This window comes from Paroedura picta, chromosome 16 (assembly GCF_049243985.1).
Source record: "Paroedura picta isolate Pp20150507F chromosome 16, Ppicta_v3.0, whole genome shotgun sequence".
In the NCBI taxonomy this organism is placed as follows: Eukaryota; Metazoa; Chordata; class Lepidosauria; order Squamata; family Gekkonidae; genus Paroedura; species Paroedura picta.
Window position 1 is genome coordinate 12,658,296 of NC_135384.1, and position 142,771 is coordinate 12,801,066.

General features: G+C 41.7%; 16 protein-coding genes and 1 pseudogene across 16 annotated transcripts; 8 read left to right on the plus strand and 9 right to left on the minus strand.

The window, feature by feature from the left end:
• Window positions 1-2,567: 2,567 nt before the first annotated feature.
• LOC143825285 (olfactory receptor 14I1-like) lies at window positions 2,568-3,494 on the plus strand. Its single transcript, XM_077313309.1, has one exon. The coding sequence runs from the start codon at window positions 2,568-2,570 to the stop codon at window positions 3,492-3,494; it is 927 nt and encodes a 308-aa protein (XP_077169424.1).
• Window positions 3,495-14,267: 10,773 nt separating this feature from the next.
• LOC143825286 (olfactory receptor 14I1-like) lies at window positions 14,268-15,226 on the plus strand. The gene has a single exon (XM_077313310.1). It carries the CDS (start codon window positions 14,279-14,281, stop codon window positions 15,224-15,226), a length of 948 nt encoding a protein of 315 aa, XP_077169425.1. The 5' UTR covers window positions 14,268-14,278.
• Window positions 15,227-20,793: 5,567 nt separating this feature from the next.
• LOC143825287 (olfactory receptor 14A16-like) lies at window positions 20,794-21,753 on the plus strand. Its single transcript, XM_077313312.1, has one exon. It carries the CDS (start codon window positions 20,806-20,808, stop codon window positions 21,751-21,753), a length of 948 nt encoding a protein of 315 aa, XP_077169427.1. The 5' UTR covers window positions 20,794-20,805.
• A 5,761-nt stretch (window positions 21,754-27,514) lies between these two features.
• On the plus strand, window positions 27,515-28,512 carry LOC143826337 (olfactory receptor 14I1-like). Its single transcript, XM_077315087.1, has one exon. The coding sequence runs from the start codon at window positions 27,543-27,545 to the stop codon at window positions 28,506-28,508; it is 966 nt and encodes a 321-aa protein (XP_077171202.1). The 5' UTR covers window positions 27,515-27,542; the 3' UTR covers window positions 28,509-28,512.
• A 4,042-nt stretch (window positions 28,513-32,554) lies between these two features.
• LOC143825288 (olfactory receptor 14I1-like) lies at window positions 32,555-33,532 on the plus strand. Its single transcript, XM_077313313.1, has one exon. The coding sequence runs from the start codon at window positions 32,555-32,557 to the stop codon at window positions 33,530-33,532; it is 978 nt and encodes a 325-aa protein (XP_077169428.1).
• Window positions 33,533-40,357: 6,825 nt separating this feature from the next.
• LOC143825289 (olfactory receptor 14I1-like) lies at window positions 40,358-41,335 on the plus strand. Its single transcript, XM_077313314.1, has one exon. The coding sequence runs from the start codon at window positions 40,358-40,360 to the stop codon at window positions 41,333-41,335; it is 978 nt and encodes a 325-aa protein (XP_077169429.1).
• Window positions 41,336-41,751: 416 nt separating this feature from the next.
• On the minus strand, window positions 41,752-53,055 carry LOC143825290 (vomeronasal type-2 receptor 26-like). The gene is made up of 7 exons (XM_077313315.1): window positions 52,847-53,055; window positions 50,402-50,693; window positions 49,180-50,031; window positions 48,441-48,668; window positions 46,681-46,805; window positions 44,712-44,770; window positions 41,752-42,683 (listed from the first exon to the last, which is right to left on the minus strand). Exons 1-7 carry the CDS (start codon window positions 53,053-53,055, stop codon window positions 41,752-41,754), a joined length of 2,697 nt encoding a protein of 898 aa, XP_077169430.1.
• A 912-nt stretch (window positions 53,056-53,967) lies between these two features.
• LOC143825291 (vomeronasal type-2 receptor 26-like) lies at window positions 53,968-68,383 on the minus strand. The gene is made up of 8 exons (XM_077313316.1): window positions 68,372-68,383; window positions 67,816-67,882; window positions 66,665-66,929; window positions 64,843-65,134; window positions 62,467-63,306; window positions 60,580-60,807; window positions 56,527-56,653; window positions 53,968-55,479 (listed from the first exon to the last, which is right to left on the minus strand). The coding sequence occupies exons 1-8, from the start codon at window positions 68,381-68,383 to the stop codon at window positions 54,575-54,577; spliced, it is 2,736 nt and encodes a 911-aa protein (XP_077169431.1). The 3' UTR covers window positions 53,968-54,574.
• Window positions 68,384-69,553: 1,170 nt separating this feature from the next.
• On the minus strand, window positions 69,554-71,441 carry LOC143826274 (olfactory receptor 14A16-like). Its single transcript, XM_077314990.1, has one exon. It carries the CDS (start codon window positions 71,288-71,290, stop codon window positions 70,355-70,357), a length of 936 nt encoding a protein of 311 aa, XP_077171105.1. The 5' UTR covers window positions 71,291-71,441; the 3' UTR covers window positions 69,554-70,354.
• A 9,687-nt stretch (window positions 71,442-81,128) lies between these two features.
• On the minus strand, window positions 81,129-82,064 carry LOC143825292 (olfactory receptor 14A16-like). Its single transcript, XM_077313317.1, has one exon. The coding sequence runs from the start codon at window positions 82,062-82,064 to the stop codon at window positions 81,129-81,131; it is 936 nt and encodes a 311-aa protein (XP_077169432.1).
• A 5,118-nt stretch (window positions 82,065-87,182) lies between these two features.
• LOC143825293 (vomeronasal type-2 receptor 26-like) lies at window positions 87,183-91,347 on the minus strand. Its single transcript, XM_077313318.1, has 4 exons — window positions 91,324-91,347; window positions 90,751-90,978; window positions 89,163-89,289; window positions 87,183-88,096 (listed from the first exon to the last, which is right to left on the minus strand). The coding sequence occupies exons 1-4, from the start codon at window positions 91,345-91,347 to the stop codon at window positions 87,183-87,185; spliced, it is 1,293 nt and encodes a 430-aa protein (XP_077169433.1).
• Window positions 91,348-104,031: 12,684 nt separating this feature from the next.
• On the plus strand, window positions 104,032-104,925 carry LOC143825294 (olfactory receptor 14A16-like). The gene has a single exon (XM_077313320.1). It carries the CDS (start codon window positions 104,095-104,097, stop codon window positions 104,923-104,925), a length of 831 nt encoding a protein of 276 aa, XP_077169435.1. The 5' UTR covers window positions 104,032-104,094.
• A 4,894-nt stretch (window positions 104,926-109,819) lies between these two features.
• On the minus strand, window positions 109,820-110,755 carry LOC143825295 (olfactory receptor 14A16-like). The gene has a single exon (XM_077313321.1). The coding sequence runs from the start codon at window positions 110,753-110,755 to the stop codon at window positions 109,820-109,822; it is 936 nt and encodes a 311-aa protein (XP_077169436.1).
• Window positions 110,756-118,649: 7,894 nt separating this feature from the next.
• On the plus strand, window positions 118,650-122,339 carry LOC143825296 (olfactory receptor 14I1-like; annotated as a pseudogene).
• Window positions 122,340-125,443: 3,104 nt separating this feature from the next.
• LOC143826749 (olfactory receptor 14A16-like) lies at window positions 125,444-126,370 on the minus strand. Its single transcript, XM_077315722.1, has one exon. The coding sequence runs from the start codon at window positions 126,368-126,370 to the stop codon at window positions 125,444-125,446; it is 927 nt and encodes a 308-aa protein (XP_077171837.1).
• Window positions 126,371-131,518: 5,148 nt separating this feature from the next.
• On the minus strand, window positions 131,519-133,071 carry LOC143826460 (olfactory receptor 14I1-like). Its single transcript, XM_077315276.1, has one exon. The coding sequence runs from the start codon at window positions 133,069-133,071 to the stop codon at window positions 132,136-132,138; it is 936 nt and encodes a 311-aa protein (XP_077171391.1). The 3' UTR covers window positions 131,519-132,135.
• Window positions 133,072-137,473: 4,402 nt separating this feature from the next.
• LOC143826753 (olfactory receptor 14I1-like) lies at window positions 137,474-138,409 on the minus strand. The gene has a single exon (XM_077315734.1). The coding sequence runs from the start codon at window positions 138,407-138,409 to the stop codon at window positions 137,474-137,476; it is 936 nt and encodes a 311-aa protein (XP_077171849.1).
• Window positions 138,410-142,771: the final 4,362 nt, after the last annotated feature.

Here is a 142,771-nt window from a genome sequence, read left to right on the forward strand (position 1 = left end):
TGTGGCAACACCGTGCTCACCATTGGTGGCGCCATGCCTCAGAGCGAGTGCCAGAGTTGCATGCTCCTCTGTGCTCTGAACTGGCCTCATCACCGTGCTTGTCAGTGGAGCTAATGTCCTGCTGTGAATCCCTGCTACTCTTGCCACAGAACTGTTGAGCCATAGCTTGGGCAGAGCCCTGTCAAAAGCACTTGGGTCTCCAGTGGGAGTCACCCCCTGCCTGTTGTCCCCATCTGAGCATGAAGACTGGTTGCAAGGGCTGCCTTGTCAATTTGGCTAGAGTGGCTCTGCCTCAGAGGGTACCATTCAAACCCCTGTGTTTTTACCTGTGAGCCCTGCCCATCACCTTTGCCCACTGGAGGATGGTCCATCATACCCTTGATGAGACGGGGCCATGCCCGCACTTCTCCGCATGCAAGCTTCTGCATCTTCCCTGCTGGCTGAGGACCCAATGGAGCTGCCAAGACCGCCTGCCCCACACCTCCATTCCCCCCATGGAGGGGATGGGTTGATGGGCCCTGCCTAAAGCCCCATCACCCTTTTCTGCATGAGCTGCGTGCCTGACACCTTTAGCCGACCCATCCCTTGAGGAGACTCCTGCCCCCCACCTCACTCAAGGCCTGTTGCAGCCTGTTCTGCTGCCTGGATGGCACCGCAGTCACCCACGATACTCTGGCATGGATGGCACTAGACCGCCGTTTGGTTCCTGTCTGTGTCTATGGTTCCACAACCCGGGAGAAGGCTAAGTGGCCAAGTGCTCAGAAGCCTCTCCTCTGCCGTTCCCCACCCGACTATTCTTTGGTTACATCCTGCACCCGAAATCGTCACCCTCCCACCAAGGACATATTGTCCCCCTTGTTTCACCTCACCCCCACCCACAGCCTGCAGCTGCGGGACGGCTGTCTGTATAAGGCTCCTGCCTCACTAAGTGCATGAAGTGGAGAGAGGGGGAATGGGTGGAGAGGCAATAGCTCACACACTTGTGCCTCCACCCGCTGCAAGTGATGGCAAAACCTTCTGTTGTGGCAGCTCCCAGGGGCAAATGAGGCTGGGCTAGGGCATGAGGCACTGTTTATAGCCTGACTCATTGTCCACACACCAAACACACAGCATCCGACCATCCTTGATGAGAATACCAAAGAAACCTTAGGAAAAATGGATTGCACAGTCATTGGAAAAAAATCTTGGGGGACTGAAAGATCCATAAAATATTTTTCAATAAGTTTTTAAGGCACTTCAGCTTAAAATTTTAACAAACCAAAGCTGAACTAAATTCTTGAGGGATCTTTCTTTTTGAGAGCACGGTGGCATGCTCAAAGAACTCTAATACTAAGACACGGATATTGCTTAGATATCTTGGGTCTTACATCATGCACAGGCATATTGTACTAATTATCTATTTAGGATAGTTAAAAATAAAGGTGTGTGGGGGGGAGAGAATACAGCAACAGTAAAAGGCTTCAGAAACACTTGATAATTAAGTGAGCTGAACTCCTGGGAGCCAGTTGCCAAGGACAGAACATAAATTAATCTCTGTCTTACTTGTACAGACTTTTGGTCTATTATTTGACGGAAACTAGCAGCACACATTCTATCGAGCCCTCTATGGAATAACCTGGACAGGCGGATAGATGAACTTAAACCGATAAATTGAGCCAGACCTCCTCTCATTTGTTACAGATCTTAATGCTATTTAGGCATCAAACCACATCCACATGAAGAATGAAAGCATTCTACTTGACAACGGAAACTGAGCAGAAAAGGAGATAGGGAACCAAAGCTGAAAAGGTCTGGAGAAGAAACAGGACTCTAAGGCATTCAATAATATTTGGTACTAGAACATCAATATCTGAGTGGAGCACCATTGCAGCAGTTTCAAAGGTATTCCTTCCTAACTTTTACAATGTTTTAGGATAGATTCAGATGGGTAGCCATGTTGGTCTGAAGCAACAGGAGTTGTACATTAGGAATTTAGGATGGCATTCTACTGCATCATGGACCTTTAACACTGGGGCTCCAAGGCTTTCTAGGACTATGTTGGCATATATATTCCAAAAAGAGGACTTCCAAAAGACTCATCACCATTTGTGTGTGGTATTGTCTATGTAACAACAGCCCTTACATAGGTCATTCAATATGGAATCAGGAAACATTTCGCTGTACTTTCTTATACATGCAAAAGTTGGATAGGAGTCATTCTCCAAGGTTTGGTATAGTTCTAGGTCAAATTTCCAGAGTGTGTGGACATGGAAATTCTAGAAGCTTAGGTCAGGGCAAACTAACACATGGTTGGTGGGGTTGCAGAAAGTCAGTGAGATATTGATCTCCCATGTAGTTTGGCTATCTACAATGTCATTCTTTGCTTGTACAAGAAAGACTTACCTACCATGCTATGGTTAAAAAAAGAATAGCAAATAACCATTCATTCATCTTAGTTTATTTGCAGTGCTATTGAAAGACAATTGCCTTCAGAGAAAGCACATTTGAATAGACCAGCGAAGAATTCTGAAGAGACCAGCTGAGGATAGTTCTCTCCAGGTAACCTGCACCTGGATATTGAGAACAAAATGACCAATTTTACATCCATATCTGAATTTGTGCTCCTGGAATTTGCAGACACCCGAGAACTGCAGATCTTACATTTCCTTATATTTTTAGTAATATATGTGATTGCACTGACTGGGAATGTTGTCATCATTATGGTTATAGTGCTCAGTCATAATCTACACACGCCCATGTACTTCTTCCTAATGAACTTGGCTGTTCAGGACCTTGGCACAGTTTCTGTCACGGTACCTAAAGCTATGGCCAATTCCCTCCAAAACACCAGGTTAGTTTCTTATTCAGGTTGTGTGGCTCAAGTGTTTTTCTTCGTTCTATTTGAAGCAGCAGATCTTGCCATCCTTACAATAATGGCGCATGATCGGCATGTGGCTATCTGCAACCCATTGCAATATGAGAGCATCATGCACAGAGGAGCCTGCTTTCAGATGGCAGCAGGTGCATGGATTGCATGTAACCTTTATGCCACTTTACACACCACGAGCACTTTTTCCATCACCTTCTGCTCCAAAAAGATCAATCAGTTCTTTTGTGAAATTCCACAGATGCTTACACTCTCATGTTCAGATTTATATCTAATTGAAGTTGGACTTCTTTTATTCAGCTGCGTCATAGTTGGAGGATGTTTTATCTTCATCATCATAACCTATGTGCAGATATTTGCAACACTACTCCGCATGCCTTCTGTGCAGGGCCGGAAAAAAGCCCTCTCCACTTGCATCCCTCACCTCACTGTGGTGTCTCTGTTTGTTTTTACTGGAGTGTTTGCTTACTTAAGGCCTGCGACTAACTCTTCATCTGATATCAATATGATTTTTGCTGTCATGTATGCTATATTACCTCCACTGCTGAATCCCTTCATCTATAGCATGAGAAACAAAGACCTGAAGACTGCATTGTTGAAGCTCACTGCTTTTGGACACTTCCCCTAAATCCTATTCTGCCAAATTCTAGGAAAATTGTCTTGAATGACTTTATCTGAGTTATTTTCTTGACTGTTTTTGTAATGTGGTGAATATAATAAGAATGAAAAATGTTTTGGTTATTGATTTGCTTTCCCCCTCTTCTTGTTCTCAATCTGTTGCTCTAGACTTTTGACAGGCAGGTGGGCATTACTGGCCCCATGAGAGATCCTTTACATGTTTTTTGGTGTTGGCATAACCGGCCACAGCTTTAAATAAAACCTGAAGTATTAGTTAGACAAAGGGGAGATCCTGCCCTGTTTTCAGCCGACCACACCGCAACCTGAATTTTAACTCAAGTCTTTATTATTACGGTACTAGACCAGTAGTCAAATTACAAAATACATAAAAACATCTAACATTAACAAGGTACTTTAAAAATCATTGATAACTAAAATATTATAAAATCTAAAAACATTTCAGCTATAAGAATCCTTCTAATTTTAAAATTCACAAGCATTCTCTAGCAATTGAGACTATCTGTACCTAAGTTGCTCCGAATCCATCCAGCTGTTCCATGTTTTGATAGATCTCCAAGCAAATCTGGCCACAACAGAAGTTATTTCTGTGCTTTTGTCTGACAACATGTCTTTGAGTGCCTTTGAGTTGGGCTTATTCTGTAGGGAAGATATAAGAAGCCTATTTGGATGAACAGAGAACTTCAAAAGGAACTAAGAAAGAAAAAGAAAATGTTAAGGAAATGGAGGAAAGGACAGAGCTCTAAAGAAGAGTACCTACAGGCTCCTAGGCACTGTAGATCAATCATCAGAAATGCCAAAGATGAGAGTGGGGGGAAGCCCATTGTAAGAAGAAAAGATTTTTCAGTTATGTGAGGAGCAAACGTAAAGTAAAGGAGACAATAGGCCCACTGTTGGGTGAAGATGGACAAACTCTAACAGAAGATGCAGAGAAAGCAGAAAGGCTTAGCACCTATTTTACATCTGTTTTTTCCCCACAGGTCAAAGTGTTTAGGCACATCTAGAGATGGCCGTAGCCAAACAATAGTGTCTGGGTGGCAGGTTGACATGGATAGAGAGGTTGTCGAGAGGCATTTAGCTGTACTGAATGAGTTCAAATCCCCTGGGCCAGATGAAATGCACCCGAGAGTGCTCAAAGAACTTTCTGGGGAACTTGCAGAACCCTTGTCCATCATCTTTGGGACCTCTTTAAGGACAGGAGATGCCCCAGAGGACTGGAAGAGAGCAAATGTTATTCCGATCTTCAAAAAAGGGAGGAAGGATGACCTGGGAAATTACAGACCAGTGAGTCTGACCTCTGTTGTGGGGAAGATAATGGAGCAGATATTAAAGGGAGCGATCTGCAAACATCTGGAGGACAATTTGGTGATCCAAGGAAGTCAGCATGGATTTGTCTCCAACAGGTCTTGTCAGACCAACCTGGTTTGCTGGATCAGGGAAATTCGGTTGATATAGTTTACTTGGATTTTAGTAAAACTTTTGATAAGGTTCCCCATGATGTTCTGATGGATAAATGGAAGGACTGCAATCTGGATTTTCAGATAGTTAGGTGAATAGGGAATTGGTTAGAGAACCGCACTCAAAGAGTTGTTGTCAATGGTGTTTCATCAGACTGGATGGAGGTGAGTAGCGGGGTACCTCAGGGCTCAGTGCTTGGCCCGGTATTTTTTAACATATTTATTAATGATCTAGATGAGGGGGTGGAGGGACTACTCATCAATGTTGCAGACGACACCAAATTAGGTGGACTGGCAAATACTCCGGAAGATAGAGACAGAGTTCAACAAGATCTGAACACAATGGAAAAATGGGCAAATGAGAACAAGATGCAATTTAATAAAGACAAGTGTAAAGTTCTGCATTTGGGTCAGAAAAATGAAAAGCATGCCTACTGGATGGGGAATACACTTCTAGATAACACTGTGTGTGAACGAGATCTTGGGGTACTTGTGGATTGTTAACTAAACATGAGCAGGCCGTGTGATGCAGCGGTAAAAAAGGCAAATGCCATTTTGGGCTGTATCAACAGGGGCATCACATCAAAATCACAAGATGTCATAGTCCCATTGTATACAGCACTGGTCAGACCACACCTGGAGTACTGTGTGCAGTTCTGGAGGCCTCACTTCAAGAAGGATGTAGATAAAATTGAAAGGGTACAGAGGAGAGTGATGAAGATGATCTGGGGCCAAGGGACCAAGCGCTTTGAAGATAGGTTGAGGGACTTGGGAATGTTCAGCCTGGAGAAAAGGAGGTTGAGAGGGGACTTGATAGCCCTCTTTAAGTATTGTAAAGGTTGTCACTTGGAGGAGGGCAGGATACTGTTTCCGTTGGCTGCAGAGGAGAGGACATGCAGTAATGGGTTTAAACTACAAATACAACGATATCAGGAAAAAAAATTCACAGTCAGAGTAGTTCAGCAGTGGAATTGGCTTCCTAAGGAGGTGGTGAGATTCCCCTCACTGGCAGTCTTCAAGCAAATGTTGGATACACACTTTTCTTGGATGCTTTAGGATGCTTTGGAATGATCCTGCGTTGAGCAGGGGGTTGGACTAGATGGCCTGAATGGCCCCTTCCAATTCTATGATTCTATGATTCTAAGTTCTCACCTGAATTGACCGTACAACCTACATTGGAATAATACATGTTCAGATGTCCCAATGCTCCATCCTGGCAGATTCATAAATGATCACAGGTGCGTTTTTTTTTTTAAATAAGCCTTCCCTAAAAGCGGATGGGAGCATGTTATATTGTAAGAGAGTAAATGATCAACTATGTTCTGGGAAAACAAGATTAGATAAATAAGGTAATGGCCTGAAATTATTAAGTGGAGGCATTGGGAAAAGTGGATTTTTTACTTGATTGAAATCCTGTTGGCGATGAATATCTAGGATTCTTTGTTTTATCATTTCCTTTGCTCGGTTGAAACCCAGAGACAGTATTAACTGTTTGGATAGACCATATGAGCAAAGTTTTTTCTCAAGAGTGGACATCCATGGCACAACCAGACATCATTAGGTAAAGCAAACCCTTTGTGGAAAAAAAGCAATTTTAACCAGTACATGGACGTACATATCTATATTCTGGACAGAATACATATCTGGACAGAATACCTTCCTATTTCCACCCGTATTGCAGCATTGGGAATGCTGGTTGGTACTTAGAGCAGGGATCTTAAACATTTAGCCTGGGTCTTTTCTAGGCTGGAAATACTGGCATTTATACACAATGGGGCCCCATATATCATCTGTGCTAGAGGTTTTGCCTTCAACAGCTTAAGGGCTGCAGGAACATTATGCCCAACATTGTGCCAGAAGAATTTCTGAATGGCACCTGAGCTACTCAGGGCATCTGAGGAAATATATGATATATGGGTGTTTCTATGGCCATTTGATTGGAATAGTACTCCCAGATATTTGTAAAATCTGACCTGTTCTATGGGTGATGAATTGAGATGCCATGTATATGTTTTAGGATTGTTACCAAACACAATAATCTTTGTTTTTGAATGATTGACCTCTAGCTGGTTCAATCAGCAATAAGTAGCCAGTAGAACCAAGGCCCTTCTCATTCCATTTGGCTTTCTTGATAACAGGACAATGTCATCTGCATACAGCAGTAGCGAGATATGTTTGTTAGCTAATCTGGGGGAATGTAATTCACTATTCCGAAAATGTTCAACGATATCATTTATAAAGATGTTAAACAGTAGAGGTGATAATACACAACCCTGCTTAACTCTCCTGCTTTAATAGAATTAGTCAGATGACCATGAGGAATTTTAACTCCAGTTGTCTCATCATAAATCCCTCCTCTACTCCCAGCCGGGATCAGGGATTAGAATTAGAGAATCATAGAATCATAGAGTTGGAAGGGGCCATACAGGCCATCTAGGGGTGATAAAACATAACCCTGCTTAACTCCCTTAAGTGCTTTAATAGAATTAGTCAGCTGACTGGCCCATGAAGAGGACATCTGAGGTCACCGATCGTTGCCCTAGAACAATGAATGTGTTACCTGCGAGTTGGAGGAAGCACATACACCTTATAAGCCCTGTATTTCCAGTGCTCCAAGCCCATTATCTCCTGTGGAGACGCTCCATCTTGAAACGCCTGTGTAGCAGCACCAATACGAAAAGAGTGCATCCCGTAGCATCCCAACCTCAGGCCAAAACCCTTGTTGCAGGTTCTAAGATTGTCCACAAATAGATACCTGGAGAGGCATGTGCCCTTTTGATGCATTAACAGTGTCCAACACAGCCTAGGCTGGATGGCCAGCACTGCATAAGATGGTCCCCAAAGGATCTTTAGCCAATGTGACCCATGCCGCTTTCCCATTCTGGTCTGTTTTGGACCATCACAGCTTAACCTGCATTGACCATGTCCCTTCTAGGACATGACAAGTGATGAATGAGGTAGTACTTCTCCCTGGCCTTCTTCGGTACCACCCCAATGGGGGAGACCCTTTGGTTTGTGAACAGTGGGAAAGAGAATGGGACTGCAATCCTGATTCTCCTTCACAACCCCCAGCAATTAGGTGGCCGACCTCAGATTGACACTCTCTGCTGTGACACTTCCACCTGTGAAAGGAATTTGGAAACCTACCTCAAATCCAGTGAGCAGACATTCTAAAACTTCCCTATCTAGTTACCTCTGCAGCCAATGCTGCAGAGCCTCCAGCTGCACCAGAACAGGGGGCTCTGATGAGTGCACCTTCCATGCTGGCCTCAGGCAGTCTTGGTGGCCATTGAAGGTCAAGGAGCTCCCAACTCTCCCTCCTTCCTCATGAAGGATTGGGCCTGATGAAAGGGCTGCTGTGTGCTGCCATCCTTGGGTGCAACCCAAACCTGTATGTGCCCCACCACACCTCTCACACACATGTGAGCAGCGGCAAGGCTTCTGGGTACAAAACATGTGATTGTAGTCCCAGCACACAAGCCCTGTGTCTTGCCTGGACAATGCCCCTTTCTTCTCCTTTTCATGCTGTTGAGCACATATTGGGACCCAGCCTGACAAACCAGGTATCCTGGTGTTTTATATCCCAACATACCCAGGGGTTGTAAGACAGCATTGTCTGAATCACTGGTCATACTCCAGGGCTGCCTCATCACCCCCAAGCTCCCCGGCCTCCAGGACATGTGGCAGGTACCTGCCAAGATGCCTGCTGCATTCCAGATATGCTGCACTGATGAGGGAAAACTATTTAGCAAAGTCCGTGAGCCAATTGTTGAATGACTGCTCGCACTGTGGTGTCACCTTCATCTTGGTGTATTAGTGCCTACCTGTGTTTCCCTGATTTTGTGGCTTGCCTTATGAAATCAAAAATGTCCACAAACTGTCCTTCCAATGTGCATTCCCATACTTTGTGGAGCAGGTGAATGCAGGGAGGGCTTCCATACCCATGAACCTTCTGGGGGGTTCCCTCATTGCTCCCTCCTCTACTCTCACTTCCAGCAGCCAACTGGCAGAGGCTCTTGGCTTACGTTTGAAAGGTCTGGCATAAATGCCCCTTCCAGCTAGTACCAGCCCATCTTCCTCAGAGGAGGACTCACCTGAGGATGTCAAACTTTCCCTGGAGCACCCACACCTGTGGTAACACCGTGCTCACCCTTGATGAGACTGGGCCATGCCCGCACTTCTCTGCAGGCAAGCTTCTGCATCCTCCCTGGAGCTTTTGGCCTGATCTGTGCTCCGGCACGAGTGCTGGGTCAGTAAAGTTCTAAGTGCATAAATGGTCTAGGACATGGATATTCCTTTGATGCATAGCCATGTTTTACTAATTATCTATTTAGGATAGTTACAAAAGGAATGGGGCAGGGTGAGAGTATGGCCACAGTAGAAGGCTCCAGCAACACTTGGTAATTAACTGACATGAACAGGCATTTGGTTTGGGCCAATAAACACCAATGCTGACAGAGCCTCCTGCCGTGTACACACCCTAAAACCAATCAGAAAGACCATTGGCAGCACTGAAAAGAGTTTCCTTAGCTGACAGCTGACTGACTGTATGATGGTTTTAATGTCAGATGGATTTAGCAGGGTTTTGTTAATTTAATCCTACTGTTTAACTTTTAAATGAATTCCTTATTAATTATTATATTTGCATTTTTATGAAATACTATAATACCATACTATGATGGAAATCTCTCAGAGTCAGCTTGTAAAGGGTGGTCAAGAAATTCCAGAAATAAATATAGAAATAAAGAACCTGTAAAGGCTGATGTTCCTCTCTACTAGCATGCCTTAAAATAACTTATGTGAATCTGAAGTCTGTCTGTGATGAGGATTCCCAATCAGAGGTCTGTGGACCTCTAAGGGTCTATCAGAGCTCCTCTTTAATGGACTCAACAATAAGCAAATCATGACTCCTCCTTTCCACCCAAGTGTGGGGTAGTGAGTTCTCTTATGGTTTCTGCACCTGGGAGAGTATGGAGTCTCCATACCTTGTCCATTGGGCTTTCATGGCAATGATACTGGAGTGGTTTGCCATTTCCTTCTCCAGTGGAACACCTTTTGTCAGAGCTCTCAGCTATGACCTGTCCATCTTGGGTGGCCCTGAACGGCATAGCTCATAGCTTCACTGAGCTACGCAAGCCCCCTTGCCATGGCAAGGCAGCGATCCTTGAAGGGCTCCTCCATACCTACTCCCAATTTAAATTTCCTCCTGTCTCCCCCCCTCCCCAATCCTCTTCATGCCTGCCTGTTAATGCAGGCCATTATGTCACTTGTGGTCCTTGAACTCTGAAAAAAATTATTTCAGTGGTTCCTCCACAATTAAACATCGAAAAAGGCTGGTCTATGATAATGATAGCTGTAACTTTTGAAATCTTGTGGAAAAGAGCTCTTCAAAACAGTCTGGAAGTCTGTCATCTCTCTTTTGATTGCTTGCCTTCAAAATTTCAAGAGTGCATTAAATCTAAGAGCTTCAAGGAATCACAATTTGGAAACTGGGAAGATTTATACCAGGGACTTAATTCTTTCATTTGCTGCTCAATCTGGAACAAGCTGCTGTTGCATAGCAAGATTTTGCAAGATTAATGTTGCCATGTATATGGATTCTTAGATTTCATTGACGACACACATTTGATAATCTATTGCACGAGACATTTCTTGTGTATATTGTTTTAAAATTTGATTTTCTCCATTCTTTGTTAATATATCACAGCAATTATTTTTTGTTATTTAGATTTGTCTTGGAAGGGGTTCAGGCTGAACTGTCCCTGTTTGACAGCTGTCCATCCCACCAAATGTCTACATGGCACTTATTCTTTGCCAGGCCTCTTTGTCAATTGTTGTTTTCACCCCACTGGATCTCCCCACCTGCACAGGATCACAAACAAAATCAGCCTGTCTGCACAGGCCTAACAGGTCAGTGAAAAAAGGAAGCTGTGTTGAGAATACCAAAATAAGCTTAGGAAAAATGAATCTGCCCAGTCACTGGAAAAAATCTTTGGGGACTGAAAGATGCTTAAAATATTTTTCAATAAGCTTTTAAGGCACTTCAGCTTAAAATTTTAACAAACCAAAGCTGAACTCCTAAATTGTTGAGAGATCTTTCTTTTGGGGGCCCGGTGACACGCTCAGAGAACTCTAATACTAAGACATGGATATTGCTTAGATATCTTGGGTCTTACATCATGTACAGGCATATTGTACTAATTATCTATTTAGGATAGTTAAAAACGGTGTGTGTGTGTGGGGGGGAGAATATGGCAACAGTAAAAGGCTTCAGAAACACTTGATAATTAAGTGAGGTGAACTCCTGGGAGCCAGTTGCCAAGGACAGAACATAAATTAAGCTCTGTCTTACTTACACAGACTTTTGGTCTATGATTTGACATAAATTAGCAGCACACATTCTATCAAGCCCTCTATGGAATAACCTGGACAGGTGGATAGATGAACTTAAACCAATCAACCGAGCCAGAGCTCCTCTCATTTGTTACAGATCTTAATGCTATTTAGCCACCAAACCACATCCACATGCAGAATGAAGACATTCTACTTGACAACGGAAACTGAGCAGAAATGGAGATAGGGAACCAAAGCTGAAAAGGTCTGGAGAAGAAACAGGACTCTAAGGCATTCGATAATATTTGGTACTAGAACATCCATATCTGAGTGGAGCACCATTGCCACAGTTTTAAAGGTATTCCTTCCTAACTTTTACAATGTCTTAGGATAGATTCAGATGGGTAGCCGTGTTGGTCCGAAGCAACAGGTGTTGTACATTTGGAATTTAGGATGGAAGGTTTCAACCACTGATGAAGCCAATGAAAACGGATTGTAACTAGAAGCCGTTATGGTTGTTCCTTCTGGTATATAAAAGATGTAAAAGAAATTGAATTTACTCATTGTATATATTATTACAAACATATTGCCTTAGAAAGGTTCCCTGTTTCCTTCTGCGTATTGCTTGAATAAAATGGCATTGGTCTTTAGGGCACCTCTAGCTTCACTTTGTTCTTATATTTTACTAAGTTGTCCAGAAAGATTTAATAAATCTCATTTTAAAAATTAATATATAAAATTGCATCATGGTGTAAGAGGAATTGTACCTGGAACTCTTGTGCCAATCTTCCTACCTGCACTGTTAGAGGAATGGCCATTTTGAACCATGATTCTATGAATACAGCGTTGGTCTGAACAAAGTTACATCCTTAAGACCGACAAAATATAATTCTGGGTAAAGCTTTTGTGCACATGCACAATTTGACTTCCAGAAAGAAGCAATGGGCATTTAAAATGTACACGTTTATTGAGAATATAATGGGCAGCCTAAAGAAAAGTGGAGTGATGAAGTATATTCAATAAAAATGGAGTCCGATAGCACCTTTAAGGCCAACAAAGATTTATTCTAGGTTTGAGCTTTTGAGTGCATGCACAATTTCTCAGGGGCTTTCCGCACCGGGATCCTTATAGCAAATTGTTTGCTGAACGAAAAATCGCTATTTAAAATAGTGGAATTCGTCATTATGCATACCTGACTTTGTAGTGGAATCCAGTTGCATTTCCATCGTTTCCCACAAGCTTCCGGTCTCAGCAAAAATCGCTAGAAAGGAAGCGCTATTGCCAAGCTCGTCCCGCCCCTGGCCGTCAAGCAGCCAATGGGCAGCCGTTAGCATGCTCCCAATCAGCCCCTTTCCCTTTAAGAAAGGTTTAAAAAAAAAAAAAAACACACACACCCATTGCAACGAATATGTGTTGATTCGTTGCAATGGAGAGACCCATCCAGCTGGCAGGTGTGTTTGAGCTGTCGTTTCATCGTTGCCATGCTCCTCCCAAGTGAAAAAAAAAAATCCCCCCCCTCACGGGCCCGATTTTCGGCCGAAAACAGTGTAAAAAATAAAGGGAAAATACATCAGCAAACGGGCTTCTCTGTGCTTAGTGACTAAACAGCTCTGGGGAGGGACTGAAGCCGGGGAAGCCTCTAAACAGAGGCTCGTTTGGAAAAAAAAATGGCGATCGCTTCGCCGGAAGATCAGAGGAGAGAGCCAGGGAGAGGGACTTTGTAGAAACCACAACAATGGTAACGCACAGAACTTTCCCGCTAGTGTTGCAGATTGGTTGCAGGAGTGTAGCGCTTTCCGGAGGGTCAATCCACTTTTGGGGATTTCCCTGAAAGCGCTACAAGGAAGCGCTTTTTGCGGATCGGTTTCAGGTGTGTGGCAGATTGTCAACGACGTTGTGCATAATGGCAAAACTGTAGCGTTTTCAATTGGCAACCATTGTGCGATTTTGAAGGAGTGCGGAAAGCCCCTCATTCACTCTTCCTCAGAGTGCATTTAGTCTCAGGAAGAGAGCATGCACTCAAAAGCTCACACCTTGAATAAATCTTTGTTTGTAAATCTTTGAATAAATATTTGTTGGCCTTAAAATTGCTATTGGACTCTATTTTGTGTTGTGCTACTTCAGACAAACACGGCTATCCACATGAATCAGAGGATATTCAAAACAGAGTGTTCTTGGTTCCCAAGAATCTGAATTGCTGGGTGGAACAGTCTCTTTAACTTCAGTGGACATAAGGATCACAGGAGTGGGAATCTGGAGATGTAGGAAAAATCTATTCTGGGTTAGATCTACCAGTGAGGAGGTACCCGAGAGGCTTATTGGGTGTGGGAAACCAGACTGAGTTAAAATTACGAATACAAAGTCCTGCTTCCCTGGCTGTCCTATGAAAACTGCTTCCATTTGGGAATGAAATTGTCCATTTGAAAGATCTAAGATGGGAATGCAGCATTTATACATGGAGTTAAAGTAATTCTCCTGCATCATAGACCCTTAACAATGGGGCCCCAAGGCTTTCTAGTACTGTGTTGGCATATATATTCCAAGTAAGAGGACTTCCAACAGGTTCATCAACTTTTGTGTGTGTGGTATTGTGGTATCACTCTCCCAGGTTTTGTATAGTTCTACGTCAAATTTCCAGAATGTGTCGACATGGATGTACTGGAAACTTAGGTTCGGGCTAACTAACACATGGTTGGTGGGGTTGGTGAAAGTCAGTGAGATATTGATCTCCCATGTAGTTTGGCTATATACAAATTATGTCATTCTCTGCTTGTACAAGGATGACTTAGCTACCAGGCTATGGTAACTATGATTATGGTTTAAAAAAGGAATCATAAATAACCATTCACTTATCTTAGTTTATTTACAATTGCCTTCAGAGAAAGCGCCATTGAATAGACCAGCGAAGAATTCTGAAGAGACCAGCTGAGGATAGTTCTCTAGAACATTTCCTCCAGGTAACCTGCACCTGGATATTGAGAACAAAATGCCCAATCTTACATCCATATCTGAATTTCTGCTCCTGGAATTTGCAGACACCCGAGAACTGCAGATCTTACATTTCCTTATATTCTTAGTAATATATGTGATTGCATTGACTGGCAATCTTCTCATCATCGTGGTTATAGTGCTCAATCATCATCTACACACCCCCATGTACTTCTTCTTAATGAACTTGGCTGTTCAGGACCTTGGCACAGTTTCTGTCACGGTACCTAAAGCTATGGCCAGTTCCCTCCAAAACACCCAGTCAATTTCTTATTCAGGTTGTGTGGCTCAAGTGTTTTTCTTCTTACTATTTGAAGTGTCAGATTTTGCCATCCTCACAATAATGGCGCATGATCGATATGTGGCTATCTGCAACCCATTGCAATATGAGAGCATCATGCACAGAGGAGCCTGCTTTCAGATGGCAGCAGGTGCATGGATTGTATGTAACCTTTATGCCACTTTACACACCACTTGCACTTTTGCCATCACCTTCTGCTCCAATAAGATCAGTCAGTTCTTTTGTGAAATTCCACAGATGCTTACACTCTCATGTTCAGATTTATATCTAATTGAAGTTGGACTTCTTTTATTGGGCTGCACCATAGCTGCAGGATGTTTTATCTTCATCATCATAACCTACGTTCAGATTTTTGCTACACTACTTCGAATGCCTTCTGTGCAGGGTCAGAAGAAAGCCCTCTCCACTTGCATCCCCCACCTCACTGTGGTGTCTCTGAATGTTTTCACTGGGATGTTTGCTTACTTAAAGCCTCCCGCTAACTCTTCATCTCATATCAATATACTTTTTGCTGTCATGTATGCTGTATTACCTCCAATGCTGAATCCCTTCATCTATAGCATGAGAAACAAAGACCTGAAGACTGCATTGTTGAAGCTCACTGATTTTAGACACTTCCCCAAAACCTATTCTGCCAAATTCTAGGAAGATTGTCTTGAATGACTTGATCTGAGTTATTTTCTTGATTGTTTTTGTAATTCAGGGAATCCAAATATAATAAGAATGAAAAATGTTTTGCTTATTATTTTGATATGCTTTCCCCCTCTTCATGTTCTCAATCTATTACACTAGACTTTTGACAGGCAGGTGGGCATTATCGGCCCCAGGAAAGATGCTTTACGTGTTTTTTGGTGTTGGCATAACCAGCCACAGCTTTAAATAAAACCTGAAGTGTTAGTTAGATAAAGGGGAGATCCTGCCCTGTTTTCAGCCAACTACACCCGAACCTGAATTTAACCTTAGTTGTCTCACCATAAATCCCTCCTCTTCTCTCAGCCGTTAGGGTCTCTAACTGGTAAGTGTCCCACCTGAGGTACTGCAGGGGGTGCACACCTCCATCGGTCCATACTCAAGCCACCCGGTTGCGTGAAACACCAGCCTTTCCCCAACGATCAGTTCGTTCACGCCAAGCCACCTCTCAGGAGGTCCAAACCTGGAACACAACCATACTCCCCCCATAAGGCTCCCTCTATGCCGTCTCATCACAAGAGCAAGGTCTTTCAAGACTTCCTTGATTCCAGCCATTCACAGATGGCATCATGAATTATGTGGAGCCACAAATCTGTTCCCCAGTCTGAAAGGTGTACAATGCTGGGGTGATATAGAGCTTCCAGGTTGTGGTCCACCTCCAGATGCTTGACCACTGTCCCTCCCCATCCTTCAGTTTGGTGTAGTGGTTAGGAGTGTGGTTTTCTAATCTGGTGTGCCAGGTTCTATTCTGCAATCCTGCATATGCTGCTAGCTGGGTGACCTTGGCTTCGCCATGGTACTGATAACACTGTTCTGACTCATCAGTGATATCAGAACTCTGTCAGCCTCACCCACTTCACATGGTATCTGTTGTGGGGAGAGGAAAGGGAAGGTGACTGTAAAGCGCTATGAACCACCTTCGGGTAGAGAAAAGGAGCATATAAGAACCAACTCTTCTTCTCAACAAACCTAGTAAGCATTTTATTAACTTTCCTAACCAATAGGCTCATCCCCTTGCGTGCCAAGTCATACCCATGGCTTTCAACTATTGCTGACATAATATTTTGGTTCTGGCAAACGTTGTCTCAGGACCATTAAATTTCCAGTAATAACATTAATTAGCTGTAACTCTTCAAACTTGGGGATGCCCCCCCCCCCAAGTTGTATACCTACAGCCACTGGCACGGCTGCCCTATGAACCTCTGACACAACCAGCTCCAGGAGGGTTTTCCACTTCATCTCCCTGCAGCCAGACCAAAGAAGGTGGTCATCAAGTCCTAGGTGAGGTCCCCAACTGGAGCATGCTGCATCTGGACTGGAACAGTTCACATAACTATTTCCCATGAAGAGAACATCTGAGGTCAACGATAGGTGCCCTAGAACAATGAATGTGTTACCTGCGAGTTGGAAGATGCACATACAGTTTATAAGCCTCCAGTGCTACAAGCCCATTATCTCCTTTGGAGATGCTCCATCTTGAAATGTCTGTGTAGCAGCACCGATACGAAAAGAATGCATCCCATAGGATCCCATCCTCAAGCCCAAATGCAAATTGCAGGTTCTAAGTTTGTCCGCAAATAGGTACTTGGAGAGGCATGTGCCATTTTGATGCATTTACAGTGTCCCTCCCAGCCTAGGCTGGATGGCCAGCACAGCATGCAATTGTCCCCAAAGGATCTTTAGTTGGCAAGTTGGCCTTTGCAACCGGTCTTCAAGCTCAGATGCATACAACTGGTAGGGGTTGACTCCCACTGGAGATCCAAGTGCCTTTTGACAGGGCTATGCCCAAGCTATGGCTCAACAGTTCTGTGGTAAGAGTAGCAGGGATTCACAGCAGGACATTATCTCCACTGACAATCACGTTGATGAGGCCAATGGTGTCTCACAACCTCTGGGTATGTTGGGACATAAAACACCAGGATACCTGGCTTGTCAGGGTGGGTCCCAACATATGCTCACAGCATGAAAAGGAGAAGAAAGGGGCATTGTCCAGGGAAGACACAGGGCTTGTGTGCTGGGACTACAATCACATGGTTTGTACCCAGAAGCCTTGCCGCAGCTCACATGTGTGTGAGAGGTGTGGTGGGGCACATACAGGTTTGGGTTGCATGCAGGGAGGGCAGCACCCAGCAGCCCTTTCATCAGGCAAAATCTTTCATGAGAAAGGAGGGTAGTTGAGAGCCCCTCGACCTTCAACTGCCACCACAGGCCTGGTGCTGGCAATTATGCACAGCGGTGGCCCGCCACAGCTCTGGATTACCCAGCAAGCTACGGAAGATCTCATGTTCGCGTAACGTGGGTCTTCCATAGTCCTGGGCCGGGCAGCACCTGCCCTTGTGGCTACAGCGACTGTTATCGGGGATTTTCCCTGAAGCGCTGCTGCCACCAGTGCGGGAAATATGGCCCGTGCATAATGGGCCTTTGCTGCTCAATCTGGAATAGGCTGCTGTTGCATAGCAAGATTTTGCAAGATTAATGTTGCCATGTATATGGATTCTTAGATTTCATTGATGACACACATTTGATAATCTATTGCACTAGACATTCCTTGTGTAATTGTTTAAAATTTGATTTTGTCCATTTCTTGATACAATATCACAGCAATTAATTTTTGTTATTTAGATTTGTCCTGGAAGGGGTTCAGGCTGTCCTTGTCTGAGAGCTGTTCATCCCTCCAAATGCCTACATGGCACTTTGCCAGGACTCTCTGTCAATTGTTGCTTTCACCCCAATGGATCTCCCCACCTGCACAGGATCAGAAACAAAATCAGCGTCTCTGCACAGGCCTAACATGTCACTGAAAAAGGGAAGCTGTGTTGAGAATACCAAAATAGACTTAGGAAAAATACATCTGTCAAGTCACTGGAAAAAATCTTGGGGGACTGAAAGATCCATCAAATATTTTTCAATAAGCTTTTAAGGCACTTCAGGTTAAAATTGTAACAAACCAAAGCCCAACTCTTAAATTGTTGAGGGATCTTTCTTTTGAGTGCACAGTGGCACACTCAAAGAACTCTAATACTAAGACAAGGATATTGCTTAGATATCTTGGGTCTTACATCATGCATAGGCATGTTGTACTAATTATCTGTTTAGGATAGTTTAAAAAATGGTGTGTGTATGGGGGAGGGGAAGAGAGAATACAGCAACAGTAAAAGGCTTCAGAACCACTTGGCAATTCAGTGAGGTGAACTCCTGGGAGCCAGTTGCCAAGGACAGAACATAAATTAAGCTCTGTCTTACTTACACAGACTTTTGGTCTATGATTTGACAGAAATTAGCAGCACACATTCTCTCAAGCCATCTATGGAATAACCTGGACAGGTGGATAGAGGAACTTAAACTGATAAATTGAGCCATTAGTGCTATTTAGGCATCAAACCACATCCACATGAAGAATGAAGACATTCTACTTGACAATGGAAACTGAGCAGAAATGGAGATAGGGAACCAAAGCTGAAAAGGTCTGGAGAAGAAACAGGACTCTAAGGTATTTGATAATCTTTGGTACTAGAACATCCATATCTGAGTGGAGCATCATTGCAGCAGTTTCAAAGGTATTCCTTCCTAACTTTTACAATGTTTTAGGATAGATTCACATAGGTAGCCGTGTAGGTCTGAAACAACAGGAGTTGTACATTTTGAATTTAGGACTGGAGGTTTCAACCACTGATGAAGCCAATGAAAACGGATTGTATCTAAAAGCCGTTATGGTTGTTCCTTCTAGTATATAAAAGCTTTTGTGGATATGCACAATTTGTCTTCCAGAAATAAGCAATGAGCATTTAAAATATTTAGAATATAATGGGCAGCCAAAAGAAAAGTAGAGAGACAAAATATTTTCAACAAAAATAGAGTCCAATAGCACCATTAAGGCCAACAAAGATTTATTCAAGACAGAGCAAGCACCATTGAATAGACCAGCAAAGAATTCTGAAGAGATCTGCTGAGGATTGATCTCTAGAACATTTCCTCCAGTAACCTGGGTTGGACCAGAACCAATGGGATGAACCAATGGGAAGAAGTTCCTGACACTTAGAGCGGTTTCTCAGTGGAACAGGCTTCCTCGGGAGGTGGTGGGTTCTCCATCTTTGGAATTTTTTAAACAGAGGCTGGATAGCTATCTGATGGAAAGGAATATTCTGTGAAGGCTTAAGGGGGTGGCAGGTTACAGTGGATAAATGATCTGACGGAGAGGCTGATTCTGTGAAGGGTTAAGGGGGTGGCAGGTTACAGTGGATGAGCGATAGGGTTGTGAGTGTCTTGCATAGTCCAGGGGGTTGGAGTAGATAGTGGCCTCCTTAAGAGAGATAAAATTTAATTCTGGCTAAAGCTTTCATGCACTTGTACAATTTGTCTTCCAGAAAGAGGCAATGGGCATTTAAAATATACATGTTTGTTTAGAATATAATGGGCAGCCTAAAGAAAAGTGGAGAGACAAACAACATTCAAGACAGAATGTTCTTGTTTCTCAAGGATGCTTGAATCTGAATTGCTGGGTGAAACAATCTCTTTATCTTCAGTAGACTTAAGGATCATAGGAGTGGGAGTCTGGGGCTGAAGGAAAAGTCTAGTTTGGGTTAGAAATACCAGTGAGGTACCTGAGAGGTTACCTGAGTGTGGGGAACCAAAGTTAAAATTAAGTAGACAACATCCTATTTCTCTGGCTGCCCTACAAAAACTGCTTCCATTTGGAAATCAGAGGCCAGTAGCACCTTTAATACCAACAAAGATTTATATACGGCATGAGCTTTCGAGTGCAAACACTCTGGCTCACGCCCTGTATAAATCTTTGTTGGTCTTAAAGGTGCTACTGGACTCTGATTCTATTGTGCTGCTTCAGCCCAACACGGCTACACATTTGAATCCATTAGGGAATGAAATTGTCCATTTGAAAGGTCTAAGATAGGAATGCAGCATTCATAGGTGGAGTCATGCATAATAGACAGGCCCTTAACAATGGCCCCCAAGGTGCTTTAGTACTGTGTTGGCATACACTTTCCAAGTAAGATGACCTCCAACAGACTCATTACCATTTTTGTGTGTGGTATTGTCTATGTAACAGCAGCCCTTACATGTGGAATTCAATATGGATTCAGGAAAATTTCAATTGTCCCTTCTTATGCATGCAAAGGTTGGATTGAAGTCGCTCTCCATGATTTGGTGTAGTTCTAGGTCAGATTTCCAGAGCGTGTGGACATGGAAGTTGTAGAAGCTTAGGTCAGGACAAAATAACACATGGTTGCTGGGGTATGGGAAAGTCAGTGAGATATTGATCAGTGAGTTTGGCCATCTACAAACAATTCCATTCATTGCTTGTTCAAGAACAACTTAGCTACCAGGCTGAGATGGTTAAAAAAGAAGCCTAAATAACAGTTCCCTTCTCTTAGTTTAATTACAGTGCAATCAGAAGAAAATTGCCTTCAGAGAAAGCACCATTGAATAGACCAGTGAAGAATTCTGAAGAGACCAGCTGAGGATAGTTCTCTAGAACATTTGCTCCAGGTAACCTGCACCTGGATATTGAGAACAAAATGCCCAATCTTACATCCATATCTGAATTTGTGCTCCTGAAATTTTCAGACACCCGAGAACTGCAGATCTTACACTTCCTTATATTTTTAGTACTATATGTGATTGCACTGACTGGCAATCTTCTCATCATCATTGCTGTCATGCTTGATCATCATCTACACACCCCCATGTACTTCTTCCTAATGAACTTGGCTATTCAGGACCTTGGCTCAGTTTCTGTCACGGTACCTAAAGCTATGGCCAATTCCCTCCAAAACACCCAGTCAATTTCTTATTCTGGTTGTGTGGCTCAAGTATTTTCCTTAATATTATTTGAAGGGTCGGATTTTACCATCCTTACAATAATGGCGCATGATCGGTATGTGGCTATCTGCAACCCACTGCAATATGAGACCATCATGCACAGAGGAGCCTGCATCCAGATGGCAGCAGTTGCATGGATTGTATGTAACCTTTATGCCACTTTACACACCACAAGCACTTTTGCCATCACCTTCTGCTCCAATAAGGTCAATCAGTTCTTTTGTGAAATTCCACAGGTGCTTTCACTCGCATGTTCAGATTTATATCTAATTGAAGTTGGACTTCTTTTATTCAGCTGCACCATAGCTGCAGGATGTTTTATCTTCATTGTCATAACCTATGTGCAGATTTTTGCTACACTACTTCGAATGCCTTCTGTGCAGGGTCAGAAGAAAGCCCTCTCCACTTGCATCCCCCATCTCACGGTGGTGTCTCTGAATATTTTCACTGGAATGTTTGCTTACTTAAGGCCTCCTGCTAACTCTTCATCTGATATCAATATGATTTTTGCCGTCATGTATGCTATATTACCTCCACTGCTGAATCCCTTCATCTATAGCATGAGAAACGAAGACCTGAAGACGGCATTGTTGAAGCTCACTGATTTCGGACATTTCCCCAAAACCTGTTCTGACAAATTCTAGGAAAATTGTCTTGAATAACTTTATCTGAGTCAATCAATCAATCAATATTTATTTACGATCATTCAGACCAAAATTAAGATACAAGCAATTAAAAATAAGACAATTTAAAAAGAGAATAAACAGTAATAGTACTTTAAAATTTTTAAAAGATCTGACAACATAAAAACTTTAAGATGGTACATTCAATATTTAAAACACAGTTTAAGTTGCCAGGGACCAATGGCTCTTTGTACTTTTGAAATCAGATCAGAGAGAAATTTTCTGATCCATATACATAGTACTCAATTTCATAACAGCAGTACAATCAGTCAGTAACCTTTTATTGGCATAAAATGTATAATACATATAAAAATAGGGTTTAAAATTTCAACAAAATAATAAAATGGGGTTACATGACCAAACAGATCTTAAAATGATTAAATAAACTATAAGAGATAAAATACAAGGTAGGCAGCATATTATAAAAGCATCTTAGTTAAAACTCTGGCAACTAAAATGGTTATCTCTGGGTCTTTGTCAGAGAGCAGAAATTGCAAGGTCATAGATTTACTTACAGAAGGCTTGTTTCCCAGCAAAGCAACAAAGCTGTCATCCCGACACTGCTCATATAAGGGGCAATCTAACAAAATGTGTGAGACAGAGTCAGGGCAACCAGAACCACACGGACAGAGTCTCACATGGTATGGGATATGGTGGAATCTTCCCTCTAAGACCTTTGAGGGGAAAGCATTCATTCGTGCCAGGAGAAAAGCTCTTCTCAGGGGTGGGACATCAAGGAGATGAAAATACAAAATTTAGCTGTGCAGAGAATTATTTGCCTGTCTTCGTCTTGACCGTTTATGCACTGGAGGTTTCGTGCCAGGCTGCAGACTGGAGTTTTAGTCGTGGCAGGTTGCCCCACCTCTTCCTGCACCCACATGGGGAGCATTTGGCCTGGTGCACCTCATCCGCCCCCGATTTGTGCTCCTGCATGGGAGCTGGGGCAGTGAAGCTCTCAGTGCATAAACGGTCCTTGAAGCAGCACCTTGACTTTCTCCTTTGGGGAAGATCTTGGGTAGGTGTTCAAAATGGGCTGAATAAAGTTAAAATAACACATGGTTGGTGGGGTTTGGGAAAGTCAGTAATAAAGTTACATCTGATGGTATCAAATGGGGCAGAACAGAAGCACATGTTCGTCTGACTCTATCCATCCGCTGGCACAAGGACAGAGTCGCTGAGCAAGGTTTTTTTTTTTTTTTGTAACGCCCCTCCAACACAGCTGTAGTTAGAGCTGAGCATCTCGCTTGGGCAAAGGACCTTCGATGGGTGTTAAGTTCTAGGTCTGACAGATATGGGGCTGGCCTTTATCTGAGTGATTTTCTTTATTGTTTTTGTAATTTTGGGAATCCAAATATAATAAAAATGAAAAATGTTTTGTTATTGTTTTGCTTTGCTTTTCCCCACTTCTAGTTCTCAGAATAAAAATCAAATAATTCATAACTTGTCACAGAACTTCCTTCAATAAAATATTTAATTGATAGCAAAATGTACTGGATGTACTGAAAACCTTTCAATCTGTACATTCTTCAGTTCAGTTCAATATCAAAGTAAATACAAATACAGTTATATGTTACTACCAGTCCACACACCTGTTGAGCCATTCTCAGTATCCAGCATCATTCCTTGAACCCATATGCTGAAGAAGAAGAAGAAGAAGAAGAGTTGGTTCTTATATGCCACTTTTCTCTACCAAAAGGAGGCTCAAAGCAGCTTACAGTCACCTTCCCTTTCCTCTCCCCACAACAGACACCCTGTGAGGAAGGTGAGGCTGAGAGAGCCCTGATATCACTGCTCGGTCAGAACAGCTTTATCAGTGCTGTGACTGGCCCAAGGTCACCCAGCTGGCTGCATGTGGGGGAGCACAGAATCAAACCTGGCATGCCAGATTAGAAGTCCACACTCCTAAGCACTACACCAAACTGAATACATTGGTTAGCAGGGTGGCAGTTTTGCCAGTAAATACTCGACTCCTTCTTTGGTGTAAATATGGCTGCAGCCATTTATTGTTATGCCACCCTCCAGCAAAGTGTTGGCCATGCATGGTAGGTAGCTTGACCCCTCAGCCATCTGGCTGTTTAACCTGAGGGTCCTTGGATGCCTTGAGGCCCACTGTATCCCAGCCAGGAGAGCGGGTCCTCTGCAACTGGAATCTCTCACTGGGAAGTGAACACATTGGGGCCCACCAGGTGTCCATCTCACTTTTATTGAACTTTGGAATCCTTTATTGTTATACAGTTATGTTTGTCAGGTATGCCACAGTATATGTTTCTTATATGGTTGCAGAAATGAATTCCTGTGGCTGCCTATATTTGCTTGCTCCTTTCAACGTAATCCCATCTGCCCATATACCCTTTGCCTCTCATTTCTCCCAGCCTCCCCCCTGCCACCTGCATGCTTTTTTTCTGAATGACACCATAATGTATGTGTGGCTGGGAGCATCTCTACCTGCAAACATTAACCTTGGGAAGAAAGAGCAGCCCAAGTAGCTGAGAACACAGGAGAAGAAGCACTTGCAAAGAAACAGGCAATGGAAGGGCTCCCAGGAAGGTGGCAGAGGCTTACAATCCCTTTCCCTTTCCTCTCCCCACAACAGACACCCTGTGAGGGAGCTGAGGCTGATAGAACCCTGATATTACTGCTCAGAACAGCTCTATCAGTGCTGTGGCAAGGCCAAGGTCACCCAGATGGTTGCATGTGGGGGAGTGCAAAATTGAACCTGGCTCACCAGATTAGATGTCCACACTCCTAAGCACTACACCAAGCTGGCTCTCGTAAAACACTGCACCTGCCTATTATGCCACTAGGGCTTCTGCTTCTCTTAGAAGACTTCTGGTCATACGTCTAACCTAATAATTCTATATAAAATAGAGATACTTATCTCATCCTTCTGGCACATTCAAAACAGTCCATCCAGTTGTTCTGAGGTTTTCTGTTTTGCAGTCTCCCAAGACAGCACAAAACTGGACACAGACGATATACTGGGAAAGATCAACTATCAATTTTAGGGGGGAGGGGGGAATTAAAATAGGAAATGAATGTGTGTTCATCTGAACCTATTGCATTTCATGGGCCCATTATGCACAGAGTGGAAGGTCCGCATTCGGGGTGGAATGGCAGTGGCTAAAATCACCAATTATGCACGCTGCAGTCGGCTACCAGGCACAGAGTCAATTTATGCTGCCGAAAAAGCCGCGTTAGCGAGATGCGGAAGAAAGTGGAGCTTCCTGGGACCAGGGCGCAACCAGAAGCGGCTCTGGAGTAGCCGCGTGCATAATTGGATACTCTAGGTTTTGCCGCCATTGCATTCCATCCTGTGCATAAACGGTTTGCTCCGGTTCTTCCTCCTCCACGTTCTCCATGCCGCTGTTTCAGTGGCCGTGCATAATAGGCCATGCTGATCAAATCCTAACTTGTATTTGTGGACATATTTCAATCAGATATGAACCTATAATCTATGATCCATTACTCCTGATGCCTAGGCACTGGGAGGCTCAGGTTCAAATCCCTCCCCTTCCAGAAAGCACAATGAATGTCTTCAAGTCTTCAAGCAAAGGTTGGATACACACTTTTCTTGGATGCTTTAGGATGCTTAGGGCTGATCCTGCGTTGAGCAGGGGGTTGGACTAGATGGCCTGCATGGACCCTTCCAACTCTATGATTCTATGATTCTATGATTCTATGAATGAATGACCTTGGGCTATCCATCTCTCTCTGCTCATCCTACCTCAAAGGGCTGTTGAGAGAATAAAGTGAAAAGGGGGGAAACAATTTAAGCAACATGAGCTTTCTGGAGCAAGGGCGGGATAGAAAGGTATTAAACACAACTTAACGCTGATTTATTATTACTGGTAAAATAAAGATTTTCTCAATAAATGTCCTCAAGATTTTAAAATTCTATATGCACAGTGCTCTGTCAAATATCAGCTACAGAAATCAAATAAATGTACAAGAGAAGGATAAGGGGGCATATCACCACTTGGACTGTTAACTCCATGTTTTCTCTCACACCAATTCCTGAACTTCACAGTCAGTTAGTTTATTTTAACAGTCTTAGAGACCAGAGCAGTAATAAAACCCCAAAGAGAAACAGAATAAAACAGGAAGGGCGTGGAAATCCCTCATCCATAAAACTAGAATCAAATAGGACAATCCCAGTATACAAAATAGAAGGACTCTAATGCTGTGTATTTGGTCTTACTCCATGCACCGGCTAATTATCTATTTAGGTTAGTTAGAAAACAATAGAAAGAAATAATACAGCAGCGGGAAAAGACTTTGGCATCCCTTGACAGTTAAGTGAGATGAACTCTTGGGAACAAATTGACATGAAAAGAACATAAATTAAGCTCTGTTTTATTCACACAGCCATTTGGATTATGAACTGACAGAAATTAGTACAATATATTTTCTAAAGTCATCTCTGGAATTGCCTGTATTTAAAGAGGTGACTTTAATGAGGCAAAGAAGAAATTGAACCAGACCTTCTCTCTTTGGCCATACATCTTTGTTATTTGTCCATTGGTCCACATCAACAAGAATGAAGAAAAAATACTTGATGACAGAACTTCAGCAGAAATGGCGACAGGGGACATAAACTCAAAATAACTGGAGAAGAAATAGAACTCCGAGGTATTCAAGAATGGTAGGAATTGGAGAAATCAATGTGTGAGTATAGAAGGATTTTAGAACAGCTTCAAAGGCATTCTTTCCAATCTTCTACGATGTTTTAAGAGCCTCTTGTGGCGCAGAGTGCTAAGCGGCCAAAAGGCAGTCTGAAAGCTCTGCCCATGAGGTTGGGAGTTCGAGCCCAGCAGCCGGCTCAAGGTTGACTCAGCCTTCCATCCTTCCGAGGTCGGTAAAATGAGTACCCAGCTTGCTGGGGGGTAAACGGTAATGACTGGGGAAGGCACTGGCCAACCACCCCGTATTGAGTCTGCCAAGAAAACGCTAGAGGGCGTCACCCCAAGGGTCAGACATGACTCGGTGCTTGCACAGGGGATACCTTTACCTTTTTATGATGTTTTAATACATTATAAGGAACTGTTTTCTTGATCACAAATCCTTTTTATAAGACAAAAAAAATATTAAAATCACATCAAAGGGTTAAAAGAATTGCTCTTGGAGCCATGGTGACAGTTTTCCTATTTACACTTATAAACTCATGTCTGTTTGGGACTGTAAAGCTATGAATACATTGTTTCAGGTGGGTAGCTGTATTGGTTTGAGTTCAGTGGCATCTTTAAGACCAACAAAGTTGAATTTCATGTGCACATGCACCTTCTCTACTAAGGGGCAAAGGTAATTCAAAATGTAAACATTTTTATTTAGAATAAAATGGGCAGCCTAAAAAGAAGTAGAGGGTATTTATTTAACCACAACTCAGTATGACCAACAACCAGCATCAACACAGTATCTCTATATATATCCTGATTTACTTCCCAAACTTCCTGCACATGGGAATACCATTCTTAACTGTTAACCCTTAACTCATCATGAGAGTATGTCAATATATAACACAAACTATCCTATTTTTTTCTGTACAGAGTTAGCTACCAGGCTGAGATGGTCAGAGAAGACATCCTAAATAACCATTGACTTATATTAATTGTGCAATCAAAAGAATAATTCACTGAGAGAAAACGCATTGAGTAGACCAGAGTAGGATTCTGTAAACATGCTGAGGATTGTTCTCTAAAACATTTCCTCTACTCAGCCCTACAGGTAACCTGCAATTGGATATTGAGAACAAAATGCCCAGTCTTAACACCACATCTGAATTTCTGCTCCTGGAATTTTCAGACACCCGAGAACTACAGATCTTACATTTCTTTGTCTTCTTAGTCATATACTTGACTGCAGTAACTGGCAATCTTCTCATCGTTGTTGCTGTAGCTTTTGATCATCACCTGCACACCCCCATGTATTTCTTCCTAATTAATTTGGCTGTTCTGGACCTCGGTATAGTTTCTGTCATGGTTCCTAAAGCTATGGCCAATTCCCTCCTGAACATCTGGTCCATTTCTTACTCTGGGTGTGTGGCTCAAGTATTTTTCTACTTTTTCCTTGGAGGGTCAGATTTTGCCATTCTTACATTAATGGCCCATGATCGGTATGTTGCTATCTGTAGTCCATTGCAATATGAGACCATCATGCATAAAGGCGCCTGCATCCAGATGGCAGCCAGCGCATGGATTACTGGTATCCTTTATGCCACTTTACACACCAGTTGCACTTTTGCCATCACCTTTTGCTCTAATAGGATCGATCAGTTCTTTTGTGAAATTCCACAGATACTAAAACTCTCCTGTTCAGACTTATATCTAATTGAAGTTGGCCTTCTTGTATTGAGTTTTACCATAGGTGGAGGATGCTTTATTTTCATCATCATAAGCTATGTGCAGATTTTTTCAACACTACTCCGAATGCCTTCTGTGCAGGGTCAGAAGAAAGCCCTCTCCACTTGCATTCCACATCTTATTGTGGTGTGTTTGCTTGTTTTCACTGGAGTGTTTGCTAATTTGAGGCCTCCTGCTAACACTTCATCCGATCTTGATATACTTTTTGCAGTAATCTATGCTATATTACCCCCATTGCTGAATCCCTTCATCTATAGTATGAGAAACAAAGAAATTAAGACTGCATTGTTAAAGCTCACTGATTTTGGATATTTCCCCCAAACTACCTCCTGCCAAGTTCTTCAAAGAAAACTGGGTTGAATGATCTTTTCTGGGTGATTTTCTTTATTTGTTTTGTAATTTGGGATGTACATAATATAATAAATGTAAAACATTTTTTTAATTCTGTGAAAAAGAACTTTTTTATTTACCACTTTTTCTAGTATTCAACGGCTAGGACTGAAATTGTGATGCTTGGAGTTAGTGTCCCACTTGGAAGAAGAATAAGTTGAAACAGATAACTAAAATTAGGAGGTGGAAGACATTGAGATTACCCTCCAGTTATGATCCCATAAGGCCCTCTAGCTCCAATGGAAGGCATCTCGCATCTCTGGTCCAAGCCAGTCATTCTGTCTGTGTCAGAGTTCAACATTCCACCATTCAGAATTGTTAGTTCCTATTTCTTGGTGTTTTGCTCATTTTTGCTTTCTTCTAGACTAGCACAAAATAGGGTGGGTGACAGATATTGTAAACATCTCTGATTCTTGTGCTTTTTCATTGTAAACAAACATTGGGAGTCAAGATGCAGATTTCTGATACATGAACATCTGAATTTGTTTGAATGTAGGTAACCAATATGCATTGTCTTGAGGGGGTTATTGTCTTTATTCTGTTTACTTATGGTTTTAATATCTGTAAATTTAAAAAATAAAATAAAAACACAAATAATAAATATCTAGTTTATTTCAGTTGGGAGGATGTCATGTCCAATGCTTTGATCCACCAGGATGAAACTACATTAAGCATACCCACTAGCCATTTTGAATGTCCAAGTTTGATTTCTGTCGTAATCGATGGCCAACTCTCAAACAGCAGGTTGATTTCTTATATTGGACCCTTTGCTCAGGTTTTCCTTTACCTGTTTGGGGGACAGTGACATTTAATGCCACCCCAACAGTGTTGTCACATGATTCTTATTTTGCTATCGACAGTCCTTTGTAATATATGACAATTATTCACATAACAGCACATATTCAGTGGGTAGTATAAGTGCATGGAATAGTGATCTACTTTATGGAACATTACAGTTTGTCAGTCACCTTGTTCTTCAATAAGGTCAATCTATTCTTGGATAAAATCCCACTGACAGTAAAGCTCTCTTGCTCTGAAATATATCTAGTTACAGACATGTGTAACTAATACATTTCAGAGTAGGAGACATTTAATTAATTAACATGAAATTTCAGAGAAGAAAGGATTTGACTACTTTGAGCAGAAAGTCATGAGAGCAGTGACAAAAGTATTTATTTATTTATTTATTTAATGGATGTCTCTGATTGCTAAGGTCAAAGAGAAGAGGAATGGCAATTACTAAAGTGTTTGATGCAAGATTGTCATTATTTTGGTCAATGGAATTGTTTTCAGAAGTAGGGTTTACAGATATACTTTGCTGGGTTACTGCCTGGACATACCACTTCAGATTTTTTTTTACCAAGGAAAAGTAGGGAAAATAATAATACAGAAGGGAGAAAGATACACTTCACCTACATGTGCCCTCTGGCCCAGCTGGTTTGGAGTTTTGGACTGGGCTGTCACCAATATGTGGATGATCTCCTGATTGATGGCTGTTCAGAATCCCCCCTGGAAACATTCAACAAATATTTGGAAACTTTAGCTGTATGGATAGAGCTGTGTTGCTTGAAACGTAGCCCCTCTAAAGCAGAGGTCCTCTGGTTCAGGAGGAAGGGGCCAGATTAGGAAGTGTATCTTCCCAGCCTGGTCAGTGTGCAATTTAAAAGCATGCCTGAAGCCAGGAATTTGGGGGTGATTCTTGATGATTCGCTATTCTGTATTCTGGGGAGATGGTGATTTGAAATAAAGGCATCAAATTTGCAAGATAGCTGTGGGAGCCTCTTCTTCAAAGAATTCCCAATTTTTAAAAAGATTGTACCAGGGAGTCCAATTTTATGGGCACCCCATATAAACCAACATTGTTTCCAATGGTGAGAGGGAAAAAAGACAAAAAAAGAGAATCTTTTTTTTCTCCCATGATAGGAATCAATGGAGATCAGATAGACTTCATCCAAAAATTATCTTTGAACTATAGCACGAATTTGCAACTGGATTGCCTTCTCCACTTAGCAAAATCCAGTTGCAAATTATTGAAATGGAGCAATGATAGCAGGACAGAAATACTTTGCTTTTAAAAGTCTCATTTTTTAAAAATACATTCAAACACAGCCAGCATGCACTAATTGTCTCTTTAAATTTGTGACATAATAAAAATGCAGCGGAGGGAAAAGAATTTCCCCAGATTTTTCTGATTAGGGACACTGGACTCTTGGGAACATATTGTCAAGACCAAACCAATTTCAAATGAATCTTTTCTCCATACTCACTGAGTTTCTTATTATACTGATTACCCCACTACATATATAAGAAAGTTTTATCGGAAGATTCAGTGGCTTAGATGAATAAAGCTATGAACTAAAATATCTAGTGGAGAATTAAATTTGATAACCCGAAGCATCTGATCTGTCTCAGTAAGTAAGGATTTTTTTAAAAATATAATTGCAACACTCCAGGAGAAAAACATTGTTAACCTTTTCTTTTCTTTTCTTTTGATTTGATTTGTCTGTCCACTACTGGAGGTTTTAAAAAATCTATTGTCTCTTATTGTCAGTTGTGTACATAGAGACAATGGCTTGTATCTTTCCATTACCATCTGAGGGCTGGAGGAAGGCTTCATAATGGGCTGAGTGGTGGGGGTATCATACAAAATTATGGAGGAAACTTGATTCATGTACATTCCCAATTATCTTTTTTTGTGCAATCTCAACATTACATCATTCAGCACAGTTTATTTCCTTATGTATCAGTGTGTCTATTCCATGATGACAACCTTCGATAGCCCTCTCTGTAAACACAAGAGTAGCCTCTGTGTGTGTGTTTGTGTATGTGTACAGAAAATGTATTCGTTGAATTGATTTTAAGAATCTCAGACAATTGGTTAGATCCAGGTAGATCACCCAACCCCCCATTGTGTCCAGTTTCTCTTGTTATTATACAATAACAGGTGTGAATGCCCACCTATTCTTTATAAGCCTTCATAGAAGATATTCCAAATAGTCATCCAGCTCTCCATTTCCCCGCTTAGATAAAAAAATGAGCATTTTTATTTGCAGCATGATATGGATTTCGGATTTTACTCTTAAATTGGTAGTCCTGCCTTCTTCCCTCTTGATTAAAGTCTGGTCAAATCCTATCCCAATCCCTATCTTTGTCATGAACATTGTCAATGTACCTGTCTCTTTGCATCACCTTCCTAAGGCACAATGAATCATGGGGTTCCCCATTGACTCTCTGAAGTGAAACAAAGAGGCTTGCCATGTCAGGCACCCTTGTCTGGAGATTCACAAGCTACATCTCTCTGCCCCTAAGCAAACTGCTTGAACCTTCAAGATTGCAGAAGCACACCTATATCTGTAGGGACCTGTTCATGTTCTTAGAGCATAGGCCCTAAGGGGTATGCAGTTTATTCAGTTTTAATAGTTATCTACCCATATAATACTTCAATGTATATAAGATGGGGTCTGGGTAAACTAATATGACTCTTACTTCTGCCCACTTTGTCCTAATGTAGAATTTTTTCTCTCTCTATTGATCTGTCCAACTGTTCTTCTCTCCATTGGGGACCCAAAGATGCTAAGAAAAATACATACATATAATTGGAGAAACAAAGATCCAAGGTGGTTTGAGATCCAATTGAGTGGGCTCATTCAAGGCCACAGGACATCAGCCATGCAAAAATACAAGTGCCAAGAGCCCTGTGGCTTGCACCAAAAGGCTCATCTCTTCACCCCACACACACGCATATCTTTTACATATGAAAAAAGAAGAGAAACAGAAGATCAATGTTGAGTATTTATGAACAGAATATATATTCTGAATATATCCCCCTCTATGAAGGCTTTTGTCACCTTCAGCCTTTTGTACCTGAAACAAAAAGAACGGGGGGGGGGGGGTCAGGCTGTCAGACATATTCCCATGATTCCCTCTCCTCTCCTCTTTCAGTAAAGGATGGTTGACTATGATTCTGACCTAAGTGAGCAAAGTTTAAAATCTCCTGTACTTGTCCCACAGGTAACATGAAGATGGGCATAGAAGACACGAATTCCAGCTTTACTTCCCCAACTGAGTTTCTGCTCCTGGAATTCTCAAACATTCGAACAGTACAGATCTTACATTTCTTTGGGTTCCTAGCATTATACTTGATAGCAGTGATCGCCAATCTTCTCATCATCATGGCAGTATCATTCGATTATCACCTGCATACCCCCATGTACTTTTTCTTAATGAACTTGGCTGTCCTGGACATTGGCACAGTTTCAGTCTGGGTACCCAAAGCGATGGTCAATTCCCTCATGCAAAGCAGGACAATTTCTTATTCTGGGTGTGTAGCTCAGGTTTTCCTTCTGGTCGTCTTTATAGGGTCAGATTTTGCCCTTCTAACAGTGATGGCCCATGATCGGTATGTTGCTATCTGCAATCCATTACAATATGAAACAATTATGCACAAAGGAGCTTGCATCCAGATGTTAGCCAGTTCATGGCTCTCTGGTATCCTCAATTCATCTTTAAATACTGGAAGCACTTTTGCAATCACCTTCTGTTCCAATGTGGTCAATCAATTTTTCTGTGAAATCCCACAATTATTCAAACTTTCCTGTTCTGGCCCGTGTTTTGTCCAAATTGGGGCTATTGTGCTTACCTGTGGCATAGTGCTGGGGTGTTTTATCTTCATCATTCTAACTTACGTGAAGATTTTTGCAACAGTGCTCAAAATCCCATCAGTGCAAGGTCAGAAAAAAGCCCTCTCCACTTGTATTCCCCACCTCACTGTGGTTTTCCTGCTTGTATTCAGTGGAATATTTGCCTATGGAAGCTCTGCCACTGATACTTCATCTGATTTAGGTATAGTTTTTGCTTTTTTTTATGCTATCCTCCCTCCATTGCTCAATCCATTTATCTATACCATGAGAAACAAAGAGATCAAGACGGCCTTATTGAAGTTGTTCACTATGGTGCATTTTTCTAAAATCATCTCCTGCCAAGTTGTTTTGTGAAAATGGATTTGTGTGCGTTCCAACAAGTAAATGATTTATCATTGTAATTTTTTAAAATCCTTGTTTCAAGTAGGTAGCCATGCTGGTCTGAAGTAGTAAAACAAAATTTTAATCCAATGGCGTTTTTAAGATAAAGACTTATTCAAGGCATGAGCTTCCATGTGCATGCAGACTTCCTCAGACAATGGAACAGGGTACTCATAAGAGTACAGATATAAAGCAAAAGTAAATTAGTGGCAAATTAGTAAACAGCATCACAACATTTTAAATATGCAGTATGGTAAACTTTTTGCTAGAAGAGTCAGTCAGTCCTTTGGGTTCAATAGTCATTCAAAAAATATTGGGGGAATAAATCTGTTAAGGTCCATGATTAATGGTAGACACTTTCCCAGTTGTTTTTATGGAGGTTTTATTGTAAGCTACCATGAGTTGGCTTGGTTTGGGAGTAGCAGTCAATCAATGAGACTTGGGTCCATTTATTCTTTGGCAGAAGGTTTGACCTGTTTGTCCTATGTAGAGAACATGTTGGCATTTAATGGCATATACAATGGTAGAAGACTAATATGTGAATAAGCCATTGATGGTGTAGGTCAGTGGTCCCAAACTACCCAGGCCGTGGACCGGTACCGGTCCGTGGATCAGTCAGTACCAGGCTGCAGCTCCTTGTCCTCTTCCCCGGCTGCTGCCTCAGGGGCTGCCCTGCCACTCTGCTGCCGGCTCACCTTTGGTGCTTTCAGCCATGGCTGGAGCTCCCTCTCGGTATGGCACTGCGCAACTGCTGCTGGAAGCGCTCCCCAGCAGGCAGCAGGAAGTCAGGGGCATCGGCAGGAAAGCAAGTGGAGCAGGGGCTCAGGTGGAGACATCCCTCGGCAAAAGACTACCCCCCCCGGGCCTCAGTAATATTGTCAAATGTTGACCGGTCCCCGGTGATAAAATGGTTGGGGACCACTGGTGTAGGTGATGTTGTTAGGTCCAGTGATTGTGTTATTGGAGCATATTTGGCAGTAGAGTTGGCATCTGGTTTGTTGCAAGCTTTGTTATCAGTATCGATGTTCAAATTAGATATTGCATTGTTGTTGTGTGCAAGAAAAGGTTTGTCCTTCAGAATTTGGGAAAGAGGACTCATTTTCCAGTACAGGTTGTAAGATACCGCTGATGTGCTGAACAGTTTTGAGTTGAGACCTATATGTAACCACTACTGGTGTTCTGTTATCTTGTCTTTTGGAGTCTGTCTTCTAACAGCTTTTCTCTGTGTAACTTTCTGGAATTGTCAATCTGTTTCTTGAAGGTTTGTTATAGATCCTTCAGGTGAAAATCTCTGCCTGTGGGATTGGAGCAGATGCAGTTGTAATTTAGAGTCTGACAGTATACAGTGGATCATTGGTATATTTAGGATGATAGCTATAAGCATGCAGCTCCGTTTGTCAGCAGGCTTTCAGTATAAGGAGGTCTCTAAACGTCAAAAACACAGTTATTTTTATAGCTCACCATGTTGGCAAGTCTATTCATAAATAAATGTAAAAGTTACCTAAATATCTAAAAATTAGTCCATGTGCATTGTTCTTATATATGCCATACATTCAAATAATGAAAAATGCCTGTAAAATCTTCAATCTATTTTATTATTGCTGATGGGTATTTAACTCTTTGATGTTATAATATACCTAATTGCTTTCATGACAAATTTTGGACATTTTGTACTTTGTAATTGCTAACTTAATGTTGTTAAATGACAAATAAAATGCAATCTTATTGGTCAATATCTTATACAGTAAAACATAATGGGATTCTGAATGCTGTTGTTACTTTGATTTAGATTTAAACAACAAAGTATGATTCAGGCCATACAATGTAAAGGGAGGCAGCTGAATCCCAGTTCAAACCCACAATCTGCCACAATTCAGATTACAGGATTGCTCTGGAATTACCTCATTTTGCTTTCTCCTAGACTAGCACAACAGACGATGCAGTAAAAGTCAATATGCCAGCAAATTTGGAAAACTCAACAGTGGCCACAGGATTGGAAAATGTCAGTTTACATTCCAATCCCAGAAAAGGGCAATGCCAAAGAATGTTCAAACTACTGCACCATTGCGCTCATTTCTCATGCTAGCAAAGTTATGCTCAAAATCCTACAAGCTAGGCTCCAGCAATATGTGGACCGAGAACATCCAGAACTACAGGCAGGATTTCGAAGAGGCAGAGGAACTAGAGATCAAATTGCAAACATACACTGGATCATGGAGAAAGCTAGGGAGTTCCAGAAGAACATCTACTTCTGCTTCATTGACTATGCTAAAGCCTTTGATTGTGTGGAGCACAACAAATTGTGGCAAGTTCTTAAAGAGATGGGAATACCAGAGCATCTTATCTGTCTCTTGAGAATCATAGAATCATAGAATCATAGAGTTGGAAGGGGCCACACAGGGCATCGTCCAACCCACTGCTCAACCCAGGATCCGCCCAAAGCATCCTAAAACATCCCAGAGTAATCGATTATGCACACAGCGATCCCGGCGCCGCTTCTGGTTGCGCCCCAGTCACCTGGAAGCTGCACTTTCTTCTGTGTTTCGCTAACGTGGCTTTTTCGGCGGCATGCACCGAAGCTGCGGCCAGTTGCAGCCGGCACTGTGCATTATTGGTGATTTTACTTGCCGCCATTCCACCCCGAATGTGTGTTATTCCCCCTGTGCATAATGGGTCTAAGTAACAACCTTTCAAATACTTAAAGAGGGCTATCATGTCCCCTCTCAACCTCCTTTTCTCCAGGCTGAACATCTTCATAGGACTTGGTCACTTGGCCCCAGATCATCCTCGTCGCTCTCCTCTGTACCCTTTCAATTTTATCCACGTCCTTCTTGAAGTAAGGCCTCCAGAACTGCACACAGTACTCCAGATGTGGTCTGACCAGTGCTGTATATAATGGGACTATGACATCTTGTTATTTTGATGTGATGCTGCTGTTGATACAGTCCAAAATGGCATTTGCCTTTTTTACCGCTGCATCACACTGCCTGTTTAGCTCATGTTTAGCTTTAGAAACCTATATGCAGGTCAAGAAGCAACAGTGAGAACCGGACATAGAATCACTGATTGGTTCAAAATTGAGAAAGGAATTCAGCAAGGCTGTATACTGTCACCTTGCCTATTTAATTTGTATGCGGGCATATCATGAGAAAGGCAAGGTTAGATGAGTCACAAATTGGGATCAAGATTGCAGGGAGAAATATCAACAACCTCAGATATGCAGATGATACCACTCTAATGGCAGAAAGTGAAGAGGAACTAAAGAGCCTTTTGATGTGGGTGAAGGAGGAGAGTACAAAAGTTAGCTTCAACCTCAACATCAAGAAAACGAAGATTATGGCATCCGGCCCTCTCAATTCCTGGCAAATAGATAGGGAAGAAATGGAGGTAGTGACAGAATTTATTTTCCTGGGCTCCAAGATCACAGATGGGGACTGCAGCAAAGAAATGAAAAGACTCTTGCTCCTGTGGAGGAAAGCTATAGCAAATCTGGACGACATCCTAAAAAGCAGAGACATCACCCTGCCAACAAAAGTGCGTTTAGTCAAGGCTATGGTCTTCCCAATTGCAATGTATGGCTGTGAAAGTTGGACCATAAGGAAGGCCGAGCATCAAAGAATTGAGGCTTTTGAACTCTGGTGCTGGAGAAGACTCTTGCGAGTCCCTTGGACTGCAAGGTGAACAAACCGGTCAGTCCTAGAGGAGATCAGCCCTGACTGCTCTTTAGAAGGCCAGATCCTGAAAATGAAACTGAAATACTTTGGCCACCTCATGAGAAGGAAAGACTCCCTGGAGAAGAGCCTAACAAATAATTGAGAGAGACTAAAAGAAAGTAGATGGAAAAGATATTTTTTAAAAAACTATAGCTACTATATTGCCTCATCCATAATATCTCATTAACGTGGAACAGTGGTTTGTGTGCTCATTGAGAAGATGGAGTACATTTATATAGTTACATAGAGTAACAAAACTTCCTTGGGAAAATTGGCATGGCTCTGCAAAATAAAGTTCTGCCTCACCAAACTTTTGGAGTTCTTTGAGAAAGTGGAGACAACAATGACCAGGTTGACATATACATGGATTTTCAAAAGCCTTTCTTATAAAGTACCTGAATAAACTTAGCAGTCACGAGATAAGAGGATGTGTTCTCCTATGGATTTAAAACTGGTTAAAGAACAGAAATAAAAGAGCAGGAATAAATGCACAGGCATGGGTGATTTGCTTTAGTCAAGCTGAAAAGTACCCGAATCAGTGCTGATTTGGGTACTTTTTGGCTATATCTAAGCCCAATAGCCATTGCCCATACTTTAAATGTTCTGGATAAACATCCAAATTGTGATTTGGTGATTCAGATAACGATTTGGTGCCATTATAACTGATGGCACCATTAAAGTCAATTGGATTTTTTGCCTTTTTATGTATTCAGAAGTCAGTAGGGGAGATGGTGGTTTGAGGCAGAGGCATGAGATTTGCAAGGCAGCTGTGAGGGCCTCTTCTTCAAAGAACTTCCAATTTTCTAAAAGATTGTACCAGGGAGTCCAATTCTATGGGTACCCCATAAAAACCAACATTGTTTCCAATGGTGAGAGGGGAAAAAGGACAAGAACAGAGAAACTTCCCCCCCCCACCCCAGTAGGAAACAACGGAGATCAGGTAGACTCCATCCAAAAATTATTGGCCCCCTTTGAACTATAGTACTAATTCACAACTGGATTGCCTTCTCCAGTTGCAAATAATTGAAATGGGGGCAATGATAGCAGGACAGAAGTAGACTTTGCCCTTGAAATTCTCATTTTATTTAACGCATTCAAACATAGCCAGCATGCACTAATTGTCTGTTTAAATTTGTGACATAATAAAAATGCAGCGGAGGGAAAAGAATTTCCCCAGATTTTTCTGATTAGGGACACTGGACTCTTGGGAATACGTTGTGAAGTCCAAACCAACTTCAAATGAATCTTTTCCCCATGCTCAGTGAGTTTCTTATTATACTGATTAACCCGCTGCATACATAATGGCAGAAGATTCAGTGGCTTAGATGAATAAAGGTATGAACTAAAATATCTAGTGGAGAGTTAGACACTTATATTATACCCCGAAGCATCTGATCTGTCTCAGTAAGTAAAGATTTTTTAAAATATAATTACAACACTCCAGGAAAAAAATTGTTAACCTTTTCTTTTCTTTTGATTTGCCTGTCCACTACTGGAGGTTTTAAAAAATCTATTGTCTCTTATTGTCAGTTGTGTACATAGACAATGGCTGGTATCTTTCCATTACCATCTGAGGGCTGGAGGAAGGCTTCATAATGGGCTGAGTGGTGGGGGTATCATACAAACTTCTGTCCTTTTATGGAGGAAACTTGATGCATATATATTCCCACTTTTTTTTGTGCAATCTCAGCATTGCTTCATTCAGCACAGTTTATTTCCTTATGTATCAGAGTATCTATTCCATGATGACAACCTTCAATAGCCTTCTCTGTAAACACAAGAGTAGCCTGTGTGTGTGTGTGTGTGTGTGTGTGTGAGGACAGAAAATGTATTCTTTGAATTGAGTCTAAGAATCTAAGACAATTGGTTAGATCCAGGTAGATCACACCACCCCGCATTGTGTCCAGTTTCTCTTGTTATTATATCCCTTTTTTCCATGTAGGAGTCAAGATCCACAGCATAGCCTTTTTGTGTGGCTAAAGAAGAATCTTACCTCTCATTTCCCATGAACAAACAATCTGGCTGAATCCAAACCTATTCTTTATAAGCCTTGATAGAAGATATTCCAAATGGTCATCTAGCTCTCCATTTTCCCACTTAGATTTTAAAAAATGAGCATATTTATTTGCAGCATGATATGGATTTCGGTTTTTACTCTTAATTTGGTAGTCCTGCCTTCTTCCCTCTTGACTAAAGTCTGGTCAAATCCTATCCCAGTCCCTATCTTTGTCATGAACATTGTCAATGTACCTGTCTCTTTGCATCACCTTCCTAAGCTCAGGGAAAGAGTTGCATGGAGGCACAATGAATAATGGGGTTCCCCATTGACTCTCTGAAGTGAAACAAAGAGGCTTGCCATGTCAGGCACCCTTGTCTGGAGATTCACAAACTACATCTCTTTGCCCCTAAGCAAACTGCTTGAACCTTCAAGATTGCAGAAGCATACCAATATCTGTAGGGACCTGTTCCAGTTCCTAGAGCATAGTCCCTAAGGGGTATGCAGTTTATACAGTTTTAATTATCTACCCATATAATACTTCAATGTATATAATATGGGGGCTGGGTAAATTAATAGGACTACTACCTCTGCCCACTTCGTACTAATTTAGAATTTTTTCTCTCTCTATTGATCTGTCCGACTGTTCTTCTCTCCACTAAGGACACAAAGATGCTAAGAAAAATATATAAATATAATTGGAGAAACAAAGATCCAAGGAGATTTGAGATCCAATTGCGTTGGCTCATTCAAGTACACAGGACATCAGCCATGCAAAAATCCAAGTGCCAAGAGCCCTGTGGCTTGCACCAAAAGGCTCATGTACATATGAAAAAAGAAGAGAAACAGAAGATCAAATCTGAGTATTTATGAACAGAATATATATTCTGAATATTTTGCCCTCTATGAAGGCTTTTGTCACCTTCAGCCTTTTGTACCTGGAAAAAAAAGAACGAGGGGGGGGGTTCAGGCTGTCAGACATATTCCCATGATTCCCTCTCCTCTCCTCTTTCAGTAAAGGATGATTGACTATGATTCTGATCTATGTGAGCAGAGTTTAAAATCTCCTGTATTTGTTCCACAGGTAACATGAAGATGGGCATAGAAGACACAAATTCCAGCTTTACTTCCCCAACTGAGTTTCTGCTCTTGGAATTCTCAAACATTCGATCGCTACGGATCTTACATTTCTTTGGGTTCCTAGCATTGTACTTGATAGCAGTGATCGCCAATCTTCTCATCATCATGGCAGTATCATTCGATTATCACCTGCATACCCCCATGTACTTTTTCTTAATGAACTTGGCTGTCCTGGACATTGGCACAGTTTCAGTCTTGGTACCCAAAGCGATGGTCAATTCCCTCATGCAAAGCAGGACAATTTCTTATTCTGGGTGTGTAGCTCAAATTTTTCTTCTGGTATTCTTTATAGGGTCAGACTTTGCCCTTCTAACAGTGATGGCCCATGATCGGTATGTTGCTATCTGCAGTCCATTACAGTATGAGACAACTATGCACAAAGGAGCTTGCATCCAGATGGTAGCCACTGCATGGTTCTCTGGTGTCCTCAATTCATCTTTAAACACTGGAAGCACTTTTGCAATCACCTTCTGCTCCAATGTGGTCAATCAATTTTTCTGTGAAATCCCCCAATTATTCAAACTCTCCTGTTCTGGCCTGTTTTTTGTCCAAATTGGGGCTATTGTGCTTACCTGTGGCATAGTGCTGGGATGTTTTATCTTCATCACTCTAACTTATGTGAAGATTTTTGCAACGGTGCTCAAAATCCCATCAGTGCAAGGTCAGAAAAAAGCCCTCTCCACTTGTATTCCCCACCTCACTGTGGTTTTCCTGCTTGTATTCAGTGGAATATTTGCCTATGGAAGCTCTGCCACTGATACTTCATCTGATTTAGGTATCGTTTTTGCTTTTTTTTATGCTATCCTCCCTCCATTGCTCAATCCATTTATCTATACCATGAGAAACAAAGAGATCAAGACGGCCTTATTGAAGTTGTTCACTATGATGCATTTTTCTAAAATCATCTCCTGCCGAGTTATTTTGTGAAAATGGATTTGTATATTTTTCAACAAGTAAATGATTTATCATTATCATTTTTTTAACCTTGATTCAAGGTTATAGATCCTTCAGGTGAAAATCTCTGTCTGTGGGATTGGAGCAGATGCAGTTATAATTTAAAGTCTGACTGTATACAATGGATCATTGGTATGTTTAGGATGGTAGCCATAAGCATGCAGGTCTGTTTGTCAGTAAGTTTTCAGTATAAAATGGTCTCTTTATAGCCCACCATGTTGGCAGGTCTATTCATAAATATCTATAAAATTATCTAAATATCTAAAAATTAGTCCGTTGCATTGGTCATATATATGCCATACATTCAAATAATGAAAAGATGGTTGCAATATCTTCAATCTGTTTTATTATCGCTGATTGGTATTTAACTCTTTAATGTTGTAATATAACTAATTACTTTCATGACAGATTTTGGATATTTTCCTAGTTTTCTTTACTACCTGCTCTCTGGTGTTGAGTTCAGGTCTCAGTATAATAATGTAGCATTTGGGGAGGAAGATAAACCCCAATAAGCATGCATTGGAGGCCAAGATGGAGAAGATCTCCACAGCTACAATGGATTTCCCACTGGTGCTCAAGTAAGTGGGGACAAAGGACACCCACACCATGCAGAATACCAACATGCTGAAGGTGATCAACTTGGCTTCATTGAAACTACTGGGTAACCTCCTTGCATAGAAAGCCACAATGAAGCTAATGGTGGCAAGAAGGCCCATATAGCCAAGGACAATGTAGAACATCACTGATAAACCTTCATTACATTGGACTGTGATGACTGCAGCCTGGGAATGCATGTCAGACTCTGGGAAAGGGGGGAAAGATGCCAACCACACAGCACAGATGCCTGCTTGAGCGAGAGAGCAGAGAATTATGCTTGACACTCCCAGCCCCTTCCCTACCCAAGTTCTCATCTTGTTTCCTGGTTTGGTAGCCATGAAAGCCACAACCACAGTGAGGGTTTTGCCCAACACACAAGAAACAGAGAGTGAAAAGGTGATGGCAAACAGCACTTGTCGAAGCAGGCAGGTTGCCTTCCCAGGTTTCCCGATGAAGAGGAAGCAGCAGAGGAAGCCAAGCAGCAGAGAGGCCAGGAGGGCACAGGTGATGCTCCTGTTGTTGGCTTTGACTAGGGGTGTGTCCCAGTGTAGAAGGAAAGTCCCTGTCACCACCATGCAGATCAGTGAAAGAAAAAGAGCCAAAGAAGCCAGAACCATTCCCAAAGCTTCTGTATAGGATAAATAGGTGACAGTTTTGCGGAGGCATTGGATCTGCTCCTGGTTTGGATACTGGTCTTCTGGGCACTTGTCACATTGGTCTGCATCTAAAATGAAAGGGTAGGCATGAATTATTTCAAAAATGCTCTCTTGATGTACTTGGTTTTATTTATGTTATTTATAGTCATTCTTTCTGGCTAACATGCATGTAAGAAATATGTGTAATTAATACAATCTACTCAGTAATAGAGACCTTTAATGGCAATAAGAACCAGGAGACCATACAGGTTAAAATATATAATAAAACATATAAATGAACTAATAACAATGGTAAGAATAATTTGGAGGAAGTAGCAATGCACACTCTTCAATACTTTGACCTTTTAGACCTAAGTGAAATAACAATTATGAGAACTCAGCAACCCAGTTGGTAATTTCAGGAGATAATTGTGTCATCTGTAAGGTTAACAGAAAGTAAAAGAGGTGAAATCAAACACTGGAATAGCTGGTCATAATACGATGCAAAACAATGTGGCGAATGGAATCAAGTTCTTTACAACGATAGGTACAAATTCTTTCATTGTGTGGGATACCCCTGTATCTGCCCTCCAACTATATCCAAAAACAATGTATTGAATCTGGCTAGTATAAATGCCCTTCAAAAGGATGGAGTTGTTAAGTTAGAAAATTAATGAGCCATGTAATCTGGAGAATAAGCAAGGCCAAGAAAATATGGGGAACATGTCCCACCTCCACCAGCATATATTATTTTGAAGCTCAATGCAATCTATAAAATGAGAAATCTACTAAATGATGTAGAAGGATTAGCATTACAGAAATTTGAAACTTAGGGCCATTCCGCACAAGGACCAATGTTGTCAATTGCTTTCACAAAGGGGAAACGCTATTTTAAATAGTGGAATCTTGGTGTTCCGCATACCTTAATTGGTAGTGGAATCCAGTAGCGTTTCATTCATTCCCCACAGGTTTCTGGTCACAGGAATTGCTAGAAAGGAAGCGATTTTTTTCTGTACTTGTTCCCGCCCCTGGCTGTCAATCAAATGGAATAGCCAATGGGCGGTTGTTACATGTTCCTGAAAAGCCCCTTTCCCTTTAAGCACAGGTTTAAAAACACACACACACACAGTTGCAACGAATATGCGTTGATTCATTGCAATGGAGAGACCCAATCTAGCTGGCATGTGAGCTGGCGATTCATCATTACAACACTCCGAGTGGAAACAAAAATGGCCCCCCCAGCACGGGTGAGATTTTTGGCCGAAATTAAAGGGAATTGGGGGCTATGTTGTGCTTGGGGATTTAGGGGAGCTTTAAAGCACTTCTGTGGAGGGACTATAGCCAGAGAAGCCTCGCTGGGTGAATGAAGCCTCGCTGGTTCATTGCTTTCCCCGCTCCAAGGGGAAAAAAATGGTGATCGCTTCATCAGAAGTTCGGAGGAGAGAGCCAGGGGAGGGACTTTGTTGCAACCACTACATTGAGAACACACAGGTCTTTTTTGCAAGTGTTGCAGGTTGTTGGCAAGAGTGTAGCGATTTTCTGAGGGTGAATCCACTTTTCCCAATTCCCCAAAAATCGCTACAACTAAGCGATTTTGGTGCTAGTGTTGCAGGAGTGTTGCAGATTGCTCATAACATCATACGTAACGCAGTTTTAGTGGCAAAAACAAAATGTAAGACTAGTGCTATATTAAAGTCATGCGGAATGGCTCTTACAGTAGACGATTGATTAAACAGTCCAGAAAAGGGATTATATATCTGGAATCTGTCAATGATTTTTCTAATTAAATTACTGTATACTGCTTTTTTGCTGTCGTTATTACATAAAGTAATGGGATTTCTGTTCAGTTACCCATCCTTTCCTTCATTAACCCTTTTGTTCAGTTTCCTTCATTTGGTATTAGATAATAATGCATAATAACACAATATGTGTTATAAGCTTTCTTCCAATTCTCATTTTCTGAGCCTGGAGACAGTGTGGGGAGATGCAACCCTACAGCAGAGTGCAGCTGCTTCATGCTCCTGATGTGTTTAGAGTGTTCAGAGATTTAGAGCTTACTTATGTGTGGAATGTGGGTACTTCAAAAGTAGGGAGGGAGGAAAAGAATGGAGGTGCACCTGGTAAGGGGCTGTTAGTTGGCGTCTCCAGGCACTTTTGAAGAGCCATTATTCTGTACCTGCACCCATAGGATAATGCACTCTCAATGCACTTTAGAAGTAGATTTTCCTGTTCCGCACAGGAAAATCCTGTGGCCAAAGCACATTGAAAGTGCGTTATCCTATGTGTGCGGAATGGGCCCTGGTCTCCCAACCTAGGAAAACAGGTTTTGTCTCATAGAACAGAATAGCACTTTATAACATAAGAAGTGCCTGCGACTCACTGTGAGCGCTTAATGGCAATGCAGAGAGCCAGGCTTGGGCAGACATGATGGTGACTGGCATTGTTTTGGGCATACGGGTGTGTGTCAGCATCAGGAGCAGAGAGATGAGTGTGGGCAGTTATAAATAGCTACCATGTGCGCTAGGCCTGCCTCTCCATTTGAGTGGCCATGGGGACAGTTTCCCTCCCGCCTGCCCCTTGTTAAAGGTTGATTTGAGTTTTGTTATAACCATTGTTCTGTCACAGCTTCAGTTTAGGGTACAGGGGAGAGCCTGTTGGCAGGGAGTCCAGTTTGCATACTGGACTCCCTGGTGGATTGGGGAACCTCAATAAGAGGTTGGTTAACAGCAAGTACGGCTGACCCAGCTGGGGGGCCAAAGGCTTGCTGACCAAATGGCTGAGGGAAAACCATATGAGGTGGGCGTCCTGTTGGCCCCCCTTTTCAATGCTGCTTTCCCAGGGAAAATATTCCCTTAAGGAAAGGGACCCGCTTTCCCAGCTGGGAATGCTGTGGGTCCCAGGGCGTCTCAGCCGGATGATTGTCGGTCAGGCTTTTCCCCGTTCATGCCTGGCCAACCGTCCACTGAGAGGTGGTTTGGAGCAATAAAAGCCATGGCCTCATTTATGCCATAAATATTGAGTTCTGTCTCATTTAGCCCTCAACGCTATCCTGCCAGTCAATATAGAACCATATATAAAACCTCAGAGCCAGCTTGATGTAGTGGTTAGGAGTGGAGGATTGATCCCCTGCTCTTTGACATGCAACCAGCTAGGTGACCTGAGGCTTGCCACAGCACTGGTAAAGCTGTTCTGACCCAGCAGTGATATCAGGGCTCTCTCAGCCGCACCTACCTCAAAGGATGTCTGGATCTCTTCTGGGAACTCATTCCACCAAACTGGCCAGGATTGAGAATATCCTGATCCTGGTTGAAACCAGACACACTTCCTTGTAGTGTGGAGTGCTCTTTGAGGGGCATAGGCAAAAAGGCAGTCCCTCAGGTATGCAGGGAACAGACTACAAATGGCCGTGAAGGTACCAAAACCGTAAACCTGATCTGGAATTCAATTGGAAACCATGCAGCTGCCAAAGGACAGGTTGGGTATCTGCCTTCAAAATCTTCCTGTGAGGACCCAGGCAGCTGCATTCTGGGCCAACTGCATCTTTCCTGGTCAGGGATAAGGGAAGTCCACTGTAGAGTGAGTTACAGAAGTCGAGCCTAAAATCTGACACAAAACCTTACACAGTTTGGATTGCAGGATTGCTCTCTGATGACCCAGTAAATATGATCTTCCGCAGCCATGACGACAAAAGAACTGAACCTGCATTTGCCTGTGCTCTTTCGCTGCTTGTTTTGAGGAGCTAACCCATTTTGGTTAGTTCTCTTGTAATTTTACATTCTTCTACATACCCATTTGGTCTGTAATCCTCCCTTCAGGGCACTGAGCACAGTCATAGCAACACACGTCCTTCCCTTCCATCGCAATCCTGTGTTGCCCAGGGAGGCAGCTCTCAACACACCTGGATCGGGGGACTCCCTAAGGAGTATGGGAAAGAAATGTGATGATGATGGAACAGGCCACTTTCTCGTCATTCTATGGAATTAACTGTTAATGAAATTTCATTTATTATCTACCCGTCTAAGTCATGTTGTCAAAATAAACTCCATTGACCCACTTTCTGCCTGAAATCCACCTGTCTGTCCTCACTCCCTTTCTGGAGGAACTTGGTATCTGTTTTTTCTTCTTCTTTTAATTATTCCATTTTGATCAAAGAGAAGTTTGAATAGAAAGGGGGCAGAAAGGGAAACCCTCCAAAATTTGAGGATTTCATTCTAGAAGTAAAAAAGACAGGGAACATCTTTTTGAACCTTCCTGTTCTCTGGCAAGAGCACTCACTAGGGCTGAGATTATGAAAGTGTATGTGTAGATTTTCCTTCACAGAAAAATGAAACGGTGAGATTCCAGCCAATTTCCATCAATAAACAGACACCTTTTGAAGAAAACTGGTTTATTGAAAAGGCAACTGTGCTAAAACACAGCTGGGACTTAACTTGGCCAATTGTTGACATTGCGGAAAGCCAGCTGGAGGCAGACGCAACAAGCCCCAGTGGCTTGTCCATAGCGTGTGCTGCATGTATGCAGTGTGCATGGTGTCAGAAGACAAGGCTGAACCCTTGGTGCCTATAAAGGTACCACATGTATGGGTCCCAGCCTCTTGCTCAGGTCACCACGAAGAGCAGCTTCACTTCCACCCACTCTGTCAATGCGGAAACAGCCTTGTTATACTGTTGAAGACAAATGTTTTATATCGAATATTTTGTCATGCTACAGGTTTGCATGGGATGAATCCTGTTGGAAGGGGGTTCAGTGTGTGATCAGACCCCCTGAGGTTCGGGGCCTCCATATGAGGCAGCATGTAAAGGAGTGTGGCTGACCCAGCAAGGCGGCCAGGGGCTCATTTGCCAGTTGGCTTGGGGGCAGCTGATAGGGGATTGTGCCCCTTTGGCTCCCCCACATAAGCTGTGGCCTTGTTTATACCCAAAACTGGTGTTTCATGCCTTATTCCAGTTCAAATGCCCTCCTGCAACTCAACATCTCAATATTCTTGCTGAATCCCCAAGCCTCTTGCTTGTGTTATCATGTAAGTCCCTGCAAGAACTTTAAATCCAGCTATTCCAAACCAGCTCTGGTTAAAAGCAGTGAAATAATTACACATTTAGCAAGCAGTTCGATTACAGCAATATGACAAAATTAGAATATAGCAAAGAGAAATCTCACTTCAAAAAGAAAATAGGAGGAATCAAGGCTAAAGAAGTGAATTTTGCAGGGGAAATTATATTCCCCTATAGTATGTCAGTAATACTTCAGCGTCGATTTCTTGACTTTGTAAGCTGGTGAGAATAGTGGATAATTAATCTTCTAAGGTTTCTAGTGTTTCCTGCCTTGCTAGTTGGTCTGAGCTAAAATACAGTTTCAACCAAGCTTCTGAGCAGTCATTGAACTGCAGCCTAAAGTCTGGTCAGATCCTTGTGATCTAGAATTCTGATCTACAGGCCTTCCTGGAAACACCCTGGTTCAAATTTCCCCTACAAAACAGACAAGATGATTTTGGGAAAGGCGATTGTCACTCCCCAAAGGAGGAATATGGGTTTGACTATAATGCAACCCTATTATTCCCTGTGGGCAGGAAGACTCTTTTCCTATGTCATATACAGAGAAATTAGCTGGAAGTACCGCCCCTAAAGTCCATGCTGAGGTAATGTAGCAATATTTGTGTTATTGCAGCCCTCAGTTGTACAGAGTATCTATGGAATCAGAGAAAGATATTCAAGGGATTTCTCAATTTAGGATTCCTAAGCATTATTTATCAGAAAGCAGAGTGACACACAGAAAGAATATACTAATATAAAATATATTCCTAAAGATATGGACAACAACCTTTTCCTGGATATTGATAACTTCCATACCTGCTTAAACTTGGGATTCCACACAATGACACTTGTATTGAGGATGAATTCTTTCCCTGCAGGGGCCTGGGGGTCCACCTGTCCAACTTGGACTTTCTGGAAGGAGCTAGGTGAGAATGTAACCAGGTTAATGATATCATACCCAGTGGCCAGATCGCCATTTTCATCAAAAAAGATTTCTTCTCCAGCTGTATTGTTAAAGCGGGTGTGTCTCAAAGATGAGTGAAGCTAAAGTGGAGAACAAGAAGAGTAATTTGAGAGAGCATGATCCTTGTCATTGTATAGAATCCATTCCTCTGTTTTTAAAGCCTTGTTGGGGCATGATACTCATGCCGTTGGGCAGCATTGACCCCAAACTACAAGCATTATCAGGACCTTTTCAGCGTGTTTTCAGAGCTGATAATATTATGGAAACCTTTCTGGTTACCCCATCTGGTTACATTTGGTGCATTGTTAGTATGCAGGAGATGAGAAGGTCCTTTTTAGGTCACCTCAAGCAGATACAAATCTTGAGGATAAAATTCTATATTGCTAATATTACTATTTTCTAAATTTTATTTGAAATAAATTAGTTTATTTGAAATAAATATACAAATGTACTATATTTTCGCCTTTCATTACTATTCTGGTGTTTGAGATTTTGTACGAAGCAACTGTGATATTTCGACTTTAACTGACGTTGAAACGGATTTGTGTCCGCAAAGACTGAGCTTTTCATCTTGGGGTTGTTTTAACTTACTTGCCATGGTTGAAGGTTCAGAAGATTCCCCCTGTCTCTAGCCCCTGTTCTTTGATAAGGACCACTTAACGAATAAATAGTTTGGAGAGCATGCATGACAACATAGACAGCATTGTAGATACTGTAGCTCTGACTGTATACTCTCTTTTCAAATTCCATTTCAGGGAGATTTAACAGCCTTTCTTTTCCTGTACAGATTTTCTTAGTGAAATTGCATGAGCAATATTTAGGCAAACAGCAATGAAAAATAATGCACCATGTATAGTGGATGAGATAAAACTCCGAGTGAAAGGGACTTATGCTCTTGATGAAGTTGTGAAATCCCGGCATTGGCTTTTTGTGAGGTATGAAGCACAAAGTGCCATTGAAGCTTTTGACTGGCCATGGAATAGTTACAAAAGCAGAAGTGATTTCCAACTGGGCGGTTGTGATCCAGACTCTCCAAAAATGTTCCATTGAATTAAATTCCGAATGCATTAGAAATACTCCTAATCCCAGCATAAAGTGAACTTCTCCATGGAGAATGACCACATTGATTTTCTTCTCTATGAGATTAGAAGCCACACTAGCAAAGCCTGTCATGGGATGCGTTCCTTTATAAAAGCCCGCTGTTGAAATGATGTGTGTTAAAGCAATGCAAATGTTGCTTTGTAGAAGCCTTGGTCTCAGGGTTCGAAGGAATCTGTCTCCACTGTCATTATCTCCTATGATGAGGCCAATCCAACTCCATCCAAGGCACTTCAGTAGTTCAGCAATCCCAACCTGCTGCGTTTTTTCTTTTGGAAGCATCCGGAAGAAATGAGGAAACTGGGCTTTATCACTCAGTACTGGGTCAAAGGATCCATAACTGAGCTACTCAAGGTGGGCAAAGGGGAAAACACATTTTAAGTCTAGTAAATTCCCTCCGTTTTCCCCTCCCCAGAGTGCACTGCATAAGAAAAATAAACAACCAGGAATCCACTGCTTGTGAAAATTCCTACCATCGAAGAGACAGAAGAAAAGAGAATACAATATTTGTCATTATCAACTGCTCTTTAATGAATGTTGATATTATATTTACACTAATTAGGAAATATCCAATTTTGTAATTGTTTTGATGAATAACACAAGAATATAGAAGCAGGAGATTTTGGGAAGACCCACAGGAAGAGTACTGAAAGGAGGTCTTCAATAGAAATGTGTCAATATGACCACCTTTGCTTCTATGTGTAGACTCATATACCTGCGGGATCTTGTAGGCCATTGAAATCCTGGCCATCTCGATGGAGATTAGAGAACTGCCTCCCCCAACGATGGCCATCACCTTCTTCTTCCTGTCACAATTGTAGTTGGGGAGAAAAAAATGTGTTCCAGAAAGAAGACTCAGAGTGTTCCAGTATGACTTTGTTTCAAGGAAATAGTTGTCATAGATCTCCAAGCCCAGAGAGTGATTGAATAGGAGGCTGGGGTTTTTGTTGATCTCATTGACAGCAAAATGAAAGGCAAGGATGTTCATGTAGTTATTGAAGCTTATCCTGCAATGAGAATATCACAAACTCTTATATTTTTATGGAAGCCTCATCATGTGAGATGTTCCACATCGGAAGACTGCCAGGATGTGATTAAAATGAACCAATGAATAAATGCATTCAATTTCCATACATGCTTAGCTTCAGGCAATGCAACCAAATTTCATACAGTGTCTCAGTGAAATCCTTAAAGTTCTGGCATCAGAGAGCCAGCGTGGTGTAGCAGTTAAGAGCAGTGGCTCCTAATCTGGTGAGCCCGGTTTGATTCTCTGCTCCTCCATATATAGCCAGCTGTGTGACCTTGGGATCATCACAGCCCTGATAGTGCTATTCTGATCAAGCAGTCCAGTCCGAGCTCTCTCACCCTCTCCTACCTCACAAGTTGTCTGTTGTCGGGAGAGGAAGGAGATCGTAAACCCCTCTGAGACTCCTTCAGGCAGTGAAAAATGGGGTATAAAAACCAACTCTTCTTCCTATCTGAGATGAAGATCTTCAGTGATTCAGCATTCCTCCGCAGAGAGTGTTATGTAGGTGTTCACCTCCATGAATGTTGGTTCATTTTCTAACTGTATAGAGCAGCTGCATTATCCTTGGAGACTATATGTTTTTATCTTGCCTTCTTCCCATGAAGATCAGCTATATTCAGAGCTGCAAGACTAATTCAGATTTGAACCGAAGCCTGGCCTGAATACTCAACTCCACTGGCTGTCATAAGACTTTGTAAGCAGTAAGGATTGTTACTCAGTCTAAGTTGGGCAGTAGGAGAGGGTTTCTCATGAGAATTTGCAACAGATCGAAAAATGATTTTTCCTCATGATGAAATGGGGGCCACTCCTTCCTTCATGAGTAAGAGGAAACCCTTTGCTTGGTTTGAAGGCATGACTCTTTGCACTTAGGAGGAAGGGTAGTGGGAAGCTGTACTCTGTGTCTCCCTTGATACAGGTTCAACTTTTAGGATATTAACACATGCACTGTATGCAAAGTTGCCATGTTTTTGTTTTTGTTTTAAAAATGCCTATCCAAGCATCTAAAAATTGTGGTGTGCTTTGAAAGTGAAGAGCCAGGAGACAACATCAGGTGAAGGCAGACAATTTGGTGTATCATAAGATTCTTAAAGGCCTCTTGTGGCGCAGAATGGTAAGGCAGCAGACATGCAGTCTGAAAGCTTTGCCCATGAGGCTGGGGGTTCAATCCCAGCAGCCGGCTCAAGGTTGACTCAGCCGTCCATCTTTCCGAGGTCGGTAAAATGAGTACCCAGCTTGCTGGGGGGTAAACGGTCATGACTGGGGAAGGCACTGGCAAACCACCCCATATTGAGTCTGCCAAGAGAACGCTAGAGTGCGTCACCCTAAGGGTCAGACATGACTCGGTGCTTGCACAGGGGATACCTTTACCTTTAAGAAGGTTCTTAATAACTGATTTTATTGGAGTAATCTTTCTCTCAGAAGTAAAAAGGAGGGGAATCTTGAAGTAAAAAGTGTGGACAACGTGGTTGCAAAGAAGACTACAGGCAGAATGGAATCTAAGGAAGAAGTAGTTTTGCCTTTAGCTTCTGGCAGAAAATATAAAGAGCTGGAAATTTTAACATCTGAAGAACAAAGTGGACAAGGACAGTGTGACCTAGAATACGAGAGCAAGCAATATGAGAAAGAGTCAGAGCTAGCTAGAATGCAGCAAAAACAAAAGCTGAAAGAAATAAAAATATAGGGTCAAAGTGAGGTTCAGTTAATGAAACTGCAGTTATTCAAAAATGCCGTGTGCTGAGCTAGGGATGCTGGTAGTGCACCATGACAGTCCAGCAAGTTGGCAGGTTGACAAATAAGTGAATAGCTTACATGCTTTGAGTCCTTTAAAGTGCCTCTTTTTTATCTGAATGTGGGCCATTGAGATATAAAGAATCTATAGGGGAAGCCAGAGAGGAGGACTATATATTCTTCAGTCCAGAAGGCAATTGCTTTAGAGCCTTCATAGTAACCACAATATCCTATGAAGCTAAAAGTAGATTCTGACGCCCTCTGGCTCTATGAAGTAAGATGACCCTCCATCTGGATAGTGTGATGTGTGAGATTTGGAAAGCTTCACTTCAAAGCTACAAAATAATGACGTAGACCAGGACCTTATTTCAGTCCATTATTTAAAAGAAATGAGGACCTACTTACAACCCTGGTTTGAAGTATGGGTGTCTGGTGAAGTTCAGAAACTGGATGATCATAGCCTGAAGGGATACAAAGGCACCAATGATAATGTCATCACTGGAGAATGCAGAGTCCTCTTCTGGTAGTGATTGCCGGCTGGATATTGAGCTCGAACTCTTACTGCAGATACGAGGCAACAGAAGGAAGAGAAGGAGGAGTGGCAACATGAACATCTCCTGATCTTGTTCTCAGTCCCAGATGTTACATGTGCATGATGAGCTTTCTAAAGTGAGGAGGAGCGGCATTACAGAGAACCTCCCACTAATGAGAAGCAGATTTGAAGTCTGTGAGACAAAACCTTTTTTTATTTCAGTGAGGAGAGATGTTTTTGCCTTGTAGCTGGCAACACACATGTAATTAAGGTGATAAGGGATGTTTTCACCTTTCAGGCGGCCAGTTGCCTCTTGCTGTTCATGGCATTCCCACAAGTAGTGAATTGGACAATTGTAGGGCAAATAATTATTTTCCTCTAACTCTCTAACTCAGAGAAGGGAGAAAAACACGTTAGGGAATGCTGAAGATACTTTGGGAAAGTGATAAGTTTCAAATTACTCCTTCGGGCACAAAAAATCATGGTGTATCCCATAGGCAGCCATGGTGGCCTCTGCAGGCACGACCCCCCCCCACACACACACACTCTGCTGCCCTGACAACCCACCAAATATGGATGAATGCTGCATTCTGTGCTGCATCCATCCCTGTTAGACCACTGACTGCCCCCCCAGCCAACGGAGAGATTCACTGGGTCATATGAATGCCAGTTCACATACAGGAAGGCCAGAGGCCCTATTACATAGCCTTGGGCTACCTTAGGAAGACGACCCAAAATTCTATGGCATCAGTTTTGAGAGCAATATGGTAACCATCTTCTCAAGCATACCCAAATCACTTAATGATAATACAACCTCTACATGTGAGTCTTTTATGAAAAATACATAATTAATCACACACAAATAACACACTTGGCAGGATTTAGCTGTCCACATGAAACACAGTAGCTTTATTTACTTTTCTTCACTAATGTTATAAAATATATTACAATACACATTTTCAGCATTCTGCAGAATGGAGCTCTTGTGCCAGGTCTATGGTTGAGGCTGGGGGTAGTGAGGAAGATCTGTGGGGCCCCCCTGGTATACTTAGCAGTCAATCGTAATTCTGACCCTCTTTATTTCCTCCTAGAATTTTATGGGGAGAGGAGGTTGGGGAAGATTTACTGCCATGTTTTATTGTAATTCCTGCTGTTTGATTTAATGGGGTTTTATTTGGGATTTACTGGACATTAGCAATAAATATTATAACAACAACAACAACAACAACTTCCCTGTCAGTTAGATAGAATCTACTGAACTTGTACAATGATATTTCTGATGGTTACAATCTTGGCTATATTCTAGTGACCTTGGTCATGTTCTGCCTAACAGAACAATGGTTTATATTCGTGTAACATAGTAACTGATACTCTCTGTTATTCTTGTATTTTGCATTTATTTCTTTATCCATTCATTTATTAGGTTGATTTATATATTCTATCCTATTAAAGCTTACTGCAGCCACCTAAACATGTCTCTAAGCAGGAACTGATTTAAAATGGCTTCACTCTAGTATATCAACATCACATGACTTGGTGGAGAGAATCAGTTAGATTTAGGTTAGGCTTCTTTATTTGAACTACTTTAGAGACAATTTTAATTATGTCTTAGTTTTATTTACTAGCTGTTCTCTGGTATTGAGTTCAGGTCTCATGATAATAATGTAGCATTTGGGGAGGAAGATAAACCCCAGTAAGCAAGCATTAGAGGCCAAGATAGAGAAGATCTCCACAGCTACCATGGATTTCCCACTGGTGCTCAAGTAGGTGGGGACAAAGGACAACCAAACAATGCAGAACACCAACATGCTGAAGGTAATCAACCTGGCTTCATTGAAACTACTGGGCAACCTCCTTGCAAAGAAAGCCACAATAAAGCTGATGGCGGCAAGTAGGCCCATGTAGCCCAAGGCAATGTAAAACATCACTGCTGAGCCATCATTACATTGGACTATGATGAAAGCAACCTGGGAATGGATGTCAAACTCTGGGAAAGGGGGAGAAGTTACCAACCACACAGCACTTATGCCCACCTCAAGGAGAGAACTGAGAATGGTGACTGACACTCCTAGCCTCTTCCCTATCCATGTCTTCATGATGTTTCGTGGTTTGGTGGCCATGAAAGCCACAACCACAGTCAGGGTTTTGCCCAACACACAAGAAACAGAGATGGAGAAGGTGATGGCAAACAAAACTTGTCGAAGTAGGCAGGTTGTCTTCCCAGGTTCCCCGATAAAGAGGAAGCAGCAGAGGAAGCCAAACAGTAGAGAGGTTAGGAGGGTGCAGGTGATGTTCCTGTTGTTAGCTTTGATCAGGGGTGTGTCCCAGTGTAGAAGGAAAGTCCCTGTCACCACCATGGAGATCAGTGAAAGAAAAAGAGCCAAAGAAGCCAGAACCATTCCCAAGGACTCTGTATAGGATAAATAGGTGACAGTTTTGCAGAGGCATTGAATCTGCTCCTGGTTTGGATACTGGTCTTCTGGGCACTTGTCACATTGGGCTGCATCTAAAATAAAAGGACAGGGTAACAATAATTCTGAAGCAAATAATAAATATTATCTTGATTTACTTAATCATTTTGAAATTATATTATTAACAGTCTGCCTTTGTCACTGAGATGCATAAATGTGATCAATTATAATAGTTCAAGAATCACAGAAATAGAAAGTGTTAGACTTGATACATTAAAGCATGCAGAAAAGAGATGACATAACTGGAATCTATATTTATAGTTTGAATTAAATGTAAGGATTGTGTACAGAGGTTTTTGGCTGTAATTATTACACAGAAAAATGGGATTTCATTTCAGCTACCCATAAATTCATTCACTAACACATATGTTCGGATTCCTTCATTTAAGTCCATTGTATATTAAGAGCCTTCTCCTAATTCTCATTCCCTAAGCCTGGAAACAGTTTGGGGAGGTGGAAACTTCAAGCAGGGAGTGCAGCTGCAGAAAAAAAGAACCCAGATCTGACTTTGTGGGTTTGGGACCAAAGGGCAGAGGGTCACCTTTCTCTGCTTAGTGTTCATGATGTACTTGGAGTGTTCATAGTGTAGAAGGTGGGTACTTCAAAAGTAGGAAGGGAGCAAAGAGAGGGAGGCACACCTGGTAAAGGGCTGTTAGTTGGCATATCCAGGACCTTTTATAGATCAATTAGCCTGATCTCCAAGCACAGGAAGCCAGGTTTACACCAATAGGAAATAATCACCTTTTATAATGTAGCAAATCACATTTATGATCTTATTGGTAAAAACTTTATATTCTAAAGCATAATGGGTCTCAGAATTCTATTCTTTAGTTTTCCTTTAATTTTATTAAAAAGAACAATAGAATATGAACTGAGGCAGCTGAATCATAGTCCATAACTGCAATCCAAGGCAGTTCAGATTGCTGAATAACTCTGGAATTACTCCCAGTAAATACGGCCTTCTTCAGCCATCACAGCCAAAATGGCAGACCTGATTTTGTCTGACCTCTTTTGCTGTTAATTTTGAGGACCAGCTGCCCATTTTGGTTGCTTCTCTTATCACTTTACTTTCTTCTACTTACCTATTTGATTTGAAATCCTCCCCTTGGGACACTGAGCACAGTTGTAGCAACAGATGTCCTTCCCCTCCATTGCTACCTGACTTTGCCCCGGTAGGCAGCTCTCAACACACCTGGATTGGGGGATGGCCTAATGAAGATCCAAGAGAAAGGTGCTGATGACAGAATGGGCTGATATCCTCTCACTCCATAGAATAGACCAGTCTTTTTCAACCTTTTGACCATGGAGGAGCACCCAAAATAAATCTTCTGGCTTCAAAGACCTCTAGAAGTGATGTCAGCTGACCATGCCTCCCTGAAATATCCCCAGAAATGACGTCACCAGAAGTGACATCACCATCTGCATGCTTTGCCTTCCTTTAACTTCATTTCCCCACCTTTACTACTGCTTTGGCATCTCTACCTCACATAGACTGGAAAGAAGGTCAAGAACTCAGTTCCTAACCCTCATACCATGGTATCTCCAATTGCTGTACTTTGATTTTTATATCTGCAGCCTGCCCACCAAGCCCTCTTGGCAGTGGTGGCCAGTTCCATTGCATGTGGTCAAATCCATTAAGTAAGGAGCAGAAAGGCTGTGGACCTTCTGTGGACCCCAGGGATCCTTAAATCCATGGTTTACAATCCCTGGAACAGAATGTAAATGAATATCTGTTTATTTTATTTTGTTCACATTAGTATTTCTCTCTTAGAATCATAGAAAAGAATCATAGAATCATCTTTAACCCTCCCCCCGCTCCAGAGGAGCGGGAGGAATAAAGGAGTAAGGGCAAGTGGGGAGGAGTTAGGGCGGGCCCTGTCCGGGATAAAAACTCGGAGGGCCCAATCAGGAGCCGCGAAGTGGCTCCTGATTGGGCCCTCCGAGTGTCACTCGAGGGCCAAGCAGCCAATGGGGAGCCGCACAAAGCGCGGCTCCCCATTGGCTGGTTGGCCCAGCCTCGCCTGGGCCGGCCAGGGAGTTGCCGCTCAGAGGAAGAAGTCTTCCCCAGCGGTAAGTCCTCCGGCCAGCTTCCCCTCGCCCAGGGAGCCTTCTGCCGGGCCCTGGGGCAGGCTCGCCTGCCCTTGGGCCCGCCAGAAAGCCACAAAGCCTACTCCCGAAGTCCTGAGCCTTCTGCCAGGCCCTGGAGCAGGCTCGGCTGCTCCTAGGCCTGGCAGTAGGCCGCGGAGCCCACCGCCCCCGTCCCGAGCCTTCTGCCAGGCCCTGGAGCAGCCGAGCCTGCTCCTAGGCCTGGCAGTAGGCCGCGGAGCCCACCGCCACCGTCCCGAGCCTTCTGCCAGCCCCTGGAGCAGCCGAGACTGCTCCTAGGCCTGGCAGTAGGCCGCGGAGCCCACCGCCCCCGTCCCGAGCCTTCTGCCAGGCCCTGGAGCAGCCGAGACTGCTCCTCGCCCCGGCAGTAGGCCTCAAAGCCTGCCGCTCCCGTCCCGAGCCTTCTGCCGGTCCCTGGGGCAGCCGAGACTGCTCCTCGGCCCGGCAGTAGGCCTCAAAGCCTGCCGCTCCCGTCCCGAGCCTTCTGCCGGTCCCTGGGGCAGCCGAGACTGCTCCTCGGCCCGGCAGTAGGCCTCAAAGCCTGCCGCTCCCGTCCCGAGCCTTCTGCCGGTCCCTGGGGCAGCCGAGACTGCTCCTCGGCCCGGCAGTAGGCCTCAAAGCCTGCCGCCGCCTTCCCGAGCCTTCTGCCGGGCCCTGGAGCAGCCAAGCCTGCCCCTGGGCCCAGCAGAAGGTCCCAAGGCGACCTACCTTCCTCTGTTCCTCCCTTCTTCCCAGCATTCCCTTTGCCCTTTCCTTCCCTTCCTCCCAGCATTCCCTTTGCCCTTTCCTTCCCTTCCTCCCAGCATTCCCTTTGTTTTTCCCTTCCTCCCTTCCTCCCTATCTTCCATCTGCCTCTTTCTGCTACCTGTTTCTCTCCCTCTTCTTCTGTCTCTATCTTCCTCCTTTTCTTTCTGTCTTTCTGTCTCTCTCCTTTTCCTCCTTCCTTCGCCCCATCCCTCCACCATCATGCTAGGGCCCGCTGTATTTTGCCCACAGCGGGCTTAATATCTAGTAGAATAATAGAGTTGGAAGGGACCTCACGGGTCATCTAGTCCAATCCCCTGCGCTGTGCAGGACATTCACATACCAATCACTCATCCACTGTCACATGCCACCCCTTTGCCTTCACAGAACCAGCCTCTCCTAGCCTCCCTTTAAACATTTCCAAAGATGGAGAACCTCCCACCTCCCGAGGAAGCCTGTTCCACTGAAAAACCATTCTGATTGTCAGGAACTTCTTCCAGATGTTTAGATGGAATTTCTTTTGAATTAATTTCATCCCATTCATTCTGGCCTGTCCCCCTGGGGCAAAAGAGAACAATTCTGCTCCATCCTCCATATGGCACCCTTTTAAATTCTTTAAGATGGTTATCAGATCCCCTCTCAGTCGTCTCCTCTCTAGGCTAAACAAATGAAGCTTCCCCAACCTTTCTTCATATGTCTTGGTCTCCAAATCGCTCACCATCTTTGTTGCCCTCCTCTGCACACGTTTCATTTTGTCAACATCCCTCTTCAACTGGGGTGCCCAAAACTGAACACAGTACTCCAAGTGAGGCCGAACCAGAGCAGAGTAAAGTGGTACCGTCACCTCCCGTGATCTGGCCATGATACTCTGTTTGTTACAGCCCAAAATCCCATTTGCCTTTTTAGCCACTGAGTCACACTGCTGACTCATGTTCAACGTATGGTCTACTAAGACTCCTAGATCCTTTTCGCACATGCTACTGCCAAGACAAATCTCCCCCATCTTATACTGGTATATTTGGTTTTTCCTACCTAAATGCAGAACTTTACATTTGTCCATACTGAACTTCATTTTATTCAGTTTAGCCCACTTCTCGAGCCTATCAAGATCCTGTATTGCTTTCTTCAGTTGTGTTTGCTACCCCTCCCAGTTTAGTATCGTCTACAAATTTAATAAGTATCCCATTTAATCCCTCACCCAAATCATTTATAAATATGTTGAACAACATAGGCCTCAGGACAGATCCTTGGGATACTCCACTTGTCACTATTTTCCAAGAAGATGCTGAACCGTTAACATGTATCCTCTGGGTGCGATTTGTCAACCAGTTATTGATCTACCTGACAGAATTAGAATCCATACCACATTTTACCAACTTGTGAGCAAGAATATCACGTGGAACCTTAACAAAAGCTTTACTGAAATCCAGATAAATTATGTCCACGGCATTCCACTGATCCAGCAAGATAGTAATTTTCTCGAAAAGAAGAAATAAGGTTGGTCTGACATGACTTGTTCTTGCAAAACTTACATTGACTTAGTTACTTCCAGAAATCCACCTCTCTGTACCTTTTTTTGAGGAATTTGAGGTCAATTTTGAATCTATACTAAGGTGACCAGAATGTCCCACTTTTGGAGGGACATCTGGGGGTACCTGATAAATTGTACTTATGTTGAAATTAAAATATATATTACAATACTATTTTTGCATTCTATGCTTTCTATGAAACTTTTTGTTTCTCCATATAGACCAAATTTTTAATCAAGAACCCCCCCCCCCAGTCAATAGTGTCCCACTTTACCAATGTTAAAATTGGGTCACCTTAATCTATACCATTTTAGTCTAAGAGACATTTAAAGAGAGAAGGGGCAAGAAGGTAGAGGCCACAAAATTTGAGGATTTCACTGTACAAGTTAAAAGGCAGGAAACATTCCTCATCTCAAGCTAGAGAACTATCTTGCGTCTGAAGGTACAAAACGGTGTGTGGGTTTCCCTTCAAAGTGAAATTATACAAAAAGGAAAGAGAAATACTTCCTTAAAATGTGAAAATAATTATGTAGGATGAATTGATTGCTATATCTAAAGAAGTGAACTTTGGAGGGGAAAATCCCCCACCCTCCTCAGATACTTAAATGCTTCTGCAGTGTTTTATTTTAACACTGTAAGCAGATCAGAAGCTGTTTCCGCCTTGCTATTTGGTCTGATAAAATTTCAACCAAGTATTGTACTTCTGAACAGACAATGAACTGAAGCCTAGAATCTGGATACTAATGATCTCCATACCTGCTTAAATTTGGGATTCCACACAATGGCACTTGTATTGAGGGTGAACTCTTTGCCTGCAGGGGCCTGGGGATCCATCTGCCCAACTTGAAATTTTTGTAAGTAGCCATTTGGGTATATAACCAGGTTCATAATGTCATACCCAGTTACAAGATCACCATTCTCATCAAAAAAGATTTCTTCCCCAGCCGTATTGTTAAAGCGAACGTGTCTCAGAAAAGAGTGAAGCTAAAGGGGAAAACCAAAAAAGAGACATTTGAGAGTGTGTGACAGATGACATTGATCTTTTTATGAAGTCCATTCATGTGGGATTTAAATTGGCAGGAAAACTCAAGCATTGGTATAGCCCCTGGCAAGAGTCCAACTTCCTTGTTAGGGCACCATCGGCTACAAGATGGAAGTTTATTAGGAACTTTTCTAATCTGATAATGTTATGGAAACCTTCTTGGTCACCGGATCTGTTTTCATTTTGTACATCATTAGAGTTGGCAGCTGGTCACTGGGATTTTCACGGGGCAGGGTCATCCAAACTGTTATTACAACAAAGCTGCAACACCCCTTCCAACAGAAATCAAGAAACCAATTCAGGTTGAAAAGGGGCTGTGGCTTATAGGCAGAGCATCTTCTTGGCATGCCAAAGGTTCCATGTTCAGTGCCAGGCATCTCTGGTTGTAAGGAACAGGTAGTAGGCGTTATGAAAAGCCACTGACTAAGACCCTGATGGACTCATGGTCTGATTTTGTATAGAACAGCCTTTTTTTACCTTTTTACCTTTGAGATTCCCCTGAAGGGTTCTTCAGGCTTTGAGAAACAACAGAAGTGGCATGATTTTACAGAACATGATTGGGAAGCATAGCGGTATACATGCCCACTCGGGGCACCTCCCCTTCTAACCTCATTTCAGGCCTATCATAGGCCATTTTGGGATGGGGGGGCAGGTCAATATGACTTTATCTTGTCATATCACTTGAGAAATGTTTAACAGGTTTTAAAAATATATTAAAAATAAATTAACTCCCATCCATATGGGAAACCTTTCCAAGGCTGTCAAGAAACCACAGGGTTTGTCTTCATGTCCCCAGGTGTGTGTCTTATTCTGCTATTTGTGCAGAACTGGGGAAATAATTTTTGGAAACTTAGGCCTGGATCATAATGTTTAAATACTGTCTTAAAATATACTTTAGATCTGAACAGGATTGTTTAATTTTTCATTGAAAAAAATGACTATCATTGTGCCCCTTGTTTTTTTGGGTAAAAATCTCTCAAATTGGACTATTGATTCCCCCCCTCCTCTTTCTAATGAATCATTGGAATTCCAAAAACTGTTTCCCTCTCAACATCAAATACGCTCTTGTGCTACATCTCGTTTACATATTCAGCCTCGAAAGATGGCTCATTACTTCCATAATCTAGAGACCCCTTTCCATTGTAGAACTTTTATGCTGGCCAGGAGGAAAGTTCTCCCCTCAAAGGGGATAGTCAAGAGATATCAACAGCTCTGTTTCAGATCTGTAAACCCACTGGATACAACTCAGCACATCGTTATAAATTACCAGCTTCATGTAAATTGTTAACCCATAGAGAACTCCTTTTCCCTAAATTAAAATTCAAAGGTCTTGTAAATAAGGAAAGGACATTCTAATATCCATCATATGACAGGTCGCTAATTTCTTTCTTGAACTACTTCTAGCCAGTAATAAGCTCTTTTTGTGTATAACTGTTTTATCTGTTTTGATTGTTGTCTATTTATATTTTCTCTTTCTTTGACCTTCTGCCAAAATATACTTTGTGATATTCTGAAATGTCAATAAAGGCAAATGAAGGTTCTTGATACTGCTTTGTGTCCAGAAAGTCTTAGCTTTGCATGATCATGAAATTGTTATTTACTTGCCATGGATGAGCATTCAGAAGATTCCATCTGGCACCACCCAAGGTTGTTTTTTCTGGTGCTCTTAATGAGTACATGGAATGGACAGCGTGTGCTACAGCATAGACCGCATTATAGATGCTGTAGCTCTGAGTATACCGTAGAATGTCAGGTCCTATCCTCAGCTTCTCCTTTCCTGTACATATTTCCTCGGTGAGAAGACATGAGCAATACTTAGTCATACAGCAGTAAAATATTCCAGACCAGAAAAATTGGATGCGATAAATTTTTGAGTGGATAGGATTCAGGTTCACCAGAAATTTGTGCAATACTTTCATTACTTTGATGTGGGTCGAGAAGCACAAAGTGCCATTGAAGGATTTTACTGGCGATATAACACGGTTAATAGTAGATGCGATTTCCCACTGAGTGGTTGTGATCCAAACTCTCTCAAAATGATCCATTGAATTCCTTTCCAAATTTGATAGAAATACGGATAAAACTATCATATGCTGACTATCTCCGTGGAGAATGACCACGTTGATTTTGTTCCACCTGAGATCAGAAGCCACCCTACCCATTTTAAAATAATGCCGGATTTCTCTATAATTCCACTGAGTTGAAATCATGTGTGTCAAAGCCAGGCAAATATTGCTCTGGAGAAACCTTGGTCTCAGGGATCGAAGGAATCTTTCTCCAGTGTCATCATCAGTTGTGATGAGGCCGATCCAATTCCATGAAAAATGATTCAGTAGGTGAAGGATCCCTTCCTGCTGAAGGTTATCATTTGGAGCCATCCGGAAGAACTGAGGGAACTGAGTTTTATCGCTCAGTGCTGGGTCGAAGGATCCATAACCGAGCTGTTCAGCGTAGGTGAGTGAGTAAGTGAGAAAACACATTTTTAAGTTTAGTAAATTCCCTTCTTTCTCTTATAAAGTCTTCCGAACCTGTCACAGAGGGTTGCAGTTTGGGAAGAGCTGTCAGAGTCCTTTATACTCCCTTGTGGGGTCCCACAAGGGGTGATACTCTCCCCCACACTTTTTATCATCTACATGCATCCTCTGACCCACCTGGTCAGGACTCATGGGCTGGAGTGCCACCAGTATGCAGATAACACCTATCTCTATCTCCTAATGTATGGCTAGCCAGACCTCCCTGCTGCGGGATCGCATGTCTCCTTATGCTCCCAGCAAGACATTGCACTCTGTGGGTATAAATTTGTTGAGGATCCTGAGTCTCAGGGCAGTATGCCTGGCCTCTACCAGGGCCAGGGTTTTTTCTGTCCTGGCCCCTACATGTTGGAATGAGCTCCTGAAAGAGCTGAGGGCTCTGACAGAGCTCTCTGGGTTCCGCAGGGTCTGAAAGTTGAAGCTCTTCTGTCAGGCTTTTGGTTGAGGTCAGGCTGGGCATTGGTCATATAGATCAGGTTCTCCCCCACCCTTGTGACATCTGGACCCCCCTGGGGTCTACCATCACCCAAACTTTACATTTGATTAACATTCCCAGGAATGGGTAAATCAGGAATATGGATCTACTAGGATCTGTTACGTTGTCAACTTTTAAATTGTGGTTATTATTGTATTTATTGGCAAGATGTTAATCTTGATGTCTGATGTTATTTTATGTTTTGATGTTTTATTCTGTTGTGTACTACCGTGAGCCGGCCGGTCCAGGATTTGGCGGCATAGAATTTTGATAATAAATAAATTAATTAAATAATAACAGTTTACTTCTTTTGCTTATAAACTTCATTTCTTCTAGCAACATTAACTTGCAAATCGAATCTGATCGTTTGAGGGGGACGTGCTGTCCAGGTACTCAGGATAATTGGATTTGTCCCATGAATTTGGAATATCCATATTATTGGCAATTTATCCATGGCACCAGTTCTAACCACATACTTGTTGGGATAAGTTTCTTTCTTTAGAATAAATGCATCAACTGCACCTAGTCAATAACTGTGTTTTGTGGGCAACTGAAGAAACCTGACAATCTGGGAGAAGTTCCTGACAATAAGAGTTGTTCTTCAGTGGAACAAGCTTCCTTGGGAGGATGTGAATTCCCTTTCTTCAGAACTTTTAATGCAGAATATATCTGACTGAAATGCTGAAAGGCAGATTGTAAGTGGGTAGAGAGAAGGAATTATATTGGGGCATAACTCTTGAGGCCCTTTCTTGTATGACCATGAAATGGCACTTTCCACCTTGGATCAGAATGTGAATTTATTCCTGTCCAGACTACCCAGTGATTCAGGGTTTTTTTTTGGGGGGGGGGATAATCTGGACATGGAATATGGGTCACTGTGGTAAGCAGATAGTTGTGAATTTCCTGCTTTCTTCAGAGGGTTGGACTAGATTACCTTCCACCTATATGATTTTATGTATGAGCATTCATACCTGTGGGATCTTGTAGGCCATGGAAATTCTTGACATCTCAGTTGAAATTTGTGAGTCGCTACCCCCAATGATAGCCATCACCTTCCTTGTCCTGCCACAATGGTAGTTAGGAAGAAAACCCTGTCTTCTGGAGAGGAGGCTCAGAGTGTTCCAGTAGGACTCCATTGGAAGGAAATTATTGTCATAGATCTCCAACTTCAGAGTATGGTTGAATAAGAAATTTGAATTTTGGTTGATCTCATTTTCAGCAAAAGTAAAGGCAAGGACATGCAGGTAGTTGTTCGACCATATTCTGCAATGAGAATAACATCTTACATCTTTACAGAAGCCTCATTGGGTTCCATAATGGTGGGATGCTATTGAAAAATGAATGAATGAATGAATGAATGAATGAATGAATGAATGAATGAATGAATGAATGAATACATATAATTCTAAGACATTTCTAGCTTCAGGTAGTGCAACTGAAGTTCATATAGTGTAATGCTTAAATACTTGAAGAGCCATCGTATTTCTATCTGAAATGCAGATCTTTAGTGATTTCAGAAGGCCTCCACAGAGGGATACAGTGATTAACTAGGAGCTCACCTAAATGTATCTTGTCTCATTGTCCCACCATAGACAGTGGCTGTGTTATCATTTGAGACAATCTTTCTATACATCATTATCTCGCCTTCCTTCCATGAAGGTCAGTTGCACCCAACAAGGACTCACTCTTCCACCACACCCACTTAGCTTCCAACCAGGGCTTTCAGAAGGAACCCAAACTCTGGTCTTACACTCTAACTATACAATATTGGTTCCCACCCCCCCCCCCCTTCTCAAATGACTCAGTCCTATTTCTCACTGATGAGACAAATGGTCATCAAAATATCCAATGAGCTAAGAATGATTTTTCTGGATAAGAATTTGGTGCCGGTCACTCCACGGTGAGTCAAAGGTCTCTGTGGTTTGAAATTCATGACTACATTAAAAAGCACCATGAGCTCAGCAACTTGAAAAGGAGGGCAACGAAAAGGAGATAGCAAACCTTTCCTGAACCTCATGTCTTTATTCTGGTTATCACTCCTTCACTCCTTCTTGGCCATTTGTCCTCAATAAGGAACCACCACCGTGCAGATAACACCTTATTTTGTTTATTTATTTATTTGATTTTTAGACCACAACCTGCCTGACTTATGGTGGTTTACATAAAATATAATATATATAAAAAATCCGACACAATCAATGCCAGCAGAATCAGCGTTCTAGATTCCCCTGCAGAAGTTGATTCAGCTCAGCTTCTCACAGCCCTTATTAATCCAGCAGATGACGCTGGTGATCTTATGAGAAGGGAACAAGATTTTATAATCCCAGGCTCAAACCCGACCTCAATGTCTGGCAGAAGAGCTCCCATCTTATCACCCATGCGTCACTCAAAGAGTCCTGTCGAGGCTATCAGTTCTTTCCGGGAGTTAATTCCACCGGGTTGGGACCAGGGCAGAGAATGTCCTGGCCCTGATCGAAGTCAGGTAAACTTCCTGGGGGCCCAGGACAACCAACGTATTCAACCTCACAAACCAAAGATCCCTGTGGGGGCATAAGGAGCCAAGCGGTCCCTCTGATAGGTGGGACCCAGGCCACGTCAATACCATCATTCTTTCCAATTATTTGCCCTGCTATTGGGGACTCCAGCCTGCCCTGACTCCAAAGTAAGATGCAGCTCCCCCTCAAAAGCACAGGGGTGAAAATGTTTTCTATCTCCGAGAGAATGATGTAAACTGGAATTACTGGACCAGCATCAGAATGACCCTGCTCCCTTTAAAATAAATGATCGACTTACTTGTCTGCTCGGAAATAAGGCCGTACAGTAAAGTTCAATAATTGTACCCAAGTACGCTCAAAGGACACAAAAGCACCAATGTTAATGTCAGCCCTGGAGCTTGCAGTGGTCTGAGGTTCTTGCGGCCAGTCGCAATCAGAGTCAATCTCCCTGCTGTACACAGGCATGGGGAGGAGGAGGAGGAGGAGCAGGCGTCGGCTAATGAGTTCCAGCATCTGTGCCTCCCAATTCTGTCCACAATTCCTGCTCTCAATTTCACGTTGAGCTTTTCAACAGAATGACGAGGAGCATCACAAACATCTACACATACACACATGAATGAGGAGCAGATGTGTGGCTAAGTGGACTGAAGATGAGGAGGGGTGTTTTTGCCCTGCAGGTACCAAATTGCCTCTTGCTTCCCAAGGGATTCCCACAAGGCTTAAAGTTGAATTTTGAACTGGATAATTATAGCGGGGTTAATTGCTATTCATTAGTTATCTCACCCTATGCCCCATGGGATATTCTTCTCATGATGTTAACTATGTCTTTTTCAACTTTTTGTCCATGGTGGCACCCTCTGAGGCACACTGGGAGTGATGCCAGCACACTGCACCTCTCTGCCATGCCCTTGGGACGATATATATCAACTGGAAAGTACATGTGCCCTCCAGGCTCCTATGATGTCCCACAAGCCTGGAGCTCACCAGGAGCCTTCCATGGCAGAAAGTTTTTCCATGTCCTGAACATCCATTGCCATGCCCCTCTGACATCCCTCACCCCCAATGGCAACCTTTCTAGGCATTATTCAGGCTTCAATAAATGCCAGAAATGGCACAATGGTGCAAAATATGGTTGGGATGCATAGTTGCAAACTGGGGACAAAATTGTCCAAAGCATTCTTCCAATAACCTGCAATGGGTAATGTTCTGATGTATCATCAGTGTTACTTTGGGAGAAGAGAAATAGATTTGTTAACTGCTTGAAAATTAAGGAGGACCCCAAGGAGTCCACAGATATGGTAAAATAATTTGGTGACTGATCAAATTTGCTGTTTAAAGAGTGCTTAATTCTCTTTACAGAATGGTAACCAAGTTCTTCCAACATGACCTGGCATTAGTACTTGCAGTCAATCAGGTCAATCAGAACCCAAAGATCTTGCCCACCCTTACGCTTGGTTTCCACATCTATGATAACTAATATGATGCAGTGATGACCTGTCGGACCACTCTGGACATGCTGTGAAGGAGAAGGAGAAGGAGAAGGAGAAGGAGAAGGAGAAGGAGAAGGAGAAGGAGAAGGAGAAGGAGAAGGAGAAGGAGAAGGAGAAGGAGAAGGAGAAGGAGAGTTGGTTCTTATATGCTGCTTTTCTCTACCCGGAGATAAATTCAGTTAAAATTCAAAAGTCCTTAGAAATAGGAACTGTATAAGCACACTGACATATACTTCAGATGAAAGACGCCATCAAATATCTCATTCCTTCTGGTTCACATCCTGCATAAAATGTTGTGTGAGTGTCCAATGTGATATAGTAATGTAGTGGTTTCAGAACCGGGTTTGACTCCCCACTTTGGTTTAGTCACAATTCTTCTTAGGGCTGTTCTCACAGAAAAGTTCTCTTAGTACTCTCTCAGTCCCCATGGCCTCACAGAGTGTCTGTTGTGGGTAGAGAAAGGGAAAGGTGTTTGTAACCCATTTTGGGACTCGGCTAAACTTACCTCTTCTTACCTTATCATGCATGTTAAGGAACATTTAATAATAGGGGGTCACCAGAAATTAGCTGCAACTTGACAGCATCTTCTACCAACAACAACAATAATAAGGAACTATTAAAATATGGTAATGATTGGGAAAGGCACTGGCAAGGCCACCCTGTATTGAGTCTGCCATGAAAACGCTCGAGGGCATCACCCCAAGGGTCAGACATGACTCAGTGCTTGCACAGGGGATACCTTTATCTTTTTATTAAAATACTAAACTGTGCTTTTGTATATTTCTATTACATGAATGTCTCCTGTGCAATGAAGGTAAATGATCCAGTCTAGGATTAATTTGGCACAATTTCCATCCCCAGAGAACAGTCCTTAAATAAGTTAAATAACAGGACCCTCCATTTCTCTTCAGCAAGGGAAACACCCAACTGAAATGCTAAAGATTGAATGGTGCCCAGGCAAAATGTACTATCATAGGAACCTGCTGAACTATCAAGAAATCATAGAGGAAAGGAAGAACAAGAGGGCTATACCATCAATACTTAACCACAAATTCCAAAAAGGAGCTAAATACTTCAAAATAAATATGGGTACCATGGGCAGGCTTTTTCTACGTATCATAGACCATTAATTTAAACTTCAAGAGGCAAAAACAGATTAGTGGATTGGAAGGAGGCAAAACATGGACTGAATGTCATATTTCACGATGAATGCACCAGGGCTATGAGAGAGCCATTGCCAGTCTGAGATAGAAGACAATATTGACTTTGATGAATCTATGATGCAATTTAGCCAATTAATGTACTACAGTCTCTGTTCTACATAGGGTCCTGGACACATGGCTCCCATGTTCTCCAAAATAAACTGTGAGACACTTCCTTTCTTAATTAGCGGGTCCAACCTCTAAACTGACAAGGACACTTGATCTAGCTGGTGTGCCCTTAGGACAATATATATCAACTGGACGATTTCAGTATCCCAGGTATATCCTCTCTTTATTAGCAGATTGATTTCCTTTGTAGGAGAGAATAATAGAAATGTAAAATAACTGGTAATATTTTGTTTATTTTCAAAATACACAGATGATACAAATGCAAGCAAAGAAGAATAATTCCTAACGAGATGCAGATCTGTTATCACCCATCAGAGAAAGCAACCTTACTCCAAGGTTATCACACAATTCCATGCAATGTATGTCTGCTTTTCTGTTTCTTCCAGAAATTAACATGGATAATGTGATCCCTTTTAACCACTCCCAAAATGTAATCTGGAATCATGTGACCTGTCTTGGCAAATAAATTGTTGGATGGGAAATGTAGGAAAAAAGAACTGGATACATAGGGTGAAAATGCTGGTTAGATCCAACCCATACAGCTGCCCTCTCTGTGCAACTAGGAAGGGTGCTGTCACACTTCCTCCAAGTACTGATGGGCATTTCCTAACTATTAATAGTCATCACGGAGATATAATTAAAAATATGCTCATTGCTATTGTTCTTGGTTATATTTTTTCTAAGTAGCATTCCATCAGCCTAAAGAGGAGAATCAGTGTAGTGTATTGGTTAAGAGTGATGTGGTGTCATGGTTAAGAGTAATGGATTCTGTTCTGGAGAATGGGATTTGACTCCTCGAATTCCCATGTGAATCCTACTGGATGGCATTAGGTTAATCAAAGTTTTCTCAGAATACTCTATGGCCAGCCTACTTCAAAAGGTGCCTATTGTGAGGAGAGCAGGATAAGATAGGTAGGGGAAAGTGAGGGAATAAATCCTTATTCTTCATCTTCTAAGGATACCTCTGACTTCAGTAATTCTTCCTCAAGTGGAATAGCCACCTAAGTCAGAGATAGGCTTCCAAGTTGAGCCAAAAGCAAAGGCTGGAGTATAAATATTTCAGCAAACAATTTGCTCAGAGTAGTAATAAGATCTACTTTACTATGAAGTCTAAACTATAAACTTGATGGCGATTTAGGAATAACACACTTGCAGTGACACGACTGATCATGCATTTCTAGCTATGTACCTGAAACTTAAAACTTTGGACATGGCTTTTTTCATCTCCTTGTTTCTCATACTGTAAATCACTGGATTCACCATCGGTGGAATCAGGGAATAGAGTACAGTAAACATCAAATCTAACCAAGATGAACTCTTAGAGGCAGGCTTCACATGGGCCACACATGAAGTAAATATAAACATGGAGCAGACAATGAGGTGGGGGATACAAGTGGAGAAAGCCTTCTGCCTCCCCTTTGCAGAAGGCAATCTTAACACCGTGGTGAAAATGTGCACATAAGTTACAATGATATAGACAAAACAGCCCGACGAAAGGGCAATTCCAACCCCAATAGTACTCATTTCAAGGGGGTTGATGCCAGAACAAGAAACTTTTATTACTTGTGGGATTTCACAAAAGAACTGATTGACAACATTAGAGCAGAACTGGGTGGTAAAAGTCCCAATGGTGTGCATCCCTGCAGATAGAAAACCAGCAATCCACACACCAGCCATGATTTCAGTGTAGGACTGAATATTAATTATTATTTCATAGTGTAATGGATTGCAAATGGCCACATACCGATCATATGCCATGACGGTTAGGATGCACCAATCAGATGTTAGAAAGAACAATAAACAGAAGACTTGAGCAACACACCCAGTAAATGAAATGTATCTGGTATTCAGGAGGGAATTGATCATGGATTTGGGGAGGATGATGGACACTTGGCCCAGGTCCTGTAAAGCCAAGTTCATCAGGAAGAAGTACATGGGGGTGTGCAGGTGATGGTCTAAGGCGACTGACAGGATGATGAGGAGGTTCCCTATGACCGTTGCCAAGTACAACATCAGAAATATACTGAAGTAGAGAAACTGCAGTTCCCGAACCTCTGAGAATTCCAGAAGCAGAAAATAAGATGTGGCAGTTTTGTTGAACATTTTTCATTACTATGTGTTTTGCAATCCTTGAAAAAGGTAACACGAGGAAAGAGTTCAAATTACAATCTCTTCTAGCATTAACTGTAGCAACTGAATGGGATGAATATGACCTAATTTCAAATCTCCAGACATAGTACCTGTATTCAGTGTGAAAAACATAAATGACAGATCAGTAACACTGAAGCCAAAAGTGGCACCAGCAGCACAGAAACCACTCTCCAGCTGCTCTTCTTTGAGCTATGATTTCTGAAGAATTGTAAGAGGAACCTTCTCTCCTTGGGAAATAAAATACTCGTCTTCTGTATTTGACCTGCTTTGTTCATCTGGGTGAAGCCTCAATAAGTTCTTTGAATGGTGTGAGAGGTGTGGTTAAAATGATTAAAATATCTTTTCATGCTTTAAAGTAATGATTTCTTCTGAAGCACTACATTGAAAATTCCTGTAGAGCTGGCTGTGGACCCCAGGGAAGGCAAGGTTGGACAGTAGTGGGACATCAGTGCTATATCAAATACTAGAGTTTACACAATAGCAGAAAAGTTTTCCTGAGAAATTGATCTTTGTACTCTGGTGGCCAGGTGTAATTCTGAGTGATCTCCTCTCCCCCCCCCACCTTGTTGTCTACCCCACTAAAAACACATATCCCATATTCTTTTTACCAATCTACACAAATAAGGTTAGAATCAAAGAAACATAGAGTTGGAAGGTACCTCCAGGTTCCTGCACAATGCAGGAACTCACAACTACCTGCTTATCCACAGAGACCCCAAATTTCATGTCCAAGTGACATGAAAATCTCCACCAAAAATCTCCAGAATCTAGCCTGGCCTGGAAGAAATTCACCTATCACCCCATAGTAGCAATCAGTAATTCCCTGGGTATGGAAGGGCCACAAGAGACAAACATTGGCACATCACTTCCTCCCCACCCACACATTATCTGCCTGAGTTCTTAAAATCAGCATTTATATCAAATGACTATCTACCCTCTGCTTAAAAACTTCCAAAGAAGGAGAACCCACCATCTGGACAGATCAGAAAGAATTGGATGAAATTAATTCAAAAGACATTCTATCTAAACATGCAGAAGAAGTTCCTGACGGTTAGCAGGATTTCTCAGTGGAACAGGCTTCCTTGGGAGGTGGTGGGTTCTCCATCTTTGGAAATTTTTAAACAGAGGCTAGATGGCGATCTGAAAGAAAGGCTGATTCTGTGAAGGCAAAGGGGTGGCAGGTTACAGTAGATGAGTGATTGGGATGTGAGTGTCCTGCATAGTGTAGGGGGTTGGACTAGATGAACCATAAGGTACCTTCCAACTGTATTATTCTATGATTCTATGATTCTATCTCCTGAGGAAGCTGGTTCCACTTAGGAACAACCCTTTTAGGAACTTCTTCTGGATGTTTAGCTGATATTTATTGCAAAGTAAACTGGCCTCTTCTCAGCTGGAAAGTGACACCTTCCATAAGCTCTAATGCTTCAAATCATTTACAATTAATATATGTTAAGGAAGATCAGTGGATCACTTTGGTGAACAACCACATCATTTGGGGACCCTCCCTCTCTAATTTTAACAAACCACACCTGAACAACAGACATCACTCCTGATATCACTTTTCTGAATTAAAGTTTGTTTCTTTAGTAAAGTAGGCTGCTTATAGAGACTTTGACCTCATGAAATCCCCCAAGGCTCCCAAAGAAGAAACACATTCTCAATTCAAATGGATGGCACAACCTACCTACAGGATGAGAAGTAGAGTGGATGAGCTAGTTTCAAAAGAGAAGGTGCTCCAAGTGCTCTGACAGATGAAGCTGCTTGCAGGAGGAATTAATTTCTCAGGTGATAAGTTGATTGTAGCAAGAAACTGGAATAAAAAATTAATTACTGAAAACAGAAAAATATGAAATAATATAAGCAAATATAACATAATGTAACAACAAAGGTGGAAAGTCTATTAAAAAGTCTCTGTAGAAGATTCACGAATATCTAAAACTATGACCATGCACTGTACGGCATATATTCTAATGCTGATAAACTTGTGAAGTCCTTAATCCATTGGATTACTAGCAGTGGACATTTATCTTTAAAGGGTTGTACAGATGGAGATACAGATACAGAAGCCTTTATTGGCATAATAAACAACACAAGTAGGGAAATACAAAGTAAAAAAAAAATAAAAATCAAGCGGAGTTTGCACTCCAACAACTCTTTAGCAGAAATACGAGGTGAGGGTCAATATTGAGATTGGCAATTTTGCTCCATAGAGATGATCTAAGGATAGAGTCAAATGCCATCTTCAGATCTATGAAGACTACAAATAAAAGTAAGGCTATGGATGTTCATTTCCATTGATCATCAGTCTCCAAGAGACAGTGAAACAATTTCAGAGAACATAAAGGTAAAGGTAAAGGTATCCCCTGTGCAAGCACCGAGTCATGTCTGACCCTTGGGGTGACGCCCTCTAGCGTTTTCTTGGCAGACTCAATACGGGGTGGTTTGCCAGTGCCTTCCCCAGTCATCACCGTTTACCCCCCAGCAAGCTGGGTACTCATTTTACCGACCTCGGAAGGATGGAAGGCTGAGTCAACCTTGAGCCGGCTGCTGGGATTGAACTCCCAACCTCATGGGCAGACAGATTCAGACAGCATATCGCTGCCTTACCACTCTGCGCCACAAGAGGCTCTTTCAGAGAACATATCCATCCTCAATTTCAAAGAACATATTCATTAATGTCAATATACAAAACTGATATGAGTAATTGCTTCCTCTGAAAGGACCAAATAAATGGACAGGCCCAACAACTGGGTATTTCACTTTGTTGTTGTTAGTTGCAAAGTCATGTCTGACCCATCCCGATGTTATGATCCTCCAGGTCTTCCTGTCCTCTACCTTTCCCAGAGTCGATTTAAGCCCTCACCGACTGCTTCAGTGATTTAGTCCTTTACTAATAATGCTCAGTAGTGTCCAAAATATCTAAATGTATTTTTTCAACTTAGTTTCAGGTTCAGTTCCATAGAGTCAACAAATATAATACTTTGGGCCGTATCACATTGCTTTGCCCCAATAGTACAGTATAGGTTCTTATTCCATTGATTTCTTCATATCATATTTATTGACCAACATCACAAGCTTGATGATAAAAACTAAGATCATTAAAACCAAATTCTCCATCATTAAATGGCTGTCAGAAGAGTTAAGGAGCCCCACATCAATTGTTAAAATAACTTAATTCTGTAAATATATCTACAAGGCATATGAAAAGGATATATTGTCTTCCAGTGATATCAACCCAGATTTTGTTCAGTTAATAAAATAACCAAAGATTGAATATATTCATTAACTGATGGTATTCATTAATATAGGTGCAGAAAGCTGAGGTACCATAATAAACAATAAAGTTCATCTGCATTAAAATAATTTTAAATTACAGATAGTTATGTACAAAGCCATGAATATTATTATTTTGTCTGACAGCAAAAGCCAGAGTTTCCAAGGAGAAATCGAAAATAAATGAAACAAAATATGATTTATTTTTATCTATTTCAGATTCCTTTTACCACCTTATTATCCCTATTGCAACATTGTATCAGTGCATTTTAATATCAGTCCACTGAGGAAGAAATGTGTTTGGTCCTTTGCACTAGGTCACTTTATCCACATGTTAATATGTATTGCATTTGTCCAATAGTGTATAATTAATATTGAGGATTTTAAGATCTTAAATCTGCACAGGAATAACAATAAATACTTGCATCATACATTTAGTATTTTCTGCTGATCAACCTCTAAGGTTCCACTGTTGTAAACACAGGTTGGGTTATTTTGTCCCCTCTTTTGTTGTCCTCAAAATCACTTAAAGACATAATTAAAACTTCACCAGGTAAAACAAAACATCAAGTAAAAAGCTCCAAGTCATTCCTCTCTTAAATGCTGATTAACATTTACACTCCATCAGTCTTCAACCTCCATCAATTCCTCATAGCCCCACCCTCCAATCTTCTCATTGACTGCATGTTGGAATCCTCTTTCCTTCAACTTCGTACATTAAATAATTTCATTTGAGTATAACAAGATTTTTTGTTTGCTCTCACCCAGTGCAGCTCCTTACTACCTCAGAAGAGTTTTGGACATGCAAGTCTAATGGCTACACTGGGGAGTCAAAGAAGACCTCATTCACCTTTTGTTGTTGTTGTCAAGAAGAGAATGGGGGAAAAGAGAACATTTCTATGTTCCTCACTTTTTTCCCCTCCAAGATCCAACCCACTGAGTTAAGACTGCCTCACTGGCAGTCTTCAAGCAAAGGTGGGATATACACTTTTCTTGGATGCTTTAGGATGCTTTGGGCTGATCCTGGGTTGAACAGGGGGCTGTACTAGATGGCCTGTATGGTCCCTTCCAACTCTATGATTCTATGATTCTAGAAGAATATAACACTACTTAAGGTGTTCCTGACAGCCAACACTTCTCCTCTTGCTGCACTGCTATACAACCTAAAAGCATTTCTGACACCCTAGTAAAAGGGTGACCAATTCAGAAAGCAATAACTTCAGTATTGGGCTAGAACAATTATTGAACCTCCTGCCTAGACATAGTGGATTACCAATGTAAATTACACAAGATTGAAGGAGTTGTTGAACAACAACAACAACAACACACATTGTTTTCTTTCCAACTTCTTTTGTTTTATTTGTATCCTTGAGAACTCACAGGAATCTATGCTCATCTATACAAAAGATTTCTATGGAGGACAGCCCTGTACAAAGTTGATCCACACTATGCCCATTGGTTTCAATAGGCTTTAACTATAGGAACTCTAAATATGACTTCACTAGCCAGAGACAAGGGATGGCATGTGGATTACTGGTTACATTAATCAGAGGCAAAGAAAGTGGCAAACTATTTTGGACAGTATAGCAATCATAATGGAAGAATAAAATACAGAATCACCTGGTAACATTTTGAAAAGGTCTTTTGATGTCAGATTCAGTTTCTTCTGTAGCTGCTTTGGTGCTCACTTTTCTTCATTCATCCACATAATTAGATCTTCTGGTATCATATGCCTCAAAGCCTCACACTGATCTCTCTCAAAATCAGAATTTTAATGAGAAAGTCACAAACTTAATGTCTGCTCTGTCTTCTGGGAAATTTCTCCCAAGGGTTCTGTGCATCTGATGAGAAAACCTTTCTGGAATACTTTTTTATACACTGGAGAATTTGTTCCATTTTTATAACAATTGTAAACAGATAATTAGCAGCATATGTTGGCTCCTGTTAAGGGATACAGGCTGGGCTTAATGGAAGAGCCTCTGTTTGGTATGACGAAAGACCTCTCTGGTCTCAGTAGACAATACTCATTATGATGGAACAAGGACCAATACTCACTATGATGAACCAATACTCATTATGATGCACCACTAATCTGTATATCATATCATATATGCATATAAAGTAAAACTGGTTTAAAAAAGAATGAGATTCTTGGAGGATACGTCTATCGGCATGGTGACTGAGGGGAAACTCGGCATTCAAAGGCAATAAGTCTTTGAAACTCAGAGCCACGAGGCAACATCAGGGAAAGGCCTCTATGCCCACTAATGGCCATCCAGAGGAACCAGTTGGTCACTGTGTGAGACAGTATGGTGGACTAGAAGGCCCATTGGTGTAACCCTACAGGGATCATCTTATGTTCTTAAGACAGGAGGTGGCATCCTGGTGGCTTTTTCAATCACCGTCACTCAGTTCCCAATTACTTTACCCCCAACTCCTTTGCCTTTTGATCATGCAGTTTCCATGATCCTAATACAGACATTGAGGTGATGCATATTTTTTTCATCAGCAGAAAAGCTGCTTGGATGCCATCCAGGTATTACATCTTATTGACCCAGGAAAATTGGAAACCCCCAATCTGTGACACAGAGAGGAGCTGAGGGAAGAGGGGGTAGAGAGGAAAATAAGAGAAATAAAAAAGAATTGCGAGGAAGACATCAGGAGAAAAGAGGGCTTTATTATGAGGATTAAAGTGGCACTTTCTGCACTCATAATTTACTTATGAGTAACAGATAATTCAAGTCAATATTAAATTATTCCTGTGCCTGAAGTCTGGATTTTTACAAAATCCTATATTTTCCCTGGGAACTCATTGAATCATAGAATAATAGAGTTGTAAGGTACCTCATGGGTCATCTAGTCCAACCCCCTGCACTATGCAGGACACTCAAATCCCAATCGCTCATCTACTGTAACCTGCCACCCCTTTGTCTTAACAGAATCAGCCTCTCCACCACATGGCTATCTAGCCTCTGTTTAAAATTTTCCAAAGCTGGAGAACCCACCACCTCCAGAGGAAGCCTGTTCCACTGAGAAACCGCTATAACTGTCAGGAAATTCTTCCGGATATTTACATGGAATTCCTTTTGAATTAATTTCATCCCATTTGTTCTGGTCTGTCCCTCCAGGGGAAGAGAAAACAATTCTGCACCATCCTCCATATGACACCCTTTTAAATACTTGAAGATGGTTATCAGATCCCCTCTGTGGTTTATGTGTTCTATACCTCAATAAGATGATGTTCTTTCTTACTTTTTTCATGCCATGTGGTTGCTCTGTTCTTATTGGTCAGTTTTGGACACGTTGTGTATTTTTTAAATTGTAAGGAGGGATTCTCCCAGCTGCATCCAAAATAGTTCAGGAAGGAGCTCCCACTTGATGTTGATAATGCCATGATGGTGAAGCAGAGCTCCCCCCTGGCTGATGAGGGTATCCAATGAACCTGATTGTCCATAGGTTCAGGATGAACAAAAGGAAATACTCCCTTACAAAGATGTTGATTCAAGGGTGGAATGTGCTCCCAGAAGATGTAGCAGTGGTCACAGGAATATAGAATCAGGTGAGTCACCATGCTGGTCAGACGCAATAGAAAAAAGTTTGAATCCAATGGAGCTGTCAAGACCAACTAAATCTAGACACAAATTTTTGTATGCAAGCATAGTGCATCTTAAGGAGTGTGCATGTGCACAAAAGCTAATACTCAGAATAAAACTTCGTTGGCCTTAAAGTTGCCCCAAGACTAAATAGGGATTGTATAGATTTATGGAGGACACATCTACCAGTGACATGGTGATTGTGGGGAACCACATTCAGAAACACTAAACATCTGAATTCCAGAGACAGAAGGCAACATCAAGGGAAGACCATGGTCTCTAAGTCATATTGTTGGTCCTCCAAAGTAAGTGGTTGGCCACTATGTGAGACAGGATGATGAACTAGATGTACTACTGGTCTGATCCAGCAACATGAGGATTATCTATAATGATGTCAGAACATAATTGTCCAATACGATTCCTTGTTGCATTGACTAAATTAAGTCAGAGTGCAAATGGAACCTTGATGACCATTTCTGACATATTTAATTGCAAAGTTGTGAGAACAGGAAAAGGGTTTCTGTGTGGTGGATATGTTAATCATGGCTAATGGAGTTCCATTGGTGAGATGGGAAGTAAAAAGCACTTAATCAATGATGAGATTAGGGATGTGCTCCTGGAAAGCATTGCATCTGGATGGAGAGTGCACTTTCCCATTTCTGTGTGATTGTAGATGATGCAAAATTGACACACATCTGTACATTTTGAGCACAAAGATATGAGTGCAAAGTAACAGAGTTGCAAGGTGCAAGGTGCAAGCTTGGTGGAGGGAATTTGCAGGCAAACTGGCCCTCAAAGCAAGGACTATGACCGCTAACAAAACCAAACAAATGTTGATTGATACCTGCTTCCATTCTTCTCTATGTCTTCTCCACTTCATTCACTTACCTCAGGAAATTCAAGGAATCTAAAGAAGCAGGAAGATGTCAAAAAGAGTGACTGGGAGACATTAAAAAAGGTGGGAGAGGCATCAAGGAGAAGGCACCAATCATTGTGAAGCAAATAAAAAATATATCCTGATCTACTTAAATACGTGTGTTTTGCATTTATTTATTTAATCATTCATTTGTTATTTAATTTTATATGCTTTATTTTATTAAAGCTTTTTGCAGTCAACTAAAATGACTCTAAGCAGGAATTGATATAAAATGGCTTCACTGCAGTATATCAAAATCACATCCTTTCATCGAGAGAATTGGTTATATTCAGGTTAGGCTAGTTTATTCAAACTAATTTAATTACCATTTTAATTTGTTCTTATTTTTATTTACTAGCTGCTCTCTGGTATTGAGTTCAGGTCTCATGATAATAATGTAGCATTTGTGGAGGAAGATAAATCCCAGCATACAAGCATTAGTGGTCAAGATGGAGAAGATCTCCACAGCCACCATGGATTTTCCACTGGTGCTCAAGTAGGTGGGGACAAAGGACAACCAAACTATGCAGAACATCAACATGCTGAAGGTGATCAACTTGGCTTCATTGAAACTACTGGGCAACATCCTTACAAAGAAAGCCACAATAAATCTGATGGCTGCAAGCAGGCCTATGTAGCCCAAGACAATGTGTAACATTGGAAGTAGGTAAAACATGGAATGAATTTCACATTTCACCATGAATGCACCAGGACTATGAGAGAGCCATTGCCAGTCTGACATAGAAGTTAATATTGACTTTGATGAACATATGATTCAATTCAGCCAATTAATGTACTACAGTCTCTGTTCTACATAGGGTTCTGGATACATGGCTCCCATGTTCTCCAGCATAAACTGTGAGACCCTTCTTCTCTTAATTAGCAGGTCCAACCACTGAACTGACAAGGATACTTGATCTAGCTGGTGTTCTACAACCTAACAATGTGATTTTAGTATCCCAAGTAAATCCCCTCTTTATTAGCAGATTGGTTTCCTTTGTAGGAGAGAGTGATAGAAATGTAAAAGAACTGGTAATATTTTGTTTATTTTTCAAAATACACAGATGATACAAATGCAAGCAAAGAAGAATAATCCCTAACGAGATGCAGATCTGTTATCACACATCAGAGAAAGTGACGTTGTACTCCAAGTTTATCACACAATTCCATGCAATATATTTCTGCTTTTCTGTTTCTTCCAGAAATTAACATGGATAATGTGATCCCTTTTAACCACTCACAAAATGTAATCTGGAATCATGTGACCTGTCTTGGCAAATGAATTCTTGGATGGGAAATGTAGGAAAAAAGAACTGGATACATAGGGTGAAAAGACTGGTTGGATCCAACCCATACAGCTGCCTTCTCTGTTCAACTAGGAAGGGTGCTGTCACACTTCCTCCAAGTACTGATGGGCATTTTTAACAATTAATAGTCATCAAGGAGATATCATTATAAATAGGCCCATTGCTATTGTTCGTGGATATATTTCTTCCAAGTAGCCTTCCATCAGCCTAAAGAGGAGAGGCAGTGTAGTGTAGTGGCTAAGAGTGGTGTGGTATCAAATTAAAATACTGGATTATGTTCTGAAGAATGGGGTTTGACTCCTCAGCTTCCCATGTGAATACTGCGACATGGCATTAGGTTAGTCAAAGTTCTCTCAGAACACTCTATGGACAGCCTACTCCACAAGGTTCCTGTTGTGAGGAGAGCAGTATAAGATGGTTATAAGCCTCTTTGAGACTCCTTAAGGTAGAGAAAAGTGAGAGAATAAATCCTTATTCTTTATATTCTAAGGATATTTCCTCTGACTTCAGTAATTCTTCCTCAAATGGAATAGCCAGAGATAGGCTTCCAAGTTGAGCCAAAAGCAAAGGTTGGAGTATAAATATTTCAGCAAACAATATGTTCAGTGTAGTAGTAAGAGCTACCTTACTATGAAGGCTAAACTATAGTCTTAGCAGTGATTTAGGCACAACACACACACTTGCAGTGACACGACTGATCATGCATTTCTAGCTATGTACCTGAAACTTAAAACTTTGGACATGGCTTTTTTCATCTCCGTGTTTCTCATGCTGTAAATCACTGGATTCACCATCGGTGGAATCAGGGAATAGAGTACAGTAAACATCAAATCTAACCAAGATGAAGTCTTAGAGGCAGGCTTCAGGTGGGCAACACTTGCAGTAAATATAAATGTGGAGCAGACAATGAGGTGGGGGATGCAGGTGGAGAAAGCCTTCTGCCTCCCCTTTGCAGAAGGCAATCTTAACACCGTGGTGAAAATGTGCACATAAGTTACAATGATATAGACAAAACAGCCTGCCGCAAGGACAATTCCAACCCCAAGAGTACTCATTTCAAGGGGGTGGATGCCAGAACAAGACACTTTTATTACTTGTGGGATTTCACAAAAGAACTGATTGACAACATTAGAGCAGAAATGGGTGGCAAAAGTCCCAATGGTGTGCATCCCTGCAGATAGAAAACCAGCAATCCATACACCAGCAATGATTTCAGTGTAGGCCTGAATATTAATTACTATTTCATAGTGTAAAGGATTGCAAATGGCCACATACCGGTCATACGCCATGACTGTCAGGATGCTCCAATCAGATGATATAAAAAAGGTAAGCCAGAAGACTTGAGCAACACACCCTGAATATTGAATGTGCCTGGTATTCAGGAGGGAATTGATCATGGATTTGGGGAGGATGACGGACACTTGGCCCAGGTCCTGCATAGCCAAGTTCATCAGAAAGAAGTACATGGGGGTGTGCAGGTGATGGTCTAAAGCGACTGACAAGATGATGAGGAGGTTCCCTATGACCGTTGCCAAGTACAACATCAGAAATATACTGAAGTGGAGAAACTGCAGTTCCCGAACCTCTGAGAATTCCAGGAGCAGGAAATAAGATGCGGCAGTTTTGTTGAACATTTTTCATTACTGTTTGTTTTGTAATCCTTGGAAAAGGTAACACGAGGAAAGAGTTCAAATTACAATCTCTTCTCGCATTAACTGTAGCAACTGAATGGGATGAATATGACCTAATTTCAAATCGCCAGACGTAGTACCTGTATTCAGTGTGAAAAAGATAAATGACAGATCAATAACACTGAAGCCAAAAGTGGCGACTGCAGTACAGAAACCATTCTCCAACTGCTCTTCTTTGAGCTATGATTGGTGAAGAATTGTGAGAGGAACCTTCTCTCCTTGGGAAATATAATACTCATCTTGTGTATTTGACCTGATTTGTCCACCTGGGTGAAGCATCCATAAGTACTTTGAATGGTGTGAGAGGTATGGTTAAAATAATTAAAATATCTTTTCATGCTTTAAAGTAATGATTTCTTCTGAAGCACTACATTTGAAAATCCCTGTAGAGCTGGCTGTGGACCCCAGGGAACGCAAGATTAGACAGTAGTGGGACATCTGTGCTATGTCAAATACTAGAGTTCACACAATAGCCGAAAAGTTTTTCCTGAGAAACTGATCTTTGTACTTGGGTGGCCAGGTGTAATTCTGAGTGATCTCCTCTCCCTCCCCCCCAGGGAATTGTCTACATCACTAACAACTCATTTACAATTTTTTTTTTTACCAGTCTACACAAATAGGGTTAAAATGAAAGAATCATAGAGGTGGATGATACCTCCAGGGTCATCTAGTCCAAACCCTTGCACAATACAGGAACTCAAAACTACCTGCCTATCTACAGTGACCCCAAATGTCATGCCCAGGTGATCCTCTGCACCAAAAAATCTCCAGAATCCAGCCTGTCCTGGAGGAAATTCACCTACCTTCCCACAGTGGCAATCAGCAATTCCCCGGGTATGCAAGGAAGGGCCACAAGAGACTGACACTGGCACATCACTTCCTGCCCACCCACACACTATCTGCCTGAGTTCATAAAATCAGAATTTATGTCAAATGACTATCCAGCCTCTATTTAGCCAGTGTTTATTGCAAAATAAACTGGCCTCTTCTCAGTTGAAAAATGACACCTTCCATAAGCTCTAATTCTTCAAATCATTTACAATTAATATATGTTAAGGAAGATCAGTGGGTCACTTTGGTGAACAACCACATCATTTGGGGACCCCCCCTCTCTAATTTTAGCAAACCACACCTGAACAACAGACATCACTCCTGATATCACTTTTCTGAATTAAAATTTGTTTCTTTAGTAAAGTAGACTGCTTATAGTGACTTTGACCTCATGAAATACCCCAAGGCTCCCAAAGAACAAACACCTTCTCAATTCAAATGGATGGCCCAACCTACCTACAGGATGAGAAGTAGAGTGGATGAGCTAGTTTCAAAAGAGAAGGTGCTCCAGGTGCTCTGGCAGAAGAAGCTGCTCGCAGAAGGAATTAATTTCTCGGGCGATAAGTTGATTGTAGCAAGGAACTGGAATAAAAAATTAATTACTGAAAAGAGAAAAATATGAAATAATATAAGCCAATATAACAGAATGTAACAACAATGGTGGCAAGTCTATTAAAAAGTCTCTGTGGAAGATTCACAAATATCTAAAACTATGTCCATGCACTGTACGGCATATATTCTAATGCTGATAAATTTGTGAAGTCATCAATCCATTGGATTACTAGCAGTGGACATTTATCTTTTCAGGGTTGTAATGTACACCTTTTAGCAAAAGTAAGGCTATGGATGTTCATTTTCATTGATCATCAGTACCCAAGAGACAGTGAAATAATTCCAAAGAACATATCCCTCCTCAGAGACCAATTAATGTCAATATACAAAACTGATATGAGTAATTACTTCCTCTGAAAAGGATCAAATAAACGGACAGTCCCAACAATTTTGTATTTCACTTAGTTCTTTATTAAAAATGCTCAGTGGTGTCCAGTATATCTAAATGTATATCTAAATTAATATTGATGATTTAAAAATCTTAAATCTGCACAGGAATAGCAACAAATACTTGCATCATACACTTAGTATTTTCTGCTGCTCGACCTCTAAGGTTCTGAGGTTGTAAACACAGGTTGGGCTATTTTGTCTCCTCTTTAGTTGTCCTCAAAATCACTTGAAGACATAATTAAAACTTCTCCAGGTATGCTTTAGGATGCTTAGGGCTGATCCTGCATTGAGCAGGGGGTTGGACTAGATGGCCTGTATGGCCCCTTCCAACTCTATGATTCTATGATTCTTTGTATTAGGCCACTTTATCCACATGTCAATATGTATTGCATTTGTCCAATAGTGAATCATTAATATTGAGGATTTTAAGATCTTAAATCTGCACAGGAATAACAACAAATACTTGCATCATACATTTAGTATATTCTGCTGATCAACCTCTAAGATTCCACAGTTGTAAATGCAGGTTGGGTTATTTTGTCCCCATTTTTGTTGTCCTCAAAATCACTTGCAAACATAATTAAAACATCCCCAGGTAAAACAAAACTTCAAGTAAAAAGCCCCAAGTCTCTCTTAAATTCTGACTACCATTTAAACTCTATCAGTTTTCAACCTCCATCAATTCCTCATAGCTCCACCCTCCAATCTTCTCATTGACTGCATGTTGGAATCCCCTTTCCCTTCAGCTTAGTACATTAAATAATTACAGTTGAGTATAGCCAGATTTTTTGTTTGCTCTCACCCAATTAAGAGAGTTTTGGACATGGCAAGTTCAATGGCTACACTGGGTAGTCAAAGAGGACCCCGTTCACCTTTTGTTGTTGTCAAGAAGAGAATGGAGGAAAAGAGAACATTTCTATTTACCTTACTTTTTTCCCTCCAAGATCCAACCCACTGAGTTTAGAAGAATATAACACTACTTAAGGTGTTTCTGACAGCCAACACTCCTCTTGCTGCACTGCTATACAACCTAAAAGCATTTCTGACACCCTAGTAAAAGTGTGACCAATTCAGAAAGCAATAACTTTGACTTCACTAACCAGAGACATGTGGATTACTAGTTGCGTTAATCAGAGGCGAAGAAAGTGGGAAACTATTTTGGACAGTATAGCAATCGTAATGGAAGAGCAAAATATACAGAATCACCTAGTAACATTTTGAAAAGGTCTTTTGATGTCAGATTCAGTTTCTTCTGTAGCTGCTTTGGTGTACACTTTTCTCCATTCATCCACACAATTAGATCTTCTGGTATCACTTGCCTCAATGTATCATGCTGATATCTCTCAAAAGCGGAATTTTAACAGCTGCCTGCATTAGAAAGTCACAAACTTAATGTCTGCTCTGTCTTCTGGGAAATTTCTCCCAAGGGTTCTGTGCACCTGATGAGAAAACCCTGCTGGAATACTTTTTTTATACACTGGAGCATTTCTTGCATTTTTGTAACAAATGTAAACATAATTAGCAGCATATGTTGGCTTCTGTAAAGGGAGACAGGCTAGGCTTAATGGAAGAGCCTCTGTTTGGCATGATAAAAGACCTCTCTTTGAGACCTGAAGCCACTGCTGGTCTCAGTAGACAATACTCATTATGATGGACCAAGGACCAATACTCATTAAGATGGACCAATACTCATTATGATGGACCACTATTCTGTATAGTGGCTTCATCATATCATTTATGCATATAAAGTAAGACTGCTTTGTAAAAGAATGAGATTCATGGAGGATAGGTCTATCAGCAGGTACTAGCCATGGTGACGGAGGGGAAACTCTGCATTCAGAGACCATAAGCCTTCGAATCTCAGAGCCAGGAGACAACATCAGGGAAAGGCCTCTATGCCCACTAATGGCCATCCAGAGGAACCAGTTGGTCACTGTGTGAGACAGTATGGTAGACTAGAAGGCCCATTGGTGTAACCCTACAGGGATCATCTTATGTTCTTAAGACAGGAGGTGGCATCCTGGTGGCTTTTACAATCACTCTAACTCAGTTCCCAATTGCTTTACCCCCAACTCTTCTGCCTTTTGATCATGCAGTTTCCATGATCCTAAAACAGACATTGAGGTGATGCATATTTTTTTCATCAGCAGAAAAGCTGCTTGGATGCCATCCAGGTATTACATCTTATTGACCCAGGAAAATTGGAAACCCCCAATCTGTGACACAGAGAGGAGCTGGGGGAAGATGGGGTAGAGAGACAAAAATAAGAGAAATAAAAAAGAATCAAAAGAAAGACATCAGGAGAAAAGAGGGCTTTATTATGAGGATTACAGTGGCACTTTCTGCACTCATAACTTACTTTTGATTAACAGAGAATTCAAGTTGATATTAAATAATGCCTAAACTCTGAACAAAATCCCATATTTTCCCTGGGAACTGTAGTTTATGTATTCTGCACCCCAATAAGATGATGTTCTTTCCTACTCTTTTTCATGCTATGTGGTTGCTCTCTTCTTATTGGCCAGTTTTGGGTAGGTTACGTATTTTTGAAATTGTAAGGAGAGATTCTCCCAGCTGCATCCAAAATAGTTCAGGAAGGAGCTCCCACTTGATGTTGATAATGCCATGGTGGTGAAGCAGAGCTCCCCCTGGCTAATGAGGGTATCCAATGAACCTGATTGTCCATAGGTTCAGGATGAACAAAAGGAAATACTCCCTTACAAAGATGTTGATTCAAGGGTGGAATTTGCTCCCAGAAGATGTAGCAGTGGTCACAGGAATATAGAATCAGGTGAGTCACCATGCTGGTTTGAAGCAATAGAAAAAAGTTTGAATCCAATGGAGCTGTCAAGACCAACTAAGTTTAAATCTAGGCACAAGCTTTGGTATGCACGCATACTGCATCTTAAGGAATATGCATATGCACAAAAGCTAATACTCAGAATTAAACTTTGTTGGCCTTAACGTTGCCAGAAGACTAAACAGGGATTGTATAGATTTATGGAGGACAAATCTACCAGTGTCATGGTGACTGTGGGGAACCACATTCAGAAACACTAAACATCTTAATTCCAGAGACAGAAGGCAACATCAGGGGAAGACCACGTCTCTAAGTTCTATTGTTGGTCCTCCAAAATGGCTTCACTGTAGTATATAAAAATCACATCCTTTCATCAAGAGAATTGGTTAGATTCAGGTTAGGCTAGTTTATTCAAACTAATTTAATGATCATTTTAATTTGTTCTTAGTTTTATTTACTAGCTGCTCTCTGGTATTGAGTTCAGGTCTCATGATAATAATGTAGCATTTGGGGAGGAAGATAAACCCCAGTAAGCAAGCATTAGAGGTCAAGATGGAGAAGATCTCCACAGCCACCATGGATTTCCCACTGGTGCTCAGGTAGGTGGGGACAAAGGACAACCAAACTATGCAGAACACCAACATGCTGAAGGTAATCAACCTGGCTTCATTGAAACTACTGGGCAACATCCTTGCAAAGAAAGCCACAACAAAGCTGATGGCTGCAAGCAGGCTGATGTAGCCCAAGACAATATATAACATCACTGCTGAACCATCATTACATTGGACTATTATGAAAGCAACCTGGGAGTAGATGTCAAACTCAGGGAAAGGGGGAGAAGTTACCAACCACACAGCACAGATGCCCACTTCAATGAGAGAACCGAGAATGGTGACCGACACTCCTAGCCTCTTCCCTACCCATGTCTTCATGATGTTTCGTGGCTTCGTGGCCATGAAAGCCACAACCACAGTCAGGGTTTTTCCCAATACACAAGAAACAGAGATGGAGAAGGTGATGGCAAACAAAACTTGTCGAAGGAGGCAGGTCACCTTCCCAGGTTCCCCGATAAAGAGGAAGCAGCACAGGAAGCCAAGCAGTAGAGAGGCCAGGAGGGTGCAGGTGATATTCCTATTGTTAGCTTTGACCAGGGGTGTGTTCCAGTGCAGAAGGAAAGTCCCTGTCACCACCATGGAGATCAGTGAAAGAAAAAGAGCCATAGAAACCAGAACTGCTCCCAAGGACTCTGTATAGGATAAATAGGTGACAGTTTTGCAGAGGCATTGAATTTGCTCCTGGTTTGGATACTGATCTTCTGGGCACTTTTCACATTGGGCTGCATCTAAAACAAAAGGACAAGGCACCAATCATTCTGAAGCAAATAAGATAAATTCTCCTGATCTACTTAAATCATTTTAAATTTACATTATTCAGAGTCTGCCTTTCTCACTTAGATGCAGGGCAGATTTAAGTGTACATCAATGTGATCCATTGTAATAGTTCAAGAATCCCAGAAAAAAAGTATTAGACTTGATCCATTAAAGAAGTCAATAAAGAGATTACATCAATAGAATCTGTATTTATAGTTCCAATTAAATTAAATTGTGTAAAGGGGTCCTTTTTTCGCTGTAATTAACACAGAGATAAGTTCAGTTACTCATTTCATTCACTAACATGTTTGTTTGGATTCCTTCATTAAGGTACATTGTAAGTTATGAGCCTTTTCCCTTTTCTCATTAACTGTGTCTGGAAACAGTTTGGGGAGGTAGAAACTTGAAGCAGGGAATGCAGCTGCAGATACTGTGGTTGTATCAAAAAAGAACCCAGATCTGACTTTGTGCATTTTGGACAAAAGGGCAGTTTCTCTGCTTCGTGTCCCTGATATGCTTGGAGTGTTCAGAGTTTGAAAGGTGGGTATTTTAAACATAGGGAGGGAGGGAAAGAGAGGGAGGCACACCAGGTAAAGGACTGTTAGTTGGCATCTCCAGCATCTTCTGTAGATCCATTATCCTGGTCTCCAAACACAGGAAGCCAGGTTTACACCCACAGAAAATAATCACCCTTTATAATGTAACAAATCACATGTAAAATCTCATTGGTAAAACCTATATATTCCAAAGCACAATGGGGCTTAGAATTCTGTTGTCACTTTAGTTTTACCTTAATTTTATTAAATTAAACAATATTGTTCTAGGCCATAGAATGTCCATTGAGGCAGCCGAACCTACAATCTAAAGAAGTTCAGATTGCTGGATAACTCTGGAATTACCCCCAGTGAATATGGCCTTCTTTAGCCATCACAGCCAAAATGGCGGACCTGATTTTGTCTGGCCTCTTTTGCTATCTATTTTGAGGACCAGCTGCCCATTTTGGTTGTTTCTCTTATCAATTTACTTTCTTCTACTTACCCATTTGGTCTGAAATCCTCCCTCTGGGACACTGAGCACAGTTGTAGCAACAGATGTCCTTCCCCTCTATTGCTACCCGACTTTGACCCGGTAGACAACTCTCAACACACCTGGATCGGGGAATGCCCTAATGAAGATCCAAGAGAAAGGTGCTGATGACAGAATGGGCTGATATCCTCTCACTCCATAGAATAGAGCAGTCTTTTCCAATCTTTTGACCACAAAGGAGCCCCCAAAATAAATTTTCTGTCTTTGAAGACCTCTGGAAGTAATGTTAGCTGGCCACACCTCCCTGCCATATCCCCAGAAGTAGAATAGTACAGATGCACTGGGAAACCAATATGGCAGTAAAAAATATCCAAATTATACTTATATAGAGTCATCTCTCTTCGTTGTTGTTGTTGTTGGGTGCAAAGTCATGTCCGACCCATCGCAACCCCATGGACAATGATCCTCCAGACCAATGGACAAGTTCAAAAGGCATCTCTCTTCAGTTTCAGTAATTCTTTTATTCTTATTTCACACAAGTCCCGACGCGTTTCACCTACAGCTTTTTCAAGGGACGTTTTTTATATTTAAGGACCAACTTCAGCTTATTAAGAAATCTCTTGAGAGAGTATAAGATCACACAATAGCTAAACTTAACTGTGGCGTTTCAGATGCGATATCCCCAGAAGTGACATGTCTCCAGAACTGACATCACCACATGCACCCTTTGCACCTTGCATCCTTTCCTTTCACTTTGTCTCTCCACTTTTACTAATACTATGGCAGCCCTGCCTCTTATAGGCTGGAAAGAAGGGCAGGAACAGACAAGTCACTTGTGAATTGTCATGCCATGGCACAGCCAATTCCCCTCCTTTGAGTTTTATATCCTCAGTCTACCCATCAATCCATCTTGGCAGAGGTGGCCAGTTTCAAAGCATGTGGCCAAATCAATTAAGGAAGGAGGGGAAGGATGAGGACCCCCTCTGGACCTCCAGGGATCCTTAGATCCCTGTTTTGGAATCCCTGGAACAGAATGCAAATAAATATTTTATTTTGTTCACATTAGTATTACTCTCCTAGTTTCCATTAACTCAGTTACTCCCAGAAATCTACTTCTCTGTACCCGCTCCCTTTTTTTGAGGTATTTGAGGTCAGTTTTGAATCTAGACCATTTTAGTCTAAGAGACATTCAAAGAGGGAACCTTCCTGTTCTCAAGCTAGAGAACTAGCCTGTGGTTGAAGGTACAAAAGGGTGTGTGGATTTCCCTTCCAAGTGAAATTATACAGAAAGGAAAGAGAAATGTTACCTTAAAATGTGAAAATAATTATGTAGGATGAATCAATGGCTATATCTAAAGAAGTGAACTTTGGAGGGGAAAATCTCTCACTCTCCTTGGGTACTTCAATGCTACTTCAGTGTTTATGTCCTAACACTGTAAGCATATCAGAAGCTGTTAATAATGGGCAATTAATCTACCACTGCTGATAAGTTTTCCACCTTGCTAGCTGATCTCAGCTCAAATACAATTTCAACCATGTTTTGTACTTCTGAACGTCAGTGAACCAAAGCCTAAAATCTGGTTACTAATAATCTTCATACCTGCTTAAATTTGGGATTCCACACAATGGCACTTGTATTGAGGGTGAACTGTTTGCCCACAGAAGCCCGGGGGTCCATCTGCCCAACTTGAAATTTGTGTGCATAGACATATGGGAATGTAACCAAGTTCATAATGTCATACCCAGTTACAAGATCACCATTCTCATCAAAAAAGATTTCTTCCCCAGCTGTGTTGTTAAAGCGGATGTGTCTCAGAAAAGAGTGAAGCTAAAGAGGAAAACCAAAAAAGAGACATTTGAGAGTGTGTAATAGATCAGGGGTAGTCAACCTGTGGTCCTCCAGATGTTCATGGACTACAATTCCCATGAGCCCCTGCCAGCAAACTACAAGTTGACTACCCCTGTGATAGATAACATTGACCTTTGTATGGAGTATGTTCATCTGGGATTTAAGTTGGCAGGAAACCTCAAGTATTGGTACAGCTCCTGCCAAGAGTCCAACTTGACTTGTTTGAGGACAATTTTCATGCAGTAGGGCAGCGTCAGCTACAAGGTGGAAGCTTTATTGGCAACTTTTCTCATCTGATAATATTATGGAAAACTTCATGGTTACCAGATCTGGTTTCATTTGGTACATGGTTCGAGTTGGCAGCTAATTGCTGAGATTTTTAGGGGAAGGTTCATCCAAACTTATGTCAGAGGAAAGGTGCAACACCCAAGAAATCAATTCAAATTGGGGAGGAGCTGTGACTTGTAGGCAGAGCACCTTCTTGGCATGCTATTCAGTGCCAGGCATCTCTGGTTGGAAGGACCAGGTAGTACTTGATGTTGAAAACCTCTGGCTAGGACCCTGATAGACTTATGGTTTGATTTTGTCTATAGCAGGCTTTCAACTTTTTACCATTGAGAAACCCCTGAAACATTCTTCAGGCCTCTAGAAACAACAGAAGTGGCACAATAGTGCAGAATATAGTAGGGAAGCATAGCTGTATACACACCCACTCAGGGCCCCTCCCCTTCCAACCCTTTTCCAAGCCTATCATTGGCTATTTTGGGAGAGGAGGCAGGTCAATATGATTTTATATGGTCATATCACTCGATAAATGTTTAACAGATTAAAAAATATTTTAAAAGTATTAAATATTAATTCACTCCCACCCATTTGGGAAACTCTTCCAAGGCTGTCAAGAAACTACAGCATTACTTTTTGTGCCCCCAGGTGTGTGTCTTATTCTGCTATTTGTACAGAACTGGGAAAATATTTTTTGGAAACTAAGGCCTGGACCATAACCTTTAAATACTATCTTAAATTATACTTTAGAGTTGAACAGGAATGTTTAATTTTCATTGAAAAAATTACTCTCAATGTGGCTCTTGGTTTGTTGGTACTGAAGTAAAAATCTCTCAAATTGGACTATTGATATATTCTTTTCCAATTTCTAATTAATAATCCATCTTGGAATTCCCAAAACTGTTTCCCTCTCAACATCAGATATGTTCATTACTTCCATAATCTTATTACTTCCATAATCTAGAGACCCCTTTCCATTGTAGAACTTTTATGCTGGCCAGGATGAAAGTTCTCCCCTCAAAGGTGATAGTCAAGAGATATCAGCAGCTCTGTTTCAGATCTGTAAACTCACTGGATACAACTCAGCATATTATAGATTACCAGGTTCATGAAAATGGTTACCCCACAGAGAACTCAATTTCCCTGTATTAAAAAAGCATCATCTATTATATGACCATTCCCCTGAGATTTCAGCCAAGGTCACTAAATGTTTTGTTAAAATACTTCTAGTCAGTAATAAGCTCTTTTAGTGTATTACAGTTATATTGGTTTTGCTTGTTGTCTATTCATATTTTCTCTTGCTTTGACCTTCTGCCAAATATACTTTGTAATATTCTGGAATGCCAATAAAGGTGAATGAAGGATGTTGATACTGGTTTGTGTCCACAAAGGCTAAACTTTGCATCATAAGGAAATTGTGACTTACGTGCCATGGATGAGCATTTAGAAGATTCCATTTCTCTCCACCCAAGGTTGTTTTTTCTGGTGTTCTTAATGAGAACATGGAGTGGATGGCATGTGCTACAGCATAGACAGCATTATAGATGCTGTAGCTCTGAGTGTACAATATAATTTCAGGTCCCATTCTATGCTTCTCCTTTCCTGTACATATTATTTGGGTGAGATGACATGAACAATACTTAGGGATACAACAGCGATGCATTCCAAACCAGTAAAACTGGATGCGATACATTTTTGAGTGGAAAGGATTCAGGTTCTCCAAAAAGTTGTAGAATACTTGCATTACCTTGATGTGGATTGAGAAGCACAATGTGCCATTGAACGATTTTGCTGGCCATAAACCTTCTTTAATAGTCGATGTGATTTCCAACTGAGTGGTTGTGATCCAAACTCTCTCGAAATTATCCCCTGAATTCCTTTCCAAATGCTCTAGAAATACTGATAAAACCAGCATAAACTGACTGTCTCCATGGACAATGACCACATTGATCTTGTTTGTCCTGAGATCAGATACCACTCTACGCATTTCTATATAGTGCTGGTTTTCTCTGTAATTCCACTGAGTTGAAATCATGTGTGTCAATGCCATGCAAATATTACTCTGGAGGAGCCTTGGTCTCAGGGTTCGAAGAAATCTTTCTCCAGTGTCATCATCAGTTGTGATGAGGCCAATCCAATTCCATGCAAAATGATTCAGTAGGTGAACGATCCCTTCCTGCTGAAGGTTATCATTTGGAGCCATCCGGAAGAACTGAGGGAACTGAGTTTTATCGCTCAGTGCTGGGTCGAAGGATCCATAACCGAGCTGATCAGGGCGGGTGAGTGAGTGAGAAAAAACATTTTTAAGTTTAGTAAATTCCCTTCTTTCTCTTATAATAAGAATTGTCTTCTTACGCTTAAAGACTTCATTTCTCCTAACTTGTAAATTGAATCTGATCATTTGAGAGGGAGCTGTTGTCTAGGTACACAGGATAAATTGATTTGTCCCATGTGGTTGGAATAGTTATTGGTAATTTATCCATAGGCAGTATTAAATTTGGCTTCAGGGGAGAAGCACAGTCTGGAATTACATGGGTGATTAGAATTGTGGCTGTGCCATTTGAAGGAAACCAATTAAAAAATAGACCTTTACTTGGGCAGATTTGTTTGTCACATTTATGTTCTTCATTTTAAATTGTGTGTTTTCTTATTGCATTGATTCCTATAATCCGGCTTTGTTATTCTTTGTCTCTCCTTTTATTTTCATAGAGTTAGAGAGAGGGTGTGTGTTGTGCTTTGATTATTATATCCAGAGGAGTCCCAAAGTGGCTCACAGTCCCCTCTCCTTCTCCCCAACACATACACCCTGTGAGGTAGGTTGTGCTGAGAACTCTGAGAGAACTATCAGTTTATATCTGATCCAATTCCCATCCCATATCTTTTGAGATCAGTATCACCTCACACATGTATTCAATCCAAGGATTTGATCATAAAGTCAACACTTCCCCCTAGTAACAGTTATCTACGCCCCTTTAAGGAATTCATTTTTTGTGGAAACTCCACATAGGTACACAACCACCCTCACAGAGTTTATTAACAAACATTACAGTAAAAAATGAAAACAATAATTGTTCATATTTTCTGTTTAGACATAAATGATAATAAGAAAGTGCCCAGACTTGATGTGATCTCAATTTATTGTGACTTCTTCCTAGAAGAATTCCAAAAATCAGGATTTTCCAGGAGGACACTGAGTTATGCCTATGTACATACCCTGAGAGACCTGGAGGAATGGGATTTGATGGTGATCTACAGTAGGAATGTATCTATCGGACCATTTATGCATCGGTATTCTTGTTGATGACTTGGTAAAATGCAATGTGGATCGTATTCCTTTTAAGTGGATTGATAATTGGTTGACAGATTACATCCAAAGGATGCTTGTTAATGGTCCGGCATCCTCATGGAGAGGAGTGGAGGGCCTTATGGATCTGTGTTGTTCCACATATTCTTAAATCATTTGGATGAAGAAATAGAGGGGGTACTTATTAAATTTTCATGTGATACTAAACTGGGAGGGGTAAGAAACATAGTGGAAGTCAGCATCAGGATACAGGATAATCTTGACAGGTCGGAAAACTGGGCTAAAATGAAATTAAATGGTGATAAATGTAAATTTCTTCATATAGGTAGGATCATTACAGGATGTGGGAAACTTGTCTAGGCAGTAGTATGTGCAAAAAGCATCTAGTATGTGCAAAAAGCATCTAGTAGACCATATACCGGACATGAGTCAGCAGTATGACTTGGTGGCTAAAAAGGCAAATGGAATTTTGGGGTATATCAAAGGAAGTATAATGTCCAGATCACATTAAATTATGGTACCGCTTTACTCTGCTCTGGTTAGACCCTTACTTAGTGTACTGTCATCAGTTCTGAGCACTGCAATTGAAGAAGGATGTAGAGAAAATGGAGCACATCCAAAGGAGGGCAATGAAAATGGTGAGAGGTTTGGAGACCAAGATGTATGAGGAAAGGTTGAGGCAACTTGCGCTGTTTGGTTGGGGGAGAAGACAACTGATATGATAGCCATCTTTAAGTACTTGAGGAGCTTTCACATAGAGGATAGAGCAGAGTTGTTTTCTGTTGACCCAGAGGGTCAGACCAGAACCAATGTGTTGCAATTAATTCAAAAGAAATTTTGGCTAAACATGTCAGAATACTGAGCTTCGGACATTTGTTTTGATTCTGTTTGATGTGTAGATCTAGCTGGATGTTTACATCCAGAGAGTTTATGGCACTCAGCATCCTTCTCTTCCTTCTCCCTTTCACACCTTCTCCTCCAACCATCTTTCCTGTTTCTGAAATACAGTGCCATGGTCTCAAGCAGCCCATTGTCTCCATGGTCTGTTCCTTTTGAAGATCTGCCATGTTTCTTGGATTCTCACAGGAGGTGTGTAGGAGAGTGGTTATGTGCTGTGCTTGTTCTATTGTACCCCAGATCTAACCAGGTCCTTGTCAGGTTAACTTTCTTGCTTTAAAATAAATACTTCTAGTGCACCAAGTCAACAACTGTGTTTTCTGGACAACTGAAGAGACCTGACAATCTGGGAGAAGTTCTTGATGGTAAGAAAGGTTCCTCAGTGGAACAAGCTTCCTTGGGAGGATGTGAGTTCTCTTTCTTTGGAAGTCTTAAAGCAGAATCTAGATAGCCATATTACTGAAATGCTGTTTCTTTGATTAGGCAGATTGTAAGTGGTTGGACAGAAGGGATTGTATTGGTACTTAGCTCATGTGTCCCTTTCTTGTATGCCCAGGGAAATGCCACTTTCCACATCAGGATTTCATCAGATTGAAGGGAGGTGAGTAGTGGGTTACCTCAGGGCTCGGAGCTCAGTCCGGTACTTTTTAACATATTTATTAATGATCTAGAAGAGGTGGTGGGAGGGACTACTCATCAAGTTTGCAGATGACACAAAATTGGGAGGACTGGCAAATACTCCAGAAGAAAGAGACAGAGTTCAACGAGATCTGAACACAATGGAAAAATGGGCAAATGAGAACAAGATGCAATTTAATAAAGATAAGTGTAAAGTTCTGCATCTGGGTCAGAAAAATGAAAAACATACCTACTGGATGGGGAATACACTTCTAGATAACACTGTGTGTGGACAAGACCTTGGGGTACATGTGGATTGTAAACTAAACATGAGCAGGCAGTGTGATGCAGCGGTAAAAGAGGCAAATGCCATTTTGGGCTGTATCAACAGGGGCATCACATCACAATCACAAGCTGTCATAGTCCCATTGTATATGACACTGGTCAGACCACGACTGGAGTACTGTGTGCAGTTCTGGAGGCTTCACTTCAAGAAGGACGTAGATAAAATTGAAAGGGTACAGAGGAGAGCGACGAGGATGATCTAGGGCCAAGGGACCAAGTCCTATGAAGATAGGTTGAGGGACTTGGGAATGTTCAGCCTGGAGAAAAGGTGGTTGAGAGGGGACATGATAGCCCTCTTTAAGTATTTGAAAGGTTGTCATTTGGAGGAGGGCAGGATGCTTTTCCCATTGGCTGCAGAGGAAAGGACACGCAGTAATGGGTTTAAACTACAATGATATAGGCTAGATATCAGAAAAAAAAATTTCACAGTCAGAGTAGTTCAGCAGTGTAATAGGATGCCTAAGGAGGTGGTGAGCTCCCCCTCACTGGCAGTCTTCAAGCAAAGGTTGGATACACACTTTTGTTGGATGCTTTAGGATGCTTTGGGCTGATCCTGCGTTGAGCAGGGGGTTGGACTAGATGGCCTGTATGGCCCCTTCCAACTCTATGATTCTATGATTCTATCAGAAGGTGAATTTCTTCCAGGCCAGACTGGCCATCTGGACATGGAATTGGGGTCAAAGCGGTGAGCAGATAGTTGTGAATTTCCTCCATTCTTTAGGGGGTTGGACTAGATGACACTGGAGTTACCTTCCAACTCTATGATTCTATGTATGAGTCCTCATACCTGTGGGATCTTGTAGGCCATGGAAATCCTTGACATCTCAATCGAAATTTGTGAGTGGCTACCCCCAATGATAGCCATCACCTTCCTTGTCCTACCACAATGGTAGTTAGGGGGAAAATCTTTTCTTCTGGAGAGGAGGCTCAGAGTGTTCCAGTAGGACTCCGTTGGAAGGAAATTGTTGTCATAGATCTCCAACCTCAGAGTATGGTTGAATAAAAGGTTTGAATTTTGGTTGATCTCATTTTCAGCAAAAGTAAAGGCAAGAACATGCAGGTAGTTGTTCAACCATATTCTGGAATGAGAATAGCATGACATCTTACAGAAACCTCATTGGCTTCCATAATAGATGAAAAGTGGGGTGATATTCAAAGATGAATGAATTAATGGTCATTTTCCATCTTTTAATTCATATTCTTCTGACTAATGTCTCGAACAATGACATCAGGAATAAGATAATTACCAGATCCAAAAACAGTTAATGATACAGGTATACCCATAATACCATAACTGATCTTGGACATCAGCAAACACAATAGCAATACTAAATATCACTAGACATACAAAAACTAACACAGCAATAGCATAATCCCCAATTTCTATATACAAAAATAGCCTGTTCTCATCATAATCAATTATGGCTATCCATTAAGAAACAATGATACAGCAACTATGGAAGGAGAGCAATGAGGAGAAGATAGCAAACCTTGCCCAAACCCATGTTTTTCCTCTGGTTATCATTCCTTCCCTCTGTCATGGGCTTTAGGCTTTGCTGCCAATTGCGAGACAGGAGAGCAGTTTCCAGCAGACAAAGAACACACACACACATGTATGGATAGATTTTTCCATAAACAGGGCCACAGCTTTTATTGTTATACACATTGAGTGTGAGCACACTGAAGGTGAGGGGGTGGATCCAGACCTGCCCTCCCCATGCTGCAACCAGCAGATCCATAGGGAGGTAAAACCCATCAGCAGGCCCACCCATGGGGACCAAGCTCCCCCTAACCATCGGCCAAACTCCCCCCAACCATCAGGCCTGCTGGACCCTGGGAAGGTAAAGCATAGGAAAGCGCCATGGGCATCAACCTCTATTAGAGCTTTCCCAGCCACCTCGCCATCTGAGACCATCAATACCCCACCCGGGAAGCCAGCAACCAAGCACATGGACAGCCTCTTAAGAAGGCTCCCACAAACGGGCAGAACCTGGCCCCCGGGCACAGGATCTGGCCAAAAGGATATGCCCCTACCATAAACCGCCAGCTGTGACAAGGTATAGTAAGGCAAACAAAATGAGAACAGCAATATGGAAGCATATTAAACAGGGTGGGAGGGTGGGAAGCCCCGGGGGCGGCAAGAGCAGAGCGCAGCAGAAGAGACCTTGTGACTGCCCTGGCCTCCATTTATGCTCACTGCAAAGTGCCTGCCCACCCCAAATTACACAGCTCCTCACGAGGAGCCACACACATAAGTAAGGGGAAAGCTGCTGTGTTCTTGTGTTTGCCTGCACTCCTCCACCAGCCACAATGAGAGCACGTGCTGAGAGCAGGGGCTGCTCTTGGCTTCAGTAAGGAACCATCACCCTGTAGATAATACCTTATTCAACCTGAGTCAATGCCATCTTTCTCTCAAATGATTTGCCCTGCTCTTGGGGACTCCAGCCTGCCCTGACTCCAAAGCAAGATGAGGCTCCCCCTCAAAAGTATGGGGGTACAAATGCTTTCTATCTCCAAGAGAATGCTGTGAACCAGAATCAGTGGACCAGCATCAGAACGACCATGTTCCCCATAAGATAAATGATGATCTACTTACTTGTCTGTTCGGAAATACGGCCGTACGGTAAAGTTCAAGAATTGTACCCAAATATGCTCAAAGGATACAAAAGCGCCGATGATAACGTCAGCCCTGGAGCTTTCAGTAGTCTGAGGTTCTTGCGGCCAGTTGCAATAAATGTCAAACTCCCTGCTGTAAACAGGCGTGAACTGGAGGAGGAGGAGCAGGTGACGGCCAAGGAGTCCCAGCATCTGTGCGTCCCAATTTCGTCCACAGTTCCTGCTCTCATTTTCAAGCTGAGCTTTTCAACAGAATGACGAGCACCATCACACGCACAAACATGAATGTGGAGCAGGTGTGTGGCTAAGCGCATGGAGTGAAGTTTACGAGGGCTGTTTTTGCCCAGCAGGTAGCAAGTTGCCTCTTGTTTCCCAAGGGATTCTCACAAGGCTGCAAGTTGAATTATACTGAACTAGATAATTATAGTAGGGTTGACTGCTATTTGATAAATATCTCCTCCCATGATATTCTTCTCATGCTGTTAACTCTGCCTTTTTTGAACTTTTGTCCATGGAGACAACTTTTGAGGCAAACTGGGAACGATGCTAGCATACTACACCTCTCTGCCAAATTTTAAAAAAAATATAGTAAAAAATAGTTCACTCCCATCCACTTGGGAAACCCTTCCAGGACTGTCAAAACACCCCAGGCTTACATGAAATGCTGGTTAAGAAAGCCTGCCCAAAAGGTAAAACAAAAATACTGACCTCACTTGTCAGGCTGACATCAAAACAGGTTGACTTGAAGTGAGAGGGTCTCAACCAGCAAAGGTTGCAATGTTCCTTCTCGCCCCCTCCAGGACCATCATTGTTCACTTCAGGAATGGCCACATGGGGCTGGAGGATCTTATCTTAATAATAATTAAAAAAGGAATCTCACACACACACTGTGGCATACCTTGGGAGGGAGGGTTCTGCAGCATACGTGTACTGCAGCACACCGGTTGGGAATCCCTGTGACGACTCATGCACACAACAGAGCTTGTTTATTCCTGGTAGGTCTTATTCAGTTGCAGCCCTGTCTGACTCTGAGGAAGAGGCAGGTATAAGAATCTTCCCAGGACCAGCCCTGAGCTTTAGGTACTGCCAACAGACTCAGACTCAGAAGAACCAGAACTGTCTAGGGAACCAAGCCCAGAACCTGAACCACAACCAGGTACACCTTTGAATAGCAACCTTATTGAAGAAGCCCTAGATGGAGCTGGCTCCTCACCCTTGTTTCCTGAGCCTGAGAACCATGACTTTGCCTCATTCATTCATTCATTCATTCATTCATTCATTCATTCATTCATTCATTCATTCATTCCGCCACTCCCCAAAGGCTCGTGGTGGGTTACAGAGTCAGATAAAAGATCCAAAAACCCCATTGAAGCCCCTGACACAAAACCATAAAATACAACTATATCAAATTATCCAATAAAATGCAGCAAAAACATTGTCCCATCCCTAGCAATCCCCAGCAATACCTCTGGGGAGGGGGAGGAAAAGAAACAAAGAAATCAAGACAGCCTTATTGAAGTTGTTCACTATGGTGCATTTTTACCTTTTCAAAAATTTTCAAGTGAAAAATATATTCTCAAATAAAGAAAATCTACCAGCTCTTTTAAATATGGGTTTTCACACATGCATATATTTGATAGCTGTGTTAACCATCGTATTTGCTTTGCTAGGCCAATACTATACTGGTCTCAATATTTATTACTGTGTAGCACTAGAATGAAACCCATATTCAGAGCAAATGTCCATATGTAGGAGACTCATTTTCTTAGATGACACCCTCATCTTCATAATTCCCATTAAGGTTAAGATCCTCTAATTCATAACCCTTCAGCTCCCCCTTGGTGCCAGTTTTGATGCAAAATCAAGTAGGTGCATCCTCCCCTCTTGTGTACAACCTGTTAGCCATTCCTGTTGGTATCTCTGGTCTTCAAGGTCAATGGAAAGGTGGGATGTTTTCATAGCATCCAATGGCCAGGAGGCCAGAAAGCCTGGAGTACTAAATGAGCTAAATTCATGCCTATACAGATCAATAGCAATAGACCAAAGGCTGATACATTAAATTATAGAAAGGCTTAAAGGTTGCAAATGAAGATATCCCTTCTAGCATGATTAACATTTAGACCTCCCAAGAACTGCATCCCCTCCCCCTCCCAAAAAAAAATCACCCATGTGTGGGTTTGTCAGGATATCATTTTTGGAACTCTCAGACAAGCCTGGGACCTCTCACAAGAGCTGCATTCATCCATTCACTCTCACCCTTTGGGAACTTCTTCCAGTTCACCAAATACTGCAATCTTCCCCTATTGAGGTGAGAGTCCAAGATCTTTTCCACATGTTGTAGTTTATGTGCTCATTGGCAAACACAGGAATGGGTTCCTTGGGAGTGAGATGTCAACAATCAGGAGGCAGGGCTGTTGTGGAAGAAAGGGTGTGCATTCCTGTGAGTTTTTGGTGGTATAATTTCAACAGTCACAGAATTAACCAATTGGGTCATGGAGAAGGACCCCACCAATCTTTACCCCAGTTTGGCATTTCTAATTGTGGTTACAATTTAGTATTGTCAGGATTGGGGAAAGATATGTGGGGTCCTTCTCCATGACCTGGTTGGTTAATCACAAGGGAATGGGAACAACAATTTATCTCAAAGGCTCCCTCCACACATTGTTAGACATCTTTGCACTATAGCACTCAATGGGATTGCCTTGTCCACTTAGGATAAGGTGACCAGATTTTAACATTGGTAAATCAGGACACCATTAACTGGGGGGGGGGGGTCTTGATTAAAAATTTGGTCTATATGGGGCAACAAAAATTTTCATACAATGCATGGAATGCAAAATAGTATTGTAATATATATATATTAATTTCAACATAAGTAATTTGCCAGGTGCCCCGAGATGTCCCTCCAAAAGTGGGACAATCTGGTCACCTTAATTTAGGAAAACCCAGTTGCAAATTATTGCTATGGGACAATGATAACAGGAGCAAAAATAAATTGCTTTGGAGAGTTTTATTTTATTTACAGTGTTAAAACACAGTCACCCTCTGTCAAACATTCAATAAGCAGGCTCACTGTTGAAGAAAATCTCTTTATTGAAGAAAGTGGTGTATAGAGTACACTAGCCTCCTTGCTAGAACTAAAGGACAAACGTTCAAGCATAATGGTTATGTTTTCTCTAAGACTCCTCCTCCCAATTTGAAAATAGGTACACTAAACAAACTATCAGGAACGACAGTTTCCCAGGCAAGGTTTTCCATGAAAAGTGTATTCTGGATCTTAGACACTTCAAAGCATTCCTATCCTATGCATATATGAGGTCAGAGCAATAAAAAATGCTCTGGGAGAAAGTGGCCGGCCTCTCCCCTCAGGCCTCTTTTTTGTGGAGAAAGTAAAAGGATATTAACATGTTAAGGTAGGGAAGGGAAAAATGGGAATATTTAACTGAATAGCATGTGAACAGGGTCTTGACAGAAGCATGCATTAATTGTCTCTTTACATTTATGACATAATAAACATAAAAATGCAGCTGAGGGAAAAGAATTTCCCCAGATTTTTCTGATTAGGGATGCCAGACTCTTGGGAGCACTTTCCCAAGACTGAACGGATTTCAAACGAATCCTTTTCCCCTGCTCAGATTCCCCCTCCCCTCTAGTTATAATGAGACATCAGTTGCATACATTATGTCAAGTTCTATTAGAAGATTTGGTGCCTGAGATGAACAGAGGTATGGACTACAGCATCTAGAGGAGAAATTAAATGTGACCTAGACATTATCCCACAAAGCATTTAATCTGTATTGGTAAGTAGTGTTTTTTAAAGGGTGAAGCATTCCATGAGTGATGCATTCCAGAAAAAGAGAATCAACACTGTTTTAATTTGTCTACTACCGTATCTAATTTTTATTCATTTTCTCTAAAGACTAAAATCTTGCCAAATCCTGTCCTCCTCCTATTATGTCCCTATCTTTGTCATGAACTTGGTTGATGTGTATTATCTGGTTACATCACTTTCATGAGCACAGGGAAGGAGTTGCTTGGAGGCACAATGAACCATGAGAACCACTTACACTCTGAAGCAAGGCAAACAGAGTCATCTTGTCTTGTGGCCTTGCCTGGAGATTCACAAGCTGCCTCTCTCTGACTCTACGGAAACTGTTTGAAGCTTCAGGATGGCAGAAGCACACCACTATCTATAGGGACCAGTTCAAGTTCATAAAGCATAGGGGCAAGCAATACAATTTTCAGTCCCTACCTATATAGTACATCAGTCTATAGAGAATAGGGGCTGGATAAGGTAATGTGATTATTGTCACTGTCCACTTTGTACTTATTTGGAAATACTTTCTTATGTATTTGTCTGTCTTCCTGGTTGCCTGTCACTCTTTCTGTCTTTTCATTCCACTGGGGACTCAAAGGTTCTTACAAAAAAATGCAGATTAATTAGAGTAACAAAGAACTGGTGTAGTTGGAGATCCAGTCATGCTTGCTCATTCATGACTTCAGAGCCCTGTGGTTTGCATGTAAAATCTCATGTCCTTGTCCTGCCATAGCTTTTAAATATGAAAAAGAAGGGAAACAGAAGCCCAGCCTTGATCATTTACAGATGGAAGATATTTTCTTTCCCACCTCTGCCTATGGAGCCTTTGGTCACCTTCAGCCAGTTGAACTAGAAACAAAAATGAGCAGAAGCTCAGTTTAGATCATTTCAGGCTCCAGGACACGCTGCTATTATTATTATTATTATTACTCGCTGCTATCAGTAAAGCCGTCTTGCAGCAGGTTACACAATAGCAATTCCTCCCTCCTCTCCTCATTAAACACAGGGTATTAGTTTGACTGTGATTCTGATTTTTTGTGAGTAGCGTTTAAAATCTCCTGTACTTTGTTCCACAGGTAGCATGAAGATGGGCATAGAGGATACAAATTCCAGCTTTACTTCCCCAACTGAGTTTCTTCTCCTGGAATTCTCAAACATTCGAGCACTACAAGTCTTACATTTCTTTGGGTTCCTGGCATTGTACTTGATAGCAGTGATGGCCAATCTTCTCATCATCATGGCAGTATCATTCAATTATCACCTGCATACCCCCATGTACTTTTTCTTAATGAACTTGGCTGTCCTGGACATTGGCTCAATTTCAGTCTTGGTACCCAAAGCAATGTCCAATTCCCTCATGGAAAGCAGGACAATTTCTTATGCTGGGTGTGTAGCTCAAGTTTTCCTTCTGTTCTACTTTGTAGGGACAGATTTTGCCCTTCTAACAGTGATGGCCCATGATCGGTATGTTGCTATCTGCAATCCTTTACAGTATGAGACAATTATGCACAAAGGAGCATGCATCCAGATGGTAGCCAGTGCATGGCTCTGCGGTGTTCTTCATGCATGCTTAAACACTGGAAGCACTTTTGTAATCCCCTTCTGCTCCAATGAGGTCAATCAATTCTTCTGTGAAATCCCCCAATTACTTAAACTCTCCTGTTCTGACCTGTACTTAGTTGAAATTGGGGTTATTGTGTTTACTTGCTGTATAGTGCTGGGATGCTTTACCTTCATCATTATAACTTATGTGAAGATTTTTGCAACAGTGCTCAAAATCCCATCGGTGCAAGGTCAGAAAAAAGCCATTTCCACCTGCATTCCCCACCTCACTGTAGTTTTTTTGCTTGTATTCAGTGGAATCTTTTCCTATGGAAGCTCTTCCAATGAAACCTCATCTGATGTCGATATAGTTTTTGCATTTTTTTATGCTATATTCCCTCCATTGTTCAATCCATTTATCTATACCATGAGAAACAAAGAGATCAAGATGGCCTTATTGAAGTTGTTCCCTATGGTGCATTTTAAAAGAAATATGTCCTGCTGAGCGGGGTTGTTTTTGTAAAAATTGATTCGTATACTTTCCTACAAGTGGATGAATCACCACTACTATTTTTTAAACCTTGAGTTGAAGAGTATACCACTGATCTCCAAAGTACTGCAGTTGTGGCAAGTTAGTTTCACCAAAAGCTATGTCACTAATTATTTTTCACAGTCAGAGTAGTTCCGCAGTGGAATAGGCTGCCTAAGGAGGTGGTGAGCTCCCCCTCACTGGCAGTCTTCAAGCAAAGGTTGGATACACACTTTTCTTGGATGCTTTAGGATGCTTTGGGCTGATCCTGCATTGAGCAGGGGGTTGGACTAGATGACCTGTATGGCCCTTCCAACTCTACGATTCTATTATTCTATTTTTAACTGCATTTATTTTCTAAGAGTATTGATATGCCGCTTATTCTTTCTGACACCATTGGGACCCAAGGTTTGTAACAACAATAAGTATAATTCCAAAAATAATCATGGGTGCAACTTAATTGTTAAAACAAGTCAAGAAGACTTCCCTTGTGCTCTCCATGTTTATTCTTACACCCTTGTTGGAATACCCCAAAGGTAGGATCTTCCTGACCTCTATGGGGTACTATTATATAGGAAATATTGGACTATTACAATTCCATGTCCTTAGAGTGAAACAACCATTAAGGAGTCCTGTGTTAAAGCACAACTTTGTCTTCTTAAATGTTCTGGTGAAGTCTTTTCTGCTCTCCAGGTCCCTCAGATAAGGAATGCCAAAGCATTGTTCTTTTGCAAAACCACTTCTTCTGTTTTATCTTTTTAATGGTGTTTCCTTCCATTTTTTTTTTTATCCTTTGAAAAATTTCCAAGTTTAAATTAATTGAGAGACATTTTGGAAATAAACAAAAAAGACCAGCTCTTTAAAATATGGATTTTTACAAATGTATGTATTCAGTGCTTGTCTTAGCCATCTTATTTGCTTTCCTAGGTTAATACGATACTGGTCTCAATATTTATTAATGTGCAGCAAGCACATGTTCATGCGAATGAGATCCACTTAGGTTAGATGACACCCTATTTTCAAGTGATGAACCATGCACCATTAACTGTGGGCTCATTTAACAAAGTAATTATTTTTAAAAAAAAATCTTATGCAGCTTAGACAGTATAGAAATAAAATATTACTACAATAGCGGCAAGTTCAAAGTCTATAAAAAATTCCAATACCGAAACGTAAGTCCATATACAATTGGCATGTATATGCCATACATTCCCCTAATTACAGTGTTGTAAGCGTGAGAATCCAGAGACACTCCCAACAATCAGACTTTATCAGGAAAAGGAAGTACTTTATTGAGACATCTATCAGATCATCATGGGGTCCTTGCTCAGACTGAGGATCTCATACAAGCACCCCCTTATCAACCCAGCTCCACAGCCCATCCCAGCACAAAATGGTATGGGGTGCAATTGACTATTTGTTGACCAAATGAATCACCTCAACCTTCAAGACCCAAGATGGTTTCCAAGACAGTGGCTGGTGAGGACAGGAAGCCGATTTTCACTCCTAAGATCTAAGGCAGGAAGAAACTAATGAAGGGATCAAAGACACTACAATAAAATGGGCATGGAAGTCAACAGATACATGTAAAGGATGTTACACAGAATACACGGCAACAACATTCAATCAAACATGGTTTTGACAATAAGGTTCTCCATCTAATTATGAGTGATGGGTATTTATATCTTCAGTGTTGTAATATGGTACCCCATGATTGGTTGGTAGGGGAAGAAGGTGTTGTAGTGCAGGTGCCTGGAGGTGCCACATGCCTGGTTTGGATTCTTTTGCTGGGAAACACTGAAAGAGCTACCTACCCTCCCTCCCCAAAAGGTTTTGTCAGGTTAAGTGGTTGGCTAAGCAGAGGTCATGGCAGACCCCTTCAGGTTGTTGCGGTTATATGCTGTTCCATGTTAATTTTCACAGCTTGTGGGTTGGCAGGGAGCAGAGCTATACTGGGAGCGAATTTGCCCTCCATGGCAAACTCCCCAAGCAAGGGGCCTCCTTAAAGAGGCAGCAGACCTGGGAGATGGTACTGAACCAAGCTGGTGGATACACTGGTTTCAAAGGGCCGGGTGGCCTCGAAAGGGTGTGTAGGAGGTTTGTGCCTTCTTGGATGTTCCAGGTGGATACTCCTCAGTTAGGAATTGCAGTAGCTTGGAAGACCAATGTTCCCAGCTGGGAACCAGTGAGGGATGAGGGGGAGCCTTTGTAATGGGGTTAAGAGGGGCAGATGGCTGACTGCCAGAGGTGCTCCTAACCCCCTGCCTGGCCAACATCCCAGTAATTATTGCTAATAAAAAGCTGTGGCCATATTCAATCCAATCCAATGTGTGTACATTTTCCTGAGCCTGAGATTCCAACCCTGCAAGTCAATTTGGTTGGCACAAGACACAGTTTCTTTACAGCTGTGTTCAGGTGGTTGTACTTCCTTGCACTTTAGATGACAAGAGCTCTAAAGTGCAAGAAGAGAACATCAATGCCTCTTCTTGTACTATGAAATGAAGGTAATGCTGCAGACCATTAAAGGAGAAGGGGAGCAGGGAAGAGGTAGACCTCAGATTCCTATTCTGCCTCCTCGTTTACCCTCAATAACAACAGCAACTCAGTTGTTTATTAAAATTGCCATAATGACTATTCACAAGTACAAAGAAAGACTAAAATCAAAATCATCATTGCTGCTTAGAAGGTGTTATGGGGCGGGTTTGGAACTGAAAAAGCAGCTGGCCATCACAAGAGGACAATGGGCATGCTGAATCTCTTGCTACATGGATCTTTGGCCCTTTAAATCATACCCCACATTCCTGTGAACTGGGCAGTTCTGTATATTCACCCATCCCTCTAGATCCATCTAGATTCTTTTCTATGAATGATAAGATGTCATCCTTCACAAATGTTCATAATTGTAATTGAAATTCGGTGTGGATGTTGCATTAATATACAAGGCAGAGTGTTTCACAACTGCACACTTCTAATGATAGTGGTGTTGTCCTGATTGCCTCCTGTACACTTTGCTGTGCGTTCGGCCCTTTACTTCTCAAGCTGCAACCGAAGCAGACCCATTATTTGGTATCAGGAATTCTTCATGTTTGACCAGAACTCTTTGATGCCTACTACTGGACACAGCTGCCCAGTTCTCCAGAAGATCCGAGGCTTAATGCCTGGCATCTTCAGTTGAAATGACTAGGTAGAAAGTGATGTGAATGACCTCTGCCTGAGACCTTGGAGAGCCACTGCTGGTGTGACATGGGAGACATTCATGACTTTCATGGATCAATGATCTGATTTAGTCAGTTCATGGGTTCTGGACACACAGCTCCATAGGTCCCCAGTATACTCTTTTAGACTCCTTACTTCTTTTTACCATCAAGTCCAACACCTGAATGGACAGAAACACTAGCTCTAACTCAGGGGTAGTCAACCTGTGGTCCTCCAGATGTCCATGGACTACAATTCCCATGAGCCCCTGCCAGCAACTGCTGGCAGAGGCTCCTGGGAATTGTAGTCCATGGACATCTGGAGGACCACAGGTTGACTACCCCTGCTCTAACTGATGTTCTTGAACCTAGCCATTTAATATCAGTCTCCCAGGTAAATCCTATCTATATATTATCCAGCTGGGATTCCTTTGGAGGAAAGAGCACTGGAAACTTATGTCGTTTTATAACATTTTGTTTATTTTCAAAGTACATAGACAACACAAATGGAAATGAAGAATTGGTATTCCTACAGGGAAGCAGTTCTGCTACTGTATATCACAGAATGTGACCTTTTATCCAAGGTTATCACCCAGTCCCATGCTGAGTCTGTCTGCTTTTCTATTTATCTCTTCCAGACTCTAAAATGGAATCCCCTTTGACTACCAAAAGCAGCATGCTGGGATCATGTGGCAGAAAGGATAATTGAGTGTCATGGAGCAAAAAAAGCTGCCAGGATCCAATCCATACTACTGCCTCCTCCTTTCAGCTGGGAGGGGTGCTGTCAACTCTTCTTCCAAGTACGGATGAGCATTTGGACATCGCCACTTACAAACAATTAAAACTCATCAAAGGCGCATCAACAGTCATTTTAAATAATCACTATTCCTTTTGTTATTGCTTCTGTTTCCTCCAGATAGTTTCCCTCCAGCTTAAAGAGGAGAACCAGTATAGTGAAGTGGTTGAAAATGGGGTGGTGTCATGATGGTTATGAACAGTGGACTGTAATCTGGAGAACATGTGTTATTTTCCTGACACCTGAAGTCTGAGGAGTGACCTTGGGCAAGTCACAGTTCTCTCAGGACTCTCAACCCCACCTGCCCCACAAGATGCCTGTTGTGAGGAGAGGAAGGGAACGTGATTGTAAACCACTATGGGTGCCTTAAGGTAGGGAAAACATGGTGGAAATACCATATAAACTTGAATATAAGCCGACCCGAATATTACCCAAGGCACCTAATTTTACCACAAAAAATTGGGAAAACGTATTGACTTGAGTATAAGCCTAGCGTAGAAATGCAGCAGCTACTGGTAAATTTCAAAAATAAAAATAGATACCCAGAAGTAAGTCTGGCTGCATCTTACAGCTTACTCCCAGGTAAGTGTATGTTGTGGCCTGAGCCTACGCCTGTGTCCTGGGAAGTCTGTACCTATTCTTCTTCTAAGGCTTCTTCCTTTAAATTAAGTGACTCTTCCTCGAATGGAATATCCACTTAATTCAGAAGGAGAATTCTAACTTGATCCAAAAGGAAAGATGGAGTATGAATATTTCAGCAAAAAAAAACTAACTTGCTTAGGAGGACCCACCTCACTATCAAATCTCAACTATAAGGAATAAAATTAGAAAAATGTTAGTTTTATTGAGAAAACAGATAAATGAACAAATAAGCACTTAATCATATATTTCTAGAAAAGTACCTAAACCTTAAAACCTTTGATATTGCTTTTTTAATCTCCTTGTTTCTCATGCTGTAAATCAGTGGATTCAACATAGGTGGAATCAAAGAATAGATCACAGTAAATATCAACTCCAGCTGTGATGGGGTGTCAGAGACAGGCTTAAGGTAGGCCACACATCCAGTAAATATAAAAGTGGAGCAGACAATCAGGTGGGGGACACAAGTGGAGAAAGCTTTTTGCCTCCCCTTTGCAGAAGGCAATCTAAAAACCGTAGTGAAAATGTGAACATACGTTATAACAATATAGACAAAACAGCCTAGTGTAAGGAAAACTCCAATGACAATATTACTCATTTCAAGTGGATTTAATCCAGAACAAGACAATTTTACTACCTGTGGAATTTGACAAAAAAACTGATTGACAACATTAGAGCAGAAATGGGTGGCAAAGGTCCCAATGGTATGTATCCCTGCATAGAGAAAACCAGCAATCCACACACCAGCAATAATTTCAGTGCAGGCCTGCCTACTAATTACCATCTCATAATGTAAAGGATTGCAAATGGCCACATACCGGTCATACGCCATGACTGTCAGGATGCACCAATCAGATGATATAAAGAACAAAAACCAGAAGACTTGAGCAACACACCCTGAATATGGAATGTGCCTGGTATTCAGGAGGGAATTGATCATGGATTTGGGGACAATGACGGACACTTGACCAAGGTCCTGCATAGCCAAGTTCATCAGAAAGAAGTACATGGGGGTGTGCAGGTGATGGTCTAAGGCAACCGAAGCTATGATGAGGAGGTTCCCTGTGACAATTGCCAAGTACAGCATCAGAAATACACTGAAGTGTAGAAATTGCAGTTCCCGAACCTCTGAGAATTCCAGGAGCAGAAAATCAGACACAGCAGTGCTGTTGAACATTTTCCGTCACCATGTGTTGTATAATCCTTTTTAAAAGGAAACACGAGGAAACATTAAGAATTGCAATATCTTATAGTAGTAATAATTTGAACAGTTGCAACTAACTTGGATGAAAATGACAACAATTTCCAGTTTCCAGACATAGTTCCTGTCTTCAGTGTGAAAAAAGAAATGGCAGCTCAGTAAGACTGAAGTCAAAAGTGGCACCTGAAGCACAGGAATGCCTCTCCAGGGGTTCCCATTAGAACTATTCTGTGTGAGGAATTGTGTGAGGAACCTTGCCATCTTGGTGGTCAGAATGAAGCAGGCGTACGTTCTTTGATATTTATGTGAAACGTGATAAAAAAGTTGAAGAAGAAGAAGAAGAAGAAGAAGAAGAAGAAGAAGAAGAAGAAGAAGAAGAAGAAGAAGAGTTGGTTCTTATATGCCGCTTTTCCCTACTTGAGGGAGGCTCAAAGCGGCTTACAGTCGCCTTCCTTTTCCTCTCCCTACAGCAGACACCCTGTGGGGTGGGTGAGGCTGAGAGAGCCCTGATATCACTGCTCGGTCAGAACAGTTTTATCAGTGCTGTGGTGAGCCCAAGGTCACCCAGCTGGTTGCATGTGGGGGAGCGCAGAATCGAACCCGGCATGCCAGATTAGAAGTCCGCACTCCTAATCACAACACCAAACTGGCTCTCTTAAATGTATGCTTTGAGACTTTAAAAGAACAAGTTCCTTTGGAGCATTAGAGTAACAGGCTTGCCAACTCTGCTGATTTTTGTGTGGCAGTAGGGGAGGGAAATAATTGGATAAGAGTGGGACATCAGTGTGATATCATATTATAGATGGGTGCAAGTCTAGCTCGCCTCCTCATAAGGCACATATCCTTTTCATAAAATACCCCAAGACTCCCAAAGAACCAACAATTTTTTTTGATTCAAAGGGATGGCTCATCTTACCAACAGGATAAGAAATGGTGTGGATGAGCTGGTTTCCAAAGAAAAGCTGCTTCAGGGGCTCTGCTTGCCAGAAGAATCCATTTCTCAACTGCTGCAAGAAACTGGAATTTAAAAAATTAAAATGTTAATGACCTCAAAAAGAAAGTGATAGAAAAATAAAGAAAATCGAACAAAATATCACCGCAATGAGGGCAAGTCTACTAATCACCCTCTTTTAAAGGAATACCAATATCTGTAAGCATATCCATGCATAATCTTCCATTTATTCAAATCTCATAAAGTTGTAAAGCCCTCAATCCATTGGATTACTAGAGGTGGGCATTTATCTTTTCAATGTTGTAATATAAATCTTTTAGCAACAGTGAGGGCATTGGTAGGAATTTTGTTGACCATTAGTTCATCTCCAAGAGACACGCAAATAGTTTCAAAGTATACAGGCATTCTCAAAGAGCAATTAATATTGAAATGTACAATGGTTAAACAATTGTAACTACTTTTACTAAACATATTTAACTACTTTTTAATAATTTTATTCATTTTCGCTCAATATTGTTCTCCAATTAGGTGATTCACAATTTTTGTTCTTAGCTGTTTTTAAACACTTTTTCTTAAGCTGTTTAAAAGTTTCCTTCTATTCTTAGTTATTTTCAGGCCTGTTCTTTTCCCCTCTGTTGATGAGTGGTTATTGGATTATAATTTCTTGAAACTATTTGCGGTTTTAATTATATGGTAAACATTTCTTTTTGATTCAATTTTGTAATTTTTGTATTTCAAAAATGGCTAGTGAGCTGTAATAAATAAAACTGAACTATAAAATTGGCATGTGTGATTACTTTCTCTCCAGTGGGCTAAATAATTGTGCAGGCCCATAGCAGATGTTTAAGAGGTAAATATTGTAAGGCAGGGGTAGTCAGCCTGAGGTCCTCCTGATGTCCATGGACTACAATTCCCATGAGCCACTGCCAGTGTTTGCTGTCAGGGGCTCATGGGAATTGTAGTCCATGAACATCTGGGGGACCACAGGTTGTCTACCCCTGTTGTAAGGTACAGAGCCAACAACTGGATATTTTACTAAATCAACTAAATGACTTAGTGTTGTCCAGTATAACCAAACATTAGATAGATAGATAGATAGATAGATAGATAGATAGATAGATAGATAGATAGATAGATAGATAGATAGATAGATAGATAGATAGATAGATAGATAGATAGATATTTAACGAGTAACATGCAACATGTTTCACAGCAATAACAGTATACAATTTAGTATACAATTTAGGTCAGCATCACATTGTTCTGCCCGAGTAGAGCAATCTAGGTCTTTATTCTATTCATTTCTGAAACTCTGCAACATCAAATATTTTTAGATATATTAGGGTTCTTTTCTGGATTGATTCAATTATAGTTTCCAAGAGGAAGGGATATTCTGAAACACTTAGAGTTACAAGGCCATATTTAGATGCCAAGAAAGGTAGGAGCTGTTAATGATTATCATTTGTCAGAGAATGTCAGGTGAAATCCAGGATCAATTTCAGCATGAGTAGACCCTAGAGAGGGACAAGAAGCTCACAAAATAGCCTTAAAAAGGCAGTCCAAATGGGAGGTGCCATCCCAGTAATCAGCAACAAATATTCTTGATAACATAAACTAAGATCAGGAAAACTAAATCTTCCTATATTTATATGGAGCTTGCATCCACCTAAAAGAAATCCGGAGAAGAAAGGAACCCAATGTAAATTTCCCAAAAAATAAATGCTGTGAATTTATTTAAAAGATATAAGAAAAGGAATTTTATATAAAATATACAATCAGGGGATGAAGAAGAACTTACTCTGTTTGTGCCCTTGTGTCACATACTAATTGTTTGCTGGTCTGGGAAAAACATTGAAGAAAGAGAGCAGATTTGGATCATGAAGTCAAAGCAGCTTGGTTATAGTGGAGGAAAAAAAAACAGCATGCTTTGTGAATCTATGAAACAAAAACATCATATTAACATCTCCTTTCTTGAACTTGCTGTGATAAAATAGAGATGAGGAAAGCCTTCTGTATTTATTCCTCTTTGTCTTAAAAAAGATTATTAGAATGGAAGTGTTTATTTAGAAGACAGAACAATATCAATGATACAGAATTCTTTGATCTGGTTTGCATACGGAAGAGAGAGGTCGAGATAAATTTAAATTCCCCCATCCAGCAATCTAGAAAGCTTCACAGTTGAAAAGAAAAGCTGGCAATGCCTGTTACAAAATTTCTGAATCACACAAGAACATTAAAATAAGGGCTACCTTGTGCTTCTCTTACAAAGGAGTAGTAACAAAATTCCAAATATTTATATATTTGCTCAGAAATAAGTCCCACGATGCTCAATAGATCTTACTCCATAGTAAGTGTGTTAAAGAGTGAAGTCTTAACTGAACATCATTCTGAAATCAAATCAAATCTGAAATTGAATCAAATATGTGTTACATCAACTGAAATTTCTTTCAGCATAGTCTCTCGTTTTTATAGGTTTGAATGCCCAAAACCCATTGAAACAATTCAACAGAAAAGCTTTTAAAAATGAAAGCGGGCTTAAACGTGAGCCTTTGTTGACATGCCACTAAAATGAGAAAACAGGAATGTTTAGATTCATGTCAGTTTATTTTCATTAATTCCATTATAGGGAAGATTGGAACTGAGAAACAGCACTCTGTGAATACAGAAAGAATAAAGCGAGGAGGGTTGTCGAATAGACCTAAGCAAAACTTACAGTTTTTCTTCATCTTGTCTTGAATCTTCGTGTGTAGGATTCTTTGTGCTTCTCTGAAATCCACTATTTCACTTTTTTTTATAAACTAACCATTAAGTTGTTGACAGCTCTGTGGAAAAAAATGTATTCCCAAGACCTGCAGGGTATTCTGTGAGATTGGCTCTCACATGTACAGCACAACAAAGCTGAAGGACTGTGTCCCACCAAAAAACTTTACTTTTCTTTTGGTGTAACTTCTCTTTCTGATTATCTAAAAACAAAAACTCAGATAGGTCAATTACAAAGTCTGGATCACTCTGTATGCATGTGAACAGGAGTGCTCCTGATGTCAGATATGCCTACAATTGCTATTTCCAGTGTATGTTGTTGAGGAATTCCCATAGTCCACTGATAGGGGAATTAATATGCCTGTGATGGATGGAGATACTCATAGTAACTACATAAAGGCAATGTAACTACATGTAGGGTAAGTGCATGGTTACCAGTTGAATTCCGGATCAGACTAAAGGTTCTGGTAATTACCTTTAAGGTCATACGTGGTCAGGGCCCAGTGTACCTGAGGGACCGCCTCCCCGCCTATGCCCCCAAAAGAGCTCTGCGCTCTACTGCCACCAATCAGCTAAGGATCCCTGGGCCTAAAGAAGTCCGTCTGGTCTCGACCAGGGCCACAACATTCTCTGTTCTGGCCCCTACCTGGTGGAACGAGCTCCCAGAGGAGATAAGGACCCTGACAGAGCTTAAATAGTTCCGCAGGGCCTGCAAAAAGGAGCTCCTCCACCAGGCATTTGGCCGAGACCAGACGTAATCAACAGCGACCAAAGGGCCACTGCTCCCCCCACCCCCCCTCAGAATTCCATCAACAAGCCACCCCCCTCAGAACCCCATCAATAAGCCCTGGACCTGTTTGTATTACTATATTATTATACAGTTATATTGTGCTGTTATTTGGTTACAATTATTAGTTATCAGACTGTTTTATGTATTGTTCTCTGTTATGATGTAAACCGCCCTGAGCCTCCAGGGAAGGCGGTATATAAGTATGATAAATAAATAAATAAATAAATAAATAAATAAATAAATAAATAAATAAATAAATAAATAAATAAATAAATAAATAAATAAATAAATAAATAAATGTACAGGGGAACAAAACCAAGATGCTACATCTTGTCTCTCACATACATATAGTCACAATGACTGCATGCATACAAGTCATATGCATGTTGTTTTCCATTCTCTTGTGATCATGTAGAAGTGGGGGCAAATCTAGTGATCTCAGTATAGTGTTGGGGTCATGATACCCTGAGGTGGGGCAACTGTCAGGGTCCAGGTCTTCTGGTAAAGCCCAGCTTGGCTGACTCCCCTCCCCATTTGCCTTTCCCTGCCATATTCACTGGCACGTGCTCCAGCATCCATGCTTCCCGGAATTCATGGAGATGGACGTGTGGGTGGCTCAGAATTAGGGATGGGCATGAACTGCAGCCATGACATTACAACATGAATTATTTATATATTTTTTAAATTATTAAAACCTTTATATCCCACCTTTTCACTAGGTTCAAGGTGGTTTACAGTCATAGAAAAACAAACAAGCAAGTAAAACTAAACATAAAATAAAAATCCCCAAATTTCCCTTTTATAAATATGCCTACCATTTAAACTCTCTCAGTCTTCACCCAACACCCATTCCTCATATTTCCATCCTCCAGTCTTCTCACTGATTGAATGCTAGAATCCCCTTTCCCTTTGCCTTTTTAACATTAAATGCAACTGGTAAAAGAGTCATTCTCTCTTTGGCAAATTTGCATTTATGGGAGTTTCAGTTATCCAGTCAGTGATCAATTGATCAATGCATGGGGCTGAAAGTTTGGACTGGCAGTAGCATGGCAGCAGGCCTAATCCCCATTTATGTATGATGTTGCTGCCAGCTCAGCCCCCTTCTGGCCTCCAATGCCTACAGCAAAAGAACACTAATTTTTCAGCATTTCCATTTTTGCTGTGCATCAAAGGTTAGGCAGGGCCAGGCCCATGCATAACCCTTCCAATCTCTGTCCCGTATCTCGGGACACTAGGGTGGAGGGAAAGGTGAACAACCTGCCTTCAACACTGATGCTAAGTAATGGCAAGTTGATTAATAATAAGACCCATGACTACTTTGCAAATAACAACGTGGACCTGGCATGCACGATGGAGACCTGGGTCAAGGAGGGTGAGACATTTGCCCTTGACATGTTATCTGTCCTCCATCAGTCTCAGACTTTGGGGTGGGGTGGAGGGGTGGCAATCCTAATCCAAGAGGACTTCTCCTTCAGGGCTCCAGGAATTGAATGTGCAGGCCTCAGGTGGGACTCAACTGAGAGTGTGGCCACTCACCCAATACACCTCCAGACGCCCTGCCAGCTCTGCTAGAGGAGGTGATGGCCTGGATACCACAGTTCCCTAGATGCTTAATTCTGGAAGACTAATGTCCATATGGAGCTAGCACCCACTAGAAATGGGCTGGACCTAGTGGCCATGGAGATGCTAAGGCTCTCAAAACTTGTTGTTGGCCCTACCCATTAAGCAGGCCATACCCTGGACCTCATTTTCAGCATGGGGTTTAACATGGATGTGGTCTTGACTAAGGCCATGTCATTGTCAGACCTCTGTTTCCTGAAAGCCTGGCTAAGCCTGCCACCCGTCCTCAGTTGAGAACCAAGCAGATTTTGCTTGCCCATGAGACCCATTGCCTCCCAGCACTTCTCTAAATGGTCTGGTCAGCATGACAGAATGCTGGCTGCCATTGACAAGATAGAAGCCCAATGTCCTCTCCACCCTCCCCCCCCCATCTCAAGCAGGCCCCTTTGTATACTGAGGAGCTCCACGAGAAGAAATGGGAACTGAGACGATTAGCATGAATCTGGAGGAAGACTCATGACAATGTTGAACAGAAGAATAGATGAAGTAAAAAAAAAACAACAGGTGTTGTTCTGACAAGCCTACCAAAATATGACAATACCATACAGGAGGAAGGGGAAGCCCAGAGATCACTGATCCTGCCCCCCATCATCACGTTCACAAACGCACCATGAGTGTCAGTGTCACTCCATAGTTGATCCCATGTTCTTAGAGGCCATAGTACTGATTTTGCAGCAGATGCCACTGGGGTCTGTGTTGCCTCAGTGCCATCTGGCAGGGAAGTATCAGGCTGCGCAGTGCCATGGAGCCACCTGGAGCATTTTAGTTCTGGTTTTAATCCAATCTCACCTTCTTAAATATAACCAGGAATGCCCCCAGCGGCAGAGCCGTGCAGTGGAAGCTCACTGCCCTGGCTGCCTTGTCTGGAGTCACAAATCTAGGGCAAACTGGATCTGGTGTGAAAAATGCTCCCCCATATGGACCCATGAAGAAGTGCAGCAAGCAGCCCTGGCTGAAACACCTGGCGGCAGCCCAGTATAGCACTGCCAGTGCAGAAAAGGTCTTTGAGACTCCTTTGCATAGTAAAGAGTTGGGTACAACAAATTAGCTCTCCTTCTCTGCAAATTTAAATTCTGCCAACACAAACACAGGCCTCTCATATCCTAGTCCAATGCTATAGCTTTCAAACTTTCTTAGGTTAATAATATATATATTTTTTTAAATCCAACTCATCACATCACGGTACAGCAGAAGGGAGGGGGGAATCCGTATTTCCCGTCAGGTATGCGGGCCTTTGGGAAGCAATTTACCAAGCAGACACAACAGATTGTAAATTAATCATTTTATGCATTAAGCCTTTCTAAGCCAGGTTTAGGTCAGCATCTGGCATATGTACTGTGACAAGTTCCTCAAGAAGTTTCTTAAAAGGCTGATTTTTAAAAATGGGTTGGAAACAATTTTTGGACAAACAGTTTCTTAACTTTAAAAGAAAAATTGATTATTAAAGTAAGTTTTGATTTGTTTTTCCTCCCCCCCCCCCAATTGTGTCATTGTCTAGAAAAAGGCTGTTAGTTTCTTTTCTTCTTAATTACTTTTCTAAATGATATCACTTCCAGTGCTGTGGAATCAATGTATTAGATGCATGTTGAACCATGCGATTCTTCACTTAGGTTCTGAACGTCTATGAGAGCTCTCTTGGCTTGGTACTTTTTCTGAACTGTCAGAGCCACAAGCTCTACCTCCCAGCCTCCAGCCAAATGGTTTAAACCTTTAATGTTTTAGCTAGAACACAACCGTGCAGAGAATACTTCATGCCTTCTTCTTGGAATCCATCTTCATCTCGCTGGTACAGTTGAGGAGAAGGAGGGCTGTTCTGGAATATACATCTAAGGAGATGAGCAACCATATTTAAAGAATGAAGAGGTAGCGGTAGGGTTGTGCGCTAAGGACCCAATCCGGACCAATTTGGCTTCGGTGAGTATATAACCCATGCCAAATTATTATTTTTGCTGTTCAACATTTTCGCTGATCCTTTTGGATTAGTGTGTCTCCTGACATTGCTGGAGCATGCCCCAATAAGCTGCTAATAAATGCTTGTCATGACATTGATTAACCTGAAAGTTCTCTTTGTGATTGGGAGGGAATGGTTTGTCTGATTTCTTGAATGTGCATGTGTGTATGCTGGACTGACTCCCTGTAGATAACTGCTCTGCATGGCCCTTGAATTCTCTGCTATGGATTCACCACCAATTGTCCTATGGATTCACCACCAACTATCCTCTACTTCTAGTTCTTTGACTGCTTGGTGTAATGGTTAGGAGTGTGGACTTCTAATCTGGCAAGCTGGGTTTGATTCGGCATTCCCCCACATGCAACCAGCTGGGTGACCTCAGGCTTGCCACAACACTGATAAAGCTGTTCCGAAAGAGCAGTAATATCAGGGCTCTCTCAGCCTCACCTACCTCACAGTGTGTCTGTGTTTTAGGGAGAGGAAAGGTGAATGTCAACTGCTTTGAGATGCCTTCGAGTAGAGAAAAGCAGCATATAACCAACTCTTCTTCTTCAAATCAGCTATTCTGCTCGTAGAAAGGGGCTAAAAGTCACAGAATCTTCATGGACAGATCCCATGTAGGATGGGGGCTGAAGTAAGAAGGGGATTTGAATGAGCCAAAGTGAAAAAAAGTGGCTGGATCCAATTCAGTGCCTTGTACTTGTGACATTTGGAATTTTGTGTTGAGGCAATCCAGTAATTACTGTATAATTTGGCATCCCAAAGAAGCTTTGATAAAACTTTATTGTGGAATTATGGTTGAGGCCATAGTGACGTGAAATCCTATCCATCTCCCTGGCTCCCCTGTACTGGATACTATCCAATATGGTTATCTGACAGATGAAAAAAGAAAAGGGGGTGGGGGGTGGGGGAGGGAGCAGGGTACAGGCTTTTAACTGTCATAACAATGTTTTATCTTTGTTTTATTGTTGTAAACTGTCCCGAAAAAACCTTGAATAATCATTCTCTGTTTAATGAAAGGAGGAATTAAAATAAACTTAGTATGGCGGTGGGATGGCATACTTAAAAAAACAAAAACCTTTCTCTCCATGTGCAATGAACTTCTTGTTTCTGCCTCTGCACATTCTACATGAGTGCAAACTAAATGTATGTAGTTCTCTTTGTATTATATGTATGAATTTCTGATCAACCTAATAAAGTATATTGTCGGGCAAAATACAGTCATGTATACACTTAGGTCTGTGTAGACTGAAGGAGATAGATCTGTGGGGGTTGAGATAACGATGGTAGATACAATCTTGTCATTCAGCACAGATTTATTTGGTGGACCGAGATTCTCAGAATAGGCCATTCTGATCAACCTTGAATTAATTTTGGAAGTACTTTGTCCCACAGATAACAAGAATCAATGCATTGAGAACAAAATGTCTAACATTACCAGCACATCCACATTTCTGCTCCTGGAATTTACAGAAGTCCGGAACCTACAGATTTTATACTTCTCTGCATTCCTAGGATTGTACTTGGTAGCTGTGACCAACAATCTTCTCATCGCCATTTTGGTAACTATTGATCATCACCTGCACAGCCCCATGTACTTTTTCTTAATGAACTTGGGTGTTATGGATATTGGTTCGATTTCGGTCATGGTGCCCAAAGCTGTGTTTAATTCCCTCATGAACACCAGGTCAATCTCTTATTCTGGATGTGTGGCTCAGGTTTTCTTTTTCTTCGCCTTCGCAACCTCAGACCTTGCCCTGCTCACAATAATGGCCCATGATCGATATGTCGCTATCTGCAATCCATTACAATATGAGTTAATTATGCACAAAGGAGCCTGCATTCAGATGGCCATCAGTGCATGGGTTAGTGGTATTCTTAATGCTACATTACACACTGGAGGCACCTTTGCTATTACCTTCTGCTCCAATGTAGTCAATCAATTCTTCTGTGAAGTCCCACAGTTATTAAAGCTTGCCTGCTCTGACTTGTACTTAGTAGAAGTTGGCCTTCTTGTACTTAACTGTAGCATTGTGCTAGGATGCTTTTCATTCATCCTTGTAACTTACATAAAGATTTTTGCTGCCGTGCTCAGAATCCCTTCTGTTCAGGGCAAGAAGAAAGCCCTCTCCACTTGCCTTCCCCACCTCACTGTGGTTTCTCTGCTTGTATTCAGTGGGATCTTTGCCTATGCAAGACCTCCCGCTAATACTTTTTCTCATCTAGATATAGCTTTTGCTGTGATATATACTATAATCTCTCCATTGCTCAATCCACTCATCTATAGCATGAGAAACAAAGAGATCAAAACTGCATTAGTGAAACTTTTCCATTTGGGACATTTTCTCAAATCATCTCCAGCAAAGTTGTTCTAACTTGGACTGCTAGCTCCAAATTGGGAAATACCGGAATGTCTGAGGGGAACCTGAGGAAAGTGGGGTTTTGGGAAGAGGAGGGACTTCAGTGGGGTATAATGCCATGCATTCTATTGTGTATGTGGGTTTCAAGGGACAGCATAAGCTACCCTGATCTTGAACCTAAGTCTGGGGTCCTGGGATTCATTGGCTCTGGACTCTTAGCCAATCACAGAATGGATTTATGGACTAATCACGGGCCTCCATTAAGGGCCAATCAAGTGCCTTGGAGGGAGCCACAAAAGTATATACAAATTCCACCATTCCAATTGTTGTTCAATATTTCCTGTTCCAGTAAAGTTGTTGGTTGTTGGAGTTGAGTGTCCATGTCTTATTGAACCCACGGATTTAATATAGTCCAAAATGACCATTTTCTTCAGGGGAACTGATCTCTGTCACCAGGATAATAATTATAATCCCAGGATATCTCAAGCCGCCACCTGGTAGTTTCAATCAAAAAGAACCAGACACAAGGCAAGCAATAGGACTAGAATGCCTTCAGCTAGGAGTAGCAGTTGTTATAACAGTCTTACTCTCTGTTAAGAGATTATTTCTCTAAACTGAAGTTCTTGTTGAAAACATTGGAATTGGCATCCCTTGAGAAAGACACACAGTGAAATGTGTTTGGATTTGTTTAATATTCTGGACATTAAATAACCACTGAAATGTGAAGACTCTGTAGAAGTCTGTTCATTATACTGTAACACTTGAAAGACCATACTGGTATCCCAGTGCCCTATTACTTGCCTTGTTACCACCTGGTAGCTGAGAGTAGATTTTTATATTTATAGTTTTCTGGGAATGTTTCTCCTTTACATTATTTTTTTTAAATCTTGGGTAGTAAAGAAGATGGAATCTCCTCAATCTTTTCCCTTATTGGATAAGTCTTTATTTCCCCTCATTGTTTCTAAAGAAGTGAGCTCTGTCTCGCGAATGCTGATACTGTAATAAATGCTGCTAATCTCTATGGTGTGACTGGAGTTCTATTTTATCAGGCTACAATTGATATGGCTCTCCCACTGGAAGTTCATTACAAAAAAGACTTATTCTCCATTTACTCTCAACCACTATAGAAATAAGAGTTGCTGTAGTATAAGAAACTGTGTTCTCTTTTCTGTGCACATACTGTAATGACTCAGTAGCAGATTTAAATATTTGGCAGAATCACTGAATTATATCTTAATCATTCTGTAGACATGAGGCTAGGACTACACGCCCTGTAACTTTTATAAGAATGAAATAAAAGCTTAGCTATTTCAGCATCTCATTTCCTATGCGTACCAGGCAGATGCCTCCTGGAATCCTAACAGGAGGGATCAACAATAACAGCTACCACACTACCACAATGTCAAATTGTCATTCACAAATGTACTGAACATGGCAGTTACATGTAAACATCATAGCTTGTGAAGAAATGCTTTATTTCTTTGGAGTTTGAACTGGACCTACACTGTGAGTTTTAAATATTCCCTCTCTCTTTCTTTCTTTCTTTCTTTCTTTCTTTCTTTCTTTCTTTCTTTCTTTCTTTCTTTCTTTCTTTCTTTCTTTCTTTCTTTCTCTCTCTCTCTCTCTCTCTCTTTCTCTTTCTCTCTCTCTCTCTAACTGTTTCCACATTGGGAACTTCACTAAAATGGCTCCCATGCTGGAGCACAAATCTGAGCACAAACCTGAGCCAAAGACTCCCCGCTCTGAGAGCAGGAAGAGGCAGGGCAAATTATCCCAGCTCAAACTCCAGCCTACAGCCCAGCGTAGAGCCTCCAATGTGGAAAAGGTCTTCCTCCCTCCCTCCCTCTTTCTCCATAGAACAGGGAGGGAGGAAGAAGTCAGTTCAGTTGCTTCCCAAACATATTTCAGCCCCCTTTCATACAAATGCCAATAGATCTAGCAGGCGAGATAATGAGTGGGTCAAGCTCTCTCCACCTCTGAACAGGGAATGAACATTTGAAGAAAATTTCTAGGATCATCAGGGAAAGCTTCTCTGACAAATCTGAGACACATTTCTGGCAGCTTGGAGGAAGGAGATTTGGTGCTGAGATTTAAGTGGAGGAGTTTGCCATTGATCATTTGCTTACCCAAAGAGCTGGAAAAGCCTTCATGGTAATGGAGATTTTGTACAGATCTGGAACTTCATATGCTAAAGGCATTGTCCTATATTTTAACATCTGTTTATTTACTTCTATGGTGTGTGTGGTGTAGCCAGTGCAGGAGATCCATCTGATAGGGCATGTATAGAGAGAGGAACAAAGGGGTTGCATTATACACATTTATTTGGAACCCCTTGTTCAACCTGGTGCTGTGCTACAAGTATGCTTGTGAACATTATCTTTTAAATAAATATTTTAAAAGTTTTGATTCTGGTAGTGGTTCTCTGTACCGCACAGACCTCTACCATCTCGGACATTCTATTTGAAAAGCAGCACCAGAGGAAGCCAGCCAGTTGGCAAGTGGCTATTCCTCCAGGGGCACACAAGGCAGTAATCTGTCCCCATTGTGACCAGACACTGGGCACTGGGAAACAGAGGGCAATGTCTAAGAACCTGGAAGGGAAATTATTGTTACAAAACATTACCTCTACTTCTATTGTTCAAAGATTAGTGAAAAATCCTGTTCTCCTTGTATGAGGATTGAGGATTCGTATCTTACATTTACTGAAGTGGGCTGCATATTCAAGAAGCTGATCTTGTGGATAGATCTGTGGGTTTAAATTGGGCTGCCCAGTAGTGCCTTAGCCAAGCCTGTGGGGACTGTTCTCCCTGCAGGGTCAACTCCTTGGCAGCCTCTCCATCAACAACTCCATCAACAACTCCAAAGTTATTCAAATGCCTCTTCAAGGAGGACTTTATGGTACGGAAAAAACATGTAGATTCAACACTCTTTTCCCATGGCAGTCATGGTTCTAAATGTTCCCTCATCCTCCTGTTATACATGGGCCACATGCATTTTTTTCCTGAGAAAACTGATTGTCTCAACTTATACAACTTTCTGCTGAAGGAAAAACAAATCCATAATTTTTTTTACCTTTTATACCAGTTTCTGTTTTATTTAATTGCATTTCTATTTAAACTTCTCCTAGTTTTTCAATTTTATTTGTGTGTCAGTTATGTGGCAATTGTGCATGTCTATCAATGGTATATAAATTACATGCCAATCACATAAAATCCCATAAAGGTAACAAAAGAATAACTAACAACATCAATAGAACTGAGGGAGACCACTCCCCCCAAACAATGAGATGGATATTATTTTTTGAGACAAGACAACCCAGCCAAAATGTAGGCTCTTTCCTAACAGCTCATCAAGCTGGAACAATGGTTTGAGTGTCATAGAAAGATTCGGGAGATTCAGGCTCAGATTTTCATTCTTCCATAGAAGCTTGCTGGGTGGCCTTGGGTTGGCTATTCACCTCTCTCAGGCTCACTCTGGCCTATTATGTGTGTCGGCTGAAACGGCAGCATGGAGAACGCGGAGTAGGAAGAAGCAAAGCAAACCAAACCGCTTACGCACGGGATGGAATGCAAAACCCAGGGTATCCGATTATGCACGTGGCTACTCTGGAGCCGCTTCCAGTTGCACCCTGGTCCTGGAAGCTCCGCATTCTTCTGCATCTCGCTAACGTGGCTTTTTCGGTGGCATACTTTGACTCTGTGCCTGGTTGCCACCTGCAATGTGCATAATTGGTGATTTTAGCCGCCGCCATTCCACCCCGAATGCAGACCTTCCAATCTGTGCATAATGGGGCTCTCTGGCTCACCTTGAGCTGGCTATTCCCTCTCTCAGGCTCGCCTCCCTCTCTCAGGCTCACCACCGTTACGTTGTGAGGATAAATTCAGGGGATAAGAATGAAGTAAGCTGCTTTTGGTCTCTATTGAGAAGAAACAGGGGCTCACTCCGCATGGGATAGTGCACTTTCAGTGTACTGTTATAGCTGGATTTTCCTGTGCAGAACAGGAAAATCTACTTCTAGAGTGCATTGAAAGTGCATTAGCTAATGTGTGCAGAATGGGCCTTAGAGTATCATTATATAGGCAATAGAGGAACAAATCCTGCTGAAGAAAAAACAGTCTTGGCTTCTGCAAAACTGGGCCAAATACTATCTCAAATCCTATTTGATAGGAACTTGGTCAATGTATCTGTAACTTATCTCTTTATATCACCTTCCTAAGAATGATCATATCTTTCAAGAAAAATACCTAAACCTTAAAATCTTTGACATGGCTTTTTTGATCTCCTTGTTTCTCATGCTGTAAATCACTGGATTCAAAATAGGTGGAGCCAGGGAATAGAGCATTGTAAATATAATATCTAACCAAGAAAAACTCTTAGAGGTAGGCTTCAGGTGGGCAATAAATATAGTAAATACAAATGTGGAGCAGACAGTGAGGTGGGGGATGCAAGTGGAGAAAGCCTTCTGCCTCCCCTTTGCAGAAGGCAATCTTAACACCGTGGTGAAAATGTATAGATAGGTTACAATGATATAGACAAAACAGCCCAGTGCAAGGACAAATCCAGTTAAAAGAGTAGCCATTTCAATAATATTTAACTCAGAACAAGACAATTTTGTTAGCTTTGGAATTTCACAAAAAAACTGATTGACAATGTTAGAGCAGAAATGGTTGGTGAAAATCCCAATGGTGTGCATACCTGCATACAGAAAACTAGCAGACCACACACCAGCCATGATTTCAGTGCAGGCCTGCCTATTAATTATCATCTCATACTGTAAAGGATTGCAAATGGCCACATACCGGTCATATGCCATGACTGTTAAGATGCACCAATCAGATGTTATAAAGAACAAAAACCAGAAGACTTGAGAAACACACCCAGTAAATGAAATGTATCTGGTATTCAGGAGAGAATTGATCATGGATTTGGGGAGGATGATAGACACTTGTCCAAGGTCCTGCACAGCCAAGTTCATCAGAAAGAAGTACATGGGGGTGTGCAGGTGATGGTCTAAGATGACTGAAGAGATGATGAGGAGGTTCCCTGTGATCGTTGCCAAGTACAACATCAGAAACACAATGATGTGGAGAAACTGTAGTTCCCGAACCTCTGAGAATTCCAGGAGCAGAAAATGAGACACAGCAGTTCCGTTGAGCATTTTTCATTACCACGTTGTATAACCCTTGAAAAAGGAAAGGCAAGCAAACAGTAAGAATTACAGGCAAATAACTCTCGGCACATCTAAATTTTGCATTGCCACCATGAAATTGCGTACTATGTATGTAAATCAGAAAATATCTCTCTGATCCAATTTCAAAAGTACACAGAGCCAATTGTCACTGGCAACTTAAACTATGTCTTAAATATTCGATCAAACATCTTAAAGTTTTTATGTCGCCAGATCTTTAAAAAAAATTATAATACTATTACTGTTTTTTTCTCTTTTTAGATTCTCTTAGTTTTTAATGGCATGTATTTGAATTCTGGTCTGAATGACCGTAAATAATTATTGATTTATTGACATTAAAAATTACAATCTGCTATAGTAGTAATTTTAAGAGCTGTAACTGTATTGGACGACAGTGGCCACATTTGCAGTCTCCAAAGCTGTCTTCAGTGTGTAATGGTGTGAAAAAGTGAAACCTGAATCACTGAAAACGTATCCTGGAGCACTTGTTTGAGTGATAATTGTAGAAGAATTGTGGGAGGAATGTATGCTTTGAGACTTGAGGAGATCAAGTTCCTTTGGGCCATTAAAGTAACTCTGTTGTCACCTCTGTATGTAAAGTCCAGGGAAGGCAAACATTGTACATGGAAAGACATCAATGGGGTATCATATTAAAAATTTCACCCTCCAAACCAGCAATGTTCTCTGTGGAACTGACGTGAGCTTTCGAGTGTAAGGACTCTTTGTCAGATGAAGTCAGAAGAAGTCTGACAAAGAGAGCTTGCACTCAAAAGCTCAAGCCCTGAATAAATCTTTGATGGTCTTAAAGTTGCTATTGGATTCTCATTTTATTCAGTAATATATTGTCTCCCAATGGTATTTACAGAGATTTGTTCAGTCAATCAAATAACCAGACAAAGACCAAAATAATTTTCAATTCCAGACAGTTATGCATCAATTCATGAATATTATGATTCTGTCTGACAGCCCAGGTCAGAGTTTCCAAGCGATAAAGCTCCTTCTGCATGTTTGACATGATCCAGAGAAGAAGCCAAGGTCACCAGAACTGAGGAAAACCGAACAAACAATTATGACTTTGAAAGTAGTTCCCAACCTGTGAGTTCTCCTACCTGGACATCTACCCTAATATTCCACATTTACATTTTTTAAATGGGTGGTCCTTTTTTGACATGCCACAAATATGAGAAAATTGAAAAAAAATTTAAAAAATTTCAAGTGCCTTTTCATGAATCCCATTGCAGAGAGGATGAGAATCAATAGTCTGAGAGGCAAAGTAAGACAACCAAAAAGAATAAGGGAGAAGAGGGGAGGCAGAACCTGCTCAGGAGAACTGTAGAGTAGACCTTAACATCACTTACCATGTTTCTTCACCTTGTCTTTAGCTTTCCGGTGCAGGGTTCTTTGTGCCTCTCTGAAGACCCCTCATTCCATCCTTTTCTTTATAAACCAGCCATTAAGATGCCGACAGCATTGTGTCAAAAACGTATCCCCAAGCTCTGCAGCAGAATCCTCCAAGTATTTGCTCTCCTGACTACAGCACAACAAAAGTGAAAAAGTGCCCTCCCCCCAAAAAAGTTTACTGTCCTTATGTTACTTCTTTTACAGATTCTCTAAAGTAACTCAAACGCGTAATTTGCAAAGTCCGGATCACTGGATGAGCATGAGAAAAGGAGGGCATCTGATGTCAGATATGCCTACAGTTGCCACTTCCAGCTTATGCTGGTGAGGAATCCCCATAGCCTAATTCTTAGGGGGATTAAGATGCCTGTGTTAGATGGAGACACTAGATGTGTACACACAATGTAATTATGTGTAGGGTAAATAGAGGTACAGGGCAAATGCAGATACAGAGTTTTTTGCCATCTCTACAGCATCTGTTAGCTCTCATCCGGCACAATTGTTTAGGGTACTTCGGACTCTTACCACCCATGAGGAAGAGGACCAAAATAATAAGCAATTGGATTTGAGCTGCAAGGCATTGGCAAGCTTATTGCTTCGCTGTGACCTTTCTGCCATGATTGATTGATTGATTGATTATTTTATTTATGTCCCACCACTCCCACATAGTGGCAGGAAACAACAACAGCATTCAAAAATTAAATCCCCCTGGGCCATGATACTCAGTAAAATCCAATAAAAACCCACCCTTGATGGTGAAAAATACCCTCCCTCAACTCCACAGAGACTCATGGGAATTATAGCCCATGGACATCTGAAGGACCACAGGTTGATTACCCCTGGGTTAGGGTACTTCGAACTCTTACCAGCCATGAGGAATTGGATATGAGCTGCAAGGCATTGGCAAGCTTCTTTGTGGATAAAATCTTATTGCTTCACTGAGACCACGATTGATTGATTATTTTATTTATAGCCCACCACTCCCACATAGTGGCTCCGGGCAGGAAACAACAACAGCATCTTTAAACCGCTCCAGCGGCCGGGAGAAGGCCGCAAATTCTCCGTCATTGAGGGGGCCGCTCTGCCTTCTCCCGGCCGCTGGAGCGGCCTCGCTGCGAGGGCGCTCCAGCGGCCGGGAGAAGGTGGAGCAGCACCCCGCCCACCCAGGAGCATGGCTGGTGCTTCTGCTGGCTGCAGGAGAAGGCTGCCGATGCTCTGTTGTGGGGGGGGTGCTCCGACTACTCCCAGCTGCTGGAGCGTCCTCGCGTTGAGGCTGCTCCGGCGGCCGGGAGAAGGCCAAAAAAGCTCCGTCGTAGGGAGGGGGCCTCCACCAATGGCTCGCCGTTCTAGCGCCCGCTGTATTCTCAAAACACCGGGCTTTATTTCTAGTCCAAAAATAATATCCCTGTAGACCATGAAACCCAGTAAACCCCAATAAAAACCCACCCTTGATGGTGAAAAATATCCTCCCCCAACTCCACAAGCTCTATTGCAATGCCTTAAGGGGTGTATCAGGAGGGGTCGCCCAATGACCTGGCTGGCTCAGGAGGGGCCTAGATCTTACTGCAATTAAAGCAGAGCCATTCTTTACTGTCAGGAATTCTTTAGGTTTGATTAGAACTCTTGAACTTCTACTGTTGGGTGCAGCAGTTATCCCATTTCTTTAAAAGATCCCTGGCTCAATGCCTCACAGTTCATGTACAACAGTCTCTTCCCCACATAGGTTCTGGACACATAGCTCCCATGTTCCACAGTATAAACTTTTGGACACCTTCCTCCCTTTTCACCAGAAAATCCAGCCCTTTAACTGACAAAAGTATTAGATCTAGCAGATGTTCTGCAAACATTAAATTTCAATATCCTCGTTATACCCTCACTCTATTATGCAGCTTGGTTTCCTTAGGAAGAGCGCAAGAAACTTAAGCCATTTTGTAATATTTTGTTTATTTTCAAAGTTCATATACAACACAAATGGAAGCCAAGAAGAAGCATTCATATAGGGAAACCCACCAGTTATCACTTATCATAGAAAGTCACCCTGTATCCCCATGTTATCATCAAAAACAGAGTGGGGTTCGTCTGCTTTTCTGTTTCTCTCTTCCAAAATCTAAAACAGAAAATGTGATTCCTTTTGACCACCAAAAACAGTATGCTGAGATCATGTGTCCTGCCTGGACACACAATATCTTGGGTGGGGGATAGAGTAAGAAGGGGAATTGGGGGGCATGAAGTAAAAAGAATCAAAAACAATTACAACTCATCTTGTAGATATCAACAGTCATTTTAGAACTTTACTACTCTTTTTCTTTTAGGCTCTTCCTCCAAATAGCCTTCTTCCAGCTTAAAGAAGAGAACCAGAGTAGTATAGAGGTTAAAAGTGGTGTGTGGTACCATAGCTAAGGTCAGTGGGATGTAATCTGGGGAATGGGCTTTGATTCGCCACTCCTCCCCATGAATCCTGCTGAATGGCCTTGGGCTACTTAAAATGTTCTCAGCACTCTCTTAATCCCCACCTGCCTCACAAGTTACTCATCGTGAGGAGAGAAAGGGAACCTGAGAAAATGTGGTTATAACTATTCCTCTACTTCTTAGAATTTTTCCTCCAGTGTAAGTTACTCTTTCTCCAGTGGGATACACACCTAAGTCAGAGGAAGGCTTCTAACTTGAGTGAAAAGGAAAGTTGAAGTATAAATCTTACAGTAAAATAACTAACTTCCTTACCGGTGTGGCAGGTTGCACATTTTTATGAATCCTCAACTATAAAGAATAAAATTAGCACTCTGGAATGGGTACTCACTGGCTATTTTATTTATTTTTATTTTTTAAATTTATTTTTAGATTTCTTACCCACCACTCTCAGTGGCTCGCTACAGGTTACAAAGTATCTGCCTAAAAGTCCCCAGTAAAATTCCCTTAAAACCACAGACAAAGAACAAAATAGAAACAAAGAGAAAAAGGGGCAACAAACCCAAGGCTGCCAATTGTATAATAACAGGATCTTATTATCCTGAGGGGGTGTCATACAGATCTTCCTTAGCATGCCAGCCTCAACCATAGACCTGGCGGAAGAGCTCCAACTTGCAGGCCCTGCAGGGCCCGCAGCTCCTCCCATGCAACCTAATGATCATATCTTTCAAGAAAAATACCTAAAACATAAAATCTTTGACATGTTTTTTTTTTTAATCTCCTTGTTTCACATACTATAAATCACTGGATTCAACATAGGTGGAGCCAGGGAACAGAGCATTGTAAATATCAAATCTAACCAAGAAAAACTCTTACAGACAGGTTTCAGGTGAGCAACACATCCAGTAAACATAAATGTGGAGCAGACAATGAGGTGGGGGATGCAAGTGGAGAAAGCCTTCAGCCTCCCCTTTGCAGAAGGCAATCTTAGCACTGTGGTGAAAATGTGCACATAAGTTACAATGATATAGACAAAACAGCCCAGCCCAAGGACAACTCCAACTCCAAGAGTAGCCATAACAATAACATTAAAGTCAGAACAAGACCATTTTTTGACCACCAAAAACAGTATGCTGAGATCATGTGTCCTGCCTGGACAAATAGCCTTCCTCCAGCTAAAAGAAGAGAACCGGAGTAATATAGGGGTTCAAAGTAGTATGTGGTATCATAGCTAAGGTCAGTGGGATGTAATCTGAGGAATGGGGTTTGATTCTCCACTCCTCCCCATGAAGCCTGCTGAATGGCCTTGGGCTACCTAAAATTTTCTCAGCACTCTCTTAACCCCCACCTGCCCCAAAGGTTACTCATCATGAGGAGAGAAAGGTAACATGACAAAATGCGGTTATAACTATTCCTCTACTCCTTCGAATTTTTCCTCCAGTGTAAGTTACTCTTTCTCCAGTGAGATACCCACTTAAGTCAGAGGAAGGCTTCTAACTTGAGTGAAAAGAAGAAGAAGAAGAAGAGTTGGTTCTTATATGCCACTTTTCCCTACCCGAAGGAGGCTCAAAGCGGCTTACAGTCGCCTTCCCATTCCTCTCCCCACAACAGGCACCCTGTGGGGTGGGTGAGGCTGAGAGAGCGCTGATATCACTGCTCGGTCAGAACAGTTTTATCAGTGCCGTGGCGAGCCCAAGGTCACCCAGCTGGTTGCATGTGGGGGGAGCGCAGAAACGAACCCAGCATGCCAGATTAGAAGTCCACACTCCTAACCACTACACCAAAAGGAAAGTTGAAGTATAAATCTTACAGTAAAAAAAAAAATAACTTCCTGAGTGGTGTGGCAGGATTCAAATCATTATGAATACTCAACTATAAGGAATAAAATTAGCACTCTGGAATTGGTATTGACTGGTTATGCAATCTAATGATCATATCTTTCTAGAAAAATACCCAAACCTTAAAATCTTTGACATGGCTTTTTTGATCTCCTTGTTTCTCAAGCTGTAAATCACTGGATTAAAAATAGGTGGAACCAGGGAATAGAGCATTGTAAATATAACATCTAACCATGAAAAACATTTAGAGGTAGGCTTCAGGTGGGCCACACATGCAGTAAATATAAATATGGAGAAGACAGTGAGGTGGGGGATGCAAGTGGAGAAAGCCTTCTGCCTCCCCTTTGCAGAAGGCAATCTTAACACCGTGGTGAATATGTACAGATAGGTTACAATGATATAGACAAAACAGCCCACTGCAAGGACAAATCCAGTTAAAAGAGTAGTCATTTCAATAATATTTAACTCAGAACAAGACAATTTTGTTAGCTGTGGAATTTCACAAAAAAACTGATTGACAATGTTAGAGCAGAAATGGGTGGCAAAAATCCCAATGGTGTGCATTCCTGAATACAGAAAACAAGAAATCCATACACCAGCCATGATTTCAGTGCAGGCCTGCCGATTTATTACCATCTCATACTGTAAAGGATTGCAAATGGCCACATACCGGTCATACGCCATGACTGTCAGGACACACAAGTCACATGTTATAAAGAACAAAAAACAGAAGACTTGAGCAACACACCCAAAATATGAAATATATCTGGTATTCAGGAGAGAATTAATCATGGATTTGGGGAGGATGATAGACACTTGGCCAATGTCCTGCGCAGCCAAGTTCAACAGAAAGAAGTACATGGGGGTGTGTAGATGATGGTCTAAGACGACTGAAGAGATGATGAGGAGGTTCCCTGTGATGGTTGCCAGGTACAACATCAGAAACACACTGATATGGATAAACTGCAGTTCCCGAACCTCTGAGAATTCCAGGAGCAGAAAATGAGACACAGCAGTTCCGTTGAGCATTTTTCATTACCACATTGTGCAAGCCTTGAAAAAGGAAAGACAAGCAAACAGTGAGAATTACAATCTGCTATAGTAGTAATTTGAAGAGCTGCAACTGCATTGGATGACAGCGAAAACATTTCCTGTCTCCAGACCCGTCTTCAGTGTGAAATCGCAGCTCAGCAAAACTGAAGTCAGAAGTGACACCTGAACCGTATCCTGGTGCACTGGTTTGAGTGATAATTGCAGAAGAATTGAGGGAGGAATGTATGCTTTGAGACTTGAGGAGATCAGGTTCCTTTGGAGCATTAAAGTAACAGTGTTGTCAACTCTGGAGGTAGAGTCCAGGGAAGGCAAACATTGTACAGAGGAAGGACATCAGTGGGGTATCATATTAAAAAGTTCACCCTCCATACCAGTAATGTTCTCTGTGGAACTGATCTTTAAACTATGGAGGCCAGGTGTAACTCTGGGTGATCTTTGGACCCCACCTGGAAGTTGGCTCCCCTACTAACAACACATTTACAACATTTATTTTATTTGCAAATCAACACATATAGGGCTGTTCAATGCAAACAAAACATGCCTGTTCTCATTTGGAAGGGGACATATTCTGGAAGCTCAAATTCTTCAATGCATCTTCAATTAACAACTGTTAAAAAGGATCAACTCATCACTTTGGTGAACGAACTGATCACTGTGGTAGACAAAGATCAGGAAAACGAAATGTCTTCATTGAATGTGGGTTGCATCCTCTTGAAAGAAATCCAAAGAGGTACATACATTTCCAAAATAAGTTGTTTTTACAGCATCTATGAACATGAATTGCATTCACAGCATCTATAATCCATGGTACAATGTTCATTTTGAGAGCCAATGGTGTAGTGGTTAAGAGTGGTGACTTCTACTCTGGAGAACTGAGTTTGATTCCTCACTCCTTCATATGCAGCTAGCGGGGTGATCTTGGGTCAGTCACAATTCTCTCTGAGCTTTCTCAGCCTCACCTGCCTCACAGGGTGTCTATTGTGGGGACAGGAAGGGTAGGCTGTTATAAGCCACTTTGAGACACCTTTGGGTAGTAAATATGTGAGGTATAGAATCAGCTCATTTTCTATATTTACTTTATCCCATAAATAAAGTCTTATGATTGCCCATCTGTTCAAATCCAAAGATATATCAACAATCATCTTGTTAACATTTAATATAACCATATGCTTAATATCACTAGGAATCACTATCCCAAGAATTACATCTGGCCACTATTGCAAGGAAAGACAGTTTCAGGAGAGGACAAGAGAATCATATGGAATATAGGTCTACCATTAGCTATTATCCATGATTTCTGGGGCTGTGATACTCTGTATTCTTGTTGCTTGGGGGCAAGATTGGAAGGGCTTCTGGGGTTCTATTTCTGCAGGTGGACCTCCTGAAGTAATTTGGGTTTTGAACACATACTGACAGCGAGTGTTGGACTGGATGGGTCGTTGGCCTGATCCAACATAGACTGATGAGGAGTGCTTCCAGTAGAAGCATGAATAAATCTTTGTTGTTCTTAAAGGTGCTACTGGACTGATTTTACTCAATAATATATTGTCTCCCAACAGAGATTTGTTCAGTCAATCAAATAACCAGACAAAGACCAAAATAATTTTCAATTCCAGGCAGTTATGCATCAAGTCATGAATATTATGTTTCTGCCTGATAGCACAGGTCAGAGTTTCCAAGTGATAAAGCTCCTTCTGCATGTTTGACATGATCCAGAGCAGAAGCCAAGGTCACCAGAACTGAGGAAAACCGAACAAGCAATTATGACTTTGAAAGTAGTTCCCAACCTGTGAGTTCTCCTTCCTGGACATCTACCCTAATATTCCCCATTTACATTTTTTTTAATCTGTGATCCTTTTTTGACATGCCACAAATATGAGAAAACTGAAAAAATTATATTTTTGGCAAGTGCCTTTTCATGAATCCCATTGCAGAGAGGATGAGAATCAATAGTCTGAGAGGCAAAGTAAGACAACCAAAAAGAATAAGGGAGAAGAGGGGAGGCAGAACCTGCTCAGGAGAACTGTAGAGTAGACCTTAACATCACTTACCATGTTTCTTCACCTTGTCTTTAGCTTTCCGGTGCAGGGTTCTTTGTGCCTCTCTGAAGACCCCTCATTCCATCCTTTTCTTTATAAACTAGCCATTAAGATGCCGACAGCACTGTGTCAAAAACATATCCCCAAGCTCTGCAGCAGAATCCTCCAAGTATTTGCTCTCCTGACTACAGCACAACAAAAGTGAAAAAGTGCCCTCCCCCCCAAAAAAGTTTACTGTCCTTATGTTACTTATTTCACAGATTCTCTAAAGAAACTCAAACGCGTAATTTGCAAAGTCCGGATCACTGGATGAGCATGAGAAAAGGAGGGCATCTGATGTCAGATATGCCTACAGTTGCCACTTCCAGCTTATGCTGGTGAGGAATCCCCATAGCCTAATTCTTAGGGGGATTAATATGCCTGTGTTAGATGGAGACACTAGATGTGTACACACAATGTAATTATGTGTAGGGTAAATACAGGGCAAATGCAGGTACAGAGTTTTATCCCATCTCTGTAGCATCTGCTAGCTCTCACCCGGCACAATTGGTTAGGGCACGGGTAGTCAACCTGTGGTCCTCCAGATGTTCATGGATTACAATTCCCATGAACCTCTGCAAGCAAATGCTGGCAGGGACTCATGGGAATTGTAGTCCATGGACTTCTGGAGGACCACAGGTTGACTACCCCTAGGTTAGGGTACTTCGGACTCTTACCACCCATGAGGAAGAGGACCATAATAATAAGCAATTGGATTTGAGATGCAAGGTATTGGCAAGCTTCTTTGTGGATAAAGTCTTATTACTTCACTGTGACCTTTCTGCCATGATTGATTGATTGATTGATTGATTGATTATTTTATTTACAGCCCACCACTCCCACATAGTGGCAGGAAACAACAAGAGCATCCAAAAATTAAATCCCCCTAGACCATGATACCCAGTAAAATCCAATAAAAACCCACCCTTGATGGTGAAAAATACCCTCCCCCAACTCCACAGGTTCCATTGCAATCCCTCAGTGGGTGTATCAGGAGGGGTAGCCCAATGACCTGGCTGGCTCAGGAGGGGCCTAGATCTTACTGTAAATGAAGCAGAGCCATTCTTTACTGTCAAGAATTCTTCAGGATCGGTTAGAACTCAAACTTCTACTGTTGGGTGCAGCAGCTATTTCACTCCAATTCACCCAGTTCTCTAAAATGCCATGAAAGGCTTAATGCCTGTTCATGTAAAACAGTCTCTTCCCCACATAGGTTCTGGACACATAGTTCCCATTTTCCACAGTATAACCTTTTGGACACCTTCCTTTTCACCAGCAGATACAGCCCTTTAACTGCCAAAAGCACTAGATCGAGCTGATGTTCTGCAAACATTAAATTTCAATATGCTTGTTAAATCCTCACTCTGTTATCCAGCTTAGTTCTCTTTGGAAGAGCACAAGAAACTTAAGCCATTTTGTATTATTTTGTTTATTTTCAAAGTACGTATACAACACAAATGGAAGCCAAGAAGAAGCATTCATATAGGGAAACCGTTCTCTTATCGCTTATCAGAGAAAGCGACACTGTATCCCAATATTATCGTCCAATACAGAGTGGTGTCTGCTTTTCTCTTTATCTCTTCCAAAATCTAAAATGGAAAACGTGATTCCTTTTGACCACCAAAAACAGTATGCTGAGATCATGTGTCCTGCCTGGACTAACCATATATTGGGTTGGGGGTTAGAGTAAGAAGGGGAATTGGGTGGCATGAAGTAAAAAGAATCAAAAACAATTACAACTCATCTTTTAGATATGAACAGTCGTTTTAGAACTTCACTACTCTTTTTCTTTTAGGCTCTTCCTCCAAATAGCCTTCTTCCAGCTTAAAGAAGAGAACCAGAGTAGTATAGAGGTTAAAAGTGGTGTGTGGTATCATAGCTAAGGTCAGTGGGATGTAATCTGGGGAATGGGCTTTGATTCTCCACTCCTCCCCATGAATCCTGCTGAATAGCCTTGGGCTATTTAAAATTTTCTCAGCATTCTCTCAACCCCACCTGCCCCACAAGGTACCCAATGTGAGGAGAGAAAGGGAACATGAGAAAAGGCGGTTATAACTATTCCTCTACTTCTTAGAATTTTTCCTGCAGTGTAAGTTACTCTTTCTCCAATGGGATACCCACTTAAGTCAGAGGAAGGCTTCTAACTTGAGTGAAAAGGAAAGTTGAAGTATAAATCTTACAGTAAAAAAAAACTAACTTCCTTAGTGGTGTGGCAGGATTCAGATCATTATGAATCCTCCACTATAAAGAATAATATTAGCACTCTGGAATGGGTATTGACTGGCTATGCAATCTAATGATCATATCTTTCTAGAAAAATACCTAAAGCTTAGAATCTTTGACATGGCTTTTTTGATCTCCTTGTTTCTCATACTATAAATCACTGGGTTCAACATAGGTGGAACCAGGGAATAAAGCATTGTAAATATCATATCTAACCAAGAAAAACTCTTAGAGGTAGGCTTCAGGTGGGCAACGCATCCAGTAAACATAAATGTGGAGCAGACAATGAGGTGGGGGACGCAAGTGGAGAAAGCCTTCAGCCTCCCCTTTGCAGAAGGCAATCTGAACACCGTGGTGAAAATGTACAGATAGGTTACAATGATATAGACAAAACAGCCCAGCCCAAGGACAACTCCAGTTCCAAGAGTAACCATTTCAATAATATTTAAATCAGAACAAGACAATTTTATTAGCTGTGGAATTTCACAAAAAAATTGATTGACAATGTTAGAGCAGAAATGGTTGGTGAAAGTCCCAATGGTATGCATCCCTGCATACAGAAAACAAGCAGTCCATACACCAGCCATGATTTCAGTGCAGGCCTGCCGATTTATTACCATCTCGTACTGTAATGGATTGCAAATGGCCACATACCGGTCATACGCCATGACTGTCAGGACGCACAAATCCGATGTTAGAAAGAACAATAAACAGAAGACTTGAGCAACACACCCAAAATATGAAATATATCTGGTATTCAGGAGAGAATTAATCATGGATTTGGGGAGGGTGATAGACACTTGGCCAATGTCTTGCACAGCCAAGTTCATCAGAAAGAAGTACATGGGGGTGTGCAGGTGATGGTCTAAGAGGACTGAAGAGATGATAAGGAGGTTTCCTGTGATCGTTGCCAAGTACAACATCAGAAACACTATGATGTGGAGAAACTGTAGTTCCCGAACCTCTGAGAATTCCAGGAGCAGAAAATGAGACACAGCAGTTCCGTTGAGCATTTTTCATTACCATGTTGTGTAAGCCTTGAAATAGGAAAGACAAGCAAACTGTAAGAATTAAAATCTGCTATAGTAGCAATTTTAAGAGTTGCAACTGCATTGGATGACAGTGAAAACATTTCTAGTCTCCAGACCCGTCTTCAGTGTGAAATGGCAGCTAAGCAAAACTGAAGTCAAAAGTGACGCCTGAATCACTGAAACCGTATCCTGGTGCATTTGTTTGAGTGATAATTGCAGAAGAATTGTGGGAGGGATGTATGCTTTAAAAAGGAAAGGCAAGCAAACAGTAAGAATTACAGGCATATAACTCTCTGCACTGAAAATGAAAGTCAAATACTTTGGCCACATCATTATAAGAAAGGACTCCCTGGATAAGAGCCTAATGCTGGTAGCGAATGAGGGAAAAAGAAGAAGGGGACGACAGAGAATGAGGTGGCTGGATTTAGTCACTGAAGCAGTTGATGCAATTTTAAATGGAGTGTTGGACTGTATGGGCCGTTGGGCTGATCCAACATAGACTCAGTAATATATTCAAATGAGTAGCCGTGTTGTTCTGAAGTAGCACAATAAAATCAGAGTCCAGTGGCATCTTTAAGATCAACAAAGATTTATTCAAGGCATGAGCTTTCGAGTGCAAGGACTCTTTGTCAGACGATGTCAGATGAATTCTGATGAAGAGTACTTGCACTCGAAAGCTCAAGCCGTGAATAAATCTTTGATGGTCTTAAAGGTGCTACTTGACTCTCATTTTATTCAGTAATATATTGTCTCCCAATGGCATTTACAGAGATTTGTTAAGTCAATCAAATAACCAGACAAAGACCAAAATAATGTTCAATTCCAGACAGTTATGCATCAAGTTATGAATATTATGATTCTGCCTGATAGGACAGGTCAAAGTTTCCAAGCGATAAAGCTTCTTCTGCATGTGTGACATGATCGTGATCCAGAGCAGAAGCCAAGTTCACCAGAACTGAGGAAAACCGAACAAACAATTATGACTTTGAAAGTAGTTCTCAACCTGTGAGTTCTGTTTCCTGGACATCTACCCTAATATTCCCCATTTCCATTTTTAAAATCTGTGATCTTCTTTGATATGCCACGAATATGAGAATACTGAAAAAATTAGATTTTTGGCAAGTGCCTTTTCATGAATCCCATTACAGAGAGGATGAGAAACAATAGTCTGAGAGGCAAAGGAGGACTTCCAAAAGAATAAGGGAGAAGAGGGGAGGCAGAACCTGCTCAGGAGAACTGTAGAGTAGACCTTAACATCACTTACCATGTTTCTTTACCTTGTCTTCAGTTTTCAGGTGCAGGGTTCCTTGTGCTACTCTGAACATTCCTCATTTCATCCTTTTGTTTATAAACTAGCCATTAAGATGCTGACAGCACTGTGGAAAAACATATCCCCAAGCTCTGCAGCAAGTATTTGCTCTCCTGAGTATTGCACAACACAACCGAAAAGTGCCGTCCACCCCCCAAAAAGTTTACTGTCCTTCTAATATTACTTCTTTTGCAGATTCTCTAATGAAATTCAAACACGTCATTTGCAAAGTCAGGATCACTGGATATGTATGAGAACTGGAGTGCATCGGATGTCAGATATGCCTACAATTGCCACTTCCAGCTTAGGCTTTTCAAGGAATCCCCATAGTCTAATACTTAGGAAGATTAATATGCCTGTGTTAGATGGAGTTACTAAATGTGTACACCTGACGTAATTATGTGTAGGGTAAATACAGGGCAAATGCAGGTACAAAGTTTGATCCCATCTCTATAACAACTGCTAGCTCTCACCCGGCACAATTGGTTAGGGCAGGGGTAGTCAACCTGTGGTCCTTCAGATGGACTACAATTCTCATGTGAATTGTAATCCATGAACATCTTGAGGACCACAGGTTGTCTACCCCTGGGTTAGGGTACTTCGGACTCTTACCACCCATGAGGAAGAGGAGCAAAATAATTAATTGGATTGCAAGGCATTGGCAAGCTTATCTGCAGATGAAGTCTTATTGCTTCACCGTTATATTTTTGCCACGATTGATTATTTTACTTATAGCCCACTACTGGCTTGTGGCAGGAAACAACAACAGCATCCAAAAATAAAATCCCCCTAGACCAGAAACCCGGTAAACCCCAATAAAAGTGCAGAGCTGTAGTCAAGAGAGCGTGTGGTGGGACTGCTGCAGAGTTCCAGGGATTCTGGTGAGGCCCACTGTGGCTGTCTCCCCTTCCCATATGCCTTTTTGCTGACATGTGCTCCAGCATCCAGGAATTGATAAAGATGGACATGTGTCTGGTTCAGGGATCAGGATAGGCATGAGCTGCAGGCCAGACAATGCAACAGAATGTACATTGATCGTTGCCAAGTACAACATCAGAAACACACTGATGTGGAGAAACTGCAGTTCCCGTACCTCTGAGAATTCCAGGAGCAGAAAATAAGATGTGGCAGTTCTGTTCAACATTTTTCGTCACCAAGTTGTAGAACCCTCGAAAAAGGAAAGTCAAGCAAACAGAATCACAATCTCCTACGGTTGTAATTTTAAGAGGTGAAACTGTATTGGATGACAGTGACTACATTTCCAGTCTACAGACCCATCTTCAGTGTAAAAAAAGAAATGGCAGCTCAGCAAAACTGAAATCCAAAGTGATACCTGAATCATTTTTACAGTATCTTACTGTGGCTGTGCTCCTTCCTCCAGGAACAGACACAGGGGTGGGAGAAAGATTTCATGTCCCTATCAACTCCCTTATGGAGTTCTACAGGGAGCTATCCTCTTCCTCACACTGTTCAACGTCTTTATGTGCCCTCTGGCCCAGCTGATCCAGAGTTATGGGTTGGGTTGTCACCAATATGTAGATGACATCCAACTCTATCGCCCAACAGATGGATGCCCGGACTCCCCCTGGTTACATTTGCCAGATTTTTGGAAGCCATAGCTGGGTAGTTAGAGCAGAGTCACCTGAAGCTCAACCCCTTTAAGATAGAGGTCCTGTGACTGGGAAGGAAGGTGACAGATCAGGAAGCATGCCTCCCCATGCTGGCAGCGGTGCAACTTAACATCTCATTCTCAGTCAGAAATTTGGGTGTCATCCTGGATGCCTCGCTTTCAAAAGAGACTCAGGTCACAAAAGTGGTCTGCATGGCATTTTCCACCTGCACCAAGCAATGCTACTAGCATCCTATCTGTCCTCAGACTGCTTGGCTCCAGTCATCCATGCAAGGGTCACCTCCAAACTGGACTTCTGTAACTCATTCTATGTGGGCCTACAGTTGTCTCTCACCTGGTACAGAACGTGGTGGCTAGGGTCCTTACAGAAACATCTCAGAGGACCTATATCCAGCCTGCACAGAGCCCCCTGCATTGGTTTCTGATTGTAGCCCAGATCAGGTTCAAGGTTTTGGTGCTAACCTTTCAGGCCATTAACAGTGTGGATGGGGACTGCCCATCTTGTTCATATCCATGGGACTGCCCATCTTGTTTATGCCCCCCACAGGTTGCTTCACTCTATGAGTGCTAATCTGCTGGAGGTCCCTGTCATGAGAGAAGTGCACCTGGCCTTGACCAGGGCCAGCGCCTTCTTGGTCATGGCGCCATGCTGGTGGAATGAGCTCCCAAGAGAGCTGAGGTCTCGGATGGAACTTGACTTGTAAAATGGAGCTCTTCTGCCAGGTCTTTGGTTGAGGCTAGAGCAGTAAGATCTAGGCCCCTCCTGAGCCAGACAGGACATTGGGCTACCCCTCCTGATACACCCCCTGAGGCATCGCAATGGAGCTTATGGAGTTGGGGAAAAGTATTTTTCACCATAAAGGGTGGCTTTTTATTGAGGTTTACTTGGTTTCACTGTCTAGGGGGATTTTGTTTTGGGATGCTGTTGTTCTTTCCTGCGACTATGTGGGCGTGGTGGGCTGTAAATAAAATAATCAATCAATCTATCAATCATGGCAGAAAGGTCACAGCGAAGCAATAAGACTTTAACCTCAAAGAAGCTTGCCAATGCCTTGCAGCTCATATAATAATAATTGATTATTATTATGGTCCTCTTCCTCATGGGGGGTAAGAGTCCAAAGTACCCTAACCAATTGTGCTGGGTGAGAGCTAGCAGATGCTGTAGAGATGCTATAGAGATGGCATAAAACTCAGTACCTGCATTTTCCCTGTATTTACCCTACACATAATTATATTGTGTGTATACATTTAGTATTTCCATCTAACACAGGCATATTAATCCTCCTAAGTATTAGGCTATGGGGATTCCTCACCAGTACTACATTTACCCTTTACCTGTATTCATACTACACATAATTACATCTACTATCTCCATCTAATACAGGCATATTAATCCCCTTAAGAC

Bases quoted from the DNA above. Each gene is read 5' to 3' on its own strand.
- LOC143825286 (XM_077313310.1), top strand. From the start codon at position 14,279: ATGCCCAATCTTACATCCATATCTGAATTTCTGCTCCTGGAATTTGCA.
- LOC143826274 (XM_077314990.1), bottom strand. From the start codon at position 71,290: ATGTTCAACAAAACTGCCACATCTTATTTTCTGCTTCTGGAATTCTCA.
- LOC143825290 (XM_077313315.1), bottom strand. From the start codon at position 53,055: ATGTTCATGTTGCCACTCCTCCTTCTCTTCCTTCTGTTGCCTCGTATC. The intron at 44,771-46,680 runs GTGAGGACAGAC...CTATGGGTGCAG, and splicing joins CAAGTTCCTCCAGAAAGGGA to GTACAGAATAATGGCTCTTC. The intron at 42,684-44,711 runs GTGCACCTCCAT...CTTTCATTTTAG, and splicing joins AACTAACAGCCCCTTACCAG to ATGCAGACCAATGTGACAAG.
- LOC143826753 (XM_077315734.1), bottom strand. From the start codon at position 138,409: ATGCTCAACGGAACTGCTGTGTCTCATTTTCTGCTCCTGGAATTCTCA.
- LOC143825289 (XM_077313314.1), top strand. From the start codon at position 40,358: ATGAAGATGGGCATAGAAGACACAAATTCCAGCTTTACTTCCCCAACT.
- LOC143825295 (XM_077313321.1), bottom strand. From the start codon at position 110,755: ATGTTCAACAGCACTGCTGTGTCTGATTTTCTGCTCCTGGAATTCTCA.
- LOC143825287 (XM_077313312.1), top strand. From the start codon at position 20,806: ATGCCCAATCTTACATCCATATCTGAATTTGTGCTCCTGAAATTTTCA.
- LOC143825285 (XM_077313309.1), top strand. From the start codon at position 2,568: ATGACCAATTTTACATCCATATCTGAATTTGTGCTCCTGGAATTTGCA.
- LOC143826749 (XM_077315722.1), bottom strand. From the start codon at position 126,370: ATGCTCAACGGAACTGCTGTGTCTCATTTTCTGCTCCTGGAATTCTCA.
- LOC143825292 (XM_077313317.1), bottom strand. From the start codon at position 82,064: ATGTTCAACAAAACTGCCGCATCTTATTTCCTGCTCCTGGAATTCTCA.
- LOC143825288 (XM_077313313.1), top strand. From the start codon at position 32,555: ATGAAGATGGGCATAGAAGACACGAATTCCAGCTTTACTTCCCCAACT.
- LOC143826460 (XM_077315276.1), bottom strand. From the start codon at position 133,071: ATGCTCAACGGAACTGCTGTGTCTCATTTTCTGCTCCTGGAATTCTCA.
- LOC143825291 (XM_077313316.1), bottom strand. The intron at 60,808-62,466 runs GTAAATAACAAT...TTTCCCCTTTAG, and splicing joins TGAATGCTCATCCATGGCAA to CTTCACTCTTTTCTGAGACA. The intron at 55,480-56,526 runs GTAAGTAGAAGA...CTTTTATTTTAG, and splicing joins GAGGATTTCAAATCAAATAG to ATGCAGCCCAATGTGACAAG.
- LOC143826337 (XM_077315087.1), top strand. From the start codon at position 27,543: ATGCCCAGTCTTAACACCACATCTGAATTTCTGCTCCTGGAATTTTCA.
- LOC143825293 (XM_077313318.1), bottom strand. From the start codon at position 91,347: ATGTACCAAATGAAACCAGATCTG. The intron at 89,290-90,750 runs GTATGAAGATTA...GATCTTCATTAG, and splicing joins GGAATCCCAAATTTAAGCAG to GGCATTCCCCGATCCAGGTG. The intron at 88,097-89,162 runs GTAAGTAGAAGA...CTTTTGTTTTAG, and splicing joins GAGGATTTCAGACCAAATGG to ATGCAGCCCAATGTGAAAAG.
- LOC143825294 (XM_077313320.1), top strand. From the start codon at position 104,095: ATGGCCAATCTTCTCATCATCATGGCAGTATCATTCAATTATCACCTG.